At 47.7% G+C, this 144,179-nt stretch overlaps 1 protein-coding gene and 1 long non-coding RNA gene across 12 annotated transcripts; one reads left to right on the forward strand and one right to left on the reverse strand.

Annotated features, from left to right (window-relative positions):
* Positions 1-326: 326 nt before the first annotated feature.
* LOC125746603 (ephrin type-A receptor 5) lies at positions 327-115,206 on the reverse strand. Of its 10 annotated transcripts, none has more exons than XM_049020778.1 (24): positions 115,165-115,206; positions 110,861-110,982; positions 110,540-110,668; positions 80,908-81,022; positions 58,608-58,829; positions 58,050-58,170; positions 57,714-57,803; positions 54,010-54,124; positions 49,884-49,948; positions 40,939-41,602; positions 21,855-22,010; positions 21,275-21,610; positions 14,994-15,118; positions 14,470-14,629; positions 13,408-13,510; positions 12,295-12,362; positions 11,950-12,075; positions 10,868-11,053; positions 8,143-8,204; positions 7,122-7,331; positions 6,532-6,681; positions 4,720-4,913; positions 4,101-4,256; positions 327-4,014 (listed from the first exon to the last, which is right to left on the reverse strand). In XM_049020778.1, exons 7-24 carry the CDS (start codon positions 57,777-57,779, stop codon positions 3,909-3,911), a joined length of 3,048 nt encoding a protein of 1,015 aa, XP_048876735.1. In that variant the 5' UTR covers positions 57,780-57,803; positions 58,050-58,170; positions 58,608-58,829; positions 80,908-81,022; positions 110,540-110,668; positions 110,861-110,982; positions 115,165-115,206; the 3' UTR covers positions 327-3,908. The 10 variants fall into 10 exon arrangements, with proteins under 10 accessions (XP_048876735.1, XP_048876733.1, XP_048876734.1 ...); XM_049020776.1 differs by having other exon boundaries at positions 13,408-13,513; XM_049020777.1 differs by having other exon boundaries at positions 14,470-14,632.
* LOC125746604 (uncharacterized) lies at positions 114,916-116,141 on the forward strand. Of its 2 annotated transcripts, none has more exons than XR_007399014.1 (4): positions 114,916-115,017; positions 115,571-115,625; positions 115,726-115,834; positions 115,936-116,141. It is a non-coding gene; the product is annotated as an uncharacterized LOC125746604 (long non-coding RNA). The 2 variants fall into 2 exon arrangements; XR_007399015.1 differs by having other exon boundaries at positions 115,941-116,141.
* The last annotated feature ends 28,038 nt before the right edge of the window (positions 116,142-144,179 follow it).

The following is a 144,179-nucleotide window of genomic DNA, read 5'->3' on the forward strand; positions in this document are numbered from 1 at the left end:
AGTGCATCCCATACATTAATGTGCTTATTAACCCACAACAATCATAAAAGGGACACCCTTAACCATCTTGAGCACATTTGGCAGATGTTGATTCTTAATTGCTGGTCTTACTTACCGGCCTGGGGACTGTTTCCTCAGCAGAGCAGGCCTGGAAGTTCGGTGGCACCTAGCTGCAACCAGAATGTTAACGGCACCACTGAGGCGGTCTGGGTGATGTGGGCTCATTTACTGGTTCATTATGACATCACTGCTGCTGTCTGTATACTAAAAGGAACCAAGAAAAACTCACCATGGACACAGAAATGGTGTCATTTGCTTTTATTTTTTTATGAAAAAATATAAAATTTCATATCTTACACTACAAAAAACATGAACACAACCCAAGTACACACACAGTTCCAGGAGGCCGACGAACGAACACCATTGGTATGACTTCTCGAAGCTCTTCTATAACTGCATGAAGGACAGGAGGTCCAGACTCCACAGGAGGAGTGTTTGCAGGGGCCGAGCTTTGGACGTCTGGACAGGGGCTCTCTCACCCCGCTATCAACCGAAGAAGGACCAAAGATTCATCCTTCTGAACGGCGCCGGTCCCCGCTCCGAATGCCACCACTGCTCAGGAACCAGGAAAACACAAAGCCAACTGTACTCACGCCAACCTTTGTTAGCTTCTTTCAGTGACTAGCTCTTTCAGAATGACCGGTTTACAATTAGCTTCTCAAAAAGTGTTTCACAAGGATGTATGAGACAAAATCTAAGCAGAAGAGATCTCAGTTTCTGGTTTGGCATCAGCAAAATATATATATATTTTTTTATCAAATCTGAGTTAACTCGTGGCCCCAGAAGAGCAATATTCACTAAACCGAAGCCTCAGTTCCTGGTTGTTGCTGGGTTGATGTCCACCCACAAGCCACTTACCAGACAAAAATTAATAACAAAAGTGCAAGAAAAACATGAGATGGATCTAGTCTGTCTATCCAACCAATGGCATTCATGTGCTGCACATCAGGAACATTCTATCAATCCATGATCCCAACTACAAGAACTGTGAACATAAACAGGTCAGAATGAGACATGTAGCTATTAACAATGGAATATCCATGGAAATCTAGGGGAATTAGCAATTAGCAAAGCCTTACAGTAAAACCTGTTCTGGATGTGGTTACCTCAAAGAGCACATCGTAACAAATGACTTGCCTTAATTTATTGGCGTTCAGTTGCGCATGTTCAATATAGCATCCGTGAAAGCGTTACTTAGCGAATGACAGAAAAACTAGATTAAAAAAATGCATTAGCCAGGTTCAGCCAACCAATTTACAGCACAGTCTATACGGGAACAAAATGTGTCAGCTTATCATTTAGTGTCAATACGATGAAGGAGGACTTGTGTATAAAGTGCGACTTAAATATGTTACGTAATCAGTAAACTCGCAGTGCTTTCCACAGCCCAGGTTAGTCTGGGCATCGTGTTAGACGGCACTGGGGGATAAACGTAGAATCAAGTTGTCTCACATTCGAAGAGCAGATGATGAAGAGGAGCAGAGGCGCCTCAGCTTGTCTACTCTGGGTGGTCATGGAGACACATCCAACTCAGGCCAAAAAGAAGGAGGCACTTAAAATGTGGGCTAACAGTAAGGAGAAGGAGAAGGAGAAGGAGAGATGTAGACAAGAAGACATGGAATACAGGGACGAGACGGAGTAGGACGGGTTTATCAGCTGTGACCACCGATTTGACTCGCTGGAGTCACGGACATTAAAAGGGTTGTTTGGGAAATTTACAACCACCAAATTGTGCAAGACAGTAATCGCTCTGTCTCTATAATAATCAGTATCCTATCCTACCATCAAAACATCTCAATTTCTGTCTGAGGGACACTAAAGGCCTTTCTGTCAAATCAATTGTGGAAATTTGTCTGTTCCCAACCTTGACTAACATTTGTACAATCCTTTACTTTGACCACAAAAGATTTTTATATTCATGTAAATATCAAAGCAGCCCTATCACCTTACGCTTAAATACCACTCCTGGTAGACTGAAAAGACTGACCTGTCTTCATTAACTTTAAGCTATTTAAGAAATGGCTGCAGTCAACATAGGAAATGATCTGGGTATTATGGATGGAAACTACATCTCTGAGTGGTGATTCATCAGCCATTCTGTGTAACCACAACCCGCTGAGTTATGCTTACACCGAGTGGCTACTTAACCTTATCAACTGCTAATAGCATAGTTAAGCACCATTCAACCAACCCGAGATGCCGTATTACATTTTCTCATGCAGAACGGTGTTACCTAGTACTCTTAATCAAGTATATGTGCAAACACACTCATTAAAAGCAATAAATTAATTCCTGATATATAAAACAATCACTGTTCATATAGAGAGAGAGTCTCACAGACACACACGGCTCCAATAAACCCTTCAGAAAAGGGATGAACCACTGCATGTGCTGTGCAGGGGGAGGGGGGTATGGGGGTCCCTTTTCTCTCGCCGACCCCAGCCCGTTCCATTTTCATTACACATTTAAATCGTAGAGCCAGTCAGTTTTTGAACAGAAAGAGGACATGTCCTTTTACCTGCCTGTTTGCAAAAAGCAAATGAAAAAAAAACTTCAAGTATACAATATATAATCAACAATTACACTACTTTTATAAATAATCAGTAAAGCTTTAATAATAAATACTGAACCTATTTAGAAGCAGATATCCACTCCAATTTACACGCCGTTCACACAAAATGAAAAAAGCTTCATTGTAAGAGATGAAAGCAGGCAATCTTGGCCCTGGTGCTGGTGAGCTGGTGCACTGACTGTCCCTGGCATTTGTCCCGGCTGTGCTCTTTACTATCTGCCTTCCCTGATAGAACTGAGGGGCGAGCGGTCGGCCTGCAGCCTGCTGCTTTGGCTGTGCTTAGCTTCCAGGGGACAGGTCAGGGCATTACTGTAAAGCTAACTTGGTGTTAGCTACACCATCAAAGGAAAATCGTATTCAGCGCACTAATACACATCTAAACCCAACACATGTCTACGTTTCAAAGATTAATCTTTAGCTGGAATTAAAATCACTGCTGGCTATTAGCATTTTATGGGGCCACGTTCTGCAAAGGCTTCACCGTCATGATCCTAAACTCCTAGCGCTATTACAAACCAAACTTTTAAAAACGTTTAAACGATTTCAGCAGCCACTCTCTCCGTGGGTTCAGTTTAACAGTAAGCTGCTCGTTTGATCAGCAAAGGCAAATTTAAGAATGGACAAAGAACAGAAACACCCATTTAGACTCCAGGTCTGGCCTAAGACACCAAGGGCCACATTAGTACCTTCTTCTCTAAACCGTTCTGCATGCCTTCCTGCTCTCACACATCTATATCTCAGTGTACAAAGTAGAATCTCTTCAAAAATGAGGTCCTGAAGTTTGTACCAAATTTTACATTATTTACACCTCGAGGTACCTTAAAGACTAATAGCAAATCTACTTTTTTTTTATGGATTTTCCCTTAATACATGAATATGGCAACTATCTCCCTGTCTGTAATGAAAAAGAAACTGGCTTTACATTACATATTGCTTTCTGATACTCGGGTTTCATTGTAACGTGTGATTGCAGAACACCTTCCTGTGAAAGACCTCCCGTGCCCTACAGAGGACGGATCCGGGGTCCCTGGGTTTAGGAGGTCCGTGTGGGCCGGGCTGTCTGGGCCCGGAGGCTAGCCAGCTGCTCTCGGGAATTCGGGGATCTTGCCGGGCCATTCCGAGTGGCCGCTGTTCTGGAATTATCCCTGCTCATGCTGACGACTCTGACGAATGACCGAAAACTATTTTTTTGTGTATGTTTCAAAATTTTCGAACATTCCCAGGAAAATAGTGCAGATTGGGATGCAGGAGAGGCAGCGGGCTCCCCAGCCCTGGCTTAGAACGTCACGCTGCCGTTCATCATCTGCACGCGCATCTCCTGGATGCCGCTGACGATCTTCTTCTGGTGTCCAGCGAGACTGACGCCCACCCTCCTCAGATCACTGCCAAACAACAGACGGATAAAAAGGCATTTCAGCTCAGCCGACAGCGATTTGGTGTCTTTGACAGGGAGTGCCGGACGACTCACTCCAGAGTCATCTGAGCCACCAGCTCCATGGTGGTGTAGCCGCTCTCCACAAAGGTCTCCACGTATCGGCCCATCTTCATGCCCTCCAGCCAATCCTCCACCGACTGGAAGATGAGGCCGTCCAGGGACCTTGGTTCCACCAGCAAATTGGACTCCCTGCGGGGAGAGACCCGGTGAGTGGGCCGGTGGGGGCAGGCATGTCACTCAAGCTGCGGGGAGGCCGCCGTGCTGCGCTGGGGCGCAGGTGCACTAGCGCATGCACTCTGCATGCATGCTGGCCCAGTGCTGCATCAGCTTTTTGCCCAAGTTTTGGATGACAAACCCTTCAGACAGCTACTGTTAAACATTATACAATATCAAATAAACCTTCACTGTAGAAACATGGCTCTCGAGAAAGGCAAGTAAACAGTGATGTAAAAATGGAGTCGAGGAAGACTGGCAGAATTGGTGAGAATATGTAACAATACAGATCACTGTCTTTTCTTTAGATGCACGTGTTCAGTCTGTGCTCAGAAGCAACCTGGAGGGACGGCTTTGACAAGTTTAACATGCAATGTGATGTCACTGGGGGGGGGGGGTACCAGGCAATGGGGGGTACCCCACTGGACCCGGGGCCCACCTGTCTGAGGAGTTGATGAGGGTCTTTAGAGAGATGGGGTTCCGGATCAGTTTGTCCAGGAGGCTGACGATCTCGTCAAACTTGGGCCTGCTGTTGCGCTCCTTCTGCCAGCAGTCCATCATCAGCTGGTAGAGCACGGCCGGGCAGTCCATGGGGCCCGGTAGCCGGTAGTTCTCCTCCACCGCCTTGATCACCTGGGCCAGGGAGGGTGGGGGCAGACCGCCGCAAGATCGTTACCACGATGTGTGCCCACTCCCAGTTGTCATGACAACGGCTACTGTCCCGCAGCCTGGCCCACAGGGGACCTGCCCGTTACTGAGTTTACAGAGTTATGCCCCAGGTCCAGCCGCCTGCTTTATTTTGGGAGACTGATTTCTCTGCTCTTATCTCATCTTGTGACATTTCTCAGGGAGATGCTGTATTCCTTCTTCAGAAAAATATTCAAATCAAGGACGACCGGCCCCATTTGTGAGATCCGGCTAGACCTGGGGTAGCAGCACCCCGGGACAGGGCAGCTGATCCGGCTCACTCCCCATGGTCATGTGGACAGCCCCCCCCAAACAGAACGCGGATGTGAGGGCTCAGCGCCGCCAGTCGCTGCACCCCACCCCACCACCCCGCAGCCAGAGGAGATCAGAGGAACTGGCACAGCAGTCCTAAATAAAACATCACACGCCCCCTCCCTCCCCCCCCGGCGCGCCGTAGAGGATTAATGATGTAGCGGAATTAATGATCAGACGCTGGGATGAAGCCATCACACTCAGTCGAGGGGGGTGCGGGTACGGTCTGAAACAGACGTGACTGCAGATTGCACCTCCTTCAGGGAGACGCCCCCGCAAAGCCCGAGACCAGCCCCGCCCTTGCCCGCGACAGGAGATGAAGGCCCGCTCCACCGTTGAGCCCCCAGACCCAGTGTCACCCTCCTCCGGAGGTAAATAAAACAATCTGTGCAGAGGCGAGAGAAGAATCCCTATGAGGTGCTGGAGATGCCCGCATGAGCCGCCCCTGCAGGTCCCTGCGGATGCTGGGCGCCATATAAAGAGGCATGCGCCCACGCATGCCGGTCGCCATGGCTCCCGTGACTCAAGCACTTAACCTGAACCACCCCAGCTGTATAAACAGGTCAGAGTTGAAGTCCCCCTGGTTAAGAGGGTAAACTAAACGACCCCAGAAAATATGCCTTTTAACTCACTGGAGATGGGAGGAAAACAGGAGAGAATTGCCCACTGTGATTGTTTCTCATTAACGTGCTTGATAGAAAGTGCAAGGGTTGAGGGAGACTTCAGATACTCATTTAGGGGGTCTCTGCACCTCCGCTAAGCCCCTGTCTGTCTGTGTGCCTGGTCTTTGTCTTACTGAGTATTACCACACCCTGCTCGCCAGACGGCACTAAAGGCTAAGAAAGCTAATGATGTGCTATGTGAGGCTCTCAAACTGCATAGGGGAATGGTGTGAGGGTCTCGTACTGCACAGGCCGGCCGTGTGAGGGTCTCGTACTGCACAGGCCGGCCGTGTGAGGGTCTCGTACTGCACAGGCCGGCCGTGTGAGGGTCTCGTACTGCACAGGCCGGTCGTTGAGGGTCTCGTACTGCACAGGCCGGCCGTGTGAGGGTCTCGTACTGCACAGGCCGGTCGTTGAGGGTCTCGTACTGCACAGGCCGGCCGTTGAGGGTCTCGTACTGCACAGGCCAGCTGTGTGAGGCTCTCAAACTAAACTCCTAAGCTATGTGTGGATTTCATACAGCATTTATGTGCTGTACACATGAACCGCAGCACCAGGCATTCACCCAGGTGAATATGGGGTGTACGTACATCCTGGTTGCTCATCTCCCAGTAGGGCCTCTCGCCGTACGACATCACCTCCCACATGACGATGCCGTAGCTCCACACGTCGCTGGCCGACGTGAACTTGCGGAAGGTGATGGCCTCGGGGGCCGTCCAGCGGATGGGGATTTTCCCACCCTGAAACAAAACAGACACGTGTGAAAAGTTTGATCACTAGTGAGGTACGGTGAGATTCGCTCCTCAGACAGCCCCGCCCCTAGACAGTTACTCCCCCCTCCGCCACGGAAGACAGCGGAAACATGGGGAGTGGGGGAGGGGGCCCGATTCAGACCAGAGTGGCTAATTGGGCTTCCTGAAGGTTCTGCTTTTACATCCCTGACAGGAGTCCGCCAGGCCTCTCCCAGGCTGTCTTTAAGAAGGAGGTGGGAAGGGAGGGAATCACAGGAGTAGCTTCAAATCGGGGAGGGGGAGTTTGCTGCCAGAAAGTATACAGACAGCATGAGACAACGGAAGGATTTAATTATCCTGCCTTCAGCGACAGGCTGCTTCATATTGCTCAAACACATCAGTACGCAGAAACCCGGGATGGTCCATCAGGCCCGGCCTCTGCTGCCTACCCTGGTGGTGTAGGCGGCCTCCGGATCATCCTCCAGAACCCGGGACAGGCCGAAATCGGACACCTTGCACACCAGGTTGCTGTTGACCAGGATGTTGCGGGCGGCCAGGTCGCGGTGCACAAAGCCCGTGTCGGAGAGGTAGCGCATGCCTGATGCAATGCCCCTCAGCATGCCCACCAGCTGGATCACCGTAAACTGCCCGTCGTTCTTCTGTGGGTGGGACAAACGGAGCACGTCCAATTAGGCGCCAGTTTGTTGGGAGGCTCGTAATCCTCTGCACAGGTTGGCTGACAGTGCCCGTCGCCGGCACTCACGGTTTCCATTCTGGTGTGATTTTTGGGCCTCATCTGAGATGGACCAATGTCTGACAAACTGCATTAACAAATCAACCCCACTGCCAGGCAAGAAGTCTCAGGAAAGACGTTTTTGTTAACAAAAAGTAAATAGTTTTTTTAATTATGCATCCTAAAACTGCTGTCAATGCAAAAACCAACAGCACAGGAAAACATTACAGTGACTCGCCCAGTATAATTAAGATTTCAGTTTAATGTAAGTCTAAGCAGAAAACCTCGTCTTTAAGTTGTAATCTTGTTTTTGTTCAACATGATTTCATTTTTATGCAAATGTGATGCAAAGGCGAGCTCGTCTGCCTTTCCTCTCAGCTCTGCTGTACTGGCTAATTCGCGCTGACACTGTGAGAGTTAGTAATGGCAGCAAGCGGAGAGCTCTAATTTGTACAGTACAACCTCTGAACTGCTGTCATCACAAAGGCTGCCCTCTTGGGGCAGGAGGCGGTACAGTAAATAAAAAATGGAGGGAAAAGTATTGCCCTTGACTGTGCGCCTAACCTGGATCACACCACTGAAGCAAATCCTCAAATCTGTTCATAAACGGGCAGCACTGTGGAACAGTGGACAAATGCAGCAATAATGAGAGATGGAACCTCAGCGACGCCTCCGTGAAAAGACAGACGCCCCCAACATATAAAGCACGAGCCCTGGAGAGACAGAGAGAGGCGTACCTTCAGAAAGGTGTCCAGCGATCCGTTCTCCATATACTCCGTGATGATCATCACAGGTTTACCTGAGTGAGGGAAATGCGGGCAGGAATTAGCTCCTAGCGCATGGTCTGCTTTTCCTGGGTGCCTCTCAGCATGCGGCGATCTGTCACACGGCTCACATCGCGCACAGCCACGCAGCTGCGCTCTCACCTTTCTGCCTTAATTAGCGCCTGCGACCGCGAGTGGATTTCATGCCAGTTACACACCGACAGAAGGGTTTTCATACTTAATTTTCCACTGGCTTGCCGGTGTGCCACAAGATTAATTAACAGAGAAACCTCCAAAGATGTGTCCTTTTTATTTCGATGTTAATGCTCTAAAGAACTGCATAATTGTATTACAAATCAATATCGGTGTTTTGTACAGAGATAATGGAATGTGGCGGCAACGCTAACAGAGAGGTGGCATCATGCATTAAGGCTGTTAGTTTCACATCGGGGAGAGTAAATCAAATTATTGAACATCAGAGAATGAAAAAAAAAAATTATTTAAATAATCCTATGGAATATAACAGAGTGCAGAGTTTGGATACAGGTATGCGTTGATTAACAACCACATATGGTTCTAACTAGGCAGTTGTTAGAGGATTTGGTCATTAGGCAAACTCATAAATATTACTGTAACTACAAACAGTACAGTATCTACAGGATAGACTGTGTACACATACAGCAGACATGGTACTGTACATATCTCATATTGTAAAACTACAGCAATAACTAATTACAAATAATAAAATACGGCATGCACACAATAATACAGTAATAATAATAATAAAAAAATAATAATAAAATGATAATAATAATAATATTAATAATAATACTCTCACACAAATTTTATTATTACCAACAATGGAGTTTTCTAGGATGTGAAGGCAGTTGTAGTGTACAGTACTGTACTGTATACCGAATACTGCCCCGTACAAGTATATCAGGAATACACACGAATATCACGTAAATAAGAGCACTGGCTTGAGAATATTATTGTAACTGGGTTTGTTTACATACCACCGACCGTGTTGTAAGAAGGTCACAATGCCATTGTTTTACGTCTATTTGCGTCCAATTCGGGATGCCATCCGATTTGATATATCCTATTTTTGTGGGGGCTTGGTCGATAAGGCAGTTGGTCGGTAAACGGTAGGTTATTAAGTGATGCATCCCAGTATTAAACTATACAAGCAGCACTGTATAAATAACTCACTAAATTGTCGTCAAACATTTGCCTTGGGTGGAATAGTAACATAAGCACTGAGAGCAGCATCAGTGTGTGTTTGTAAAACCTCCCCCAACACGGGTATCCTGCTGCTGGGGACTGGGTGCAGCCCCTGCTGGGCTGTAATTATCTGTCCACGAAAAGGCCCTGAGGAAACACATTTGGCCATATCCCACTGCGGACGGACCGAGCCCACATCGCTGGAGGAAACCTGCGGGGCGCTGAGGAGCATGGAGCAGAGACACACTCTGCAGCCTCAGCGCTTGGCCCTCTGGGGCATCGTGCCTAAAGGGAGATTAAGCGGCTAGTCCAGATGGGTGGAAATGGGGAAAATTTCACAAAGACTGAAGTGAAATCCTTCATTACCGATAATCAGGAATGGACATAAGTGGTACGCAAGTACGTATTCACCTTTAAGAACGATACGTGCGACAATCGATTGTTTGTAAAAGCGCAGATGCGTACTCATTTTATGTGCATTCGCGCTGCTATGACAAGAAAATACCTGGCGGTTTAACCCGTATACTGCAAATGAAGTTGCGTTAGCGTATGAAGATTAAAATGCATTATATTTTGTTTTCATCTCGGCGCAAATGCACATAAAACATGTACGCATTTACAGTTACCACAATCGATTGTCGCACGTATCGTTTTTAACGGTGAACGCGTACTAGCATACCAGTTACGTTGGTCTCTGCCCATAATCCCCATCAATCACCACAGAGCCAGTCACCTGACTGACATGACCAATGAGGGGGTGGCATGAGCAGAATAGGGCCAAAGCACGGATGAAGGTCAGGCCCCTGCCCCCGTATTTCAGAAGGTGGCTCTGTCCCCCCAGCCCAAATGGGGCAGGGCGGGGTGCGGTGGGGCTGCCCCCCCTCCACGCAGATGTCGGCCTTCAAGCCCCCAGTTCCTGCTGACTGGTGTGATAATGGAGGACAGAGACAGTCCCAACAATCTATCATCCCACGCGTCCCAGGAGGGGGCCTCGCTTCCCCACCGCTGTTGTCACATGTATTTCCCAAAAGACTTCAGCCTGCCTGCTCCTCCAGGCTTCTCAAGGTCATGTGCACACTGCCATACAGACAGCATAACCCCCCCCCCCCCCCCAAAGGTCCGTGTTCCATACGTGCCTGAGGTGCCTAGTCCAGCCAATCCGGACGATACATGGGCACCCCCCCACCATGTCACCCCCCCTCCCCAGAATGGCCAACGGGGGAAAGCTGGCTCAGCAGAGCCATCAGATAAATCTCAGAAAGCAGGTACTGAGGGCCAGCGGCAGAGATGCCGACTCGGGGCCCTTTGCAGAGCAGGAAGACAAAAGAGTGGTTAGCAAGTAAGGGGAGCCTTGGGTCAGACGTGTCCATGTCGGTGAGATTCGTGGCCGGCGGCTACCGGCACCAAGATTAACCGCACGGCCTCTCCCGCCTCCACCTTCACTTACTGTGTGTCTACATAACCACACACTTACTCTTGGTGACCACACCCTCCAGGTGGATGATGTTGGGATGGTCAAACTGGCCCATGATGCTGGCCTCCGCCAGGAAGTCCCGCCTCTGCTTCTCAGTGTAGCCCGCCTTCAGCGTCTTGATGGCCACCGTGAACTCCCTCTTTCCAGGCAGTCGGAGTGGCCCACTGCATACCTCCCCAAACTCACCTACGGTAAGCCGGACGGACAAACTGAGCGGACAACACACTCACTGCATATGAAAAAATATTCATTATACATTACGTTTGTGGAAAACTCATTACTTATTGATTCCTGTTTGTATTAAAAAATCCTTGACTTTAAAACCCCAATATTAACCCTGATTAAATTTGTCCTTAACATTTATTGGTATTTAAAATTTTATGCAACTCATCTCTAAATAGAGATAATAAACAGAGATAAAATGTGACATTTAGGGTAAAAGTGCACAGGGGGAAAAAAACAAATTTGTTACCCCCTACAATTAAAAATAAAATTAGCAGTGTGCATGTTTGCTAAAGATACATACCTGAGGTCCTCTTTACTACTGTAAATATCAGAACAAGGGAACGATCCACCTGACAGAATATTATTATTATGTGAGTTACAGACGCAGCGGTTGACGGCAGGGCGGTTCTGAGAGGCCGCTTTAGTCTCTGCTTATATAATATAATAGGATCCTTCTGTGGGGCTAAGAGACTGAAAATGGCAGCTCCTGTAGAGGCGCTGTCCATGTCGGGATGATAAAGGATGGACAGGCTGGAAGCCAGGGGCGTTTTCATCCAATGGAGGGGGGGGGGGTCATTGAATACCATGCATTTAACATAACTGAGCTCATCATGCGTCCCCCCAGGATGACCCCCAGGATGACCCCCATTGGCAGATGTGAGTAATCCCATGATTGCCACCAAAAAATATAAAACAGGTCCTCAGAAACAGACTGTGCTATCTCTCCAGAAATGGCATCCGTGATACGTTTACGCAGCAGGTCCAGTTGGTGCCGCTTGGCCTAAAGACCTTAACCGACACGCCACCTGCTGTTAAACATACTAAAACCTGGCAGTAACAGGCCAGTCCATACCCACCAGCCCCGATGACTCTCTCGATGGTGATGCAGGAAGCGTCGATCTCCTTGGCGAACTCGTGCACGGCCTGGCTGGGGTCCTCGTAGGTGTGCGGGTCTATGTATGTACGCACACCGGGGAACTGGACTGTAATACAGGGGAAGGGACTTATTCCCTTTGTGCAAGTACCAGCAGACCTGAAAAGCATGCATGTGTATGTGAGGTTCCGCTGCAGTGGGATGGCAGAGGGGCGAAGGTGGCAAACACTTAAACAAGCCAGTAAGGGAGCAAACTGGTTCTCCCACTGGTTAAGGGAATGAGGGAGTCACAGGGGGCAGCAGCGAGAGCCCCCTACGGCTGACTCACGCAGGCCGCTGTGGAAGTGCATCTTCTCCTCATCTGGATCCTGCTTCGCGATGCTGTAGCCACAGCGCCTGCAACCCACAGTCCCATCAATTTCTGCCCTGTCGTCTCTCCTGAGCAGCCCCATCCCCCCCCCCCCCCCCCACCACCACTGACAACTGGATAACTGAAGGCACCTGAGACCCAGACAGGTAGACAGAGATTGGGTGTGCACTGGAAGAGATCTTCCCGCAAACACCATGTCCATGTGCGTGAAAGGAATGGTTACAGTCACTGCTGTGACGGATCGCTGTGGCCCCAGGATGGGGGCGTGGGGATAGTTAGTGATGGAGTCCAATTTCAGTCTGATATTCCTCATAAAATGATATCCGTAGAAGTCTTCCCAAAATCATAACTGACGTATGTCAGATCACAGCGGCTAGGGACGGAGCACACGCCTTGGATGGTGCCATAAAATCAGCGAGGAGATTCCAAGAGAGGAGATTCCAAGTGAGGATCCCTGCTGAGCTGGAGACACCATTACAGGACAGGGGATGGAATCAATCCCCTTGGAGAGTCGAGTCATGCAGCATTTTACGATGTCTCGCTGACTTAACCAGCCGTGCGGGCGCCTAATCGCCGCCGTTGCCCTCTCGCCAGCCTCGCTACAGCTCCGCCAGCTCAGAGAGGGAATGACGCACAAAAAAAAAAACCCACACCTCTAGCTAATTCAATTACAGTTTGGTTCACGGAAATAAGCTGAAAATGACAGACGCATGAAAAAGAACATATGGACACAGGCACTGGGCCAAACAGACGCAGACACAGCCACTTGGCCACACGCAGACAGGCCGTACGGCATCTATCAATGAGTAACTCACATCCAGTATCTATGTGAATTACAGCTTGTTCTTTTTTAACTGGTCGTTGGCCTCTGCCAGAACGAATAAAAATGTACTTTTTGCCCCTAAAAAGGTGCTTTCTTTCCAAGTCATTTACAGCCAATCACAACTGAGGTGCTGATGCTGAATTACCAAGCACCAATCAGCAATTCAGCACAGCATGCGCAGGTGGCCCCAAGGCGTCCGCCGACAGACGGGCCGGGGAGGAGGCAGGGAAGACGGCGAGACGCCATACCTTCCGCTCAGCAGGAAGCCAGTGACTAGCGCCAGCAGGACCACGCCCACGATGACGGCCACTGCCACGATGGGAAGCTGGCCCTGGTCCCTGGATGCAGCTACTGCTGAAGCGAGGAAAGGAAGCAGCTGTTAATGCTCATGCTAATGCCAATGCTAACAGCAATGCTAATGCCAATGCTAACGGCAGCACAAACAACAATAACGACGACGCTAATGCCAATGCTAACAGCAGTATTAACACCAATGCTAACAACAACGCTAATGGCAATGCTAATGGCACCTAACACCAATGCTAATGCCAACACAATACCAATTCTAATGCTAATGTTAACAGCAATGCCATGCCAGGCTTCATCTCTGACCCAATGCATGGCACTGACAGAAACACACAATTATAACATTTATAGAATAGTTTAAATATACATTTTACAATTTATAAAAACCCTGTAATATGCTTTGGCTCTGATGGAAGAATGAAGCAGAAATTAAGTTGGTAATTATGTGTGTGGCCCTCCCCACTATTCTGTTTGGGGATGGATGGTTATAGCCAGGTAGGGGTCACGTAACAAGCCAGAGTGTGCTTGTGCGTATGCATTTCTATGGCAACCCTGTACCCAGAGCACCCCCAGGTAACAAGCGCTACAACTCAACCACGGATGTCTCTCGGACTCCTAACGAACGGTTACCGCATGCATGAATGAGGCTTGAGGGTGGGGTCAAGCCGACTTTTTCACGATGACATTACAGGGAGGAGAAGTGGCCCGCGACATAACAACCCCCTTGTCTAGAAGAGGCATCTGCCTCTCTGTGGCAGTGTGACGTTTCGTGGGAAAGGGTACTTCACTCCAGTGGAGACGCAGGATAATGACTCTCCTCAGACTGCCTGAGAGCGACTCTCAGACGAGCTGGCCTGAAAGCCCTGAAGGCACGTGGGGATTTGTCGGGGCAAGTTACCGTGGAGAGAAGCGTGCCCTGAAACCTACACAGCACTCACCTGTAAATAACACACGCGTGTTTTAGATAATCCCCCATGCAAGCGTCTGGCCGGCACCATACTCACGGTAGGGGCTGGTTTCGAACTCGAAGCGCTGGCTGAAGCCACCATAGCCAGCCGAGGTGCGCGCCCTGATCTGGAACACGTAGACGGATGAGGGTCGCAGGCCGTCCGCGATCACCTCCGTCTCCTTGGATTTGATGATGGTGTAACTGGTCTCCTGATCCTGCTGGCCCCAGAAAGACCCAGTCAAGAAGTGGCCGGCCAGGCGATTCCAGAGGCCAAAGCACTGTCTGGTTTTTAAAAAGCCCATGACGTCATGCGGACACTAAGAGTCCGGCGCACTAGTGCAACACACTATGAGCTTTACTGCGCCGTATGGTGATACTACGCTTATATGTGGACCTGCCGCATATCTGGCATCTCATAATGGGTACACTGGGCCCTGAATATGAAGCCCCATTGTCAGGAAATAACAGGAAAATATACAGAAAGCGTGATATAGTCGAGCAACGTTGTTGCTGTCTTATTTATTATTGATCTACCATATAAGGGCAAAGGCGGCTGAGGAAGGGAGGAGTCTCACTCACCTTCTCGAAGTACTTGATCTCATACTCCAGGATGATGCCGTTGGGCCGCTCTGGCTCCTTCCACGACAGCGCGATGCTGTCTTTGGCTGCTTTCCCCTTCTTCACCACGCTCACAAGGGACGGGGCTGCCGGGGTTGGGGGGGGCGGTTGTTATTCTCCTTGTTACTCACGCCATTGACAGGTGCCTTACGGTTCAATCCCCCAGAGAACCACCTCAACGTGAATCCAACAATACGACAGGCGGTGGTTTGCCGTCTTAAAAAGTAATTAATAATTTTTATAAGGAAGCATGGCTTCTAGATTTCAGATGCTACCATGAGTGAGATACTGCTTGGTTACACCAGCATTGGTTTAACCGCATGAACGATTGTCTCCTTTTAGTCAGGTTATGAAAATGCACCGAGATCCGCAGAGTCTCATGTTCACATTCTACGTTGGTGCACAGAGGGTTTAAACTGGTCATGATTTTTGGGTGGGGATATGGTTCGCAGGGACATTAACCAGATTTATTTTTTCAGGAATTTTCTTTTCTCTTCAATGCCCTGCTGAGCCTGCAGCTGCCAGAATCTCGTCCGGTGAAATGAGGAACGCTGAAATTCGAGCCCATTCTGTGTATCTCAAAGGAAGTGTCAGACTGTAACCGTGAGATAAAGAGCATTTAAGTGCACTGAAGTGATCCCTAAGGTGGAGACCTGATATCGGCAGCAGCCTTTATGTTACAGTATCCCATTCAGATTGGCCCTTCCAAACAAAAGGGTAACCCTACCCCCCAACTCAGGAAGACAGGGAGGGAAAAACACGCACACACGCTCACACACACACACGCACACAACAATCGCTCCAATCTTAAAAGGCTGAAATGGAATATACACAGTAAGGGGATACGGGGATGAGGGAGGTCCACTTTGGGCGAAGGTGGGCTGAGCGGTGGCTCTCAGAGGACTTTCACAAGCGGCTCCAGGGATCCCGATCCTCAGACGCAGCCGAGATGGATGACAGGACAAACACACACACAAAAGCAGCTACGGCGTCGATTCATAAACACAGTGCCACAAGTCCTCTGGAGACTGTCAAAGCTGTTTATGAGGTTAAACCAATTATGTTTACCAAATGGAATGATAATTACCGTATATGGTTTTAGGTAATATTTTTACGCTCTTGTACACTTGTGTGTCTGTGAATGGAACCATACAGGCCAGTGTCCTTCAAATCTGGACCTTGATTGCAAATCTACTGCTTGTCTTCAGTTCTCCCAGGTACTTGGTCTAACGATTACTGGCCACAGAGGCTTCACAGGTAAAGGAAGGCTGGAGAACCAGCGGTGCTCAGATCTTGAGGACCGTGATTCGAAGAGCCCTGATCGGACACGTTTCTCACAAAAGAGCAAAGGGAAGCAGGCTGGTGTTTTAAGAGTGCGCCCCCCCCCCCCCCCCGCCCCCCATCTGGCTCACGCGCTCCTTAGCCGACTGAGCACTTGGACTACAGGAGGCACACATCCTGGGAAAAGTGACAAAGTGAAAATACACTAATTAAGGCCTCCGACGGAGACGGGCCACGTTTCTCAAACGCCAAAGCTGCTCGCTCCGTGCACCGATGCAAGCTGCAGGAATTCCTGGCAAGCGGAGGAACGTGGAGCCGAAATAAATGGAGAATTTCTGGCTCTGGCATTTGCCTTGTCCCCCAAACCCCCCGCGACAACGAGGAAGCAGCCACCTCACAAACAACTCAAGAGATTTCTCTCTACGAGCATCACGAAACGCACCCTATGCAGTGTGAACTCAGTCGCGTCCTTATGCCAAGTGTTCTTCAGAAGCCTACAGAGGAGCCAGCCAACACTTTGTGCTTAAACTTTTGAACCACTCAAAAAATAAAATATATGTAAATGAAAAACAGTTTCTAGTCATAAACAGTTTCCAGCATCTGGAACACTCTTTGAGACAGTGAAGTAAAATATCTTACACAACGTTAATGTTTTGCAGGTTGTGTAGATGCTGTATTAATCATTCTGGCATCTTATTGTCATTTTAGCAGCCTTACATTTTCCCACAAAGACAAAAATGTTGCGAGAGTGCTACTGAGAGTGTTCTTCTGACAGTGTTACTGAGAGTGTTCTTCTGACAGTGTTACTGAGAGTGTTCTTCTGACAGTGTTACTGATAGTGTTCTTCTGACAGTGTTACTGAGAGTGTTGTTTTGAGCCACTACTCCACAGCTCCCTTCTGTTTTGCTTTTATTATGTTGTCCAAGCATCAGTCTGAATTTTAAATGCTTCTGCTGCGGCGCGCCTCCAAACAGCTCATCCTTTGTCTGGCTAGTACTGCCCTCCCCCTGCATGGCCCCCAGCCACTCTTTGGTTTGCACACAAAGCAGGGTGCACGCTGTCCTCTGCCAGGTGGGTTGCATGCCAGGGCTTGACCCCCTAACAGCACCCCTCCCATCCACCACCAAAGCTGGCACTTCAGCGAGGGAGACTTTGAAAGAACAGAAATGCGACTGGCGCGAGGGGGGGCCGATTCGCAAGCCGGCAGGCAGGGGGGATGGGGGCAGGCAGTCCTCAATTAGACCACGATGTGGCAGATTAGCCCAACATAGCGCTGTGAGCCATTTAAAAACATGGCGGTATTAACATACCAAAAGCATTCTTTGGACAGCAATAATGATCACGTGTGTTGTTACTATCAAGTGCATCTCATTCTGAAATGCGAGCCAGGACCCGACGTCGAGTGAAAGCGAGGCTGTCTGAATCGCGCCGGACTTCGGGAACAAAGACCCGTCCGGTGGCTCGCCCGCCGGCGACAGGCGGCACGCGGGCAGGGAGGCGCTAGTTTGGGAGTGATTTATTGACATCACTGACGGGGGTGCCATCTGGAGACGCTCCCCGCAAATCCCCAGCAGCCCCCTGGTTTTTCCTCGGCAACCCAACAGATCGAGTTCGCGTCCACCTGGGCAGGCACATTACAGACCTGAGTAACTGCACACCGGAGAACGAGGCCAATTAACTGACAAGTAATTAAGGATATTGACTGAGGAAAGGAGACGTGGGCCCGGGCGGCCCGGATCGATGGCGTGTTCGTGCGGTGGGGAGGGGTGCATCCGTCACGCCCCGCATTTAAAAAGAGCGATTATTCACACCTGCACCTGGTTCCTCGTAAAAAAAGGGTCTCGCTCCTTCAGCAAAAATGGTATAAAAAGATGTTAATGAAGATGAGCGCAGCATGGGGGCCCTTTCAGAAGCAAACAGGCTCCACGTCACTCCATGGAAAAGGGCGTCTGCAAGTCAGGATGCTAATTTATGTGGCATTTACAGCACGGCCCCTAACGGGAGGCATCGCATGCAGGGCCACGGCTTGAGTGAGCGCCCGCGGGGCCCCTGCATTTCGGATCTCGGCAGCGGTTGCGAGGCGCCCTTTAACGTGGACGGGACAGGGCTGTGAGACGTACTCCCAGATGACGACTCCACCCGCAAAACTTGAGTAGAATCTCAATATCCATGCGTCATTCAACTAGGATACCACCACATACTAGTGACAGTTATTACCAGTGTTAGTGTGGTGCTTTCCCAAGCACTCCATTCATTGCACTTGTATGTTTGTTACTGTGTTCCAGGTCACGGTGGAGAGGAGGCCTTGATTATGGCAAATAGGGCTCCTTTATGGCGAGACAGGCCTCAGTTATGGTGGTGGTGGTGGGGGGGGGGGGGGGGGCTCAGTTACAGCAGAACAGGGCTAGGGCACAGTAGAGGAGGCCTTGATTAGGGAAAAACAGGCCTCAGCCATGGTGAAGGGGGCCTACGTTATAGCTGAGGAGGCCTCCGTTTTGGCAGAGGGGACCCTGGTTACGGTGGGGCTTGACTGCAGTGGAGGAAACCTTGGTTACGGCCAGTTTCAGTCATGGCTGAGGAGAACTTGATTAGGGCAGTATGGGCCTCGGTTACGGCTGAGGAGGCCTCAGTTTTGGCGGAGGGGGCCTTGGTTACGGTGGGACTCGATTGCAGCGGAGGGGGTCCCAGTTACAGCACCCCATTTCCCTGTCGCATGTTGGCTTTAACGCCCACCCTGCGCGTCAGTAATGGCGGCGTGATCCGGTAAGCAGTTTTCCTGTAGCTTTTCAGCGAGCGCTCGTTCCCCCAGGAAGCCCCGGTGATAATAAATCCTCTTTAAAGCCCTTTTAGTCTTCCTGCGCGTTTGAAATGCTAATCTGTCTGGAACAAAGTTCCCGTCGCTGTTTCATTGGCTTTCCCCACCCCTCCATGTCACTTTGAGAGTCCCGCGTCTCAGAAAGGCTACTGACCCGAGAAATTTAAATCCCCACTTCACAAAAACACAGAAACAAACGGCAACCATGAATGTATTTGAAAATCCTTTTTTTGTCAAGCCTTTAGTTACAGAGCACGGAAAACATTTGATAAAAAAAAAAAGGTTTGTGATTCTTAATACCAGACTGCTTTTTTGCCTCAAGTTTGACAAATACCAATGGCATTAAAAGACAAATAACATGAAAGGACCTGCATTATTGTCAATAGAAGCTAAAAAGATTAGTGGGAAATGGGGGTGTGTAATGGGCAGTAATGCAATAAAGGCTAATGTCACCAAAGACTGTAAATCCATCCCAGCCTTAAAAGAGGAGTGGGGAAAGGCCCCCTCATTTCACCGAAACCCTTCACGCACGAGGGAGCCGTACCGGTAATTACAGTAATCAGTCAGACAAAGCAGATTACTCATCAGCTCAGGGTGAGGGTATTTCTCTAACCAGGGTCGTCAGCCCTTGGTCTGTCAAGGTTCGGACAGCTCATGCACAGACGTGAGGAGGTGACAAGCCCTCGAACCTTTGTTCCTTTTCACCGGAGTACAGAGCAGGCGCTGTACTCACCATGCTATGGTTACCTTTGTTGCTTCGTTTGTCTGTGTTTCCTATTACAGTTGACTTTCCCCATTCTACTAATTCTTCATCTCCACAACTCTTTGTACCTTTGACCAAACCGAGTGCATTTTTGGGTAAACAACTGACCAATTCGACTGGATCTTCACCAGCATCTAATCACCACCTAACTACCAAGAAAACAATGACAGAAGAAGCACTGAGGATCTGGAATCCTCTGTGCTACCCACGGGGCTGTCCTGCTGCAGTGCGGCAGAACAGCCCGCCCTACAGGGGGCGCCGCTATTTCACAAACCTGTGCTGAGAGTCAAGACGCCGAGGGCTGTGAGGCTAAGCTAACTCGGCTTCAGCGCCAACAGCTTGGCCAGCCGGCGGGGAGCTAGAGGAATCAGATATTAACCCAGCAGAGGGACTGCTAAACGATAGGGCCAGGGGGTCTAGGCTGCCCTGTGTGTCACATGACCTGTTTCAGCTGGGAGGAAACTCAAGGACAGTCAGCGTGAGGATGGCTGAGAACAGTGCTGACAGCATGGGAAGAGACTTTAAGGTCTATTATTTAGACTGTTTTTGGCAGAGACTTTTCTGCTTAAATTTACAGTTACCTGGCATTGTTTATAGTTCCAACTCTGGAAAAAAATTAAGAGATGACTCCATATTTTTTAAGAATCTGCATTAATGAATCCTGGTTCTGTTAGCAGAAGGCTACACTGAGCGGCTGGTTGCTTCCAGGCTCTAAGTTTCTAAAACAGCAGTACACAAGAGCAACGTGAAGCAGGAGAAACTGGATACAACCAAAAACTAAACTGGTAAAGGGCAGAAGCGACTTTTTAATGCCAGAGATGACCGTCAAGTTATGCGACAGTTTCTCCTGAATCACAGGATGACATCAAATGACCTTCAAAAGGAGTGAAAACATTAAATGCAGGTGTGAAGTGCACTGGTAGGACAGTTCATATCAGGCTCCTAGAAGTAGGACTGAAGACGCATAGAGCAGGGAAGAGGCCCTTCATTAATGAGAAGCAGGGAAGAGTTCGCAAAAAATTTTTTAAAAATTTACACAGCCACATACTCAAAAACTGAGAAATGAGTGAGACTAACAATGTTGCTGAGGTCTCTCAACTTTTTCCAGAGCAGTATTTTTTCCAGAGATGGATTATTTTGCAGCTAATAAAATCACTGCATCCACGCACAATCGGCCTGATTTGGTTTCATTGTAGTTGCTAAATAAGAAGTGTCTTGTGCGATAATAGATTCCACCACTGTTAGCGGAACATGAGGACGTGCGAGTACCGTCAGCACTCCATTTCAGCGGCGCCTAGCTTTCCCAACTAGAGGAATATCTGACGAAGAGAGCTGCTTTGGTGGGCGCTGCATCGAGCGGCCCTTCCCAGTCCTACCACTCACCGGCCTGGTTGGTGGTGACGTTGAGGGTGACGAACCGCCGGACCGGGGCCACCAGGTAGGACACGCCGTTGACAGCCTCCACCTCGAAGGTGTAATTGGTGTGAGCGAGCAGGTCAGTCACCATGACGGAGCAGTTCCGCAGGCCTGACCGGCCCGGCAGGTAGCGCACATGACCGCCACATTCCTCGGAGCGCCACGGGTCCGAGGCCACCTTCCGGCACACCACGCTGTAGCTGACATCACGCCGGCCACCCGTCTCCGCCGGGGGGACCCACTCCAGGAGGACACTGGTCTCATTCACATTGGAGATGGCATTACGGGGGGCGGATGGGGGCTCTGTGGAAAGGGGGGGGGGTGCGAGAATGTGGCCGACTTCCGTAAGACACATCGGGCGCGCCGATTGGTCGCATGCAGCTCATGTGACTTTCCTCTTTACTGCAAGGTTCACATTAAAAGCAACACATTAAACATAATGGTCAGAGCAGATGTGCCATATTTTCCCAGGAGGAAACGAAATATCGCCATTAAATCTGGAACGTTCTGCCTGTGTGTTTCGTAGAGAAATGGAGGGCGCGCTCACTGGTGCAGGCCATGTTGTCCGGGTCCGATTCTCCACGGTAGTAGCCCGTCTCGCACTGGCAGGAGGTGGAGCCCTCCGCCCTGGTGAAGCTGTGGGGGGGGCACTTGTTGCAGCTGGGGCTCTGGGCAGAGGCTTTGAAAAAGCCAGGTCTGCAGGCTGTGAGTAGGAGAGGTACAGACAGATGACATGCGGTGAGGGGTGGGGGGTGCTGAGCTGGACGTGTCCCTCAGGTGGGGGGGCATGAGCACCCCTGCTCAGCAGAGCTGAAGCCTGTTAATACCTGTAGAGCTCAGTGGCCTGCACTCTTGTTGCACGTTACACGGTTTTATATATTCACTGTGGATTTTATCACCATGAGAATCTGTGCTCACTATTATCTTTGTGACGGGAGAACAAAAGGCCGAAGTAAACGAATAATAAAAAATAATGTTAGGTCAGCGAGAAGTGGGAATGTTAAATGGAGCGTGTTATGTGGAGAAAATGGAGAAAACACCCAAACCCACACAGACACGTTTGTTTCGATATCTTTGTGGGGATCATCCATTCTTTTCTATGAACAAAGCCCTAATCCCAGCTAAGAGGACCTTAAGCATAAAAAGGTCATACTCAGGGAGTAGGGGTTCATCAGTCAGGCAGGTATTCGTCCTCGGATTCACTTTGCTGACTGACACCAGGGAGCGATCGCGAGCGAGCCGGCTGTCGGGACATTTACCACCGCTGATTTGCATGATTATCAAACACCATCAGAGCTGCCGTCTTAAATGGCTTGTTCGAGTGCGGCTGGGTCCCGCTTCTTGGCAGCACAGCAATCGCAGGCCGGATAATTTTCTACATGGCAGGCGATTCTCCCTCCCCCCCCCCCCCCCCCGTGTCCTCTGGTGCCGGGAGGGTATTTAAATATAAAATAATCAGGTATTAAGCATCAATCACAGGCTGGCAGCACAAACGCGCATTTCGGGAGCTAATTTCATCGCCAGCGCCAGGTGCTCCGGCATTCCTGACAGGCCAAAATAAATCTGGATCATTTATCGCCATATATCGCCAAAGAAGATGGATGAGCAGCACGGTCCGTGCCAGGAGACGCCGAGGAGCACGGCACCAGGAGCGCTGGGCCGGGCCGGGCCACTGGGGGACTCCCTTGACACCACACATTGAAGGAGGCAGGACTGACACCAGGAGCAGAACACATCACATTTAAATACATATATTTACACGAGCAGTACTATAATGTGTTAAGCGTGAGCACTCACATCGGTAAATGTGGTCGTTCTGGGGCCACAGACAACGGAAACAGTGAGGGCCCATCACTGCGAGAGCGTTTGCAGCAATGTCTGTGCCCAGCGGGTCGTGAAGCTGCCTGTCCGTGTCCCACCACGCTAACGTGACAGCGCCCCCCTCAGCACCTTCTACCCGATGTTCTCACACTGAGCCGTCATGTCTGACAGGCTTCGGCCCCGCTTAGTTAAACCTGAAACGCCCGTCGGCAAACACCCAGCTGTATTTACAGTGGTTTTGGACACCCTTGTCTGGGGGGGGGGGGGGGGCTCATTGTTGAACTGAAGGCAGTCGATACACTCACTTCAAGGAAGAAGATGAGGAAACGACAGAGTGAACACCCCACCCCCCACAAAAGCAGAGGTCAGGGTCACCCAGTCATTTTCCCAGGGGCTCTATTCTGCCACCCCCCCCCCCAAATCCACTGAAAGAGCCTAATATTATAGACCAAAACGAGCCTAACCCCCTACATAATATAGTGACCATCACAGGATGCAAGCGAGGGGATGGACATTTAAATGGAACAGGGCAGGACAGATGAGGTTGAGGAGCATGCACTGGTACAGAATGTTCCCGCACCCACCACATGATGACACACCTTGGGATCATGGTTGGCAACCCCCCCCCAGGTTTACACGCGGTCTAGTCCCATCCTCCGGAAATTACCGTCTATCTGCCACAGCCAGGTGTTATGTGGTTCAGCTGCTCAGGTCCTCAAGCCGGGTCAACCTCAGGGAATCGCACCACAAAGCCGTAATACCACAACTGATGCTCTCTCACAATACAGGTAATGTGCCTCAATCCGAACTCCAAGTAACTGCTCATTCAACACAAAGTCAAACCAGCTGTACCCAAGTATCGTCCAAAGGGACACAGTGCAGAAGGAATCCAGTCTTCGTCTCAGGTCGCTGGATAGGACCAGGTCTCTAAAGACTTGGGCCTTCATCCTCTTGCTAAGATATGGGGAGCCACACACCCCTTTCCAGCGACCCCCATGCTCTCCCACTCTGAGTCACCAAAGACATGAATGTCTGTGCCGTGAAATGTGAACCTCTTGAGTCTTGACGCAGTCGACATTCTCTCTGCAGACAAACACACTGCTAATGTCTGTGCCTAAGAGGTCATTAAAGGCCTGGATCTTGGATTTTTCTATCCAGGACCCCGCAAAGATCACAGTGTCGTCGGCAAAGTCATCATCGGTGAATCTTTTGCAAGAACATAGACCTGGCGAATCCCAGAATCAACTGGGAAGAACGCAGAGGTTCTGCCTCCACTCTACACAGCACTCACAGTACCAATGGAAAGTCTAGCATCTTCAGGGGGATCCCGCAAAATCTCAGGATTTCCCACAGGGCAGCAAAAATTAACAAAGGCTGCAAAGGAACTCTGCCAATGTTCGCTTTTGAACTTGAAGAGAACCCTCAGTGCCAGGATGTGGTCAATAGCAGACTTCTTAGGTGCAAAACCAGACTGGTCTGGTCGCTGGTAGATGAGCTGGTCGCTGGTAGTGACTGCGGATCCTGTTGAGGATGACCCTAGCCAGGATCATGGGCAACAGGAACTGATAAAAAAATTTCATTTATGTGGACTCTACCCAGCAGCTCTAAAATGTGCGTTTGTACACCAGCCCTATGATGGTGCGCTTTTAAATGTAACATTTACATTATTGCTATGGGTGAAACTTTGTGGGCTGACCGATCAGCACAAAATAAAAGCAACTCCTGTAGCATCGTGCTGTAAAGTCGATACTTCATGGTGTTCTACTCTAATTGGCAGAGCTGCTGAAAGGCGTGTGTTTTACTGCAGGGAACATTCCAGACTTTAGTCCTATCTGACATGCCGGGCAGTCTCGAGGCAAGCTAGTGGCTCAGTGAAGGGTGTGCTCCTTTCCAGATGTGCTCGGGGGGGTACCCCGCTGGTGTTTTGTGACCTCTGACTCCCACATGTACAATGCTTTAAAAAACAGCCTCACTTTTCCCACCCCCAGTCAGCCACCCCCTACCCCCCTTGTGCTTGCGTCACACCCCAAGGCCTCGGCTGGCATTTTAACTCGATATAAAAATCGATAGGGTTCAAAACAATGACCCCCGATCCAGTCTCCCAAAACAGTTAGCAGGAGATGGGTAAGAAAAACCCACTTTCATCTTGTGCTGACTGGCTGATCCATAAAAGATCTTTCTTTGCAATTCATTTAGGAATGCAGTTTCATTTCAGACGCCCCCGATGGATTGCTACCACTGAATTTACTTATATTTTGTGATAAATAGCTTTAGCTGGCCTGTATGGATCAGTTTGTAAGAACTTCTGCTGTAATGCAAATGAAGATCCTCATTCTTAGACTCGCTCGGGCCCCTGTGCAGTTTGTCCCTTCCGTGCTTCCGTCAGTGCCATGGTTCCGCCAGAGCTGGCCGTCTGTTAATGGCCTGTCAGGAGCTCTGCTTCGTAGAAGGAATCCACTTCAAATCACCGGGCGCCCACAGCGACCTTGCAATTACCATTAGCCTCTCTCCTGCTGGGCCAGCTGACAAACGGCCCTTCAAACGGGCCCCACACAGCCCCTCGTTAATGGAAACACGCTTTACTTCTGATCAGCGGCCAAAGGTGGCCGCCATGGGGCCCGCAGTCGCAATGTGGGGATTTTCATCAGCAGCCTCTTGCAGGAGGACACGGCGCCATCTCGGCACGGGGATGCGGAAAGTGACTCTAACCTTTGCTCCGCTCCACACAGGTAGCATGGATTCACCATGGAAACTCGGAAGCTTCTGGAACCACACTAAATCTTTCTAGCTGCATCAATTTATTTAATTCCATATTTTTATCCATCCTGCAGTGGTACAGTGTGTGGTACTACATTCCCCACATTATTTAATATTATAGAGCCTGTTAAATTAGCATGCACTGTCATTTTATCTCTCCTCTGATTGGCCAAGTCCCCTCAATGACCCTCCACTGCCAGCTTTCAATGCTTCTCTGACTGGTTATTTGTCTCAAGCCCATTCCAAAGAGGGAGATCCACTGATGACAGACACATAGCCTGGCTTATCCAGCACCATCCACTCTACTTTACCTTTATAATGTCAGGTTTATTTCACATTACAGTTTATTTCATCATCTCTTCTCTCTGCAGTATTTCGCTTGGTGAAAGGGACTGTAGGACCAGGAGTATCTGAAATAAAAACGCTCCACCCCTGGGTCACGAACCACTCACCCTCGCAAACAGTCATGTTAATGCACTGCACCTCCAGCTTCCTGCCATCTGCCACCATAACCCAGCTGGGGTGGGGGGTGGTGGTGGTGGTGCGTGTTCCCACCCTTCAATCAACAGAATATCTGCCCCCACCCCCCCAAGGCAGCGTGGCGCTGAAATGGGCTGCCCCCCACGGACGACCTCAAATTAAATAACAGCCCATGTGAGGGTGCAGTAATGTGGTTTGCAGGTAACCAATTGGATTACATGGCGGTGGGATGGGACTCCACCCACTGCTGTTTGAAGCGCAATGAATCCCTGGTATTTAATCATCACCCCCTGTTCATAGCCACAGTTCATATTCCACTTGTCAGACGTATCCCCTGAGCCGCTTCCCGAAGCCTAAAACAGCCCCTCCCCTTACCACAAAGAACATTTAGTCATACATGGCACAAGGTGGATGCTGCACAGCCCCGACGATGCACCTTTAAGACGGGATGGGGGCCGGGGGTGCTCGGCCCAAGATCACTTACAAGTTCGTACTTACTGTACGAACCCCAACCCTGAGAACCCAGATGACTATGGATCCCAACCCCAAGATCCGTCTCTTTCTTTATTCCTGGATTCCTGCCCCCAATTTGTCCTAAATCGCTCAGAGAGCAGCAGCAATAAAAGAGCCAGCCAGCTCCAAACATCACATGATCCCTGCTTCCCAGACACCAGTGAGGAACCTTCTAGAAGGCAGTAAGCAATTCACCTTGACAGACCCTTGTCCCCCGTCATGGGGCATTAACCAGGAGAGGCATGTGCGCGGGATCCCAGCCCTGCAGGTGTCCACGTCTTGCTCCCCTGCGATCGGGGCATTAAGTACCGCTCACCACCAAGCCGGGTCGGGCCGATCCACGACGTACGTCTGTCCCCGCTGATTAACACAACTCTCACAAGACACCCACCTACAGACAGCTGTCCACATCTTACTAGAAACAATGAATCGCTTCTAGTTTGGCACGCCATCCAGCTGTGGATCGGGCCCGGGAACGGCCTCTCGACGAGCCAGAGGATGGATGCAGCCCTTCCCTGCCCCCCAAAGAGAACGCATCTGAGTCTAAAGGGTTTTGGGTACTACGAATCGCAGTACATTTTACACATATATAATGCTTGCTGTACACCTACATATAAATATAGCTGTGTGTGTGTATAGTTATGGTAATTTGTGCTGTACACCTAAGCTGGTCCTGGCTTAAATCAGGTGCAAGTCCTTAACATAACCTAAAAACATATATGTGAACTGCCTCTTCACCAAAAATCAGGCAATATAAGAGCCAACCTTTGACTAAATAGTTATGGGGAATACAAATTATTTTCTTTACATCTGATACTGATGAAATGAAATGTTTTCATCCCAATACCGATATTCTTTGCCCGTCCCTTTGTGGCCACTTGCCAGGGGCGGATTGAATTTACCGGGGGGGGGTTTGCTGTGCAGGGTTGGTAATATCTACCTCCAGTCTATCAAAGGGTGGCTGTTAATCTTGTGTCTTTAGTTTGCAACACCGACACTGTCCCTTTTATGCAAACCCTGATTAGATAAACCCTGATTTTAACTTACGAAGTTGACTGTCATGTTCCGTTTGACCCTGATTGTGGCAATCAGGGTTTGTTAACCCAGCGAGTTTACTCTGTGAAACTCATGCCGTAGGACACCCTGTTCGCAAAGGAAGGCGTGAATCCACGTTAGGGATGGAAAATAAACAGGAGGGTGGAGACAGTAAGGAAAGAGACCACGGGGCTGGTGGCCCTCAGGGCCGATAGGGTTACGCTGGTCACATGGTCTACCTGACACGTCGGGAAAGCAACGGTTACCGAAAGTCAGCTGGGTTCACTCTAGGTTAAATTAAGTCATTTGTCATTATAATTAAATGAGGGCATAACCTTCTCATCTTTATTAAATCCTCTCCCTTGGGGGGGGATGTCAATCACAGGGGCAATTCTAGGATTTTTTAAACCGAGTGGCAAGGGGGGAGCCAGCACTAGTCAGGGGGCTCAAGAAATCAGGAAATAACGGCTTAGAAAACACTGAGCACGATATTTTTTTTGACATCTGTGCCCATAGAATATTATTAAAGAGGTGACTTTGGTCGGGGTGAAGTAACAGGTGACAGAGGAGATAACGAACATAATGGATAGTTAGACAGGTTAGCAGAGAGGACAGAGAGATTAACAGACTGTGCAATGCAGATTAACAGGGGCAACAATGAGCAGGTAAGGGGGCTTGACTGGGATGGTGGGAAACTCTGGATGGGGTACTGGAAACGATGGAGGGGGGATTGGTGAGTTAACAGGTCATTCAGCTGGTCAGTCAGGTTGATGAAGGTGAGTATGAGCAAGGTAGGTGAGTTGACAAAAAGGGCGTTAAAGCAATCAGATGCATTAATGGACAGGACAGATGAGTTCACTGGACTCTGGTTAGACTGGTTAGCATACATGACATTCAGCAGGATGGGTGAGTCATTGGCGAATCACAGCATATCTCTCCATCAGCGACCCTGTTCACACCATGTCCCACAGCCATAAACTCGCCAAGCCCCAATCCCCCCAATGAAAGAAAAAAAAGGGTTTTTTTTGTATCTGGATCTAAGGTATCCTCCTCCCTTCACTCCATCTTGTGCTGAGAGTGGGGTGGAGGGTTTCAATCAGCCTCTATCAGACACACTGAGGAAATGAAAGATTATTGTCACACCCCACCCTCAAGAGGCCCCGTGTCTCCTCTGCTGGAGAGCATCTAGAACCCGGCAGAGATGCATTCATGCTGTTCTCCGGAAGACATGAAAGGTTGGGGTGGGGGGGCTTTTCTCACTCACTGCCTTCTCAGCACCTTGAAGGTTCCACCATAGCTTCTCATACGGGGAAAACTCAGGGAAAAAAAAAAGATGATATTTTTGGGATAATTAGTCCCCCATCACATGGCTGGCGGGGGCAGTGTTGTGCCCTGGCCAAACCGGGCCCAGGTACGGTTCTGAGGTCTCCCCAAAGCAGCTGCTCACCTAAGGGCAGCCCTGCCCGATCCAACGAGCAGCACCCGAGAGATGACAGCACCCGAAAGACCCCTCTTCATGTTCCCAGTGATTCAGCCTTTCCCTGGGGCGAAAGACGGCCTTTTTACCCCCATAGCAAGTGAGTAAATGCACCACAGAAAAGACGTCCAGGTAAATCAGAGATGAATGTGATGATCTTACATGGGGCAGCTTAATAAGCAGGCAGATCACAGTCTGATGAGGGGAGGGAGAAGCCTGAAGGGACAGGAGACCTTTCACACGACAGCTTGCGCGTCGTTACCGCCGATCCCACAGAACGCACTTTTTAAAGAGATGCCCTCGCTTCGCATTCAGAGCACTTTGTATTTCAGGGGCCTGTCAGCATCCGCAGAGCTTCGGCAAGGGATTCAGTCACATTCACACCCTGAAATGAATATGCACACATGGGCCTTTTCATCACGCCAGTGCTGTCTGGGCCTGGTTAGCATGCATCACGAAAACATTTGGGGTCACGGCCTAAGAGGCGCACAGGCTTCCCACAAAGATGTGTTCCACAAAGGAAAGTGATCTCGTTAACTCCTGAAGGGCGGCGAGTCTGACGATCCGTCAGGCTGAACGGCCGGGAAATGATCCTCTGTGTCGAGGTAAGGAAGGGGGCCCCTATGAGGGGAGAAATTTACTTTCCACATCTTAGTTCCTCCCCCCAAGTGTGAGGAGACCTTTCATTCTCTGTCTGGGGTCAATCCCCTCCCCCACTCTGCTACCCCAGACCAGAGATGAAAACATTGTCAGGAGCTTAATTGATTTACAGAACAGTGTCGCCTTGGAAACATACCCCCCAAGGTGGGTAATGTTACTTGGTACCTGTTACACCATACAGCTCTCCCCCTCCCAATACGGGGCTGGCCGCCACCCTGAGCACCACCAGTAGAAGTGCAAGTACCATGTCACCCAATCAGATCATACAGTTTCCTCTTCATTCTGAATCCAGTTTTGATAGGCTGAGGAGGAGGGGGCGGGGGCTCAGCCATGCCCCTCCCGACAGCGTCCCACTGATGACACGGCAGTAACTGACATCCTGAACGCAGCCCTCAAAGGTTAATGAGTAATTAATGTGCCCCGCAGACTGGAAGGCCATACAATCAGAGATCCAGCTGAGGACTAGCCTTCGCATTTAATCTGCTGATGAGCCGGCGTTTCAGGACCCCTTCATTTCCGCACGTATCTCTACAGTGACACAAGGTTCAACCATGGCATCTTTCCAAATGGGGATCGGTTCGGCAATAAAACCCAGGCAATATACTTGAACGTCATTTTTAAGCCTTGAAACACTGATGTAAAAGATTATGAAAGAGCCATTTCAAATATGGCAAGACGTCCTATATATACAGCAATAACACAAGTCTGACACAGTAGCGATTCGGGTCATTGTAGGCTCACCCTACCAAACTATTACTTCAGATTTCCCGGAATTTTTAATTTGCAAATAAACTGCCAGCAGACTGTGTATAATTGCAATGCCCCAGACGATTTGACAGACAGGTAAACTTATAAACATCCTGATCGTGATGTGTGCTTCCCGTCACTAAGCACCCATTAATGCGTGGTCACACTGTGGGTGAAGATGAAGGAAAGGCAGCTTCAGGCGGGCTGACCATCCTCCAATCAGTCATCTCCAGTTTCTACAGTCTCACAACAGCACCCCCTGCTGTTTATCCCTACCTGCACCCTTATTCAGTGTTACAATGTAACCCAATAGTTTATAATACTTATTTTTTTTTCGTGTTGATGTTCTCAACCAAAAAAAAAAATTATATTTTTAGGTTTAGTTTTATTTAAATCGGCATTTCATAAAGCACGATCATTTTCGTGACTTGATTCAGCAACTATTGGGTTATAAATTATTTTGTTTTTAAAGCAAATCAATTACCTAATTATCGAATTAGATTGCAGCGAAGGATAATGATGATCCTGCGAGGATGTGCGCTCGATCTGTGCTGGGTACACGGCCGCTCCTGGGTACGCGGCTTGGAATTAAGCGAACTCCACACGCCGGTGGAAAACGGGCGACCCGGCGAGAGCGATCAGAGTTGCTCAGCTGTCGCCGTCGTCTGCCAGGAGTCGTTGTGGAGAAACAAACCGTTGGCTGATCCCTCCGTGTTAAACAAACAGATTTAAACCCAGAGCTGTTAGCCGCTCCCAGCAGGAATAAATCAGAGCGGCTTTGCCTTGGGGGGCGCCGCATTCTGCGCGTGAAGAGCCAGCAGCGCCATAGTAACGAGCATCCCATTGCCGAGATCACAAGGGCGAGTCGGGATAAAACAGCCGCATTTTGTACACACGGACCCTCACCATCAGCGGAGATCAAGGAGCCCACAGAGCTAATTAATATTAATATCTCTGCCCTTTGAGTGGAGGCAGAGGTTCTCCTGTTCAAATATGTCTGAATTTTAATCTGAGCAAAATCTCCATCATTAACATTGTGGGTCTTCCCTTCACTTAAACTGGAAAAGTTACAGTCTTTCAATCTGTATGACATTTGGATTAACAGCAGACTATTTGCACTAGGGCTGCCAGCTCTCACACATCTGACGACACTCACACTTCCAGACTCTCACGCTCACGCAAGAAATCTTACGGCAAATCTATATTATTCCATAATAAACATAGAAGTAGCTACATCAAAAGTGTTGGGGTATATTGCAAACCCTACAGACTATTTACAAGGTGATACAACTGTTGCATACATATAAATGATTGTGCAGACTTGCTGATTTGCAGCCTTGGACCCATCTACACTCTCCATGAACACAGACCCAGCACAACATCTAATACAAGGACAGTCCAGTGGGCAAAACCGTGAAGGGCATATATCAGTATTACTATAGTGTTACTATATACTGTGTACAATAATAAAAATCTATAGCACCCATTTGTATCATATGAATAGGCATTTAATATTTTTTCATCTGTGTTTCATATATTAGAAAAGATCTGCATGTATTCAAACATAATTATGTTCTGATAATAAACTATAATGTCAAAAGTCAAGTTGTGTGTTCAGATATCATCCATCCAACTGTCAGCAGCTTTTCCCAGGCAGCGTAGGGCCACGAGGCAGGGGAGCAGCCCGACTGGGATGCCAGTTTGTCTCAGGGCATGCGCGCGCGCACACACACACACACACACACACACACACACACACACACACACACACACACACACACACACACACACGCCATTCTCATATTCCTATCATTGTGGGGACTCTCTATGGGCAAATAATTCTAACTATGATAACCCAAACCCCCACTCAGCCTTAACCTTAACCATGAGTAACCAAACAAAATATAAGACTGTTGGCATTTTTAGCTTTTTCATTACATTCACAGATTTTTATACATTGAGGTTTATATTGTGGGGACCTGAAAAATGTCCCCAGAAGCTGAAAAATAAGAGGTTTTACTGCACTGTGGAGGAATTTGGCCCCCACAATATGGTAAATGCAAACCTACTGAGAGACAGTCTCTCTCTCTCTCACTCACTCACACACACACGCTGACACACACACACACTGACACACACACGCTGACACACACACTCACACACACATGCACACTGACACACACACACACACGCACACTGACACACACACGTTGACACACTCACTCACACACACACGCTGACACACTCACTCACACACACAAACACACACACGCTGACACACACGCTGACACACACACACTGACACACACGCTGACACACACACGCTGACACACACGCACACTGACACACACACGCTGACACACACTCACAAACACACACACAACGCCGGACAGGCTTGACGCGCCCTGTTTTGACCGCGGTGATCGCCTCTCTGGTTTCGGAAGCAGCACCACCGCGGCTGCAGACCAAAGGAAGCCCTGGCGCTTAAATAAAAGCTAAATATTAAATATTTTATCAACAGGGGCTCAGGATAAAAAGGAAAGGCACTTTATCTGAGCTGCGGTTTAACTGTCGCAGGTCTGTAAGGCCTTCAGGAGGCACTTAAACCTTCATGACAGAAGGGGCAGTTTAGAAAGGCTGGGTATGCTCTGGCAGGATGGGGTGGGATGGGGCAGGATGGGGAGGAATGGGTTCAGAATGGGGTGGGATGGGGCAGGATTGGGTTCAGAATGGGGTGGGATGGGGCAGGATGGAATGGAGCAGGATGGGGCAATTTGGGGAGGAGTGGGGCAGGATGGGGTGGAATGGGGCAGAATGGGGTGGGATGGGGCAGGATGGAATGAGGCAGGATGAGGTGGGATGGGGTAGGATGGGGAGGGATGGGGCAATTTGGGGAGGAGTGGGGCAAGATGGGGAGGAATGGGGCAGAATGGGGTGGGATGGGGCAGAATGGGGTGGGACAGAGCAGGTTGGACAGGGATGGGGCAAAATGGGGCAGAACCCGACCAGGTAGAGCAAAACCATTCCCACTGCATGTCCATGTTTGCATTTTGCTTGGGTCTCCGCAGCTTCCAATGGACATGAAATAAATACGGACAGGCCCCCCCCACACACACACACACACACACACACACACACACACACACACACACACACACACACACCCATTACAGGGAATCAGCCAAATGCACGGCTCCAGGAACCTGCCACTGTAGAGTAAATAAATAAATACGAATGAGGGGAAAATAAATAATTAATGACTAAAAAAAGCGACAAGCCAACACTGACAGTACCCTGTGATGCGGGCCTCCCCACGGAGACCTGAACTTTTAATGGTTCATGAATCAGACTCCTGATCATTCTCCCCAACCCCCACCTTCAAATGCAGAGAACAGTATTTCTGGTGATAAATCAGTTTAGTTCGCAAGGTGCGCTGTGGCTTGAGGTCTTCTGGTTTCCCATCAGAGGTTTATTTTCTTGTTCTTATTTGTTTTTTTCCAAGGCAGATCTGAAACATTGCAGTAAAAATATCAGCCAAGTAAGAACCGAAATGTTTCCATTCAATATAACACGATGATTTTACCATCTGCTGTTTTTTTAAAACATTGTCGGTAGTTTTATTTTTTTTTCTCAGGTGATACTTATAAACATACATTTATCTATTCAGATGGTAAATTGGGATTTGACGCAATTTATTTGCAAAATGAACAATAAAAAGAATAAACATTGTGCAGGTGGTGTTTAAATACTACTGACGCTAGAATTTACAATACAATGCAATATTTATTATCTCTGCACTACTTATTCATTATCTCTGCGCTATTTATTTACTGCGTGTTTGTATCTTGCACGCCTTGTTACTGTAATGTTAAGTGTAATATATGTTGCCCCGGGGCAATGAAACATTATTTCATCACTCTTTGTACATGTATGAAGTTGCTGACGACAATAAATTAACCCTGAACCTTGAAAATGCATAACAAAATTACAGAGACTCCAGACATATCAGTTCAAATCAAGGCCTGAGAATCCTCAGGAAATTCTACAGTATTCCATTTTGAAAACATTTAATTGCTCCGAAATGCCAAAGAATGTCGTATATTCCACAATGTCTTGATATGGAATGTTTAGGCAGCAGAGGCTCAGGGCCCAGATATGACGAAATATCTGCAGCACGCTGCCCCAGGGACATCGTGGGATGCTCACATCTCCATGCGCCTGCCTGAGCCGCTGACCGGATCCAGCTCAACGTCTCCCTCAGCAGCAGATAACAAGAATAAAAGCAAAGGGTACAGCATAGGAGATCAAGAGCTTTCTAGATAAAGGTTTTCTGGATGCCTCTGGACTACAATTGGCCAATTCTAACGTGCGAGTTACTTGTTCCCCCTCTTAGCCTGTAGCCAAAATGTGAACAGCAGATTGCATTTCATATTATTAAAACCCAATCATTTCCAGTGAGCCGTATCTATGAACGCTGAGTATTTCTGAACTTGTTTCACGGGCAGCCTAGTAAGTGAGCATCTTGAAGGAGCATGCAGCTTAGTGTAATGACACAACGGTATAGCGACGTGCTCGTGATGAGGGAGCAGGAGAGCGGGCGCTTCTGCTTCTAATTAACACTTAATCCACACTGATTTCAATAAGCTGCCAGTGAGAATGGGGCGTACATTCTGCATGCTAATAGCGGTAAATTAGGCGCGACTTCTGATAAAGAGTCAAGTGACTGATGCAAAGTAAATGTATTTAGCGTCTGATGCAGATGAGATGTAAATATAGCTTTAGCTGTTGTACAAGTATTCACCTTATTCCGATGCTTTACTGCTAGCGTTTAAAATCAGTGTGGGTCATCAGGGTCTGGGAGGTCTGGGGTAAGCGGCTGCAGAAAAAAGGTCCATCAGCAGGACGGACACCACGTTCGGCTGAGTCCCACCCTGCCCAGTGTCCCTCCCCCACCCGAAGGCCAGAGGAGCTCTGATCTGTACTTCAATGGCACATTCCGGACACACTATGAAGTGCAAAATAAAAACAGTAAAATACATTTTGATTTTGATGCACCACAATAATAATACGCCTCTCCTGAGCATCACAAAGCATTTTTTCTAAAACCTAGCTGTTTGCAAACGACAAGCTCAGCCTTATGAATTGATAACGGATTGTTCCCTGTTCAAACAGCACAGACGATAAGCTGTTTCTGTGAATGCTGCCCTTTAATAAACATTTTACGCAGTCGTTTGTTTTAGCTTCGCTGTTGAAGGCCTACTTTTATTTATTGTTTTGTTCTGTAAAAAAAACCGTCCGACAAGGTTCAGAAGCAGGATTCACGTGCGGAGGGTTTCGCGGTGCGACGTCGAGGCGGCTCAGGACACTGAGTGAGCGTCACGGTTTGCCATTAAAGCAAAACGCCCGTTTTATACGCAGAGTAGGGCCTGGACACAAAAGTGGGTCACAAAACTTCGTAATTCATCACACTCTTTGCGAGAGAGGAATTATTCATGGAACACATTCCAGAAATAATCATTTAAAAAAGGTACATAATCAACTAAATCGTCTGCCTTTTAAGCCGTATGTGACTTTTTCATAACCCCTTTCATACAAGACACATTTATTAGGATTAATGTTTTTGTTTCAAGCGAATTACAGCTAAACAGAATGATGTCAATTATTTTATTATCAAAAACAATTCAGCCTGTTTTTGATAAGTCATGGAATGCTTAATTCACCAGAGTGGTTACTGGGATTTAGAAAGTAGATCACCTTTTGGGTTAATCTGTATGTTTTCTCTGCGGTGTGGGGAAAACTGGTTTATAGTAGCACAGCTTGGTCACGGTGGGTGTTTAAAGGATTAAATTATCAGGCTAAAAACCGCACATCTGTGCTCCAAACAAGCATGTCCGTCCTGGTGACACCGGCCTTCCCAATGAGGAGCGACACGGACACACAGCCAAGGAGGCGCATGGCCGGGGAGGGCATGCAGCTCCCCCGCGTCCACAAAGCCAGCTGGAGGTATTAAAGAGCCCCCTCAGACACCCAACATCGATCCTAAGCGTTAGCATTTTTTAATGAATCACACATAAACGAAAGGTCAAACTCGGGATTGATTGTCGAGATCCAGATTGTCACTCTGCACTGCTGAAAATGCGGCATGCAGCCCTTATTTATTCCCGCTATACCTGCGCTTGTCTCTCAGAATGGGGAGTGGGGGGCTTTCGTCGCCGATCAAAAAATAAAAAAAAACGCAGAGCATAGATACAAGCGCACAGCCAGAGAAGAGGACGGTGCTCCCACGGGGCAGGGAGAAACTTCAGGCACACATAACATAACGTACATATGCAGCTAACACCTAAGCAAAACATGACGACGTCCTGCAACTGAACGTAGCGAAATCTGCATAATCTGAACATAATATAATAGGAGAAGCTCATTAGTAGCCCAGCATACATTAAAGTGACATAGGTGGATGAGGAGGGCATTCCGAGGGCTGCTGTCTGGCTGCTGGGGCTGGTCTGGCCGCCTTCGCCGGCTGTACGGCTGACAGAAACTTGGTTTCATCACTCTAACCTCTCCTTTACCCTGTTATTATGGCATCCAGAATTTTCTCCAGATGATTTGCTTCGATAGCTCTTTGCTTCCAGGGTTTTCTGTTCCCTGGTGTCTGAATGACAGCCAGAACAATCTGCACTGGGATTTTCAGAGCCATTTAGACTATTTACATCATCTGTCGAGAAACATCCGTGGGACTGCGAGGACGGATGATGATGGGGGGGGGGACCCTGCAGTTCCGAGCGGCGGACCGGACACACCGATCGACCGTGAACACAGAAGTATGGGCAGTGCACACAGCATCTGCAGACGGCGCACGGAAACCAGAGCGGCGGCGGGACAAAGAGACACGTCCCCGTTCACACTGCGTTTGATGCAATTTCCTCCATACAGGAGTGCAGGATGTCGCATGCTGGTGGAAAACCAAACCAAACATCCCTGGGTGGAACGGACCCCGGCAGCGGTGCCAGACAGAAGCCCGGACACCGAAATCCGGCGACACGCCAAGACGCAGACTTACACGCGTGTTTACACAAACACAGCGGGCTCACTCTCCAAACTGCGGAGCCGGAGGGCCGCGCCGCACCGCACTGGACGGCAAACGAGCGAGCACCGACGGGGATTTCCTCAGCGGACCGTGACAGAGCCGCAGTAAATTGCTGGGGTCGGTTGTATCACAGAGCATTGGTTGCTCGATGATACGAATCTGTGCCGAGTGGGTCTAGACCTTACTGGGGCAGGGCTGGCAAGAAGGTCTGATTTTAACCATAAACAATACATGTGTGTGCATGTTTCTGTATGTATGAGTGCATGCATAAATAAACAGACAAATAAAGTAATTAATAAATATATATATGTTTGTTGAGAAATTTAATAGCAGGAGCCACAGGCTTTTATTTTGAGACTTTTGAGAAGAGTTATAACTGAGATAATACAACATATATAAAAAATACATGGCATGTACATATTTGCGGATATATAAATAAATGATATAAGGAGGATATGCAGGCAGGTTGTACAAGGTCAAATCTTAATATTTGATGTTGCGGTGTAAATGCACTTGCACTAAATTTTCATTTAAAGGAAAAAGATAATCAACCCTTTTTGCATCCCTGTGCACCCGCCTCGCTAACCGGAGAAAAATCCAGAATTTAATACGTCTGAATGTCAGAGATTGAAGCGAGGTCTTGGGTTACCATGGAAACTGGCATAAGGATCTGTTTACTGGAGGCTAGGGACACAAACGTGGGAAAACAGAAACTTTGGCTGGGTGTTCACATGCACGCTGGGAGCGGCCCGGCGTGCACACAGGTACGGCTCGCACGAGGGCCCCACTGGCTCGCTTCAGAGCTACCCAGTGACCAAAGGCTATGGTTAGAGCCACAGAGCTCTGCGGGCTGTAGGAGGAAGCTCGGCCTCTCGCCATCCGAACCGCATGTCGGGGACGCTGACGACCGGAGAGCTGCGTCCCGTCGATAAATCAACGTCGCCAAAAGGTCAGGCTGCGCCTGCGTATCGCACTCCATATGGGCCTGGATTTAAATATCCGGGCTCTCGGTCCGACCCACAAAAAAATCAATTAGCGTCTGTCTGCGGTTCAGCCGCAGCAGTCGGAGTGTCACCCAGAAGCTGGAGCCCAAAGGGTGCCGGAACCAAGCTGTTTCAATGACAGGCCCGTTCAGCCCGCCGTCTTTTTTGTTCCCTCGTCTAATTAATCAATGCGGTGACCCCCTCCCCCCCCCCACCGAAGGCCAGCTGTTGCTTTGTCAGTTTCTTCCCATCATGCACCTGTGCGTTATGACGGATGTGCTGGGACAGCATACTGATTCCTTGGCCCATTGTCTTCACAGCAGGCCCCCCCAGTCTTCGGTGCGAGAACGCCGGGTGGCGAATGTTTCTAGAGCATTCCGGGGCCCTCGCTGGTGAAGGCGAGTTTACCGAGCTTCCAAGGAGCAATTACCGTTTGAATTGCCACACTAGTTCTTTTTCCCTTTTATTTTAAGTAGCAAAGGTTAAAAGTATTTTTTGGTCATTAGCAGTGAAGTTGTTAGCGGGGCGAGTGACCACGGTCATTAGTAGGCCTTTCAGAGCACCGAGCAGGTCACCCTCCCATCTGCCAGCAGCTGGTACTCACTGGCAACCGGATCCCCGGCCTAGCCGGTAGCTCTCCAGCGTGGCCAGCAGCGCCCTCCGCCCGCACAGCCGCAGTACTGCAGGCTTAGATTCACTTCCCGCCATTTGGTTGGTTATCTGCTGACACCGTGGGCTTTCGCGTACTTTGACACAACCATCCAGTGCCGGCATTTTGGTGAAATACGGAGCATACACAGAACACTTCCGGTCCTCTGAAAATGCAGATTATTTGAATGGGAAAAAGAACGTACTAGAAACATGTCCTTCCAGCATCCAGAAGCACTTAGGGTCTATTCAAAAAGCACAGGCCTCAAGGCCTAGGACACCCTACATGGGGTGGCATGCTGGTAGTACATAGAACGTGATTTATTTCACTCTGAAATTGAATTTAACTTGAAACCAAAGAAGTGAAAGGTTCTTGCTGCTCCGGAGTTAGATACAGGCTTTTAATAAAAACTGGAACAAAACGTGAGAGTCGTAGAGGCCTGAGGCCAAGGGAAATGCAAGGCACAGTTTAACAATTCAGATTCCGTAAAGGGATGTTATTCTATACCCATTCTATACCATTACCTATGAGAAGGTGCTGACTCATCACATTTAATGCATAAATTGGGAGGCAATCTCAAAGCCTCAAAATCTCACGCACGGTTCTTCCCCTCAACGTTATCCAACCACATGCACAATGTTAGTAGGGAGGAGCCAGGAAGGGCTAGCCTTGTTAGCTATCAAGTCACAGATCCACAATGGGAACTTCACCTGGGTCACGCCTGCCGCCATCTCCAACTCTTTAGCGTGTAATCAGAAATTCACCAAGTTCACTGGACGAATTACAATATGGAAGCACTCGCTGCGTTTAGATTAACGAGGTAATCATGACTTATTTGCGGTGAGTGACATATCCGTAACCGGCTGTATAATTATGGTTCATTAATTATGGCACTTATACAGTTGCGAATCCATCCATCACTAAATAATTTTAAATTTAAATTGGAAAAAAGTAACTTTATTTATTTTAGCTACTCATCCGCCTTCAGGCTTTGGCCTTGTGAGACTCACTGTCCTGTTTCGGGTTATTAATGTGGATTTTAGGGTCCTGGTCCTCACAGTCTCATCATTTAGATCAGGGGTGGGGAATATGATCCACTGAGGGCTGGTGTGGGTGCAGGTTTTTAGGATGACCTCTCAATCAGCCAATAATAAAGCAATGGTTCTCAACTCCAGTCCTAGGAACCCACTGTGATTGGCTGATTGAGAGGTCCTCCCAAAAACCTGTACCAGCCCTCCATGGATCAGGATTCCCACCCTGATTTAGATGCAACATCACTTAGGTATTTATATATATGGCTCTATTGCTTACGCTGTCCAAACCAGCAGGCTTATAGTCACATTCGTCTGACAATCAGTCACGCCTATTCTGTGCTGTAACACACAGGCACACACACACACACGTACATGTGCACAGACCCACCTTGGCACGTTCCATTCTGCTCTTCATAACCTGGCTGGCACATGCACTTCCCGATGGGCACCAGCCACTCCCCCTCTGCGCTGCAGTGCATTCTGGGAAGGTCCTCGGACACCGACACGTTGACACAGATTCCCGAAACCTCCAGGAGCTGAGAGGAGTCTGCCCCGGTGATGGTATCCGGAAAGAGGGCCAAGTTCTTGACGACGGCTGGGCACTTCTTATAGAAGACGCGCACGGAGACCAGGGCGATGCAAGCCCCCACGTCCTGGAAGGCCAAGTAGAAGCCCTTCTTGGTCAGAGGCCCCAAGTCCCTGACCTCCGTGTTGAGTTTCATCACCCTGTCGCCAAGGTCCAGCTCCGTGAAGCTCTCGTCAGCTGCGATGGTGTCGATCTTGACGTAGTCGCTCTCACGGATGCCGGGCTCCTGCTTCTCATTCGACTCGAAGTAGAATATGTTAAAGGTCTCCTTGCAGGTTCCTAGGCCACCAGGAAGACTGTTGCAGTCCCTCAGGGTGAACTTGAGCTCCACAAAGACCCTCTGCGCCCCTTCAGTCAGAATCCAGTTGGTCTGAAGCCAGTTGTTCTGGTTGTGCTCCATCACCTTGCACACCTGGTACGTGTGAATCGGGGCGTAGTTCTCATCCACCTCTCCAATTTCTTCCCACTGGGGAGGAGAACAAACCAGGAAACATGATTTTATTTCGGGCCTGTGAGTAACCGCGTCCCACACGGACAGCAACCTTAGCGAGTGTAATTGGCATTCGTGATTTTAATTTGATTTGTTGTGTGGCTCTAATTGAATTGCTTAGTGATTCCTGTTCGGAAGCCTATAATTCATTCAATTACAACTTCAGCAATAGCAGCCCTACAATATCAGTTACACAGTGATCTGCTGTCTTTGTTTTATTGTTTGTGCAGTGTGGCAAGTAATTAGTATCTAGTTCCTGCTTAAGGAGGCCTAGCTGGTTAGATCCTGGTGTTAAATACTCATTGGGTTGCTTCACTGTAATTAGGGGAGCGGTGGCCATGTCTTTCTCAGGAATTAATCCAGAAGCACTGGTGTGTATCCCGTTCAGAAAGCACACATTAATGCCGACAGGGATGGGCAGTATTTCTGATACATGTATTTAAAATATGTATTTTAAATGCAAAATTGTATTTTACAATTTGTATCTGACTTATTCATACAAATGATCATGTAATTTTTATCAATATACTTCGATGTTCAGTACTGTTGTATTTTGAAAATACACAAAAGACTTTTTCCGGAATATATGTATGGTGGCGTCATGTAAATGTTTCGGGTTTTTTTTAAATACATTTTTATTAATTGTCATTAGAGCAAATAGCTGATCACTGTGTTGAAGCCAAATACTTACAAGCACCATTTAGGCTATTTGTGATTCAGTTTTTAAGATGTTGCTGAGTGACGCATTAAACTTGTGTTTGTCATTTTTATTTCACATTTTATTGTTAGTTATTTGCATCTGTGGTGCAAAAGGGAGTTTTGTTAAAATTACAAAAAAAATAATTGTTTAATTACAAAAAATTATTTTTTATTTATTATTTTTCATGTTCATTCCATTGACTTACTGTTACCTGAGTGCTCATGTGAGCATTTTAGACACTTAAAAATATTCGTTCTTTTATTTGACTTGCATTTGCCTTGTTTCGTTTAGTAGTGAAAAAACATTACTGTTATGCTTGGCCATTTCGGCAAGTTTGCTTACTAAGGAACAAGCTCCTATAGAAATGTGTGAAATGGACTTACAGATTTTTAAGATACAAAATACTGTCGCTTATTTTAATACTTTGCTTGGTGGCTGTATTTTGTAGTTTATTTTTATAAACTAACATGGCATTTTGTATCAAAATACATTGTGACGTATTTCTGCCCATCTCTGAATACAGACAGAACCCCCAACACCACCACCAAAAAAAGTGCCTTGTAGGTTTCAAATGTCGCGCACGGTACAATAGCCCTCACAGGCTTGTCTAAACGTTTCATTAATCTTAGCCTGACGCTTTGTGCTTATGATAGTGCAGACAAAGACGCTGTTGACGGTAAATGTATATTTGAGAAAGAATGAACACTAGATATGCCGGCATATTGACGGGGGGCAAGCGTTCCCCAGGGCAAAATCTTCTCCCGTCTTGTGATTCTTTGCACAGATCGGGCACTAACGGCTACGATGGGCTCGATCGCCCCCCTGGGATCGGGACACCTCGCAAAGGCTGGCCGCCGAGTCCTAGGTGTCGGCTTACGGCGGATAAGAAACCCGGGGCGGCGTTTGCTGAGCCCGGGCGCCCTGCCACCGCCTCCCCCGTCTGTTTCGGATCCTCGTCTGCGCTTTGAAATCCTGGCCGTGGCTCATTTTATTTCCGCCCACTGAATTTTCACATTATACAGCCCGGCGCGCAGATAAGATCCGATTTAAAGACCTCTTAAAATAATAGTGCAAATTATTTTAAAACCTCCTGCTGCTTTTTTTCCATCTCGCCAAACCTGCTAGGAAAGACCTGATTAATTAAACAGATCAGTCATTTACACTACTTTCTAGATGGAGAACGCTACATTTTCTCAAGCCAACTAAAAGTCCGTCAAATTAACTATGCGAAAATGCATATTAGTAATTACACTTTTAAGTCTTCGCCGACTCTCCAAAGCCATTTTCACACCTTTCGAGCTGTGTGAATTCAAGGTGTATGAATTTATACATGTTATTAATCTGCTGCTTGAGCTTGATAAGTTGATAATAAAAGCTATAAAAAATACATTAAAATAACTGCAGGGCACACTGATGGGTACCGAAATAATAACTGCGACCTTGCGTGAGTTGCGCTTTTTAAAAATTCCTCGGTCGGCGCCGCTTTTCGCGTTTCTGCAGCCTGTTTTCATGATTGACTTGAAAAAGAAAAAAAACGACCAGAGATATAAAAATATAATTTTCTAAATCCTGCAGTATTGTAAACAATATTAAACAATTCCCTTTTAAGTCTTTCGGGACATTATTTTATTTTCTGGTTTTACTTATTTTTGCTGACACTTCGGCCCATTTAAAATTGGCTTTTTAAGGCAATATTTTAAAATGTCACTGGCAAGCAAATTTGCATTTCATTTCAGCCAAATTGTCACGTTAGGTTAAAAATTATTTTCGGGCATAAATAATTAATGCATAATTAAATAATTAATTTCCAGCCAAATACAACTTTCTGCGGACTGTTTACAGAGCATGCCGTTAAAAAGACAGACGTGCACCCATCAAAAAAAAAAAAAAGAAAAACATGCGTCCACCCCCTTTCAGGCTTAATGCCCAGGAGCCGCCTGCGATCAGCTTAAATGCCCGGCGTTTGCGCTCCCTAACGTGCCACAGTGTTATCCGCAGTCTACAGCCGACCTGTGCGTCTTTGATTAACTCAAGATTACGTCGCACATTATTTTGATTGATAAACTGAATCAGTGGCGTAATGGTGTTTTGGTAGGTGGGTATATTGTTATAATCACGTTTACGTATTTCTTTGACTGATACGCATTTCTGGCCATTTTTAGGTGGATCCGGTAAATCCGTTTTTAGCGATGGCTATGTGTCGTACACCTGCGTATACCCACAGCTACACTTCTGAATTAAAGAATAGCACGTTTTCACGCTCTCACCTTAGGCTATGAACTTGGCGAGCTTCGAATTACTCCGGAAGACCTTGTCTGATTCATTTAGGGTTATTTTGTGATCACTTCCTTTGTTGCTTTAATAACCAGCCCCATTTTCTCCTGTTCCGAGCAAACGAGGCCTTAAAAATTCACCTTTAAATGACCACAGATTATTTTTTTACATCCATATTGTTGCCCTGGATTTCCCACTCTTGGGGTCCAAGGGGGGCGATGACATATTCGAGATTATTATTTATAGACAATATTTATAGATGTTATTTTCCGCGAGTTATTTTCCGATTGTTCCCGTACAATGTGGTCGGGGAACAAATTCCCCAATATGGGCAAACTGGATATGTTTTGGATCTTTCTATCTCTTCTGGAAAATGCGGCTTTGACGAGTCGCACGTGGAAATGCACAAGAGAAATAAAAATTTAATTGACTGACTGATTGATTATTTCCTGACTGTCTCTGTCCTCAAACGCATATGGCATTACCATATAAAACACCCCTCAAGCAAGCGAGCCTGTTAACAAGTTACAAGAGTGATTTCAGATTAAAATAATTCACTTTAAATATATATATTTTTAAAAGGCTTCGCAAGTGATTAATTCAGAGCAGTTTCACCCTTAAGCCACACAACTTGAGAACAGATGGGGTAAGGCCATCTCTCAGTGAAGCCCTAGCGTCTTAAATCTTCAAGACAAAACACTCTCGCCGAGTAATTAGTACACTGTCAGGCTTTCACAGAGCAGCATATCCATTTAAATATCTGTATGAATTATCTCTCCGTCTATTTATTCTGCATTTGTGAGAAAAAGTCCCACAGAAATTAAAAAGGAAGGACACACACAAATGATGTGTTACATATGAACCTGCGCGTGCAGCAGAGTAGAATCCCAGGTTACCAAAATTGGCACAATTGACGGAGAAAAGGGATTATTCACCAGGACAAATCTGACTAGTCGCTGCCCCTGAGTGCTAATCGTTGCCTGGCCCTCGGAGGCTGAATTCACCGCTGCCACGGCCCCAGACACGGCCAGCTTTTCCCTCGCCGCCTGCCACACACACATACGTGTAGTTCCTGCATCAGAGATCCTCCCAGGCGATCTGCATCATGACACTCCGTGGCTTGAATTAATTATGGCAAGGAAGAAGTCATCGGTGCAAGATGCTAGCACCACTACGGTTATAACGAGGGCTGGCAGTGAGTCTCGCCAGTCGACGAGCAGAAAATATCGAAATCTTACATCACGACACCTTAGCGTGCACAGCGCTGCACATTTCAGGCCTGGCCGGATTTGCGCAGCGTCGATCGGCTCACAGCCTTCAGGGTAAAATCCTATTAGCGTGCACAAATCATTAAGAAAGAAACAGATTGGCTTTAAGACAGCGTATGTTCGCCAAATGGTCCAACAGAAGTGCATCTGTCCAAAGCGCTATGGGAAAGGCTTCTCCCTCGCTCTTCCTTAAAGGCGCTAGAGAAAAAATTCATAGTGCCTGCCATACGCTTATTTAAGATCGAGTCCTTACTCTTACCGCTGACAGACTTCTGACATGGGGTGAGTGCTACATTAGGAGAGGCCTTTGAGGAATACATCATCTTTCTCCACAGACAATTAACTGCAACCCATGTCAGATATTACCGCGAGTGACATCTACTGGAGATAATATGATTGGTTAAGAAACCGAAGACAAACTTATTAGCCTGAAACAAGGCCAGATGCTAAAAATATGCTTCAGAAAGCAATGGAGGCAAAGCCTCACTCCTGTCTTTCTTCTGCCTGGCGTCCTGTCCAACTGAGCTGCAATGAAAAGCTCTCTATCTGCCATCCTATGCTTTTAAATTCAACGATGCACCATAGATAGACCTCAATGTGAGCAAAAATGTTTTTTTCATTTCCTATTGTTTGCTCAAAATGTCAATGAAATGTAGCATAAAGAGGGTTTGGAGATAACGTTTGCATGCCGTCAACGGGGATAATCTCCCCATTTTTAATCTATTATACTACGAAAGGAACCATCTTCATATCTTCATCTCGTTTTTTCAATGGGGATAATCTTCCCCATTTTTGTGTACGACTCCTAACTTAGTGACGAGTTCCATTCCTACGACCAGGTCGTTAAGCCAAATGGTTGGTAAGTGAAAATCACGGTAGCCTAGGCGTTTGTATGTTCTACTTCAGCTGTCCGTACTCAATTTCATGAACGACAGTTTGTATATTCTACTTCAAAGATCTGTCTCCCTGCAGCATATGTTGTTGTCAGGCATTCGAAATTTGGTCGTAAAGGAGAACATTAGTCAGAAAATGAATTTTTTATTACCGTCATATTTGCGAATGGCCACAGACCACGGTAGCCGTTAAACAAGGAGTGGTTGTATTTCACTTCCTCAGGACGTGTGTACTGACCAGCCCCCCAGCGGTCTGTAAGCCCACCCTCCGTGTTGTAACGTGCCTACCTCCCCTTGCAGAGAGGCCCCCCACCCCACCCCACCCCACAGTGGTGAAATCAGCCTCCCAGTACCAAAGAAAACAAATCCCAGCCTCCCGACTGCGGCACGTTCAAAGCTGGCAGCTTCCCCCCCAACTCAAAGCATAGGAGCCATGGGCCGAGGGGGGGGGGAGCAGGAGAGCGGGGGTCCAGCTGAGGACCGGATGCTGGATGATCCGTTCTTTCCGGGGGGGAAACAGGGAAGAGATTCCCTGATGCCAGAAGCTAGCCTAAAAGCCGGGATTGGATTTAGCCCCCCTCCCCCCCCCCATCCTGCCGTAAGTCAGTGGGGCTGTTTGTGAAAGCTGGGCCTGGTCCAGGGGTTTCTGCACTGCCGCAGGCCTGCAGTCTTCCTGGGGATGAGAGGTGCCCAGTTACCCTGCAAAGGCAGCCTCTCTGTGTTTGGTCATTCTCTGGCTGTTTATCCCGTCTCCGTGAAGAGAGTCTTGCTCCCGAAAGCTAAATAAGCACTTGACGGTGAACGTGGGAGCAATAGGCGTTCACAGCTGTACACATCTGGTCATTTGTGCAAACATCTGTCAACAGCAGCTTCACAGGAGCACTTCCTGCTCCAGCCACTTCAAACTGCTGCTGCGTCCGCTTGCTTAATTACCTTAAACGGGAAAATTTGGTCGATGAACCTTTATGGATTTTTTTGTTCTTTTTTTTAGATGAACCCGTCTGCCTTAAATTATCGCAGAAATCTGTGCTTGTTCATTAGAGTCGTGGACTTTTGGGTTTAAGGTGGCAGAAACATCTGTTAGTGACATTATTAATGTGCTCCGTTCCCGTAAAAGCAGGAACAGGGTATAAAATGGATTTTACAGTGTAAAAAAAAAGCCTGCGTGCTTGTTTAACTGTTCATAAATTTAATCTGGTACAAATTCGTTAATCAGAGGCGGGCCGAGCAGGTAAGAGCATTACACGCACATGAAGGTACTGCATGGTAACTGTCCACCGCACCTTCTTACCAAGAGGCGGAGACAGAGAGGCAGGCTGTGCACATGAAACACTCTACACCTGCACAGGGCAGAGGGCAGAAGTGTCAGTAAAATATTCATAAAAGCCCCCACAGGATGGGGGTGGGGCAGGGAGGAAGGCCCAGGCAGGTGGCTGTACGCGGGAAACCCCGGGACCCGACTGCTTACAGAATATATGGGTTGTTGTTGATGGTCATGGTGACACATGGCCCCCTCCCTTACCAAAGCCGGGGTGGGGGGGGGGGGCTCTAGAAGCATTTGAGAATCCACCTTATTCATACACAGATGTCTGCACCCCATAAATACTTAGGCGTGGATTCTCGGGTGTACCTGTGTTATAAAATGCGTGTGGTACTGTGCACATAACATAAATCCAACCCAAAGAAGACGGATGCTGAGAGGCAGGGTCGGCAGCGCTGGCAGACCTTTCTGTTTGTTTATTTGTCACTGCCGAGCTGTAAAACACCCTCTCTTGGCTCCCCCAGGCCTGTGCTCAAGTGTTGTGTCACCAAAGCCAATCTGTGATTAAATCTGATGAGTGACTCACAAAGACCAGCAAAGGGGGGGGGGGGGGGGGGGGGGAGAATGGGGGACCAGCCTCGCGAAACGTGGCGGAGGGGGGGCGCGAGCACAAGCCAGGGCAGGTGTGAACTGCAGGAAGGGCGGCGCTTAAGGACAGTGATAATGGAGAGATGCGGTGATTAGGTAAATAAGGTAATAAATAAACACGTAGGTGTCTGGCTCTGTAGCCACCACACCACCTGGAGGTCTGGCCATGTACTGCAGGCTTTAGAGACAGGATCGGGGGTCTCGTCTGAACCCCGGAAATGCAGCACGGCTGGAACAATCAGCCGTGGATGTTTCAGCTGTGCATCAGGAAGCGGCTGCATGATGGCGGATTGTGGGTGTCGTCTGTCGCCAGCTCCGCTCACACAGGACAGCCCACAAGAGACTAGGTAGGGTATCGAGGGCGGGGGGACTTTTACATAAGAATAAACTGGTATTTAAATACTGATATTTAGATCCCAAGATAAGGACAAATAAAAGAAAAAAAAAACACAATGGCTCTTTTTAGGTTCCAGCACAAAACTGCGGATGATTTAGCCTCATTGATATTTAACTGTTTTTAAGGTCAGAAGGATTAGCCAAACTGCTGCTGGATTACAGTCACTAGTTTAAGCTCCTTCTCTGGTGATTGCATAAAACAAGTCTCAGCGATTTTGCCGATCCCGGAATTCTTCTTCGCAAACTGACGTGTTTCATGATCCGGAAATCCAGCAACCTGAGGGGGGGGATTTGAGCTAAATAATCAGAAGATCACCTTTACCAGCTGGGCCAGAGGAGATTCTCGCAAACCCTCACCCGCGTGTGTCAATGTCTACCGCAAGAGATAGGGGGCGTCGCGGTTCAATCGCGGCTTGGTATCCAGGCAGGCTTCATACGAAGGTCAAGACCCCACCTGCTACCCACTCATCCTCAACACTGGCGTTCCCGTGTGAACAGAAAAGGCTTCCGGGATGACGGGGGTTCCTCGCCTGGTTTTTGCCGGCGCAGGATAACCCAGAGGACTTCTCCTTCTCCCGAGCACTATGATATGACCCCAGAATCATGAGGATGATGGAATCCTGCATGAAATTTCAACACAAGCTTCTCTCCCTACTGACACGCCATAAGAGCAACACTGAGCTCCTGTAACCATTATCTATACATTTCTTTTCCCGTTAAAATCTCTCTTTTACTTGCCCCAGGGAGCCGTAGACCTTGAGATGTATCTTGACGGAGCCTATGCAGATCGCGGCTGGATTCGAGTGACGAGACTTACCCCGTTCTTGGGATAGGCGATCCACCCCAGGTCATCCACTACAGATCGGGAGTCCAGTAAATTCACTGCAAAAAAAAAATTAAAAATAGCGAATAAATAAAGGCAGTCAGCCAACAGAGGAAGCATTAGCGGCATAGCTGTGGGGAAGCTGGTTTTTAACCCAGAGCATATACTGTGGATTTAAAAATCAGAAACTAGGCATGCTTGAGTTTAGAGACGAGGGGGCATAAAATCCGCAAAATCGTTATTTCAAAGTGAGCGAATAACATGCGAGTGTCACATCCTACAGGGACACAGCACCGGCCCTTTTAGCTGTAGTGTAATTCTCTGCGCCCGCGGTGAATCCGGCCGCACGGCAGAGTGTCCGATTTGTATCGCTCGTTTGCTCCTGCCCTGGGTCTGAGGCATGACAGTATCGGATCACAACGGCCCGATCTCGCAAAGCTTGGTGTCACGCCGTGCAGGACGCACGGAAAACCCACATCGCAGATCACAGCTCTCCCGATCTAGTGTCATACCGCGACGGGGACCTCAATGCATTGTACCAAATTTCCAAAAACAAACGGCACGACACAGACGCGGTCAGTCTGAAGAATTCGCAACCATCTCTGCTAACGACCCTGTTACAGTCCCAACAGCTGACAAGCTAGTTCTTAGTCCATTAAAAAACACACCTTAAAAGGAATAAACATTTCATTCCAAATCAAGTAATGTAAATGGTTCAACACAGCTGTACATATGAAGAATAAGGTTTTATATTCAAATAAAAGAGGCACAGGCTCCTCTGAGGTCAGTGATGTATGCAGGACGTGTCCCAACTTAACGGCCCCCCCGGCACGCCATGTTCATTCAACATCATGCATCTTTGAGGAATCCATTGCGGAAAAAACGCCAGGGTTTACTGCAAGCTCTGGGCTTCTGAAAGTAGAAACGAAAGGGGGTTGTATTTACAGGGAAAACACTCTCCGAGAGAGTTTATAAAAGAGGCAAACAGATTCGGGAAGCGTCTGAAAAGAAGCAGAGTAACAAACAAGGCTGTGCTATTCTACCCTGACGGGCAGGCAAGACCAGACTGGAAGAGGAGCGCATTACACGCCGGAAAGCATCCCCTTTAGGTGGTAAACTGTAACACATCCAGGGGGGGAGGCTTTGGTTAGGTACTGTTATGAGTTCATTTTACCGTTTAGGGTTCTGAGGGTTCAGATAGGGCATGTAGCCAACCCGGGCCTGAATGGCCTCCCAGGGGCACGACTGCACATCTCACAATGTCATTATCACATAACTCATCCGTCATCCATCACACCACGGAAAGCCACCATCCATTATCCTGCCATTTACTCTGATGGTGGCCCCTGCCCTTTGAGGGGGGACTCCAACTTCATGTGCGATGCGACCCCCCCCCCACCTTCCATTATTCAGGATGCAACTCCTACCTAAATTACCACAATATGGCTGAACTTCATTAAAACACACAAGACATAGGGAGCTATGGAAGCCATGTTGATCTCAAGTCCTCTAAGCAATCCCAACTCCGGCCTTCTCGACTATCAAACAACCGTAGTCACACTAGGCCTTTATTATTAGTTTTGCACTATTATTTTACATGAATTTTGTGTAGAATATGTGTCATCACTAATATATGCTCCCTAACAAAAAGCGTCTATTTACAAAACCGGGCATTTGTTACACAAGGTTTTGTTTTTGCAAACAAAATTGGTCTCATTAATTGGTTTCTGAATTATTATATGCGGCACGCTGCAATCAATCGCTGACTTCTCTACGAGATAAACCAAGCTATCGTTGCTGCCGTATATAAAATATCATATTCTTTTTAATAAATTAGCATGTTTGGAAAAGATCAATATGAACAAATGTCACATTATTATTCTCCAGTATCATAGTAATCATTCTTCTTTTAATGTAGCGATAACACACAAAATTAGCGCATGAATATACCGATAGTTTCCCCTTCAAATGAACAGACTTTTTCATCCTAATAACATTACTAACATCTCTCGGCTTTTTAAACGAATTTGACCAAAGTGATACATGTAGAAAACGGTTACTTCTAAAACACGTAATGCTACACAATCTTTCACAATTTACAAACTGCCTAAAGACACGTCTTACCTTACAGTCTGAGCTAACTGGACATATTAATATTTGTTTAATGAAATACTCCTGTTTATCTAAATTAATTGTTTAAATTTTGGTGGTCAGCTGGGATTGAAAGGGGCAGTGATCAATGACAGCAAAAATCCAGACAGGATACAAAAGGCCGGCTCGGAGCCTTAACTGCTCTCTTTTCAGATAATAGAGGAAAAGACGCTGGAGCGACAATGTCTAGCGTCAGAGACAATTTCATCCCGCGTTAATAAATCTCTTTCATCTAGCGGGGGCCGAGGGCGCAACATCTACCGGCCTTTACGGTGCGCGGGGAGACCTGAAACGGAAGTGAAATCGGTGTGGGCAGCACAAAATACGATGAAATCCAATTGATATTATTCTGAAAATCACGCCGCTCAAGACCGACACTACAGCCTAGACATTTCATTTAAGATCTGAGTTTAACTAGCCTACAAAAACTCGACGGCCTGGCCATTAATACAAAACGCTTTATATTTGGGGTGCACCGTCCTTTTTACAGGCCGTAGACTACAATTTTTACTTTGCTCTTAATCTTAATCTGATATGTAGTCCTTAGTTATACTACATATCTCCACGTTTGGTATTTCCCAATGTCTAATTTAAATAACCTAATGATCAATTGTGCTACATGGGTTTGTACCCTTCTCCGACGTCGACTATATGCAGGTAAAATTTGCCGAACTGCGTGATGTAAATGTATTAAAACCAAATTTTTGACAGTAATGAAATATACAGCAATAAGTCGTTTATTAGTGTGCATGGCCTAATAAAACCGGACGTTACCGAGAAAACGGAGAGGCTTCTCAGACACGTAAAGTGAAAGTGAACCGATCATACATGCACACCTTTCGGGATGCAGACGCATGTCAGGACTGTCCAGGTGGGGACACTCGGTGCGGTTCACCTGCACCGGACCGGACCCCGGCGTACACCTGCACACTACGGACTGGCGCCGATCTGCAATGCGAAACTTTGTCGGACCCGGGACACATAAAGCAGGAGTCCGTGGGCTAATGTTCCTTGGCTCCGTACCCGGAACGTCTCCTACGGGTCCTGCGGGATCCGATCATACGGTCCATTAATATACCCGAACCTAAGAAATCTCCCCCGCCATTCGGGTCCATTTCAGCTTCGGACCTGCTGCGCATGGATCCTCTTATTCTGTTGCATTATCGAGGCGGTGGGAACGACGACGACGACAAATGATATTAAATTATAGATTTTAATTCAAGCGCAAAATCTGATCTGGCGCTTCTGTGCTACGCAGTCCAGATTAATAATCAACATTATTATTGTTATTATAAATATTATTGTATTGGTGTTAAGGCTTCGTCAAAAAGGTTCTTTTTAAAGGACACAGGTTCAGTTCCAGACACACCGCGGCAAAACTATTTGACAGTCACTCAGTGACAGCAATGGTCACACGGGGACGTGTCGCTTCGCCTACAATAAGTCATTTCATTTGTGCGGTTAGTGTTTATATTTTTTTGCTGCAAAGATCTGCTGGAGCAACGTCTGCAGGCTGGACGACACATTTTATCTTATTTAACCTCATCTACCAAATCACATGAATCCATACGTTTGTTTTTAGATACCAACCTCTCATGCAACTAATCAAATTCCAAGCTGCCGACGTATTTATAACAGAGCGAGATATGAGCATCTGTGATAAAAATTCACGCCTGCAGAAGTTCCGCGATGGTCTTGCATTACAAGAGGCACAATACTTCAGTGCATCTGCTGATAGCTCGGTAATGCCAACTGAGCCAAATACACGATTCGACTATTAAAATAAATTGCGTGCATTTTACTAGCCTTTAACTGAAACGCGTGTTGCGTATCACATTTTAATGTTTTTTTTTTTTTTTGCTGTTACAGGCAGGCAGGGATTTTTAGGGAGATGGGCAGGTAGCGGTATCTAAATACAACTGGTTAATTGCAAACGATGGGGATTTCGTTAAAGTAACGTGCCTCTTACCTTCATTACTCGGGATCGCGGATGTCCGAAGTGCTGCGAGGGTCAGGAGGCTGACCCACACTTTAGTGCAGGAGACTGGGCGTCGGGTACAACTCCACAGCGCAAACATAGTGATCTGGAAAAACGTGCTTTAAAAAACAGCAATAACAACAAGGACCGTAACACGGCGACAGCAGCGGCTCTCGCTACTGCTGGCTCAGCTCGGTACTGACGCGATCCCCTGCGTGGGATACGGAGGCATGGGTGCCGCTGTTTGGTGCCGGGGGAAAAGAGGCGCACATCTAAGCGCTGCGTCCTCCGCGCCGCGCCGCTCCACTGGCGAGGAGGGGAGGAGTGACTCTCAGACACACAACACTCCACCGGCGAGACAGGGAGGGGTGACTCCCACTCAGAGCCACACAGACTGCTCCACCGGCGAGGATGGGAGGAGGGAGGAGAGACTCTCAGGTACACACCTCTCCACCGGAGTGGAGGAGTGACTCTCGGGGCTCCACGGGTGTGGAGATCTCAAACAGCCAATATATTAAACCTGTGGAAAGGAGGCTTCACATGACACTCGCAGATAATAATGGGGTCGGTAAAACAATAAATCAACTCCCTTTATGATCGTAATTATCATTCCCGTGCGCTAGTGCTGAAGCAGATGTCTTCACTCTGTGTGTGGTTTGCATGTTTTCCCTTCAGCTACTCTCATACCACAAAGACATGCAGTTAGACTTACTGGCTTTTGTAAATTGCTCATATAGTATGAACGTGTGCCTGTGTGTACCCTGCGATGGGCTGGCATCCCTTCTAGGGCGTACCCCAGCCCTGAGCCCAGTGCTGCCAGGCTGGTGACCCCGTATGGGATATGCGCTTGTAAAATGGACAGATGCTGTCGAAGTTTAATCCACCGTATGTCGAGGAACAGCCGAGTTCTGATCACGGACGAATGGTTCACAGAGAATCCAATCTGTTTAAGGGCAGACCTTTCCTGTGACAGAACACGGCATCAAAGATGATACAGATGTCTGAAACTAGAGGTGCCCAGTTTAAAGTGTCTGTGGTGCTCTAGTTAAATATTACGTGGAGCAGATGAGCGCACAGCTGCAAATCATTATCCTGTCTGGTTAATATAGCCAGCTCTAGTTATGACCAGTTAGCATCATACTTTCGCTAATAACCAGGGATGGATTATGGGTTGTTTGGGCCCCTGGGCAAAACGTTCGCCAGCCCCCCCCCCCCCCCCCCCTCCACCACCAGCACAACCACCACAATTCAAGGGGCCCTTGTAGGCAGAGGATCAAAGAATGTAGGCCCTCTAAAATAGACAAACGAAAATACATTGTTGATAAGCGTTGCAAATTGTTTTGGTCTAGGGGCCCCACGGGCCCCCTGCACCCCAAGGCCCCCAGGGCAGCGGCCCCGCTGGCCCGGTCAGTAATCCATCCCTGCTAATAACGCATTAGATGCAGGCCCACCATCTGAGGTGGCTGGTTCCATGCTTGTGAGAGGTGAGAGCCTTTTTCTAAACACGGGATCCATATAAAAAGCAGGCCATCTAATTGGCGCGCAGTAACAGTCCTGTTAGATCAGGGTCGGGGAGCACTGCTTGGAAGGGAAAGCATTAATTATGACAACTGATTTTATTTAAGGGTGAGTTTAGCTGGAAATGAGAAGCGTGACCTGCGACCAATCCTGAGTCGAGAAGCCGCTGGGGCTCGCTGCTGCTGCTGAACCCAGAATGGGAGGAAACGGAGGGATTCAGTGAGACCACCATGAAATAGTAAAACAAATGAACCACTTGGTGAAATTTGCTTGCTAGCATGTTCGGGCTGCCCTGTAGGACCTGGCTCAGGATTTCCAGCAGGAACTCGACATAACAGAGGCAGTAGACGTTCTGGACGGTGTGAACCATGGGCTCCAGTATAATGTCATCATGGGACCCAAACCCAGAGGCCTCACTGAAGTCCCACTTTCCCGGTCAGTCGCGGAGAAGACTGCAGTCTCTGCTTACAAGTGAACCAACCACTGTCTGTCTTTGAGGTTCCAGGATTTCAAGAGATTAGCCTCTGAGCTACATGTAAATACCCAGAACAGACCCCCCCCCCCCCCCTCCAACATGCTTCACAGCTTCAGAGGCCGGCTGGTGAAAATAGGAGCCACAGGCAAGCTGGAAAGAGCCGCTACACCATCTCCACATCAGTCAGGTTGAGTCTCAGCAGCCTGCCAGGGATCCTAAGCCCTTTAAGAGCCGGGCTGTCCGAGGGAGCGCCTGACCGCCCCCTGCTGTCCCCAGCGCCAGAGATGACAGACCAGCTGCCACTGAGCACCATTTGCTGCGGGTGGCGCAATGCTGGCTAAGCAGAGTCCCAGTCAGAACAACATGAGAAGAAGCCCCAGCAGAAGGGCCTCCCTACCCTTATTTAAAAAGTCCAAAAAAGCTCTAAAAATGGACAGAAGCCCATGCCTCAGGCTGGCGAAATGCATGCTGGGATCCTGAACAAACAAGCAGCCACGTGATATTTGCAGGGTCACGCCAGGACCACAAACGGCATTTGACTGGCCTGCCACATCTCAGGGAAGATGGCAGGAAAGAGAGTAATGGCACGTAATCGCAGAAGCAGCCACGGTGGGATGTACGCATCGCCACGCTGTCACCGTAACAGGGCCGCTCACTGCCCGAGGTAACTGAAGGTGTCCCACGTTCCTCACCCCCCCCCCACATTGTGATTGAGAAATTCCCAAATGCAATCCTACGGAGAAAGGTCCAGTGCCACGAGGCCTTGTTGAATGACTGCCGGTCCACACTGGCATTCTGATTTTATCCACCTTAATCAGTTGTAGGTTCTGTGCTTGTGAGGGCATTTTTCGCCTAAATCGTTATTAATAATAAATGAATTAGTCTATCCAGGACAAACAGGACGGAGCCTTTAGCGAGCTAGATGGTGGTGTTTCCAACTGGTGGCAGCCCCCAAACACAGCTTCATAAATTATTAAGACACATGACCAAACAATGACACAGGCGAAATAAATGGCCAGTTCTGATTGGACAGCATGTGCGCCTCCATAAGGTCAAGGTGGCCGCCTTCTAACTGAACGGCCGTGCCGCAGATCCGTAATCAGCTCGCTACCACGTTGATCCCACACTGAAATGGCAGGTCTGGTGCGCTGAATTATAAGGCTCTGATCAGAGAGGCTACGCTAATTAGGCTAATCGTGGTAGGAGTGACCTTTTCCAGCGTCTTCCTCATAGCCCAGACTTCATCCCGGTGCCATACTCCTTTCTACACATCCCTTTATCCTCTTTATTTCGGAGCTTCCCACGCCCGCCTGTCATGCACAGAGCTGCACTCCTTCCCCAGGCAATGTCGACAAACCCCAGCGGTCACGTAAAACCTTGGAATGACTATTTATACTGCTCGTGTTTGGTTGGAACGATTCAGGCCAAGCGACAGGCCCCCTGGGTTTTGGTCGGTTGGGTCGGACCCTGTGGTGCCATAGAGGGGGCGGCATTTGGCTGGGGCGTTACTCCGGGAGGCAGAGAATGACCTCTGGCCCGCTATGGGTATGAGATCTACCAGAGGGCTGCCAGCAGACTTATGTAGCACCGCCTGGCCCTGCTAGAGCCCAACAGACAGGCCCTGATCTGACCCCAGGCAAGGGAGGATTGAGAGGAAGCAGGTTAAGGGAGTACTGGAGGTGAAGCAGGGATAGCATCTTACCAGATCGATGGGCGGGGTTATAGCGCTGGATCCTTCACATGAAGTGCCATTCAAAGGGCCACGCATTCAGTTCCTTAAATAGAGCGCTGTCTGTTGGCGGAGTGGTCATCAATTACCAAGCAATAGTTCTAGTTATTGACAAAAAAATTTCCCCCCAACTGTGGCGTGAGACTGGTTTACATATATTGCAAGACATTAATATTGCCCTTTTACCCATGGGGTGTAGCCTAATGAAAGAAGTTACCTCTTAAGGTAACAGGTAACTGTGCTCCCTTCACCAGCTCAAGCAATGGGTAATTCAACGTTAATGTACCATCATTCAGAAACAATAATTACCCACGAGCCATGTGGCACAGTCCCTCTTGCCGCCGAGCTCCCGGCACGACGTGTGCCGTAAATATTACCGAGACACCTCCGGAAATTTAGAAGTAAGTGGGAATTGGCCAAGCTCTTTGTCCTGGTAAAACAAATGCAGCAGGTCGTAGGTCAGTGAAAGGGCCGTTAATTAGCACGTAGCATAGCCGCGCGCTGCCCTTTCCAGCCATAAATATTTATGACGTATTGTTTTTGGACTTGTCAACAGGAGTCCCGGGTATAAGGCTTGGAAAATGTAACGCGGCCTGAATCAGAATGAGGGGTGAGCCGCTACCATGGAGATAAGGTCAAATATTGTTCTAATTTTGCAAGCCATGAAGGCTGGGCTCCCGAGGAGGAAATTAAACAGTGTGAAACAATGCCCAAGAAAAGTGTCCTGCCTGTCGGGTAAATATTTATGGGATTTAAATATTTTAGCTCATAACCAAACCCAGTTTCAAGCCCAGTACAAGAGGTCGGAACAACACATCTAAAGAGAAGGCGTGTGCAAAATGAGCTCTGGTTCCCATGGTACCGTACGTGAGTGATTTCATCTACTCCATGCTCTGGAGGCTGGAATTCGTTTGAATCCGGTGTGATTCCGAGCCCAGCGTGGGCTGGCTGTGTAAGCCGCCAGCATCTGCCAACAGCAATGGCTACACCACAGCCAGAATCCAGGCCCCTGGACGTCACGTCAGGGCAGGGAAGGGATCTTCTGCAGGAATGTCTCACTGTTCATCCGCAGGGAAATTCTTTGTGGCACTGGCAGACAAGCGGGAGAGAAGGGTGGGTTGGAAGGGGACACAGAAAGCATGCTGATCTTGCAGACGGTGAAGCTGACCTCTGCAGCCGACCTCCACGCCTGTTTCACCTCTAAAACACACCAGGTACATGGAAAAGGGCTACGGATGCTACTCCATGTTCAGGTGTGAACTGTGATCTTTAAGAAAACTACTGACTGACTGTACAAATACAACAACATCAGCGCAGAAGCGTAGGTCAAAGTTCAACCCAAAAGAGCTTTAAGGACGCCAAACCTCAGTACAGTAAAATCCCGTTATAGTGGACTCGCTTATAACGGAATATCGTCTATAACGGACAAGGTCCGCTGGTCCCGGCCGTGCGCCTTTAAGGACATACAGAAAAAAAGCATTGGATATAGCGGACTCGCATATAACGGAATTTCGCTCATAACGGACAAACAATTTGGTCCCCACGGCCGTAGCTGTAGTTTTGTTCGGCTATAATAGTAATATCCAGTGCAGATTCGTAGTCGGCAATTATTAATAGTCACGCATCTACACTACATGTACAATATAATAATCTATACCACAAGTGTGTCTGCTGGGGTGTGGCATGAGTAAATGGTGTCCTGTAGTTGTGTTCTGGGCATGCAGTTATGCTGGATATACAGTAACGGACTTTGGATATAACTGATTGTTTTGCCAGGTCCCTTGAAGTCTGTTATAAGTGGATTTTACTGTAACATGTTTGTGACATACGACCTTCAGGAAGCCTAGAGCTCAGAGTTACTCAAATGCCTGTACAACCAAACCTCTGTGACCATAAGCATGCCAGACTGCACACTGGGTGCGGTTATCCTCTACAAACTTCAGTATTCCTCACTTGGTGGTCTGCTCCACAAGGCTTGAGGTCTTCTGTTGCTCTAGCTGAACCTCAAAGACCACCACAAAGGCGACAGCCCACAACTCACCTGCCATCCTTCCTCAGTGTGCATGTGCTGTTCATGGACAGCTAATATAACACCAATTATGTTCGTGCGGTGGAGCGAAAGCGGGACTTGAACAGGTTCCAAGCCTGGGCCAGATTACACCCCCCCCCCCCCAGCAGAGCTGCACAGGGACCGGCCGCGATTGAGCCGTCCCTTTAACCGCATATTTAAAAAGACAGGTTCACTCATCCTTTATGGAGCCCATCTGTCCATGGCGCAAATCCCTTTAACACAGCAGGAGTGACGACCGCGTTAAAATGGTGGGTCCGTCTGTTACCGGGGGCTGTGCAGCGTCGGAGCCTCAGCACTTCTCCGACGGCCACAGATCATTCCGGAAGGCCGTCTGGGCGCTGCACTTTAGATGTGATTTCGCTAGACGTGGCTGCTACACATGTGGGAGAGCTTTCCGTACAGGTGAGGGGGCACTGAGTCATGGGGCTGCGGCTCGGGGCCAAAACGCTGACCGCCTTCTCAAGTCAGGGAATAGTTTCACTCAGTCACACCAAGAAGCGGGCCACAGGGAAGAGGCAGGCAGGGCTTTGCATAACAGAGGGGGATGGGACATGTCCTCATTTCGGGTTAATCTACACACAGACATCACAGCATCACCTGTCTATGCAGCTGGGGTTCTCCAGTACAGCAGAAAATCACACCAGACATCCTTTGAAAGACGAAGCTTTCTACGCGCATGCACTTGGTTTTGCTTGGCTGCTGATGTGCACAGATGCGAATCCCGATCAGTGACGCTGATTAACATCACCCAGCAGCGCCACTTACTTCCTGTCACCCTGATTTCAGCTCATGCCTCTGAGCTGCCACCATCGCCATGTGGGTCTCAGGTGAACACAGTGGATCGCCTTCGCTTAAGAAGTGGAAATTCATCTGAAACAAGGCTGGATAAAGGCACCAAACAAAGCCGGCTCGGGTGAGGGAAGAGGCCACTTGGGGCCGTTTACAAAAGGGCGTTTCATGCAGCGGGAACGTGCAACACGCTCACCTGGGGGCGCTCTCACCTGCCGCTTGGACAAGACGCGAGCAGCTGGGCGATTATGGGAGAAAAATAATAACACATTTCCCCATCATCGTAAAACACATGGGGGCTTGTAGGAGATTTTACCATGCAAAGGTGCAGGGATGCATTAAACATTTATAGTCATTCTCACAGGAGGAATTTCAAAGCCCTGCAGTCAAATCCCCAGGTTGGGCTCCATTTTTTTCAGTTTTACATTTAATGCTGAGTTTTTATTTCTGTTTGGTGAAAAAAAAAATATGGTAATGATCAGAATAAAGACATATTGTTACATAACATGGACTTTTTTAGGGGCATATCCTGGGATATTTTGCAGGGAAGGGGAATGCAAAACAACTTAAAATCTTAAAACCTGTCCAACGTCTGTGATGGCGAACGGGGGTTTAAGAGGCAAAAGAGATTTCTGATGTATTCTCTAATTCTGTCGTTTTTTTGTGTGTTTCTCCTGCATCCTGGGGTATTCATACCTAACAGTGTGGGCGGCCATCATTGCATGTGTCAATCCAAACCAGGGGTTTAAATTATCCTGACAGCCACAGCTTTCCACGCCGATTTCGCGGGCTTTCAGAGGGGCCCCTCAGGGGCCGGCAGCCCATCCAGGCAGGCCCCCTAAAATTGCCGTATGCAGTATTAGTATACTCATGTTAATCAGAGAGCTCTGCAAGCCGGTTCTTCCTCATCGGATCGGTATCCTGGGGGAAGGGGCCACTGGAACCCAATTGAGCTGGATCGATGGCAGATCTCTCAGGCTCGGCAGGGAAAGTGGCCCGCTGATGCCCCCTGCATGCTAAACACCCCCCTGTGCTCTCATCACCCTCCCCCCCGCAGGCAGCTCCTGCCACAGCTATTAGCCAACACGGCGAGCGGGCCATCATCCCGTCGCAGGTCGCATTCATCCTGGGTTTAACTTCTCCCACCAGAAATTCTGGATTTTCATTAAAAGAACTGTGGATGGGACTTCCAGACTGCGGTACGGATGTGGGTTTGCCACATTGTCACGCTTCGACAGGTTTCCACATGCCCGTTAGTGTAATTATTAAGATGGAAGGAGGTCACTATAAATTCTGCATGTTATTTTGCTTTTTCCTGCACTGAGCAACATCCAGTCACTCCCACCCCTGATTTTAAGCTATGCCCTCTTGTTTGCTGCATTTAGATTACTAGTTAATCCTGCCATCGCGGAAGGTAAAATTTGACCATCTGCTGATTAATCTGCAGCAGCCAGTTTCACCTACGGTTTGATTTCTACACAAGCTCATTATGACAAACGACGTGTGCATATGCCTTTACTGGAAATACATATATTTACACAGGCAGCACAGCAGAGCTGACAGTGTATGGTCCTTCTGAAGCATAACACACCATGCCACACTGCCTCCTAACTTAAGCTTGATTTTGGCTTCAGTTGCCTCCTGAGGGGCACCAGAGTGTCGAATATGGTGATGACCCAATAAGCAGGAAAGGTCTCCATAATAAAAAGGTCAAAGTGTTCACACATCTCTGCTTGATACATTTCCATTACTGTATTTGTTTAGGAGAGACTTTTCTCCAAAGAGGCTCCACACTGTTTACACGATTCCATAGTAACCCAGCTGTATAGGTGAGTTATTTACTGAAGGAAAAAAAAAGTTCCCTTTCAACAGGAAAGACGGCATTTTTTCTGTGCATCTGAAACATGCTAGATGTTTACTGAGGAAATTGCATATGGAAACTCACAGGCTGACAATTCTGGCTGAGCAGGGTGATGCTGCCCCGATGTCGGGCCAGGGAGGGGACCCTCCCCTGATGTTGCACCGGAATGCGAACCCCGCCCCGATGTCAAGAACCACACTGGAGAAGGGACTCTGCCCCGATGTCGGGTACCAAGTCAGAGAGGGGACCCTGCCCCGATGTTTGGTACCTCACCGGAGAGGGGACCCTGCCCCGATGTCGGGTACCCACGCCGGAGAGGGGACCCCACCCCGAAATCTGGTACCACGCCGGAGAGGGGACCCTGCACCAATATCAAGTTCATGCCCGAAAGGAGACCCCACCCCAATGTTCCATCCTCAAGTCGGAGAGGGGACCCTGCCCCGATGTCAGGTACCAAACCAGAAAGGGGACCCTGCCCTGATGTCGGCTACCAAACCAGAAAGGGGACCCTGCCCTGATGTCGGGTACCAAACCAGAAAGGGGACCCTGCCCCAATATATGTCCTTCTTATCGTCTCTCTGATCATCTTAGAGTTTGGAAAATGAAAGTAGACTTCGTATTTTCTATAAGACACTAATGCCATCAGCATAATTTCCTTGCAGCGACAGAGTATCGAGTATGTAATCAGGCAATCAGAGTAGCCTAACCCCAGCAGAACACATCCCAGGGCAGACATGAACACAGCCCCCCCTCAAATTCAGCAGTGCATACACTGTAAAGTGGGGGCAGTTCGTTTCACCTTTGCCGAACTGGAAATATCCTTCATTATCAGAGGAAAAAACATGCTTGAAAGGCACAATGGAAAGGAGAATTTCCTTGTGAGTTCATACACACCCACACTTGTGATCTCTCGTCATTTACAAAAAACACATTTGCACATATTTGCTAGTTAATCGCAGGATTAGACTTATGCCACTTTGAAGATTTTACTATTATCATTTTATTTTCTGCTGAATGGTGCCATCGCAGTCCAGGAGATGTGACAGAATGATAAGGCACATCTACATAGCAGCACATGCCAGAACGGTGTAAAATTTGGGATTGAAAGACAGTTTGGTTTCACAAAGAGAAGTTTGGTATCAGAAATATGGTTTCTGAGAGCAGGGGCACAGGGGGCGGGGTGATACAAAATTCAAAGGACTTGAGAAAATAGAACTTAAAAGCTGTCATCTCCGGTTAACGGAGCGGCTAAGCAGCTTTGTTACATGTTTATCCCACAGGGACGGATCATGGTGGCGAGCAATTAAGAGGCGAGACTCTTCAATGTGTGAAGAATGGGCTGCCGTCATGTGGTGTGGATCCGCATCTGCAAAACGCACAGCATCCGGCTGGCAGGAGGAGGGGGGCGTCGGACTCAAACACGCAGGAAAACCCGGAGGCCTTAACAGCCAGGTTCACATGATCCGTCTTCCCATAAGTATAGAAACCACATCAATCAGTCACATGCCGTTGGATTCGGAGACTCAAATGCGTGTGCTGTTCTGTGGCCCTCAGATTCAGCCTCACCGCCACCATATTCCCCACATTCTCCAAGCTTGTCCGAGAGACACCTTGCTCAAAACAGACAAAGAAATGAGGTGCATAAACAGAGAAGAAAAAGCCTCAGTATGTTGACTGATGTTTTGATATACATTATAACAATCACATTTATGTCCTGCAGTCCATCTGTGACTAACAGCTTGACTTGTTTTTGTTGACTTGACCTATGATGCACTGGCATCTGTCCATACTCTACCCCAGGTCAGTGCTTGAAGTGCAAAAGTGCTGGTATTTCCCTTGTTATTCAGTACCAGGAACTAGTACCTCCCTTGTTTTTCAGCATCAGGTGCCAGTACTCCCCTTGTCATTCAGTACAAGGTGCCGGTACTCCCCTTGTCATTCAGTACCAGGCGCCGGTACTCGCCTTGTCATTCAGTACCAGGCGCCGGTACTCGCCTTGTCATTCAGTACCAGGTGCCGGTACTCCCCTTGTCAATCAGTACCAGGTGCCGGTACTCCCCTTGTCATTCAGTACAAGGCGCCGGTACTCCCCTTGTCATTCAGTACCAGGCGCCGGTACTCGCCTTGTCATTCAGTACCAGGCGCCGGCACTCCCCTTGTCATTCAGTACCAGGCGCCGGCACTCCCCTTGTCATTCAGTACAAGGCGCCGGTACTCCCCTTGTCATTCAGTACCAGGTGCCGGTACTCCCCTTCTCATTCAGTACAAGGCGCCGGTACTCCCCTTGTCATTCAGTACCAGGCGCCGGTACTCGCCTTGTCATTCAGTACCAGGTGCCGGTACTCCCCTTGTCATTCAGTACAAGCTGCCGGTACTCCCCTTGTCATTCAGTACCAGGTGCCGGTACTCCCCTTGTCATTCAGTACCAGGTGCCGGTACTCCCCTTGTCATTCAGAACCAGTTGCCGATACTCCCCTTATTATTCAGTACCAGTTGCCGATACTCCCCTTGTCATTCAGTACCAGTTGCCGGTACTCCCCATGTCATTCATTACCAGTTGCCGGTACTCCCCTAGTCATTCAGTACCCGGTGCCAGTACTCCCCTTGTCATTCAGTACCAGGCGCCGGTACTCCCCTTGTCATTCAGTACAAGCTGCCGGTACTCCCCTTGTCATTCAGTACCAGGTGCCGGCACTCCCCTTGTCATTCAGTACCAGGTGCCGGTACTCCCCTTGTCATTCAGTACAAGCTGCCGGTACTCCCCTTGTCATTCAGTACCAGGTGCCGGTACTCCCCTTGTCATTCAGTACCAGGTGCCGGTACTCCCCTTGTCATTCAGTACAAGGTGCCGGTACTCCCCTTGTCATTCAGAACCAGTTGCCGATACTCCCCTTGTCATTCAGTACCACTTCCCGATACTCCCCTTGTCATTCAGTACCAGGTGCCGGTACTCCCCTTGTCATTCAGTACAAGCTGCCGGTACTCCCCTTGTCATTCAGTAGCAGGTGCCGGTACTCCCCTTGCCATTCAGAACCAGTTGCCGATACTCCCCTTGTCATTCAGTACAAGCTGCCGGTACTCCCCTTGTCATTCAGTAGCAGGTGCCGGTACTCCCCTTGTCATTTAAAACCAGTTGCCGATACTCCCCTTGTCATTCAGTACCAGTTGCCGATACTCCCCTTGTCATTCAGTACTAGGTGCCGGTACTCCCCTTTTCATTCGGTACAAGCTGCCGGTACTCCCCTTGTCATTCATTACCAGGTGCCGGTACTCCCCTTGCCATTCAATAGAAGGTGCCCGTACTCCCCTTGTCATTCAGTACCAGCTGCCGGCACTCCCCTTGCCATTCAGTACCAGGTGCCGGTACTCCCCTTGTCATTCAGTACCAGCTGCCGGCACTCCCCTTGCCATTCAGTACCAGGTGCCGGTACTCCCCTTGTCATTCAGTACAAGGTGCCGGTACTCCCCTTGTCATTCAGTACCATTTGCCGGTACTCCCCTTGTCATTCAGTACCAGTTGCCGGTACTCCCCTTGTCATTCAGTACAAGGTGCCGGTATTCCCCTTGTCATTCAGTACCAGGTGCCGGCATTCCCCTTGTCATTCAGTACCAGGTGCTGGTACTCCCCTTGTCATTCAGTATCATTTGCCGGTACTCCCCTTGTCATTCAGTACCAGGTGCCGGCACTCCCCTTGTCATTCAGTACCAGCTGCCGGCACTCCCCTTGTCATTCAGTACCAGGTGCTGGTACTCCCCTTGTCATTCAGTATAAGCTGCCGGTACTCTTCTTGTCATTCAGTACAAGGTCCCGGTTCTCCCCTTGTCATTGAGTACCAGTTGCCGATACTCCCCTTGTCATTCAGTACCAGGTGCCGGTACTCCCCTTGTCATTCAGTACCAGGTGCCGGTACTCCCCTTGTCATTCAATACAAGTTGCCGGTACTCCCCTTGTCATTCAGTACCAGGTGCCGGTACTCCCCTTGTCATTCAGTACCCGTTGCTGGTACTCCCCTTGTCATTCAGTACCAGGTGCCGGTACTCCCCTTGTCATTCAATACAAGTTGCCGGTACTCCCCTTGTCATTCAGTACCAGGTGCCGGTACTCCCCTTGTCATTCAGTACCCGTTGCTGGTACTCCCCTTGTCATTCAGTACCAGCTGCCAGCACTCCCCTTGTCATTCAGTACAAGCTGCCGGTACTCCCCTTATCATTCAGTACAAGGTGCTGGTACTCCCCTTGTCATTCAGTACAAGGTGCCGGTACTCCCCTTCTCATTCAGAAGTAGGTGCCGTTACTCCCCTTGTCATTCAGTACCAGGTGTCGGTACTCCCCTTGTCATTCAGTACCAGGTGTCGGTAATCCCCTTGTCATTCAGTACAAGCTGCCGGTACTCCCCTTGTCATTCAGTACAAGGTGTCGGTATTCCCCTTGTCATTCAGTACTAGGTGCTGGTACTCCCCTTGTTATCTGGTACCAGGTGCCGGTACTCCACTTGTTATTCTGCACCTTGTGTTGATATTCCCCTTGTTTTTCGGTCCCAGGTGCCAGCAGATATTGAGAGGTTCTGGTACTCTGAAGAGAAAAATACATCTTGTCCATGATATGCCTGGATGAATGAATGGATGGACAGATGGAATACCTGTTTTATGGCACCTGTTTTAAGTTTGTTCTGCAAAACTCACCAATGGTCTAAGTTACATTAGCATTCCAAACCATGCAGAATGAGGATGTGCCCCCCCAGGCTTCGTTAAGCCATACAAATGGCAGGAGCTGCAGCAGCGGTGGCATGGCGGCCGGGGTGCAGCTTAAGCATTCACGCTGCTGGAGCCGCAGCAAGGTCAGGAGCACAGAGCGGCCGGCCACATGCCTGCGGCCTGCACCGCCCATCACCGCTCGCTCTCCCGACTCGACACGCTCTGGCGCCTTACATATTTACCCAGCATTCCCACTAATGAGTTTGGGTGGGCACTTATCTTACATCACCGTGAGCTGAATGTTTTAACAGTCAGTGATCCCAGGAAAGAACTTGTCTCCATTTATCTCAAAGACTCACAAAGTTTTAGGTAGAGTCAGGCGGAGATATCACCTTCACAGCAGGGCTGATAAGTAAATGTGTGTCTGCTTTAATGGGACGGCACATGGAATGCCGTCATCCCACTATGGCAAATCACAAACCTGTCAACTCACAGACACAGGAGAGAACAGACCCATCGGGGTTCTATTCATAAGATCTGCAAGTCGGCTTTTAAACATCCTTAGACCAGGAACCAGGCCTGACAGCAGATAGCTGAAAATCCCAACTTTGAACTTTTTTATTTATTTACATATATAGTCACATTATTTCTCAAGAGTCATGTTAATAAGACATGCAGTTGTATAAAGTGGAATGGCTAGAAGCTAATTTCCACTGTGAATAGGTACCATATGCACAGGGGCCAGTTAGCTTGATGCTAATTGCTCCCACCTAGTTTTCACTGTACCGAAAATAAACCCTCTGCTGGTGATTTTATGGAAAATGACGACTCCACATGGTGATCCCACAAACAGCCATGTTTCCTGTAGTGTTCTGTTCCGACACAAGCCGCTTCACACGCCTTGTGTATCTGACTTCATGTATATGCAACCTTAAGCCCATCCGAGAGGGTAAAGTCATAGCATGGGTTGGGCAATTACAGCTCACAGGTGCTAGCACCCCCTGCTGGTGGCCATGCTGTTTACTCACTTGCGAGGCCTTCTAATTCCACAAAAGGTCACAGAAGAGAAACACAATGACAGTGATGAAGTGAGCCTTATGAGAACACAAGAATGTGACATAGCAGCTGGCATGTAAAATTGGCTCCCGATTAAATAAGCTGGAGAAGGCTCACGCAGCAGCGAGCGCGGTCCGTCCAGAGCGCGGTACATCCAGAGCGCGGTCCGTCCAGAGCGCGGTCCGTCCAGAGCGCGATCCGTCCAGAGCGCGATCCATCCAGAGCGCGGTCCGTCCAGAGCGCGGTCCGTCCAGAGCGTGGTCCGTCCAGAGAGCGGTTCGTCCAGAGCGCGATCCGTCCAGAGCGCGGTACATCCAGAGCGCGGTCCGTCCAGAGCGCGGTCCGTCCAGAGCGCGGTCCGTCCAGAGCATGTTAAAAAGCTTGGTATTTTACACATGCAGATTGCTGAAGCTCTGCAGCCACTGTTCCATCCTCTCTAAGGAGCTTCACTCGAAATTCCACAGCCAAGCACATCTGAGGAAGTGAACCCATAGCATTTTAGGGCAGAATAACCGGGGGCTGGTAGGGGGTCAATGGGGCTGATACTCAAAATCCAGTTTGTAGATTCTCAGTCCTCCAAAGGAGGGATATAAGAATGGAGTGTTTTGCTGTCGTACTCAGGGGTGGTAGCAATTAGGTTTGCAATTACAATTCTGCCACCTTGAGCAGAGAACAAGCAAAGCGAAGAGAAAACTTCACATCCCAGGAGATTTGGGCCAAATGCGGACCTGGATGGTGCAGCCAGCCCTAAGAATAGCAGGCGTGGACCTCCGGGGGCAGCATTCAACGGAAACGTGGGATTCTTTATTTATCCCCAACATGCAAACAGATTTATCTTCTGTGTTTCTCCACCTGTGAAACATGCTTCCTCCTCCCGGTCGGCCAGGTTGTTCCTTCTGGCGGTTCCACCAGGCCACCGCCCCTGGGGAGGCGGGAGCGCTTCTGCAGCGGAGTTACCTCTCTGCGGGAAACCGGGGGGGGGGGGGGGGGGGGGGGTTGGCTCAGGGAGGGGGGGGGATTAGAGGGAGGCTGAGGGAGGACAGGCTCTACTCTCATCCCCTTGTCTGCTCTGTTGGGATATTTTAGGTCACGCAGTTCTCTGGGAAAAAGACTTGGCACACGCTTTCTCTGCACCGATGGGGGCGGGGGGGCTGTGTAATTCTCTGGTCATTGGTTCACTCATCTCTCTGTTCTTTTCCCACAAGCTCCCCGGTGTCCCATTCACCCTAGCTGTGTTCATAATTACAGAGGATGTGTGGGCTGTCTTCAGACACCCTCCCCGGCAATGTCCGCTGGGACACCAGCCTGTCTCAGAGATACTGCTCAAGATGTTCATCGTCTCAAGTTTAGCATGGTTGTCAGGCTAAACCACGGATGGGAATCACAACCAGAAGGCAGACAGACTACAGTAAGAGACGACTAACGCGTCAAGCTTTCAGATGATCAGATCAGTGTATGTACAGAACCCCCCCAATCAACCCAGAACCTAAAACGTAGAACTTACACAGTTGGAGGCGTTTACAGCATATTACAGAATCCAAGACTGCAAATTTCCTACATATTTTTATGTGTAACGAGCACCTGCGAGATTCCTGTTTAGCTCATCATAATTCCTGCCATTAAGTCCCTTTTCCGAGGCCCGCCAGGCCGTGGAGGTACCAGCTGGATGTAGGCTATGAGCAGCGTCCTCGCTTGAGGAGCCAGGAGACAGCCTGGAAGACAGTGCATTAATATGAGTCTCAAAACCTGCGAGGGCTGCATGTCATTTTCAAAACGTGCAAATCATGCGATAGAGGGCAGTGATTTTAAGCTCATTCAGTACTAATATAAAAAAACAATGTGTGATTCAAGGATGAGTCTAGCCTTGGAAAACTCATTCCTGTATTTCCCGAGCAGCGTGGACAGAAGTCATTAAATTTAAATATATGATAAACATCATTTTAATCTGACATGAATTTGAAAGTTAAGGTCAAATGTCTATGTTTTTGTAAACAAGGTCACCCACTTGTAGATTTGGGGTTTTATGAAGCAGTAATGAATTTCTTGGTGCTGTAGTATCCCAGGCTAAATCCATCTCACCTGGTAGATTACAACAACCACCACCACAGAAATGTCTTTTCTTTGAAGGAAAATATACAAATTTATTTTTCCTTCACAATCCCTGTCCCCCATAATTTTTTTGTATACTAGATAGTGACACTGTTTATCGAAATAGTGGAGAATAAACTGGGAAAAACAAGAACGACACACACATTGACACATCATGGGCTCTGAACAAAAGGAGTGGCTGTTTAATCGGACGCGGTGTCGATTCGGGGAAGCCGGAAAACAAAAGGTGGCCCCCGCTGTGCATGATTACCCCCGAACTTGTGTGAACGAGCTCCGCTGAAAGCGCCGTCCATCACTTGGGAGGGAGACGACCCTCATTATACGAGGGCAGCTGAGTGACAGCTGAGGTGAGAGGGGGAGGGCCGCCACTGCTGTCTGTGGGGGGCTCATTAATAAAATTAAAGGACTCAGCGGGAGCGGCTATCAGGCGCGGCACGCCCGCTTTCTGTACAGCCAACCGTCTCACCTTGGATGTGGGTGGGGCTTTGGGGGATGAGGACGAATGAAAAGGTGCAGGAGGCTTTCTGAAGGATAGCTCTGATGGTCTGAGCGCCTCCTGCTGGTACCCTCTGTGTCGATGCAGTCAGAGCGCTACTGGGAGAGTTACTGAGTAACATGTCACACTGTGCCCATTTAAATACTAAAACGAAAGCGCTTGTCTGCAAATCAGATAGATAAATGTTGGAATTTAAAACCCCACATCACACCTACCAATTTACAAATATAATTAAGAAATAACCCTGTGCCAAATCATAGATGAGTTTCATTATAATTAAAAAAAATATATAATAAAACACACCATGTATTTAAAAAAATATATATTTTAAACTATATTGCGTGAAAGTGAAGTGAAGAAATATACTCACATTAAATGGAATAAGGGTAATACTGTAACACAGTGGAAGGACCGTGATTAATTCAAAGGATTTATGCAGTACGTTACGGACCCATTTCTGCCCAGATAGTGCTTAAAAACCCAATCGGTATCGTGCTTTGAATTCTGAAGACTCCCCAGGGCAGGGTCTACGAAACCAGGGAGGCCATCGTCACGGCAACACGCCGGCATAATGCAGCAGCATGGCATTCGGAAGGATGGCCCCCGGCCATTATCAAATGACAGCAGCAGGATTAAAACACCGACAAGGAGCATATAAAGCATCCCCCCCCACACACACACCACTGGCACGTAACGAAAAACCGGGGGTGCATGCCAGGCCAACCGCAAGACGGAGGTATTCTCACATGGGGTAATTTTGAAGACACCAACCCACGTTATACACACAAACACACAGAGATGCGCTCCCCCCCCGCCAGTCCCCCAGCCCAAGGCACCTCCGCCGTGAGCCGTTACCTTAAAGGAAATATTTTGCCCTTGAGCTGAAAACGTGGCGACCAAAGCAGCGAGGCGAGGGCTGAGCTGCTGCCTCTCGCAGTACGTCTCAATTACAGAGCGCATTTCTCAGTTCCTCCGTGCCGCAGACAGGAAACTGGGCCAGCACTGTGCACTTACACCACGTCAAGCAGCATTGTTTAAACATTAAGGGAAAAAACCCGCCGTACAAATTAATTTAGCTGTCTGTCACACATCTCCCCCACACTTCAGCAGCCCCCGCCCCCTTTTCATGGCCCCCCCAGTCCTCTGCCACAGCCTCACACACGGTATATATACACATGTCCTACTTTTCACAAGGCATCATGAATAATGTGCAGAGCGCCTCATGAATGAATCATAACGGACGATGAATTATTGATCCGACAGAGCGATGTAAGTGTAGGTTACAAAGTGTGTTTACCCACAGAAAGTTAATCGCTCTGGTTTATTAATTCTTGTGCTTTAAACAGGGGACCAGAAAGACTATGATGTATAATTACTGCCTGCCGTTTAAAAGGGACTTTATCGACAGGATATAAATAAAAACGTGAACTTCGCATGAACTCCAGCACGACACTTCACGGTGTCTTTAGATTACCGTGCTTTTCTCTGCTTCCCACCTTACGGAGCTCTATTGTTGTTGTTGTGCCACAGGAGCGATTCTGCACGGCGAAAAGAATCGCAGCTGCAGATTGTGCCGAAGGCATAGCTACGATGCGGTAATTACACATCCGATGCACATGGGGTCCATAGGATCGGCCCTTCGAGGATGAGGGTTGATAAAAGCTGCCACGATAGAAAACCTAAACGTCTTCTGCAGAGTTTTGGTGGTCGCAGCCCAGTGCAGGACCACATAATGCTATGCTACGCTAAATTATTTTAGCTTTACGCCTGAACCTGGATCTCAAAGATGCTGACTCTCTCAAGAGCGCTAAGAGGAAAACAGAGTGTCTAGCTGATTGTTCTACAGCATAACAAAAGGATGCGAGTGAGAACTGAGAATTTCTGCTACCGTATTTGGGCTGAAAAAGCAGTTCTAAAACCTGAACATGTTCCTGATGAGGCGTGTCGATTTTTCCACACATAGCGGTTTCAACTTCGGGTTCAGAAACGCACGTGGCAAGATTGTGTGGTTGTGTTGGGAAGCACTTTATTCAGCAGCTAGGTTGTCCCATTTGTAGGGCCCTGTGATGTCCTGGGATATTTAGGTTATGGTATGACAGAAGTACCCAGCGGGGAGATGCCGATCTTTAGCTTGGGAGTTGAACTGGCTGGTTTGAATGCAGCTGTGCCGTACTGAGTGGTGTCTTCCAAAATGGCGGTGTGCTTTTCGGGCTTCCTTGCTCACCCCCCAAGCTGCTACCCAGCCTTAAGCGACTATTTTTACGGTGTGTCGATGCTCTCCTTGCCAGATACTAGCAGTAACCCATTCCCAGGCCTCCAAAGAAACATCGTGAGAACTGAAGGCCTGAGAGGCAGAGTGACACTCCCTGCACTATCCGTAACTCTCGCCTGATTCTCCAACCATCTCGCTCTCTTCTGGACAAATATAACTAGCAGCAGCCTCCTCCATCACACTTTTTTCTTAAAATAAGTGTGAGACGTGAACAGTTTCCAGTTTCAGAGAGGGTGTTAAGAGATTTGTTCGCAGATTGAATCCTGACAGAATCTCACGCTGAAGCTGCCAGAATCTCGACAGGACTCTTTCCTCGCACCCCGTGCGCTCAGTCGCCGTGCCCATCTGGGCTCCCTGCTCTGCGAGTGTGAAAATAAGAGTGCGAGACCATTCTGCGCCTCTGAACGGCCCTGCTTTTTTGCGGCTGCAAATTGGTCCCGTGGGGGGCAGCTGTTTGAGCTCTGTGTTTACTGAACAGGTAACAGGGCCCCTATTTACCGAGAAAGGCCAGCAGCCGATTGCAACACACCTGCATCTCTTGTGATGTTTTTAGACACATGTATCATAACACACCCTATCAAACATGGCTCTCTGCTGAAACACTTTGCATCACTTTTAAGACTTGAACTGCACATTTCCCTTGAACAGCAGTCTGCATTGCTGCACCTACACGCTGGTGCAGCAGTGGTGCATGCTGTCTGCAGCATAGTACCTGTATGCTGTTTGCAGTGTAGTACCTGCATGCTGTCTGTAGTGTAGCACCTGTATGTTGTCTGTAGTGTAGCACCTGCATGCTGACTGCAGTGGGGTACCTGCATGCTGACTGCAGTGGAGTACCTGCATGCTGACTGCAGTAGAGTACCTGCATGCCTGCTGCCACATAGTACCTGCATGCTGTCTGTAGTGGAGTACTGACATGGAGAACTTCTATCACTCAATCTTCCATACTGTTCTGGCCAGGAGCCTGTCCCACACACACAGGTTTGTAATTATATCTTTGTGAAGACACTCCATTCATTTTTATGGGAAAACACTAATCCCAACATGACAACCTTAACCCCTACCCAGCTCTAACCTTAACCATAAGTAACCAAACAAAATACAAGGCATTGTTAGTTGCTGGATTGCATTCACAGATCTTTATGGTTACTTGAAAAAAAATGGTCCCTGCAACGTCAAAATAACAGGTTTTTATCAAATTGTGGGGGATATTTGGTCCCCAAATTGTAATATAAACATAATCCACACACACACACACACACACACACGCACACACACACTTGTGGGGACCATCCATTCATTTATAGGTCAAAAGCCTAATCCCAGCTATGATAACCTTAACCCCTACCCAGCACTATATATATCTGTGTTTGAGTGTCAGGAACATGCACACTCCACCATCACAATCAGGGTGGGAACTGAACCCTCACCCCAGGAGATGCATAAATTACTGCTGCATTATTACTGATTCATAGTTTGTCAGGTGTTAGCAATAGTTTAAAAGGTACCTTATTAACAGTTTTGGGGAGTAACTAGATACATGTGACATTAAATTACAATTAAATTACAAAATAAATGTAAATCCACTACAGCTACTGAGAAAAAAACATATGTAATTAAATTACAGTTACTAATCAAAATGGTGAATTCAAAAGAGTTACATCTCAATATATTCTTTTTGGTAAAAAGCTTGTATGTAGAACGTAACATACATTTTCTTGCTTTGCATCTTTTCACGATTCAGAAATGCCTTCTTGGCACATCTCCAGACGGCACAGGTCAGCAAAGCTGTTGGGACTTTGCAGCTTTATTGGCCAATTTGAAACATTAATTAGAAAAGTTATGAAAAAGTAATCAAATGCAATAAGTCATATTACTTTGATAACATAATCAAAATTGTTACATTACTCATTACATTTTAACATGGTACCTATTACATTTCAAAAGTAACCTTCCCAGTACTGTTTATTAATAAAACAAACTGTTTCCATCCCTCTAGAACCTTCAGACAGAGTCATTCCCAGCAATGACAGCCCCCCACTCCAAACAGCACACTCAAACGCTCTTTCTGTGGCTCCAAATTCAAATGCCACCCCCTCCCCCCAAAAGAAAAAAACTGCCCATCTGCTTCTCCTACCTATCTCTTCCCCTCTGGACTAACACCCTTTAGTCCACATGCTGAGTTTATTTGCATATAAATGTCTTTGTTTGTATTCATGCATATTCTGGAGGATCCCAGGAACTGTCCATAGATATGAAAATATATTACCTGCAGCGTTCCTCCGGTAGACAGGAAGCATTTAGCCCCGTGACCTCACCATGCTAATTGGTGAGGCATTCTGGGATTTGTGGATCATCCCACTTTTCTGGATTATAAAGCAACAGAGAAGCATCTTGCATTCTATTGGCCTTTTAGTAGTTTATAAAGAAAACATTAAAAAAAACAAAAGCCTCATTCGATTTTAAAATGTGAAAGAGTCATTAGTCCTGCTTCAGTGTATAAGCAGGAACCAGGACTGCTGGTTTTCATCACTCTAAAATACTTGATATCACATATTTCGGTTTATTAATGGGGAAAAGGCTTATCAGTGATCACAGTCTTCAGAAAGCATCAAATGTATGATGTCATGCGGCTTAATTTCCAGCCAGACGGAAGGCTCCGATTGCTACGCATAAGAGCCACAATTAAAGCTCAGTGTGTATGGACCCAGTAACCAGATGCCAAAGCTGCCTCTAATGGCTCCGTCCATGTCGGGTTAAGGTGACCGGCAACTTTTTCCCATTGTGGGTTTTAAGATGGTCCCACTAAAGCAATGATGGTGTGCTCTCAGAAGAGAAGCATCTGACCACAATGCTAATAGCAGTGATGGTGATACTGGCTGGGGGATGGGAGGTGGTATTTAAGGTGCATCTCGGAGTGAGAGAGGTAGTCTGGACCCCGTCTCTGTACCTTAACGCAGGTCCACCTCTGCTTTTAACAGACATTTTCTAACGATCGATTTCACCGAAAGTTTCCTGACGTTGGCTGATGTTTCCTTCCTCAACCAGTAACGCAGAGATCGTTTTTGTGATAAAGGCCCATCTATGTTCATGTTTCCTTCCCCGCCACACAGACCAGCCACTAAGGTGACACCTTCTCATCACACGTCCAATCCGTGCCATGGATTAAACGTCGTCTGTGACAGGATGCTCCTCCGCACAAAAGCCAAGCTCAGCTGGCGGGAGACGTGACGGCCACACACGGCCATTCTGACAGTCTGGACAGTGATGTTTTCTAGAGCTCGCTGATTTGACTCATCACAAACACGCAGCGCAAATTGAGGATGATGAGCCTGTCCATCCATGTCACACACAACACAATTATGCTGGCGCATTTTCAGCCCTGTATCTATTAAGATCATCAGATTTAAGAGAATAAGATGGCTGCATAACCATTTAAAAGCCAGGCAATCTACTACTGAAGGAATTCTAGAATTGGCCCTAGGTGAGTAGACAGCATGCACCCAAGTGGCAAGGGAATGGTACGGCAGCTCTCTCTCAGCTGAAGGATAAAACACGGCGTTAAATAGGTGATCACAGCTTTCCTTCACACGTTGAGCTCCCAGAAACCTGTTTTCTGTAAGAATCAGCTGGGAAAGGATTACATCCGCCCCAGAAGCATGTGACAGATGCTCGACACTCGAGCGCTACGAAAGTGTGAAGACGAGGAGCTGTCATGCAGAGCGGCTGGGAGCATGTGTCGTGTGGCCTGACCCCTAGCTGAGGCATGACACAGCCTTCAGGAGTGAAGCCCACTTTCGCCATTCCCAGTGACACATTTTAAAACCATTCACGCAACCATTCACTGCATCACACTGGATAAGAGGATGAATGGATGGATGGATGTGCTGCATTCAGGTTAAGTTCCCACTTAAAAGACTACTGTATATAGCAGAGCCCAAATCTGGACAAGACCTAGTAACTTGCACATTATGGATCATACACTTAATAATATTTAATGTTCACTTATTATAAGTTACACTAGTAGTAGTAGCTTCTAGACAAGATCCATCCATCCATTTTCCAAACCGCTTATCCTATTGGGTCGCGGGGGGTCCGGAGCCTATCCCGGAATCAATGGGCACGAGGCAGGGAACAACCCAGGATGGGGGGCCAGCCCATCGCAGGGCACACTCACACACCATTCACTCACACATGCACACCTACGGGCAATTCAGCAACTCCAATTAGCCTCAGCATGTTTTCGGACTGTGGGGGGAAACCGGAGTACCCGGAGGAAACCCCACGACGACACGGGGAGAACATGCAAACTCCGCACACATGTGACCCAGGCGGAGACTCGAACCCGGGTCCCAGAGGTGTGAGGCGACAGTGCTAACCACTGCACCACCATGCCGCCCCCCTCTAGACAAGATGACAATAATAAATTCTAGTTGTGTGACTTGTTCCACAAACTCCACAACCCTACCTACGTGTCATCTGCACTATGACCTTCAAACTGAGCCCCTTCCCGAACAAAGGTTGCTTATTGTTGGCTTTTGTTAATTTATCAGAATAAACATTTTAAATGCATTCCGCCACTTTTCTTCTGAAAGACCATAAACAGCGGTAAAAGCTGCAGGCTCCGCTTGAAGACCTATCGAGGAATGAGCTCACTGAGCCCCCTTCACTGAGGCTCGTATTGAGTTACGGTGATAACTGAGGGTGGCTTGCGGGAACAGACGTGCTTAGATCCATCGGCCGTTTTCCGAAAGGGCAGTAGGACGCTATCAAACACCGTGGCTGTTTCCCGTCGTTTTCGCATCGGCTGGAGTCGTAGCGGCCGGTAAACAGCTGGGTCTGCACGCAGGTTATCTTAGTCTATATATATAGTCCTTTGCAAATGGTCACATTCTTGTAATGCATCACAGGGATCGTTTCTGAAAACTACTTTAAAGTGTCTGGTATATTTGGAAAGGTGGACGCGTGTATTTGCTCTTATTCAGCACTGCTGTACACTACCCGTGTAGGAAATCGTTTAAGTTAATGAACACATGGAGTGGGGCACCGTACCCTATCCACCCTAAGGGGCTGGCGAGCTACTGCTGACCGTGCAGCGTGTTCCAGGGCTCTTTAATGTGAAACGAATTATTACATTTCGTTCATATATGTCACCGTACCATGCTTGAAGTAAAAAAAAAACTGAAAGTCATCAAGTTGCATTACCCAAAGGTTAAGCGTCTGTCAAACGCAAGTCATTTGTTCCCTAACAACTGCACAAAAATAATAAATCGGATTTTAAAAATTGTCTTCCCACCTCTGGCCTGAGACTCGGTTGACCAGCATAGCATCGTAACTGAGCGATCATTTCTTAAAGACATTGCCTAGATTACATCATAGGTCTATATTTAATTTTAAAAAGACACTTTAACATAACAGGAAAAAATACTCACATTTACAATTTTGCTAAATTGTCGAAAACATTCTTCTGCACAGCTGTATGAGCGTGTGTATTTTAAGGATAATACATTTTTAATTGCTAATTAATGCATAATAAGATCATTTCTTTTTGCGGATGGGTAGTTAACAATAGCGTTGTCTCAAATCTCCAGACCGTTTTAAAGGTTTCTGTTTGTACTTCAGCTTGACTTCAAAGCGCTGTAAAGTTGCACAGTGAGAAACGGGATCAGGAACCGAAGCCGCAGTCCCGTCTCTCTGCGGACGCTTCATTTCACTCTAATTCGGTCTCGCGTTGCTTCTGTCGGTTTTGTCCTAAATAACTTCCGATGTTTTCGTGCTAATCGGGTTTAAGTTCTTCAGTGAATACCCATGCAGCCAACGCTGCTGGAACCAGCAACTCTCGGATTTAACTACCATCTTAGAAATAAAGACGACCCCTTAATAATTTCATATCACAACAAAACACATTTATCTATAGGTACTCGTAATATCACTACTATTACAGAAATTGTTCAGTCAGTAAATACTAGAAATATAAAGAAAAAAATCTTCGTAAATGCACTGCCAGTTTTTTTTTTTTAATTTGTACACTTTGTTCATCAAACCATAATTCTGTGCCCTAACTGCGACTTATTTTTGTTAAACACGCGTGTGAAAAAACTTTCAGTGTATGATATGCCATCGAGGCTTTAGCCACTTCAAGCCGGCAGGAGAGTGTCAGGTGTTTACAGAAGACAGGACCAGGCTCCGGGTTACATTGTGCCTGGTTATTATTCATGAATAGCGTGAGGTGCGGCTGATGTAACACAATGACATGACATTTCTGTGTCTTAACATTAAGTCTTTTTAATGTGAATATTTTTCTCCCTATTATTAGTCTAGTTGAAAACAAACTACTGGTACATATATTTCGAAGCAGAATTAAAATTTCGATCATTTTATACATTTTTACTGCTATAGACACCATTTGGGGTGGGAAGACATATTTCTGTGATTGCCCTCCTGGTGTTTGGGCATCATCATGTACTCGCCCGAGTCGTAAAACTCAGAGTAAACATTGCGATATTAATCTGGACTGGACTCACAAAGACCCAGGGAAAACTCAGCATCAGAAAAGATATTATATTTTTAAAAATCACAATATACCGAACAGAAGCATTTCCCAGTGAGTTTTGTAAATCAAAATGCCTGTTATCCATTTGTGGTGAATTCTTCTTAACGGTGTGATAACTAACATAAATATGCTAAAAATATAAAAAAATATCTGGAGTTGTTCGAGCCCCAACACCACACCTGAGAGGAGCCTAATATAAATGGTGAGTCACATGACTAATCAGTGGTGGGTTGAGTCTGTAACACCATGTCAGAGTCAGAGGGATTGTATAGGTCTCTTATTAGAGTGACAGGTGGGTCTGGGCGGAGTTCCCCCTAATTAAACGTTTAGATGTACGCGTTCAGTAACAGCACTGCCGTTCTCTGTCACTGGGGGGAGCCAGCAGGTGGCGTGTGGGAGGTAGTCCTCAAAACGGCCCTCTTATTTACACCTGCCAGCGGTTTGTAGTCTTTCCCCCCCAGTCGCAGCTGCCCCCACTGGCTGACAGGTGTGTAGGAAGCCAATGCAGGTGTCTGCTGCAGGCTGTCCTGCTTCACCATCTTTGTAAACGGTTAGCGCGCTCGACCGCACGGCCCCAGCAGCCAGGGGCCCTCACATCCTGCCAGGGAAACGGCCAGCGTTTCAGCTGGAATTCATTAATCAACCCCCCTCCCTCTGGCCCTGCCTACCTCCCCACCCCCAGCCCCACCTCCCCTCCACAACACGGTTTCCCAGGCTTCCGTCGGGCACGGAAATTAAAACGTTCATTTGCAATAAGGCTCATTAATGAACACCTGTCATCGGTGTCTGACGCCATTAAGGCTCCCCTCCAGCACCGCATCCGCCAGCCCCAGTGGCAGATTAATAAACAAATTAGCAGCCCGTCCTTCGCACAAGGGTGTCTGCCTGACCGGGACCCACAGCCGCACCTTTCACTCCGCAGCATCTAAAAGCTTAATGACAATATCAGTAACATACCCACCTATTCTAACGCTCATCAGAGATACTGTATGTTTTTGATGGCCTACTGTGGTTTCTCAAATAGCTATGAGGTGTCTTTTTTCCACAGAGTGATGGGGAATTGATAGAATGACACGCTTCCTTTGTGCACTGTCGGGTCCTTTAATGTGTCGAACATCAGGCAGCATATTCAGACGGTCCTGACATCCCATCCAGGGTGTACCCCTGGCGCTGCCAGTTCCCGCCACACCACCCCCAACACTAACCTAGATAAGCAGCTGGAAGATGGATGGATATTCAAACAGTAGTTAGTATTAATGTACCCACCGGGCAGCAGGTCTGGGGCCTCTCTGACGCTCCGGTCTCCACATGGACGATGTGCTGATCCCCTCACATTCCCTCTCTCACCGTGGGAGCCCTGGATGAACTGGGGTGGCCATGCCTCCAGGAAAGAGAATACAGCTGTGTTGGTTTTTCATGTACTGATAGACACACGGACACAAAAAGCAGTACATGGGCTTTTAAGCAAAGGTCTGTGTATCCTATTATTGAACTTTTTGTGGAATAATGATCTCCACTTTGATTAGAGGAGGCTTATCTAAAATACGTCATACCTAACAGGAAACGACAATGTCATTTGTGGTACTGGACAAATGGTGATGAACATAAACACAATGCATTGGCTAACAAGTTGACAAGTTAACACTGACAATTAAAAGAAAAATGAGAAACACGACAGGGATCCAACACTGCGGCTGCTCGGACCCCAAATAAACTATGAGGTTGCCTCCCTGAAAATTGGAGAACATTTTGAGACAGGAAAAGGCTCCTTAAAACAACCTGACAGTTGCGTCCTTCAGCTCAGCCTTGAAGCACCTCCGTCCTCCATGCGTTCAGCAGATTTTATCCATGGCGGTGTGACGAAGTCGGTCGCTAACGACGGGTGCAGGAGTGTGACACAAAAGGCACGCCGGGGAAGGCTAAACAATGATTAAGATCAATACGGTGGCCATCAAAGGAATGGAATCAGATTAATTAAAATAAATTAGATCGAAAACCCCTTATTTCATGAGATAAGTGCATATTCCGCTTCTGCAGGAAAAACTGAGTTTCATTATTGGTTACGTCTGTCATTTTATTTGTTATTGTAGCTGGATAAAATCTACGCCACGTTAACGGGGGTCTTTTGCTGAATTCGAGGTTCTGCTCTGTAATTCACTTTCTCCCTTCTCCTTACATTTTAATGCTGATTTTTTTTGTGGGAAGTTTAATATTTGCTAAGTGTGCAAAGTAGCCCGTTGGCTGTATTTGCTAAAGCTTTGCTGGGTGGACGCGAGAGCGCAATGCGCTGATTTCTGAAAGGAGGCCATCAATGCGAAGCCAGACACTGCTTCCTGGGTGAAGAGATTCCCATGACGATGACCTGGGGGGTGGGAGTATGTAAAGCAATTGGGGCGAAAACATCGACGTCCACCTGGAGGCGATTTGGGTGCTTTCATAAGCTTTCTTTCTCATGTTCCGTCACCCCGCTCACAAGAGTCCTCAATGAAACCACCACCCTTTTCGGAGGGTGTGGGGGGGGGGTCATCGTGTGAATGTCTTATAATTCACATCCCCCCACCCACCACTGGAAGTCCGTCGTACTCCACCCATGGACGCCACCCAGTTCTGTCAGTTCTGTCCCTTTTAAGCTGCTGCTCGCGTCCACTTTCTTGCGTAGCTGCTAATTAGCCATTTTCCCTACCTAAAAATACAGGGTAAAATATAACCTTTCAGGGCTAATATTTGCCGGTGGAGCCACACGGTATAATTAAGTAGCCGCCAGTTCTATAGACTGCAAATGGCTCATAGCTGGTTTTCACCTGGGCGTAAGGTTGCTAAGTACCTTAAAATGCATCGATACTTATTAAAAAATGACATGCCTATGAGCCAGTTAAGCAATGCTCAAGTATTATTTTAAATACTTCTGTGCATAGTCCGTATCAGAGACACATAGCACTGTTTTAAATTTGCATTTATGGTATTTTTTCCATTATTTTGCTCTAGAGTGGGAAAGACCACAAACAAATAAATATATTGACTTATAATGTAAGGTGCAGGTGGTCCAGACTGATGGTGCCAGTTACTCTGGTTCACCAGGGAGGGGTCTGGCTGTTTGATCATTATGTTTGGTAGGGGAGGCTTGGCTCTGAGTTTCTCTTCCCAGCTCCAGCTGCTGGGAGTTCAGGGGTTAAGGGGGATCGCGGGTTTGCGTGCATGCAGGGTCCGGCGCATGCCGCCGTTTGGGGCCCGGTCAATCGCCGTGGCGTGTGTGTGGTCCAGCACTCAGCGCTCGCTTACTCCGCCTGCCACCCCCCTGAGTGGAAGTGACAGCCTCACCTGCTGGGCGGGGGGGCAGATGTGAAGGACAATCTCCTCCTAATTAAAAATGCATTCCCGGCTCATCCAATCAGAGCATGTGCATCCCCCCCCCCCACCCGGCCCGCAATGCGTAATGTCAAATTTGGTCAATGACGGAGGCTCCCCAGCTCAAGGCGACACAGTGAGGGGGGGTGTTTGCGTGCGAGCCCTCGGTTAGCGCTGGGCGGCTCGGCCCAGCCGATGTTCACACAAGTGTAAACGCGCAGCGCGCATGAGTGCCCCTCCCACCCCAGCCAGGCAGCTCCGGCCCCATCCCAATGTTTTATTGAAGCCGCTTCCTCCGAGGGGATCTAAAAATTCACTCAACGCCCCCGAGTCTGTCTGTTTTGGCTGCTGAGAATGGCTCCCAATCACAGGGAGATAAAAACATCAAAATAAGCTTGTGCAGAACTGACATGAGCTTTCCGCCCCGCTGAGCGCGGCCGGGCTGCCTGCTCGCACGCTCGCATACATGCTCACACGCACAGAGGCAAACCCAGTCCCAGCCTCCTTGGCAGCGGGGCCGCCATCCCTTTTACCGTGTCTTTAACCTGGTTTTCCCTCTTTAAGGGCTTCCTTCTTGTGACTCAGAGGCCTGGCGTGTTACTACTCTGCACGTACAATTGCACGGGAAATTTTACTTACATAAAAATTCTGAGGGCAGAAGGAAAAATAAGGAAAAATAATTGGTATTGTAGAGGACAATTGTACATATTGTAGAGGAGGTGGATCCAAGCGTCTAGAGGAGGTGGGACAAGAGATCTGATTGGCTGGTCCCCCCCTCAGTTTCTTAAGTCAAAGAAAATGTTTAAAGTTAGTTATCTGGGTAGTAAGCATATATTAAAAACTTACTAAACACAATTTAACTTTAGAACATATTCAGATTAAGAGTAACTCAATAAAAATCAACAAGAATTTCTTCTGTTCTCCAAAAAGTTACTGATATCTTGCTGAATGGTCAGATGAGCACCGCTTCAGTTCCCAAACCTCTCCTCAGGGGCACCCCAGACATTCTGTATGTAAATTTCACAACCAGATCAATTAATTCATCAATCAATTTAAAAAATCAGTTAACTAGCTAAGTAAGGTATTGATTAGCCATTTTATATATGCTAGTGGTCAAGTAAAAAAGTTCACTGCAATATTGGATGGTTGCTGGGGAGACTTTAAGAGAGGTTTGTTAATGGCTAAGCTGACACACTTTTGCAGAAAAGATAATATAGTTTTGCACCAACATGAACTGTACATGTATATTTTTCTGTAGGCAACTGTAGGCAATTGCAGCACCATTCTGTAAAATATCACAGAGAGATACATTATATTTGCAGGAATCAGGACAATCTTCACACACTTTGTGACTTTTTTAAACAATACCGAAGCAAGTGTCTGTCTGAATCCTGCCCCCAAGGTCTGGAAAGCTCTCGTCAAACAGCAAGCACCACATACACAATCTTAACCCCTGATTTTTGAAGAAACAAACAGATTTTCTCAGAATATCTAAATGTCTCAAGGCACAATCATAGCGTAAAACCAACATATGGAAGCGATACTGGAGGAGCAAAGGAGAAATCAAGGTGGTCTGGTTTCTTTGAGCCCACCATGGTCTGTGTGACTGAAACCAACCTAGATCCTAAAATAATCCAACCCACCAGTCTGGGAGAGCAGGGCACTTGCGTCTCACCAGGCTATCCGGGACACTCTCCCATTAATAAAGGTCATTTTTGTTTTTAAAACACCAATCAGATTTCTCTGTGGGGATTCATTTTTTTCCTCTCCTTTAACATCCTGTAGTTTCTCTAGTTCCCAATTTTTTATAACAATGCACATTTCTTTTCTGTACATACTTTTTTTTTGTGAACACAGCTGTAGGCTGGAAGGAAATGGGTGGACGAGGTGCCCAGACCAGATCGTTCACATTTAATTGGTGGACACCTCTGGTCTGCAGGCTCCAGGTGCTGTGCTTCTCACTGATTTGGGCCCTGAAGGTCTGCTCTCCCCTGGTCTGCTGTAATAACTCACACTGTTTTACTCTCTGAACCGAGGGGAGGAGCCAAAAGACATCTCCATGGGATGTAATGTATAACAAATGCTCAGAATACACTTAAGGCACACTCAGAACACACTTACTGTAATTATTAACACATTTAAAGTTAATTGTCGAATCTGTAAAGAAGGCATTCAAGTAAGAATTTCCTTATATCTGCTGGTGTGGTACCTTCTGATCGGAAGCGTGCTAATCTAATACCCATATTCAAAAAAGGGGATAGAAGTAACCCAGCAAACTACAGGTCAATCAGTTTAATTAGAATTACTAGAAAAATAATGGAAGCTATAATCCAAGTGTAAATGGCAGATTACCTGGATTCTAATAACATTCTGAGGGATAGCCAACATGGATTTAGGAGAGGTAGATACTGTTTAACTAATTTACTTGAGTTCTTTGAGGAAGCTACAAGAGAAATTGTTCACAAAAGGTCTACAATTTGATCTACTTAGATTTCCAGAAGGTTTTTGACAAACAGCTCCTGCTTAAGGTCAAGGCTGCAGGGATTTTAGGAACTGTACAGTAGCAACTTGGATTGAAAACTGGTTAACAGACAATAAGCTGCAGATAATTATTAGAGGCACAAAGTCACAGTGGGCCTGCGTTCATAGTGGTGTACCGCAGGGTTCAATTTTAGGACCACTATTGTTCCTAATTTACATTGATCATCTGGAGTCGACAGCATCATCGGCGATGCCACATATCTTTCTCGTGTAATTCTCGTGTAACTCGCTGAAATCATATTATAGAAACATGAAAGAACTAAATCTGTAATCTGTCTTCTTTTCAAAATGGCAATTGTCGGAAATATCAAAGTTTTTAAAATCAGGTTAAATTGGCAAAAAAAGTAAAGCATGTCACCTTTCTTTGTTTTACCTGCATCGGGGGCGTGTAGCATCGCCCTCACCTGAACATCACTATTCGCATTATAAATATCCGCATTTCCGCGTATTCAAATCGCATTCGCATGGTAATTAGATGAACAACGCCGTGGTGAAACACGACCCAGATACATCCCCATCAGCGCCATAAAAGGGGGCGGCGGGGGGGGGGGATGTGGCCAGCTGTCAATGGCTCATTCATACGCATGAAATTTGCTATATATTCAATGAAAGGAGCCCAGAAATAGTGACATGAGTTAGGTTTATCTTATTTATTTATCCAACTGAATGTTGCAACTACACTATTTAGTCATCTTCATGTAGCTAAGACTTTGGTGATCAGATATCTGGGATCAAAACAAACTTCCACCTTTGCTTATTATGGTCTTTTATAATGTTTCTGCAAGTGCTCCAAACTGCATTTTGCAATGTCTATACTTTGATGTCAAATTATGAACTTCACATAAATCTGACATATTTATAAAGTACACTAAGATTAAAATGAGTTTAATGCCAAATCAAATATATAAGAAATTATTTATTTGCCATGAATTAAATTTATGATATTGAATGAGATGTGTGGCCATGCCCCAGTCAGTGAAAATGTGTTCCCTACCCCTATACCTCAGAGGGTTAATGATATTGACACCAATACGTACAGTATACTGGTTAAATTTGCAGAGGACACCAAGGTGGGTGGTGTAGCAGATACTGATCAAGCAGCAGAGAGGCTACAACGGGATCTGGATTTAATTAGGGACTGGGCTGCAACCTGGCAGATGAAATTTAACATAGATAAATGTAAGGTAATCCATGCAGGGAGCAGAAATATGAAGTACAGATATTTTATGGGTTCCACGGAAATAAAGGTAGCTGATTACGAGAAAGATCTCGGTGTGTATGTTGATGCTTCCATGTCTCACTCTCGCCAGTGTGGGGAAGCAATAAAAAAGGCCAATAGGATGTTGGGTTACATCTCTAAGTGTGAGGTTTAAGTCAAGGCAGGTGATGCTACGATTATATAATTCCTTGGTAAGACCCCACCTAGAATATTGTGTGCAGGTTTGGTCACCATACCTTAAGAAGGACATTACTGCCATTTACTCATGATTTCTCGTCTTGTTTTATCATCACACGCTCAGACACACTTAAAACACACTCAGATCAGCACACATCAGTCACCTTCATCTCATGCCTGAATGGTGAGTTATGTGAAGAAGTGCTTGTCCCTCTAGATTGGCTCTACCACTATTTTTCTCCTTAAATTCCCCCATTTTTCCTTCTCTGGCGTCCATCCACACCACAGGACATCATACTGTGACATCGTGCCCCAGACCCTCACCAAATCCGATTCTGTTCAGCTGCCATTACATCGATGAATGGTCCTTCACCACAATACTCCATGCTGAGGGAGGGGGAGGTGCGAGACTCCCAGTCACATGACCAACATCATTAGAACCCTCCATCTCAATCTGGATGAGCTCGCCACATTTCAGTATTATTCTAGATCTGCTACCATGGTAGCCACTCAATCAGAATGCATGTATATCAACTGACTTTTTGTCATTTCACACAGAAGAATCGAAGCTGCTATTCTGCAGAGCAGCAGACAGCCTGAACAAAGAAAAGTTGAACAACAAACACTGGACAATAAATAATAAATAAAACATAAAATAAACAGGAAAACACAAAAACCACGACAAAGTGCAAATAGAACAAATACAAACAGTACACAGAGCAGCTGTGCAGCAAGATTCCCAAAGTGTTCACTCTGAAACGGTGTTGTCACAAGGTGTGTGGGGCACAGACCAGGGAAGTAAAGGCAGGACTCCAGGGAAGACGGAGAATATGGGGTTTGGTCAAAGGGAAGACAAGTAGGGAAACAGAATAGGCAACAAACTCAAAATGATGTTAATGGCCGGACTGGAGAAACATACTCAAACGCAGACTTAAATACATCAGACTAAGTAATAATGACAAGAAATAGCTAATAACATGGGGATTCCACATGAGGTAGCGAGTGGGGCGTGGCACATGGGAGGATCAGACGAGCAGGGCATGAGAGATGCCCACATCCAAGGTGTGGCTTGGCAGTGAATTCAGTCCAAAACCCCTTTCTCTTGTACACAGAATGTATTAGGAATCAAAGGCATTTCCAGAAACATTACCCAAACATTTCTCTGGCTTTACTTGTTCTGGGTGGTGTGTCCTCAGGCCAGCTGGCCCTTCACTCGTCCTCCAAGGTGCCAGGACACCTTTGCTGCTAGCAAAATACCATGACCCCGACACCAGTGAGTCACTGCTATTCCCCCCTACAAGCCAAGCCCCCTCCCCCCCCAGTATCATTGTCAGTTTTCCTGTACGTCCTGCACGCATCCCAATGGCAACGTTAAATCGGTATTTGCCCCCCTCCCCCACTGCCCTCCCCCCGTCTGTTCTTCACTAACCACAGGCTCCCATTGTCGTAACCCTACACCTCTACCCTAGTGATCTTCCAGTATGGGGGACCCCAGCTTGGTCTCTCTCAGCCAATCAGCTGCAGCTCACTGGTTGCCCCCCATTGACCTCCCACGTGCATCACAGCCGTGGAGATCGAACGCAGACCCTGAGCAGGCAAGAGCACAGCTCTGAGGGCTGTCTAATTAATTTTTCATTTACAACTGTTCTGTTAAAGCCCAATCAATTTGGGATTACGTTTACAGAAGCAGGAGGTGCTCGGTCGTCACGTCGCCCCCCCCCCCCCCCCCCCGCGCGCTCCAGACTGCCCCCCGGAGAGACATAGGAGAGCAGAGGTTTGTAAGTAACCCTGCTTTTAATTACAGGCCTGACACTGAGCATCGCGTCACCCACAACGAGAGCTTGGCGGCAATACCGAGAGGCCGAATCGCCCACAGAGGTGAAAATGTTACCAGGAACTCGATTAACACGCCGTTTACAACTCACAGTTTTAAATTTAACGTGACAATTAGCATTTTCAAAATGAAACTGTCACACGGCACCTTGTGTGAAAAGGTAAGCAGGTTTTAAAACAGGTGTAACGGATGGTGCGAGGACACACTGTTTACATCTAACACATGTTTAATGAGTCCTTTCTGGCTTCGTTCAGGAGAAAATAATTACTGTAAATGTTCTTCATAGGATTCCTCTAATGCATATGTGATACTTTATTGATTTCAGTTTCAAGATGCATTAAACTATCACCCAAATCAGTGATGTAGAATTAGATATACAAGACATTTTAATGGCCTTATGTATTTAACACAAGCAAGGGAACAGCACTGCAAGAATCACAGACACACAACAAAACAATGTACAAGACAGCAAGAATCACAGACACACAACAAAACAATGTACAAGACAGCAAGAATCACAGACACAGAGCAACACAAAGTAGGAATCACAGACACACAGCAAAACAATGTACAAGACAGCAAGAATCACAGACACAGAGCAACACAAAGTAGGAATCACAGACACACAGCAAAACACTGTACAAGACAGCAAGAATCACAGACACAGAACAAAACATTGTAATGCACATAAGGAATCACAGACATAAAGCAAAACACTTAGACAGAGCAGGAACCAGAGGCACAGTAAGAATCACAGACAGAGTAAAATATTGTGAAACACAGCAGGAGTCACAGACACACAGTAACACAAAAACAGGAATCACAGACGCACTGCATTCATGAAGCACAGTTAGCTAAGTTCCCAGCTATCCATGAGTGTCACTGATGGCCTCATAAATAAAACGACAATAACGATAATTCATGTCGAATGGGGGCAGCGGAAAACGGCCTCATGGGAGGCGCTGCTTCAAGCAGGTGCCCCCCAGTAGTGACCCACACCATTTATCAGGATACTGGCAAGGTCGCAGGGCATCGAGGTCTGTGCTTAGGTTCAGGACAGTACTCCTAAAGGCTCCGGAATGGGTCTCATTTAAAGACAGGAGGCTGTGCTACACACTTATACACATCGTGTATAAAGGGCAGGCTGTACATGTGACTACAGCATAGATTCATGTTATTTAGAGGGGATTCTCTGTATTGAATGGAGACCCGCAATGGCCTTCACTTAACTTACTATTGAGTCACTATTCTGAATAATAAATGCAACAAACCAGTACAAACCAGCTGCTAGGAGCATGTAGCCTATTGGGGAGGGGGGCGCTATATTTCACAGGTGACTTCACCGCCTGCATTCCAGCATGACTCTGGATTCACAGGCTGGCTAAAATTACGTTTATATAAATAACAGAGCTCGGTAGACCTCACACCCTTCCAGGGGCTATCAATTTGAGAGAAAAGCCGGACATACGACACGCATCAGAATGCACTTTTGGTCAAGGTGATCCGAGCTTATTATGGGTTGTAAGACAGATGGCTTTCAGACGAACATCCACTTAAGTGGTCATGTGGTATGGGCTATTCAAAATGACGCATTTGTCTATGGGAAGATCATCCCCCCGCCCCCCAAAGGAAATTTGGGTGCACTGACAGAATGCTTACAGTGCTGGGACGGTCGGTAGGGTGAGCGTTTTGCCATCATGCCAATCCTAGTCACTTTTCAGTGCTGTGAAACCCCATCTATACAAACTGGCCCACTGTGATCTGCGCACACTGAGACTCAGACCAGTGGGAAGGCTGACGTTGCTTTAAGAATACCTGCCCAGTATGGGAGACCCACGTAATGCCCAGTGATGCCGTTAATCTCCACTTCCTTTATCTTTATGTATCTGTCCTTTCATATAATCACTCAGGCAAACCCACATGAACAGTCTACACACCCAGTGACGGGCCAGGAATCAGACCCAAGGTCCCAAAGGTCTGTGGTCACAGTGACACCCCTTCCTCAGAGTATCTTCAGAAAAACACAGCACTTGCATTTCTAAAGTAAGATCCTCTATGCATGTTTGCAAAGATACACTTTCTTTGTAATTAACAGAGGTGGAAAGTTCAGGTCCAGAAAGTACAAATCCAGACCAAGGTTTTGTTTCCACCAACCAGCTGAGTACTCTGTGACTGTGACTTTTTACACTCAAGTGGTTGGTTGAAACAAAACCTTGGTCTGGATTTGTACTTTCTGGACCTGAACTTTCCACCTCTGGTAATTAATGAGTAATGACCCTCGCCGCCGGTGTGAATTATTGCAGACCTCAGTCTTGTTCCCCGTGTCTCTCTTAAAAGAGTTTTTAAATAAGCTGTGATGCCCCACCTGTAAATCACTGAGATATGAAACAGCACAGTGAGCCAAGGCTGCAGTGAGCATGTCACAGAGGCCAGCTCTCACGCAGCGACAGCTCTCAGTCTCTACTCTCTGCGAGTGTGAGGGTCTTTTTAGATACAGACTGAAGAGAGTGGCGGTTTTAGGAAGACAGTTAAAGCAGGACTTTAATGTATTATTACAACAACCAATTTTATGTGAAACCAAAAAAGTGTGACTTTTCAAAAAATGTCTGACAAAGTGTTGTGCAAAACAGCACCACCCTTAGGTTGAAAAATAGAACTTCATTGAAGCAAAACATTTTCTGCCTGGCTAAATTAACAGAATTCATAGCATTGCTTGTGATCTCCTACTTTGAAATTGATTGGATAGTTATGGAATATGACACATTTTTAAACCTGTTACCCACCTAGACTTTCCAATTGTTCACGCTCTTGTGTGTTCTCGACGCACAGATTAACCATTCAGAACGTGAGTTCAGTCATCAGGCAAAATAAATTCACTTGTTCACCAGTATTCCTTACTGGTTTGTGGACAAGGAAATGGTACACTCTAAATGGAAGAGCCAAAAGTTTAAAATACTTCTTCATGTCCTGTGTATATATTGTGAATAAGAAGCTTAATTTTTTTTGCTGTTTTTTTTCTTTTTTTGAGCAAAAGAAACATGTCAGTGAAGTTGTGCAATTAAGTCTTTTGGGATATGTGAGGATTAGAGTTTGCACCTGTCCCATATATTGCACGATCGCCCCGGAGATGTCAAGCCTCTCAGGTGGTCACCATGCGTAGGCAAATTACAGTGTCACACAGCTGGGATCCAACCCGCCTCTCCCCCGAACATGCTGACTAGGCAGGGGGGTTCCAAGCCTGGGGGGGAGGTCACACATAAGGGAGGATGCCCCCTACAGGCACACGGACAAAATGAAGGACACTCGGCGCACAACAGTCTTTCAGCTGCACGCAACGGCATTTTTCAAACCCCCCACGCGCCACAAGACACCCCCGCCTCTGCTTCCCATTGCCCTCCATTCTGAGTTGGAGCGCGTCACAAAGCGGCCCGGCTGTCTGCCTGCTCGGCCATCTGGGAAGCTGCTTTGAGCCGTGCTCTCTGCATTCCGTCGGGCCGCCTTCCGCGCCGAGCGAGAGGGAGGAAGAAAAAAAGAGAGAATGAAAAGAAAGGGAGAAGAGGCGGTGGTGGCCATCTACATATGGTTGGTATTCAGCGCGCCGCCACTGCCGCGCCAGCCCGCTGACTTTGATCATGACTTTGGGATGGAGGGGGACGCGGAGCGGGAGAATACCAGATGAGCCGGGGAAGCGGCCACGCCACTGACCCTCCCCCTCTCCCCGCTGGCGTGGACAAAGGTGACGAGCGCAAGACCCCAAAGGTCAGCCGGATAGCAGAACACAGGGCCTGCGCCTAATCAATCAGGCCGTGCAGAGCATATGGGGAGCCTGTAACCTGCGGTCGGGGGACAGGCAGCGGCAGGCCAGCATATGGACCGGGGAGACAAAGGCACACGGAAACACATCAGACATGAAGCATATTAATCAGGGTACCGAAGCTGGCGTCATCGCCTTCTGTTTGGGGTTTTTCCTGGAATAGTATAATTAGCCAGTTAGTTTGCTGACACATCTAATGAGGCACTTTTATCGTTTATAGAGACAATATCGTTTATAGATGAGGAGGTACCTTAAGCTTATCCACACATTATGTTTTCTTCTTTTCCGGAGTAAATGGATTATGGGGGGGGGGCGGGCTGTTACTGAACCCAGACCCTTCAGGAAACCTCTGCAGGGGGGCCGACATCACCTGCCCCCCCCCCCCCCCCCCCCCCATCCCCCAGCCACCCCCTGCTTCCCTGTGTGATTTGAAAAGCTATGGCCTACCTCCCCCCCATCCCACACACTGTGCCCCCTCCTCCCTCCCACCACCACCTTGCCATTGGCACACAGTGGCATCCTGGGAAACATCACCATGGGGAGGCGGCATACAGGGCACCCCCAGAGGCCTCAAAAGACGAAAGACCAAAAAATAAAAATAACATTTTTTGAAAAAGCACAAAGAGGTGCCCCCCTGCCTTCCCATCATGCCCTGCAGCACTCTTGCACGTTACACAGTCTATCCTCTGTGCGGTTTCTGGTGGAAAAACATCCACATTTATTCGGCTTTCTTAGCTGGCGAAGCACCTCTATAGCGCCAAGAAAAAACTCAAATTAACGTTTATGGACATCGGATACCGTTCGGGTGAAAAATAAGGGCCTCCTTATCCCAGTGATTTTGAGCGCTCAAGGCTCTCTGCAGACCATTTCCAGAAAGGGCCCCAATGTCACAGGGGTGGTTTATGCAATTTTCAGGTCTTATAAAAATTAGTCACATGGAAAATAAATGAGGTATTTGGACGTCGCCGCGTTAATTGAGTGGAAGGGAGATTTAGCGGAAAGGCCAAGAGATCGTCCCGCCGTCGCGTCCTGTGGATCGACAGCGCTATTTATCTGGTCCCCGGCTCTGCCCCAGGGGGCACGCGGTCGACACCTAGCCGCCACAATCACCCAGCTGCCGTTTCCACGGCGGCGGCCAGATGTGATGGGGTCAGCGGTTTGTTTCGGCGGGGGCCGGTGGGTTAATGATGATTGATGGCCGGCGGGCATGGCTGGCGTGTGTGTGTGGGGGGGGCATTTCTGGGCGATGTTGCGCTTCATCTTGCATGGAGAAGCTCCGCCTCCTTGGAGACCACGCTAAGGGACTGCAGCCCATTTCGACACCCAAAGACGTCGCCAGACCCGAAGACCAGCGTTGGTTGAAAGGCAGCCTTCCATCTTAGTCCATGTGTTATAATTATGGAATGCATCCGCCTGCCTAATCTTCCCTGATAACGAGTATTCTGTTCTCACTCCTAAGCAAAATGCTTCCATGCTTTAATTTCTCTAAAAGAATTTTTCAAACCCTAAATACAATCAGTTTCTCCTCTAACCAGCAGCTGCCTCACACATGAATTCAGTGAAAACTGTGTTTTTGATATCACCGCAGGTTTAAAGGGAAAAAAAACAACAAAAATCAATACCCCAGAAGACGCGACATGAAGCGTTCAATACCCCAGCACGAGCCTGAAGCTTTTGTTGGTCTGGTCCATGCGTTTTGCCATCAGTTCATTTCGCCTTCTCCCTTTTTTTGCCGTTCAGGTATTCACACGGTCCCAGGCTACCAAACTGATGCCCACGGGAGCTGGGGTGAAATTACCAGATTGCTGGCTGCTACGGTCAATGATTTCTGTGCACACATGAAACTGCAGCAGCTCTGGGCACACAACATGTCAAAATTTGATTCCAGTTGATTATCAGGCTGCTGGTTAAGACCAAAAATAAGGTTGCTATGGCTAGCAGCAGCAGACTAGCATTGACTTGATAGCTAGCTAACTAGCTACTGTATAATATCTATATTGGTGGAAATATTTAAACTGAGACCAACAGTACAGAACCAAACTAGATATGAAGATGAGAGTCCATGTACTCAAGAGGAAGACACTGTCCTTTAATTCAAACAGGCATTCTACCAACACCGGTTCTGATCAACTCGACCCAAATCCCATAGCAGTATTCCCAGGATAGTGTCTGGAACCAGGGCATCATATTTCCCCATAATTTTAAGATTATTAACCTGAAGTGTAACAAAACAGCATCACTCGGCCCGAAACATGCAGTTCAGTTGATTGTTTTTCCGCATATGGTACCGGTCGTAGCCTTGGAGGAGACCAACCGGGTTTGTTTATGGCCTGGATGGGATGCCCCCCCACCCCGGTAGGGGATTCGTTATAACAGACATGTGCGGCACTGTGTGCCGTTGTTCGTCCCATGGTTCATTTATCAAAGGCCGGGGTGGAAAGCGGCCCCACAGCCGCCATCCTGCGCTACATCATTAGCCCCTGATGATTCCCCGGGTGACTCCACCCTGCCTCCCCCCTAGCTGGCTCCTCACTGATTGATAGGTGTCCTTGGAAGCCTCCCTGCAGGACAAGGCGCTGTGGCAGGTCCTTGTCACTGTCAATCACTGCCGGACCCACCCCCTTCCCCCGGTCTCATTTAGCACGAGCTGCGTGTGACTCCAAATATAGATTGGGGAATTTAAAAAACAATTAATTTGAAGGGGAAGACAAAGGCAGGTCTTCTATCTCTCATTCCCTCCACCCCTGGACTCAATTTATCCTGTTTACAGCAGAAATGGGAGGTTGGTTAATAGCTGCCTCTGACTTGCATTGGGACGGAGGTGTTTAATCCAAGAAACGAGACTTCGTCGGTGCGAGCGGGGATTTTCAGAGACGGGAGAGTCCATCATTAGAGGGGCGTGTTGGGAGGCCTGCTAAAAAAAGGCGCCATTACCGAGGCGGATGGAGGCCTGTCCAGTGATATGTTATCACAGGCCCACCTGACAGCCCACTTTCCTCAACGGCATCCCCCCCTCGCGCCGCCCTATCCACCTAATGGATGCCAGCTTGCCGACTTCCTGCCGCGAACCCGGGATAATCTTTCCTCTTCCCACTGAAGGTTGACGTGTTCCCTGCTGGTGGTGCAGGGGCCGACCAAGCCACGGTCCACGTCCCGGCAGAGATTCCTGACCACAAACAGCTTCTTGCAAATGCAGATGGGCTCCATGACAAAACGGGCCCGTCACGGCGAGCTAATCATTAACGACCTTCGAACAAAGCGCCGCTCATTAGACCCCGGCCGCCTGATGACCTACATGGGCCTTTAGGTTCCAGCTGGTTGGAGTGTCAGACTTTGGGTTTGCCGGGACGTGTGGGGTCGTACGGAATTGTAATTTTTAACCGACCCACAGATTGAGTGAGATTGGCAGTTTGAGATTGGGAGTTCACAGGAAGTTGCCCCAAAACATTATCGCGAGATCTTTCACATCGAAGAAATGACTGTTATTTTACCACTTCTGACTGGCTGTGTTAAGCTACAGCTCATCCCTCACTTGATGCAGCCAGCAGAGTAGACGGAGTCCAGGCCTAACTCTGAACCACCACCCGCACCCCCCGCACCCAGTGCTGTCAGGCAACTGGCCCACGATAACGTATTAAACCCTATTTTTCTGTGACCATGCGGTTGTTTGTCCTTCCTGGTAATACAATAGCAGCATTTTAGTGGCAATAAAAACGGGGCAAAATAGAATCAACAGTTTCTTAACGAGGCATTAGCGGGCCCTTCTGGGACTGCTCGCCGTAAGTCCATTACTTAGCTACTGGCTCGCGTGTCTCTCTCTCCAGATGGCGTTCGCCTTTTAAGCGTAATGCGACACTGCAGGCGGCCGGGCACCCCCCCCCCAGCACGGCTTTCTAACCTCTATGGGGCCGCCCGTGCCGTGGCGATCAGGGCCAGGCGGGAGAGAGGGAGTGGTGGCAGCGTGCGGGTTTACTGCAAGAAAGGCAAGCCGCGCTGACATTCCAGACGGGGGCCGGTAATGCGGGAGACAGGGCTGTCAGATCCCGCTACAGGAGGAGAGATACTCAGCTTATCTGGGAGGAAATTCAATTACGCTACAGTGTGGCACTAGCTGTCCCGAAAGCCGACACCCGCGGGCATTTCACGGGGCGCCGACATTAGGGAGTGGTGCACGCTGGCCATCATCGTCACCTCCTAAACTCCACTGTACGGCTCCACGCGGCTCTTCTGTTTAACCAGCAGCTAAATGGATACGACTCAGAAACAACTGAACTGGTAGCCAAGTGTACGGTGTAATGAATACACACAATTGGGGATCGTCTGCAATTGAAGATCTTCAATACTAAGCTAAATTAACCTAGTTACGTTTAACAGTTTGTCTTTGGCTAGATTTACGTGGCAGTAACACCGCGGTGACTTTAACCACTAACCTTGAATCAAGGATATTAAGATTTTTATTAAGCTCCCTTTCCTGCTCAGAGTACATTTTTTCACCTGCAATTTTATTTGCTATTATCAACACACCACATATTAACTGACACTGCACTGAGCTAAAGGACTCCCATAATGCTATTGGGCAAACATACTTCACTGTAATAGCGGTGAATGGAAGTTTAATTTCTGAATGGGCCAAATGGTTAATTACTTAATTTCCCTCTCCTGTGTTTCCTTTGTCCCGCTGTCAGCAAGTCTGGACCTGGAAGCAGACACTTAAGGAGCATTGGGGGGGGAGAATCCGATACCGGAACGGCACCTCGTATGATCTGCTGACATTCCTGAACCCTAGCAGGTCACAGCAAAAACGGTGTCCTGCTGAAAAGTCACCTGCAGGTCCACAGAAGCAGGTTGATTTGTTACAAGCACAGGAAGCAAGAGGTGCTTAAGCGGCTTGACTTTTAACCAGTTAACAGTTCAAATTCCAGAGGGAACCTTGCTATTGTATCGTCAAAGCGCTGCCTGGCTCAAGCTGCTCGAGTAAATGAAGAGCTAACAGTCTCTGAAGATAATTTAATAATCCATGGACAATTTTTCAAATGATAATTTTCATTTTCTAATTCACAGCAGCACAGGATACACTAAATGTTAATAAAACTAAGTGATTTTAACATTAAAGAATCCAGTGGCATTTAGTATTACAGATTAGCCTGGATTTAATTATCCAAGTTCATTTTAAATGTCTGGGGTCCTTGACAGATCAAGTGGCCTTGCAATGACACGTAGCGCCGCCTCCCTGCTGTCATGTGGTCACACCTGTGCCACACCCATATCCTCACACTGGAATGCACAGTTAAAAATGAAGAACGAGGGGCTCAATCATAACCATAACCATCCTTCCTTTAACACGACATAAACCAGCCTCTGTTGCGGAAATCACAGCAAATCCACCACCAGTTCAACATGCCCCTGATTCAAACTGGGATTGTCACCAGAGAACTAGTATCAGTCTTTTTGCTCAGACCTTTCATCCAGCCTCACATTTCACACACCACAATTAGGTTGAAAATTGCCCCCCTCCCCCCCCAGGAATCTCAGTGTGCTAGCTGGAACTATTAAAAATAGTCACGTTATATATATATATTAAAAAAAAAACAACAATGGCCCTACTTAAATACAGAAGCTGTTTAATTATGTCCCTTAATTAACAAGGTCCTCTGTGAGTTGAGTCCCATGAAAGAGAGCATGACCATTCAGAACATTCCATTTCCTGTGGAACTGGACGTGATCATGTGTGTGTTCGAATCCGGGAAGCGGGGGAAAGAAACATTTTCTTCTCCAAAGTTCCTGCAAGTCACCTGCAGCTGTTCAGTAACTTCTGTAACTATCCTGTGTCATGCAAAAATTGTAAACCTTCTCAGATACAGAGCTGCAGAGTTTAATAATTATGTACATTCAACAGAAAGGCTATCAGGAAACAAGCTTGCTTGGAGATAAGATGTCAGGGAATGTGTCCGAAACGGCCTTTTTGGCCAAAATAAACCAAGAGAATGTTTAAGACTAAAAATTGCAGTTATAAGGCGGATTCAGCACAGAGTGTTTAACTGGAAACGTTCCAACTGCATTGAAAGACATAACGAGACTGAATGCATCACAAACAATAGCTTATAAATACGGGGGGGGGGGGGGGGGGGGGGGGGTTCCGTACAACTCACAAATAAAAAGTCTTTGTCCAGTTGTTGAAAATAATATCAGACACTTTGTGATCAATAAAGACTGAATTCTAACAGAAATGCGACGTTCAGCCGTAGAGGAGTGCAGTTAATGAGCTCGACTGAAATCTCCTGTTAATTCTTGTCCTGCTGTGTTTGTTCTGATCTTAAACAGAACTGACCCACACTTTCCGCCAATGTTCAGGCCCGGCCTCCAGCCGCACAGGGTTCAGGCCCGACCTCCAGAGCCAACTGGGTTCAGGTTAATAATAAGCATTTCCATTTCTGTTCATCGGGGTCACTATCAAGCACCAAGGCAGCTTTTGCGGGTGTAGAGAAGACACAGTCATCGCTATGAACCTAGCAGGCGTATGCAGATCCACACACTGCTGTTCGTTTGCAGATTGTAACGAGCGGGAATTGATTCATGAAATCGATGGGTTAATTGAGAACAATTTGGCCAATCTGTTGCTTGATGTCAAGTTGGGGAACTGCCATGTTTAGGAAGAACAAAAGAGGAGCTGAAGCATGTCAGGTCGCGGGTTCAGTTCCACAGAAGGCAGCTGGCTGTTGTACCTTTAAGCAGAAGTCAGTGAGCTGTTATAGCCTTGAGCAGGTACTTAACCTGAAATCTCTTCAGCAAAGCACAGAGCTGGTGAAATGGCTAATCCAGGCTGGTGGTGATCCTGGAGCTTAAAGTGGAGAGAAGAGCCGCACACTAACTGTCGCAACTCTACTCATAATGCCAAGGCCTGACAGAAGAGCGGGAGTCACGGGGTCAATGGAAAGAACAACAGCAAACACGAGAACCTGAGTCACAGCTCAGCCGAGATCTCAAGGCTCTAGCAACAGGCAGATGTCCAGGGGGCAGAGATGAGATGAGTGTCAAATAAGAGCAAACACGTGCAGACATTGGTGGAAGCGATATTATAACGATACCGTAGACATCAATTAAGAAGCAATAGCTGTTATAAACTAACAGACAGAACAGCAGCAAAGAGGCCACACTCAGAGAGCCCTGGACAGTGAGAGTAATGTTGTTTCATGGTTCAACGGGCATCCCCATAATTCCTGCAGCGCCAGAGGTCAGCCTCATGGGGGGGGGGGTGGCAGCAGGGACCACCACCACAGGTAAGGGAACGTGCATATGGATGCTGCTCCAGCGATAAACAGGAGTACAGTACTGCAAACCACCCACTGTCCAATGCCAGGTTTTAAAAAGGACTCTCAAACATACATACAGATGAGACCTTCAAGTTTTTCATCTGCAGGGTACAGGAAGTGTGTCCTTCAGACTGTAGCCATTAACACAATGACATCAAACATCACGTTGTATTGTTCATAGATGAACCCAGGTGGTGGAGTTTGGGGGGAGCTGGCTGCCGGCTCAAAGCCCACTGTCATCGTACATGCATGCTTATACTGCCCCCTCCTGGTCGGTAAAGGCAGTGCAACAGAATGTTTGATGAAGAAGGAGACCTGCAGTATATTTCCTGTAAATTTATCTCCAGCACCGTAGGGCATAATACAGGGTTTGGGATGAACGGACCCAAACCCCAGATCACATGTCGGTGGCTCTCTGCCTCAGGGATCTCGGGTGAATGAAACCCATGTTATGCATGTGCAGGGTTCAATATACACCCCCCCCCCCCCCACATAGTTCACAAAGAAACTAAATTGACATTTGAGTCCTCTGACAATCAAGCGACCCATAGAGAATGTCTTCCTCCATTCAGCCTCTGCTTCCTGGGACAGACCCCAGATCTCAACGAGCGTAGCTGCTGAAATGTAAGGGAGCTGATGCCACACACCAGTGTCATTACGCATGGGGAGAGCAGATCAGTGTGCTCGCATCACCAAGCACAAGAGCGGCGAAATTTACCTGACGTGTGACATCTGTGTGTCGGGAGTGTGTGACTTACTGTAATGAGCTTTTATTTCTGCATATGTTCATATACACCTGCTTTGGTAGCTGGCCAGAAATTCGACACACACGGCTGGTCAAGGTCAGTTTACATACACCACTCAAAGGCTACTACTAAGGCTTCTGGCCTTAGATCTGTTTGACTGTTTTATTCCCTCATACCTAATTTTTATGATTTCTGCACCCCTATCATATTTGTAAAAGCTGATTGACCCACCCATTCCATTCCCTCCTTCCTTTAATTGGTCAAGTTGAGCCGTCCAATCAGTATGTCCCTTATCTACACATGCTTGGTGCGTTGTCCAATCACCAAAGCAGCATGGCCATGCACATTCGACCAGCCTTTCACCTGTGTAATTAGGAGTGCTCATCTTCCACATGGCTCTCTGTCTGACAGGAGTAATTCTGCTGGGATTTGCTGCTCGCCTGGAGATCATCGCATCATGACTTGGAGACCCTTAATTATGTGTTTTAGATAAATCACGCGTAGGCAGCAATCCAATGACACCAGATCAATACACACCCCAAGGATAGTGACCTGAGAGTCAGCAGCCGCTTGTGAGCAGAGGTGACAGTGACCTTCAACGGCATGTTCGCTTTGTCACCAAGATTACAGCATACACAATCATCAGTACCTCAGCCTGCTACTCCAGTCTTACACTTTGTTGCTTGAACAGTCCCTAAAGCGACTCAGGAAAAGAAACCCTTCAAAGGTACAACAGCAGACCCCTCCATCAGACTGGATCCATCTCGTTTCCCTAACCATCACATATGCTTGTATGGGCGAGCAGAGCAATTGACTGTGACTGAACAGTGAAGTTTGTGATAAGTTGGCCAGACTCTGATAGATAGGTCAGGGCTGATTTTATAGTGAGTTGCTGATATTGCTGTAACGTACGATGAGGGCTGGTGTGAACGGCTGCCGGAGGGATCACACCCCGCCATCAGGAATGGAGCCATTCCTCAAAAAGAAGGAGCAATGGTACAGGAGGGCAGCTGTGAATAGCCCATGTGTGGAAGGAGTCCTACTATTTATGCTCCGGGAATAAACTCATCTGGCGCGGCTTGTGCAGCCGCCCGCAGGGGGTCTGAACCACGCCACCCCAATGTGGACAGTGGAGCGATTACGTTCCACAATTCATCTATCATCTTTTTTCTAGTCCACGCATCCAGGTGAAGGTCATTGCTTAAGTGTGGAGAGATTTACATACTCTTGGGTCGGAGGTCAGATTTAGCCAACGGAAAATAGCAGCAGAGGAATTTACATTTAGAGATCTGACCTTTATATAGATTTCAGGATTATGGTATTCAGGACGCATTAACTATTTTCTTTTGTGCAATCTGCCGTGCTTCTGAGTCTCTCTCTGGTCAGGACATCGGAATCAATACGTATAACTAAGGTCACCTGACTCTCCTGTCAGTGACAACCCCATAATCTCATTAACCTTCAAAAGTCCTGACCCATCAACACCCCATGTGCTCTCTGGACTGGAGGATGATAATGGTCACATATTCTCCGCGTCTTGTCCACATAAAACAAGTTTTGGACTCCACACATGGTCCTTTGCATGAAGCACTTGGGATCAGCATCCAGTAGAGGTCAGCAGTGAGTAACAAGACACCCCCAACCCCTCCCGTATCGGTTTGATAAATCCACCGTTCAGGGTTTGGTGGGCTCAGACACGGACCAGTCCAAAATACCTCTGGAGCCTTAACAAAGGCAGTACACAGAGAGGCTAGTTTACTTTGATTAAACTGTTAATTAGTTTATTCTAGAGCTTTTGTGTGGGGTGAAACTCTCACTTCTTTCATCCCTTTCTTTCAACCACATGGTGGCTGGTCAGACAGTCATTACATCTGAATAATGTGACCACAGCCCTACAGGGTGGATTCTGTGAGGTACCATCACATTCCACTAACTGTCTGGACTGCATCCATTTCATTGAAGTAACTGCTGCAAGAGTCCAGGGATGCATAAATCTACACTTATATGCATGTGCGTTTGACAGAGCAATTTAAAACGGGATTTAAACAGGGGTGCTGGTAGCTCTCCCCCACGCCTCCCACACAGGATTCAGTGAGCAGAGACTTGTGGGAGCTAAAGTGGAGATGATGGAGGCCCAGAATGCCTCAGGCCAGAGGGTGGCACTAAAAGGTAATCACATGACGAGGGGCAGAGCTAGGGATAACTGCAGGTACACCACTGGGGGCGACGCAAGCCTGATGCTAAATACTGCACATAAAGGAGCAGATCTCAGAAATTAATATGATTAACAGACACATTTGATGCCAGTATAGAACGTGTATTTTGTCCCCCCGAAAACAGTTCAAGAAAAAGAACATCATTTTACGTCTAGCCACTAGATGGCAATAGCATGACTATATCACCAGTCACTGTCCAGCTATCAACAAGGAATAAGCATAGCGTGTTTAACGTTGGGTGGATTAGTGGACAGACCCTTGTTCAAAGGAAGTGACCCAGCAGCATTGCCTGCACAACATTTCCACACGCATCCCTCTAGCTGGCATGTGCTAGTCGATCAGCTAAGTGCACTTACATACACTCAGATGGAGCTTTTATCAAACAGCACCTACTGGTCGACACATACAAGCATTAGGCACATATAGCACAAAGTAAAGACACACTGCAGTAAAAGCAAATTAACAGGTCAGCTTTAGAGGCTGGCTGCTCTCATACAGCTCTACATTAAAAAGGTTTAAGGGTGTCCTTTAAGTAATAACATACACCGGTAGAGCAGCAGAAATTGAACCAAATATCCCATTAAACTGCAGTTTTGAGATATTATGGGTTATTTCTTGGAGAAGAGGCGATTCCACAGCCTGAGGAGTTAGAGAGAGAGAGTGTAATTTCTGTTTCTTGAGAAAGGGGGAGTAAGAGGTCACAGTGGTGGATTGCAGTGACCTCGTGGGGTATAAAGTTTGTTAAAAACCACACAGGTTGTATGTGGCTTTTTCCTAGGCTTTCAAACCTGATTTAGCCTTCAGGTGGCAGCTGACAGAGAGAGAGGAGATTCTGGGTGAGTCTGACCGACTCCCCAACACATCCTAGAAACCGCGCCAGGGGATGGGGGTGCAGGACTAATGGTCTGGATCAGGTGGGCAGGCAATGTCAGGAGGGGGGGGGAGGCAATGAGCCTGGGGGGGGGGGATGCAGTGAGGATGCAGGCAGACATATTAGCTCTCCTCACAAGAGCCCTCGGGGAACTGAAGGTCTGCGGTGAGGAGGGGAAGACGTGCAAGGTCACCTAGTTGCACCTCAGAGGACGAAAGGATGCAAGTTAATCCTAGCCCCGTGACGCCAGGCTTATCCACGGATGTCTGAAGGATCGTGAGGTCAATGATGTCACATCCTGTGGACCAGGCGAGGAGAATAATCACCGGGGGGTGGCTAGGTCACAGAGCAGGAGGGTTGTTCCTTTGGAAGGCCCAGCTTTGAATGGACCCTGACTTCACGCTAGGATTCGGAAAGAGGATGAAGGGTAGAGGTGCAGAGTTTTGGCAAGATGTAGGGTGAGCTGGCTTAATTCCTCTATATTTGCAGCAAAGTGAGACCTGGGACAGAATTAAGTGCTGGTAAACTGGGGAGTTTTGAGGACAGAGTAGAAAAGAGGGAAAGATGCGGAGGAGGGTGGTGGAGAGGCAGCAGGCTGATTGAGGTCAGGCAGGCAGGACTGCAGCGTGTGGGTTTACAAGAGGTGAAACCTCACAAAATGCAGCACAGAGCCTATACTTTTGGACCCTTGAACGAAGTATTTATCCTGAATGACTCCAACTGAATATGAAGCTGTATGAATGTGCAACTCAGACAGATGTGAAGCCCACAGTGAATGAAACGATAATATAAGTCCAAAATAGGCAGTTAGTTAAATGTAAATCTGATATGGGAAGGTGTCCAACAGTGATTTAGTCAAATATGAATGTGCTGAATTGTACAGATAAAGAATATTCTGATTCCATCTAGATGTGATAAATCGTGCTGTTGATCTCTAATATATCTGCCCTTTAACTTTTTCTCCAGCAAGAACAAACAGCATCAGAACCTTTAAGAAACCCATTTGCAGACTGAATATTTACCACCACAAGGCTATGTAATTTGTAAGAAGAGAGATTTGGGCTCTAACGAGATCGTTTATCCGCGTCAGTCTCGAGTGTCCCATTTTGAAGGCGTTTGACTTCTCCCAAGTGCCTGCAGAGCTGAAGCACAGATAAGTAACGTTTAAAAGACACTGAGGGCATTTTAAGGACACGTGCTGAGATAACACTAAACACGCCCACTACAGAAATAAACACTGACACTAAGCTGTTTGGTATTTTGAATATCTCTCGGAAAAACCACGAAGTTTGTTTACTTAAGTAGTATGGAACTAAATGTCATTACACATATCCGTTGATAGCCAGTTTCTACTATGTTTGCTTGATAAAGTAAGAAACGTGTTTATATAACCACTCCCCCCCCTCCGTTCTCCATACTGATACAATTATCAAAATGACGCAGATGGGGAGATTCACCAGGAAGTACCATTAACCAGCGGCCAAAGGGGCCAAGACGATCTGGATGCAAAACAGTGGATGACCTCCACTAGGAGGAACTCCACTGTGGGGCTGGACATCACCTGACCTCCACAGTAGTGCTGAATATGATGTTAGTGCAACATCGGGAACTGATGTATATTGAATGTGTATATATGTGCAGCTAAAGGAAGCCAGCTAATGATGGGTGGGCCTTCCAGAAGGATGGTGACTCCATGGGACACCCTGGCCACGCACGCAAGGGTGATAGTGGGAAAGATCTGCATTGCATCCTGGGATTCTTTAAACCCAGCCAATCATCCAGAATAAACACCCACTCTCAGCGTCAGCAATGCGGATGCAAAGTAGGCTGAAATTGTGATTTGTATTGGCCACCGCTTGTTGTTCAAACACTCATTATTAATAAACCATTGTCCAAGTGAGAGAGTAAGGTCACCCAGTTCCTGGAGCAACTGGAGGTCCAATGGTAACATGACTGCCAGCCACAAGATTTCAGCCAGGGACTTTCCCATTGTGGGCACAGAGTTCCAACCTGCAGAGCCATCCCCCGCCCCAGTCCGAGGACGATTACAGTACAGAAGCTCATGCATGGATGGGATAAATGGGAGAAGGCTGTGCGTGATGTTCAAGTCAAGGGTGGAGTGGTGAGCAGAACCAGCAGACCCCCCACTATGCCCCCCTGGGAGCCAGCCAACAAACCAAAATGGCCATGGGAGTCCGTTTGGGGGGGGGGCACTATGTAAAATCACAAAATCTACATTGCATTTAAAATCCAATTAGTGCTAGAGAAAGCACCAGCTCCTTGGACACAATTCACCCAAACCAGCCGGGGGCAGGGATAGCCGTCCTGAGAAACTAGCCCCCACAGCAAAAACCCCTCCCTCGGCACGCTGCCAGCCCCCCGTCTTCAGGCTGCAGCACTGCGATAAATAACCAGCTTCACAAACTAATAAATCAATAGCACAACCGCTGCAATTTGCAGCACAATAAAAATTGCAATTTTCGCAGGGGCGGGATAGGGGTGAATTCTGTGGGAATCCCAGCGGTCCCCAGCGGTGTTTTTCCTAAGCGCTAAAGCACACAGCCTGTGCTGACTTTCCCCCAAATTCCAGACCTGATGTGGGACTGTGGAATGAGCCCTGTGGACAAGTGCTGGTCCCAGCAGCTGACTGGTTATGAGCCTATTTCATTGAATAATGCAGCCAACTGCAGTTGGACTGAACGTGTAACTTAAGGAAGTGCTGGTGAGATCAGTATTCAAAAGCTGTAGTGGACAGACCTATAATACACTGCCATTCAGCATCCAGAGACACTAGTCTGGTTCACAGCATGTGTGTCCTGCCCACCGTGGTTTTCAAAGCATTACACTAACTAATCTAATGCATCTGCTCCATACTATGATGTAATCTACAGGGAAAAAAAAATTTGTCCACACAGGTGTTCATCAACTTAAAAATGAGTTTCAGGACTAAAAAACACAGTAAGGAGACCTCAAATGTGTACATTTAAATGTACAGATAAAATCACTACAAAGTCTGCATACAATGTCATTATGTCAAACTGCAGACACCTGTTCAACCTGTAGGAGGTGCTAACACCTCAGGAACCCTCATATGCTCAAATGCCACCTCCCTTCAGTGGATAGACGGCAATTACTTAGTGCTGCGTGGAATCGCTTTCTGACCTGAGGGACTCATCGGCAGGAGCCCCCCTCCCCCCCCCCCCAAGCAGATTTATTCATTGTCTGCAGGATTAATCCTCAAGGGAATTAACTTTCACTCTGAACACAGCGAGGTAAAGGAGAACCTGATTCCTGATCCAATTGCTCTGGAATGAAGCCGTCCAACTTAATTAACACGCTCCTTAAGCAGCACTTTAAGATCAACGTTCTTTTTTAAAAACAGACAAGACCGTTTAAATTGATCCGTCAACCAGAGGCCAGATAAAGATGCCCCCCATTCTAGACAAACACCCCCCCCCCCACCACCATGCATGCTATTCCTCTGGACAGGTTATGCAAAACTCATTGTGGTACTTCCTGTTCAAGGTATCACAGTAGAAGTGCAATATGGTGCATTTTACCCAAGTCCAGGTGACTGCCTGTGTCGTGATGGAGCGGCCTGTCACCATATGAAAGGCCACCATGTGGTGTCACCATATGAAAGGCTACCATGTGGTGTCACCATGGAACAGGAAGCATAAGACCACTGGGGAAACTGGGGAAAGAACCACGGAGCGCGCAGGTAGAAAAGCAATTAAAGCACTGGAGGCACTATTCCATATGGGGCTCTGCTGCTGTACCTTTAATCAGTTAACATTTCACCGTAAATATCGGATGCAGGACATGCACTGCAGCATAAGTCATAAAAACAATGTGCATCCTGGGAAGGTCTTTCATCTGCAGGAGAATCGGAATTCAACATGCTGAAACTCTTGAGGAAAGCAAGCATTTTGGCACCCACGAGCTGTCATCACTGATTTATGGTGAGCATGGATGGATCCTTGTTACAGGCCAAATGATACCGTGACTCAGTAATAACAGTGATCACATTTAAGGGACTTTTCATGGTTCGCTGTGTTTTGATGGAAACGACCTGAGGAGAATTTAGCTTTATGCCCCCCCCCCCCCCCCGGAATGACTCTGTCTAACTGCTGATTGTAAGTAGGAGGTAAAAAGAGATTGACAGTAATATGAAAGGACTGAGTCATTTCAAGCAATTAAGAGATACATAAGACAGTGCAAGTATCCCACTTTTAATGAGATTTCAGCCCCTTCAGATCTCTAACACCCCCTTGAGAGAGCCCGCCCCCCCAAGGCCATCAGCACCAAGTTCACCCTCTCTGGCATAAGTCCCCCCCCACCCCCCCCTCACATTACACTGAGGGCTTTGCATTTGAAACTGAGCCCCGGGATCGATAAGCTCCGAGAGCAGCCCGGCCCGCAGTTTAATCACCCTTAATGCTGCGACTTGCTTAAAACCCAATTATGCTGCTTCTGCACGTTGATGTAAAAGGCTTGTGGGAGCGGCCAGCCTCGCAGATTTATGCGGGAACCTGGCAATATCAAGAGGCATGTATTGGTAAATCAGCCCACTAATAGAGGCCAGTTCCTCGCCTAAGTGCTATTCGTCCTATTAATAAAGACTCAAAAACTCTCAGCCAGCCATAACTTCCTTCTGTGCATCACTGTTCTCCCAAACACGCCATCATATACACTGTTGTTCACATGCTTTGGCTAACACACCATATTCCGAAAAGACCTTCGCCTGTGCCTCTGTGCTAGTTTAAAATAATTTTAAGAAAACATTAAGCACAGCGTGATTGCAGTTTCAACACAGGACAAAGAAGTTGATAGGTGACTTTCTCATAGAATCACATGTGATACAAACTGTCATGTAAACAAAAGAGAAAATGGGGACAGGGCCCCTTTAAGAACAACAAGACGCCTTATGCCAGTGGTTCTTAGCCTTTTACGAGTCACGGGCCCCTGTTTGAATATGGTGAAAGCTACTCCCTCCCAAAAATATGCACGTAAGCACATAAACTCAATTTTGCATGCAATAGATATTTTTTATATGTTTCATATACATAGTTACAAAAAAAAGACAAGTTTATATACATAATTGTTCATTTTTAATCTGACCATCACGGACCCCCAAAAACCCACTGATGGACCCCTTGGGGGGTCCATGGGCCCCAGGTTGAAAGCCTCTGTCTTATTGACACTATTCAATTTTAGCACCTATTTTACGGTCACTGACAGTTTTTGGTGATCACTAATAAGAGCTCCAGATCGGAAGTAAATCGGTCTTTGATCGGCTCTGGTAAATTTGTGCTTGATCACTGTGCGTGAACTACTCAAAGACAGGACCCGGTGGGGACCTCCTGCAGGTTTTCCACTTTTCCCCTCCATCACACCCTCCATCCCCTCCCAGCTGACCATCAGAGTATCCCCAGCAGATGCTAGGACTAGTCGGCTTTATTCTATAGCGCCACCTGCAGGCTGATGAGGGCTCGCACTAGCATCACACATGCTCACCCAACTCCCGGCTCATCACTGTGTCTCCAATTGACTCCAGGTGTTTATCAGTACATGTACTTATTTGTTTTTGTGTTCATCTTCCAATACTCAAGAACAGAAGTAGGTATGATGGACGATCTCCACATGTCTTTCTTGCCCAACCCAAAATATCGAGGATGCAGGGGTCGCATCCTCGCCAACGAGAACAATCCGACGATTCATTACGTCCAAATTAATTCTTGGGAAGCAAGTTAGCAAGTACGCTCCTGCCAAGAATACAAGTACATTTTTGGTATTGATAAACACCTTCAGAGTGATTGTATACGCACATCTGTAGTAAAACCTGACTCTAGGCACCCAGGCTGCAGAATCACAGAGGCCTAATAAACCGCGGTGCCAACTGGATTGTAGGTCATGCGCTGGCACATCCTTACCAGAGCCATTTGGACTGCAGGTCACACCCTGACGTTTCCTTACCAGAGCCAATCAGATTGCAGGTCACACCCAGACGTTTCCTTACCAGAGCCAATCAGATTGCAGGTCACACCCTGACGTTTCCTTACCAGTGCCAATCAGATTGCAGGTCACGCCCTGTCATTTCCTTACCAAGGTCGTGTCACCCTTAGAGGTGAAACACTATTTAGCCTTCGCCTGCCCACCCAGTACCTTTGATTTTACGTTATCTCTTGTTACACATCAGCAGCTCAAGCAACATTCCATCCTGCTGACCACATTTCGGTCTGTGGGAAGTTCTGACTTATTCCCCTACCTTAGACTCTCTGCCGACATCCTGTTTACTGGGGCTGCTTCTCCCAGAATCCATCTGATCTTTCATTGGGTTTCACCTCCCGCCCAGTCTATCACACCCCATCCACCTGACCATCCACCCTCGCACACAGGCGCCCGGCAGGTCCCTCGCTCCGTCCCAACAGGGTCCTCTTTCGTCACACTAGCTGACTTTTCAAAAACGCAAAGAAGCAGTTGCTCTGAGGGTCAGGCCTCTGTACCTGTGACCGGAAGTTCGTGTGGTTCAAATTCTGCACTCGCATCACCGCTGAAGCCTTAACCTCGGAAGATGATCCGGATAAATGTCTGAAGCTGTGCTCTGACCCCAAGCCTCACTCCCACCCGTATATGTCTCACAGGAGAACAGGATGGGATATGTTAAAACTAAAGTATTCTTAGGCACCTGTACTAGCACAAATGGCAAATCAAGTGCCATTTCACTGTCATCTCAGCTGACAACCCGTGAGAGAAAGATTAAAGCGCTCTGGCCACATATGCATGTCGACAGTACATCTAGGGGGTGTCTATTCGGACACTCACATACACAGGTCCTGTCATCCGACACTCCTCACGGCGTCATAAACACGCCGCAAACCTGCCAGCAAGTTCCAGGCTGGATATGAAGCCAGAGGCATTGGGACAGCTCGCTCCTGTCAGCAGGGGCGTGGACTGCATACACAGCCGGGAAAAAAAGTTCCATAAGGGTGACAAGGTCATTTTCCTCAAGCCTCCCCCCCCCCCCCCCCCAAATGAGACGTTCACTAAACAATATTTCTGTCCTACTCACTGCCAATGTGTCCCAAAACACAGCAAGTAAAATATTTTAAAATGAAAACGGCACACGGTTTGACGTTGAGTTACCATGATCAGCACGAGGTGTGGAGGGATATGGTGAAGCCTCCGTTAAACTCTGGGTTCAGGCACTGGGAGCTTGGGATTGTAAATGAAGAAGGGGTGTAGTATCCGGTTTACCAGGTGTACCGCTGCAGGGAAAGGTGGGGGGGGGCAGAGAAGAGGATATCATTTATCTGTGGTTTGCGTTGGGCTTTAGCAGGTATTTCTGTTTCACGGCTTGGTAAAAAAAGATGCCACTAATCAGAGCAACAGAAGTACATTTCATTTCGTCATAAATCACGGCGCCGTTTCTCAGGAGGGGGTCGGACCTCTGCGCTTAACCCCTCCCATAGATTTCACTTAATTTCCGAGGTTTTATGAGAAAAAGTTCAAAAGGATAGAAAGTGGGACCAGAGGAGATGAAAATGGCTGATAAAAGCCAGGCATTAAGTGCGACACAGAGTAATATCTCTCTGTAATAAAATTGGGCATACGCCCATGTGTTGTCTTGAGCTGATTATTCCCGACAGCAGACAGTAGATGTAAAATCAGTACCTTAAATGAAATAGTAAGAGTTTTGCCTAAGATTAGATTTCAGATTGATATCCTGCTTTTAGTCCAGGTTTGGCGCCAAAGAGATTAAGGGTAGAGAATGTTAGACCAGCTGGCTCCTCCCTTCTGATTCTCCATCCTCCAGTCGGGTGTTGCCTTAGTGCACAGATACCATCAAACTGCATAATGCAGCTCGCATCACCTAACATGTCCCCAAATCACAGACGGGTGAGGAGTCTGGCAGAGAAAACTTGCAAACAGACTGACAAAACAAGAGATCCAAATGACTTTCAGAATGACTATTCTGCCAAGTTAAAGGAGTGCAGTGCAAAGCTTCAAGAGTCAGGCCACTGCTTAAAGCTACCGATTCTAACAGAAAGCCGTTAGTGACTCAATAAAGTCACGCACAGGTGATTAGAGGAGCTCGTTCCCAATGTCCCCCTCCCCTGAAACATCTACAGGGGGAGGGGGACACCCGATGCGTTTCATGTTCCGCATCTCCGATGTGCTATAAATTTCACATTAGAAGACGTACACAGTTTTTGCAATGCGGTCAATTTGTTTGTCCTTGAAACTCCTTGAGAAAACCACAATCCATTAATCTGGGACATTACAGTGTAAGCACTGCATTAATCTATATGGCTTTCAGAACCAGCACACCCAAAGAAAGGTTCTGTGGAGTCTGCAGGAAGCACAGGCCATAAGGCAGCAGACATGCTGGAGCTGGTGACAGTCCATTGCAGGGCACAACCTCACTCAGAATTAGATGGTATGTACAGTTTTTTGACAATTATGAAGTTTCATTGCTTGTTTCTAGACCGTGGATGGAAAGCTACAAGGAGAACATGCACAATGGACACAAAGAGAGCTGGGGCAAGACTCGAACCCACAACCCTGGAGGCATGAAGCTATACCGCTACCACTCTGCCCTTCCATATTAAATCATTTAAACTTGTGTTTCCCAATCCGGTCCTTGGGGACCCATAACCAGTCCATGTTTTTGCTCCCTCTGAGCTCCCTGCCAGACAGTACACATTTTTGCTCTGGAAGCTGGGAGGGAGCAAAAACAGGCACTGTCTGTGGGTCCCCAAGGACTGGATTGGGGAACATCAAATGATATAATGAAAGAAATTTGAAATCCCTTATTAGAGTGAAGAAAACATGCACAATTTCTTTAACAGTATTTCGCACAACGAGCTGAAATAAGTGCAGCAGGGTTTATTATTTTAAGGTGCAAAAAAGGGACCCTGATGCTTGGGGAGAGACTAAGGATGTCTGTGTGTTCTCATTGGGAGGCAGACAAGGCAAACTAGAGACTAACTGCTCTCATATGTAACAGTCTCTGAAAAGGTCACGAGTCTCTTGCTAAGAAAAACTGCAGATGTTCACTGTACTCGAGATTCTTTACCGGTGTTTCCGAATGGTTTCTGTTATAAAGAACTATTTTAATGCACTAAAATTGGCATCACTCTCATCCTGTCCTCCAATTCATACCACACAGGACATATTAAGCATCCTCTGATCTCAAATTAAGCATCAAATCTCACCATAACACTCAAGTCCCACAGTCTTCTACAAAAAACAATCGCAAAATGCAAATATTGCACTAAATATAGGCCAAATATGACCTTCGACATACGCAGTGTCATTTTCGAAAAATGTATATCCTATATCTGACCAAGAGGAGAAACTAATTTTAAATCCTGTTCTTTAGAAGAGCGTTTCCCAGTCCGATACTCAGGGACCCAGAGACTGAAGCTCAAATGGAGCAAAAATGTGGATGGTCTGGTAGGAGGCTCAGGAGGAGCAAAAACATGCACTGAGTGAGAGTCCCCGAGGACCGGATTGGGAAACACTACTTTAAATAAAATAGTACCCAAAGTCTAACAGTCAAAGCCACGCCAGACATCTTTCACTTTTCTTTGTTTCTGATTAAAAATGGCAAGCAGCCTCCCTCTGATCATCTTGCACACAAGTTTCTACAGGTGCGTCGAAATAAATAAACTATCTTGCTGCCAGATGATATCTGGCGGAAAGATCTTTTTGAAAAATCCGGATCTAATTAAGTTCAATTTCACCACATGTGATAAAAACAGGATGGAAACAATCATGTTTGCAGAAGAGAAAAAAAGTCTCCCTTAGTCGCTATCAACACGTCGCCAACAGTTGAGCGTGTCGCTCTCAGACTGCAGCCTTGCATCCACCCCCCCGCCCCAACCCAGCACTGGGACGGCACCGGTGACAGGGGCTAATTACTCGCCCGCTGTGGAAGTGACTATGATTCCTACTTCCATGCGGCTCAGTAGGGAAATGCGATGCGTTGTCCGTTGAGGCTGAAAGTCACCAGTACCCCCCTTGACCGGTCCCCCAAACAGCCATCTGCGCCACATCCTCCCACTTTTGACATTTTGGAAGCTCCAGAACAATTTAGTTCAGGCACGCAGATCCTTAATGAACTCTCGATGGAGCTGCAATCTAAAATTTCTATTATTGTGAGGAGATCAACAGCCCAGTCTCAAAATTACTTGCTGATCAACCCAGTTAATGGCTTTGAGTGCAGAGAGAGGCAGAGCTCCCATATAGGCATGTCACAAACAACCTCCCCCAACTTCTATGGACAACCTAGAGCCCTTAATGCTCTCCCATGTACTTGTTAGGACACCCCAAACCACACTATATCTCTGCAGCAAAGGGGGAGCTGACTCAGGCTCTCTGACATTATATCTGGCTTGTCCCCCCACCAAATGGCAGCTACATTACCACTTAGTGAGTTGCTACCCTCAGGCATGTTCTCCAGGGCCTTTCCTCAAATATGCAGGGCTCTAATTAGGATTTCTCTTCTTTGAGGTTTCTATGGCCTCCAGTGAACAGAAATGATTCATTGTCAACAGCAGCCTTGTGGACCAAATAACATCAAACCTGTTTTCCCCAGTCACTGGGGGATGTGAACACTTCTCAGAGTCGTGTTTCTTTTTTTTTATCTCACTTCTCAACTCATGTCCGTCGTTTGCACCTCTTTTACGCAACGCAGTGTTCTGGCTGTATTATTATGTTCCATCCACCAGGTGGCACCATTACAATAATTTTGCTAAATAGGTAACACGGTAGAATCTCATGCTGTAAAATTATTTATTTATACTATTCATCTTCAAAGTAACTAGACATTGTATGGATTTGAGGCATTTTTTTGTCTAGGGCATTTTGCTACCAGCCTCCCGCCCTAAATACACACGGTACTCACGTAATATTGGTAGGGACATGTCCTTGAGGCAAGGAATATGTGATTTTTTTATTATTATTTATTTTTTGTAGAACTTACATCAGTAATGTCCTTTACAAAAAATAATCACCCCCATAATTACCACCAGGGCCGACTCTAGGATTTGAAAATTATGGGGGCGCAACCCCCTGAATTAATACAAGCTATACATAACAGACATATTTTGTAGTGGGTTAATTTAGATAAATAGTGATGGAAAATTTATGTTTTTTTTCTAATTTACAGTGACAAAGGAAGGCAGTTCAGCCAGACTCAATCTTACCAGCAACGAAAAGACTACAGTGCGTGAGACCAGCTTTTAAATTCACTAAAAAAGGCGGGATGTAGTCTGAGGTAAAATTCAACGGTAAAGGTAAGACGAGAAGCTCCTGTTTTGCCAAATGTGTTCTTTATAACATTACTGTATTAACTACTTAAAAACGTAGCATTCTTTTTCACATTACCAAGTTTTGTACAGCGGCACATATTTGCCGTTTTAGCTGAAAGTTGTCTAATATACCTTAGTTCTCCTTTCAAGTCTCTCTTCCGAAGCACCGCCCACTGCAGCCTTAGACTTTTTGGTAACCAATTGAAATACTGGTACAGTGCAGCCCCCGGGTCCTAAAGATAGATTATAGCGTGAATTTTTAGAAGCGAAGTGACATTTGGATAGATTACCGTATGTATTGTTAACCATTTTATTATATTTAATATAAAAAACTATTCACAACTTAAGCCAATAAATATTTATTTGGAGGGGATAATTTTTTTTTTTGGGAGGGTGGGGGGCGCTAAAGATCCCCCCTAAAATAGACCTAACGACGCCCTGATCATCACAATGCGCATAAAACCTTGAGTCCATTCATTCGACAGGTTTTTCATTGATCACTGTCAATCTATTTCCTGTACCTGCTTGTCCTGTGCAGGGTTGTGGGAGTCCGAAACCTATCCGAGAAGCTACCGGCACAAAGGACGGATGGGGTTTGCATCTCTTTTAGTTTAATAAGTCATTTGTACTAGAATATAGTTCATTTTACCATATAAAATGTCATGCAGCAGTGGATTATCTTTGTGGTTTCAGGAGTAACGAGCACTGTGTCCGCTACAAGAACAAGTCATTTTTTTCTGTGGCAACAAACCCATAAATAAGTTTCATATAAAGACAAGAAAGTAAAAAATAAATTATAAAGGTACGGTGCCTATATTCTGCTGCAGAGACAGGTATATTGCTTTTAATGGCACTGAATCATCGCCTAAAGGCGCCTAATAGATTTTCTTTGCTTTCATCCAGAGTAGGTGAAGCGTGTACACTTCAACAGGACAACCTTCAAGAAACTTAATAAGAAACAGCAATCCATGAGTTTCTCATAAGCACATATGCAGTGAAGGGTCACCGCTACGCACACCTGATTGAGAGATACTGAATCACTGGGAGGAAACCGGCACAACACGAGGGAAGATGCAGCTAGACACGCACGGATTAAAGGCACAACTTAGTGTGAGGGGAATAATAATAAAATACCATCAAGATCACAGTCCCTTCTCCCTCGTTCTCTCCCTTATGCGGCTCTAACGAGCCACACATGTTACTTGTTTAATCTTACCCCTCGTTACAGCCCTCTTGTGGATCACCCCAGGTGCCTCTCGTCTGCTCCCTCATGTTCCCTATATAAAGTGTCCTTCAGTCTTGCGCTCCTCAGTCCGGTCATTGATGTCACTACCTGCATGTGCTCCTGAGTGTGCACTGTGCTCCTGAGTGTGCACTGTGCTCCTGAGTGTGCACTGTGCTCCTGAGTGTGCACTGTGCTCCTGCCTGTTTCTCCTCTTCCCATTGTAGCCCCTCGTGGTCTGTTTCATTTGCTCTGTCCATATTGTAGTCTCCCTTTTGAGTCCTCCCTGGTGCCCGCCTTCGCCTCCATCCTTGCCAGTGATATGACACCATAATGATGTTTTGTTGCCTAAACCTAGTGACAGGGACTTTATGAAATCCCCCCCCCCACCCCCCATGAGTGATGAACCATGCATGGCAGTGAACACACTTAACATATGGTTTAATGAGAAGCAGGAACATCGTGTGACAAATCATCTGAAAACCGTCTGGGTGCAAATCTTAGGGACACTTCCAACTTGTGCAGGCAGTGGCAAAACAACTGGGCCCTGGGGCAAACTATTATATTTCAAAATTGTTTTAAGTGTTGCAGCAAATATTTCTCGTGTTGACTCCCACCATGATGAGGTTGTATGCATAAAAATGAGAGATATAAAAGTAGCATGTCACGAGTTTGTATAATATGACTGACGTCAGCGCCTTAATCCTCATGAACGTTTTGGATGTATTGAGATTTGCAGTCAGAGGGGGGCCCAGGCCATGGAGTAGCTGCCCCGCCTACCAGTCCACCCCTCTGTGCAGCGCTAACACTCTCATCCCCCCCAAGCCATCATCTACGCAATATATCATGTTTAATACATTAAACCCAGAAGTGGGACAGACGTGACTCCACCATCTGACAGACAGCTGGGAGAGTTTAGTGTGTTTGCGGCATTAAATCCATTATCTAGACGGGTTTTGGAGCAGAGACTCAATAATCCCATGGGGGTTAATGCACGTCCCACCGGAGAGGGCTTGATGTCCTGTGCGGAGTACTGGATGCCCTGTTCCCACAGTTTCACTCTATATTGTGAGGACAAACGGTCAAACCAAAGCAACTACTCACAGAAAGCAAGAAAGGGATGAAGGGAGGGCAAACGGATTGGAGCCCAGGCGGGCAATTATAACCTTACGCTTGAAACACCACAGAAGGCGTTTAATCATGGCCAGATGCCATACGCAGTCAGGATAACTGTCTGACATCTATTTACCATCCCGGAAACTTTGTTTTTTTACTGTTTATTGGGGGTGGTTCGTGGCCCTGCAGATTAGGACTACGAATTCCCATGACCGGAAGGTTGTTAGTTCCAATCCCACAACCAGCAGTGATGCCACAATTGAGCCCTTGAATGAGACCCTTACCCCCAGTTGCACCAGGAGTGCTAGACACTTGCTGACCCCAACCTTTATTCTCACCTATACATTGTAGGTGTGTTCCATGGAGAGTGAGATGGGGTAGGTGGAGAAGGGAATGAATGTTAGTTTAAATCCCGCAACCAGCAGTGATGCCACAATTGAGCCCTTCTGTAGCCAGTTTTATGGGTGGAGCACTACAGCTCTACAGTATAGCAGGGTTTTTACTCCAAAGGTACAGTATAATGCCTCAGTTTTGTTATACTCTCTGAAGTGGACCGATCTGCTATTCTGTTAAAGGCACTAGGTGGGGAAGGAGTTAGACTCGTCATTGAAAAATTCAGGGCCCAGCTGGCAAACCCATTGTTAACCCCTGAAGCCATGGCCAATAGTCCATCAGACTCATGGCAGGGGGGCTCTCACTGCTGACGCGATCCTCTGACCGTATATCGTTTCCACAGAGGCAGAGGGTCAGACATCCCTGCAGGGAGCCGTCTGTGGAAGGGCGGGGGTCCCCGACGGTACCGGTCTCCCTCACGCGACACTGCGGCCACCAGGCAACCAGCACCGCTGGGGCCGTTTAATGTTCTGCCAGCCTGGGAATTAGAGGGCTCTCCCGGGGCTGCTATCAGGGACAGACAGGCAGCAGTTGAGGACTGACAGCTTGCAGTGATGCGCATGATGCGGTGGGACTGCCAGAGGCTTGTCGAGGCTGCCACCAGTCCGTCTTCAGCGTTGAGCCCGTATTAGTTTGGTTGCCTGGATACGATAACTGATATAATGGTAGTCCTTCACAGAGATTACTGGGGACTCTCAAGCAGTTAAATATATTCCAAATAAAGCCAACCAGCCTTCTTCAAATGGGTTACCACCTTACCCCGTACGCACTCAAGAAGGACTGTGCAGGAAGCTGGTCCATGGCCGGGCACACACACTCTCTAAATAAATAAATACAAACCTTATTTACAAAACTTTTCTGCTGTTTAATGCACTGAAAAACTATATAGTTCAGCATAGGCTTGGACAGCATTATGGAATTTTGGGAATACCACGGTATTTCAAAATCTTGGCATTTTGAAATTTGCCTTCACGTTGCCTTACCGTGGTGTAATTTCTGGAAGGTATGACGTTATGAAAAGCTACCCAAGACTAATTCAGTATTTCTTTAAGACCTTTTACAAATCACCGCCCCAGAACATTTAATCACATGCAAACTTTCAAGCATAATAAACGCTTAGCATCTGATGTTCAAAGACTCGAGATCTGCCCACCTGTTTGATCCAGTTCGAATTAAGCTAATGAAAGAAGCCCCGCCCCAAAAGCCTTTTAGCCATCTGTAAAACCTTCCAAATTACCCACAGAAAAGTCTTCTCCAGAGAAGGCAGTCTGATGGCGAGCAGCAAATCGCAGACCCCGAAGGTTCAACTGACCAACTCTTTTGTCTTAACCAAAAAGACCGAACCAGTGCTAACACTAACAGACTGCTCTCCTTCTGTAAACCGTGTCCGCCGAGATGCTCGCTGACCGGCACGCTCCCCAGCGCTGTGCCTCCCGTTCTGATCCGTCCTCTGTCAACTTGGATTGATCTGAAGCTGAAATTAGCTGTTATCAGTGTCAGTGCTGTAGCCCGAGCTCATTGTGGAGAGAGGAGAGAGCTGAATCCTCGCAGGGCGCAATCTAAAAAGCAATGCATATTTAAAGGGACGGCGACGCCGTGATGGGGCGGCAGTATGCATGTGATGCGGTATACACAGCATGCCTCTCTACAGTTACACGACGTGGAGCTCCTAATGGCCACCGCAAAAAGAGATCTGTCTGGCAAATCTGCCTAAATTTAGCAGTTCATTTTAATATTGGCCTTGTTCATCTGACAAAATTGACTGCTCTCGTACGCAGACCCCTTGATGACTCAGAAGTGAACAGCTAACCTTCACGGACACGTTGGTGTAGAACAGTCATTTTTCTAGGGCTATGAATGGCAAACACGACCGCGGCTGCTGGACGGCTTTTTTAAAGATTGTTTTAAAAATTGAAACAGCAGCAAGCAGAATCATGGCGGACACTAACTAGACAAGAAATTGTTAGGGTTGCAAGCCACCAAAAACCCCAACCCCCCAGCAACCAATCAAACACCTCCTTACAAGCAGTTATGTGGAACTATCAGTAAGAAAACTGGTCACCTGACTCTTCAGTCTGGCAATGGCCACGCCCCTTTCCCAGATCTGCTAAAGACATTAACCGTGTGACAGGTTTCTGGGCACATCTAGCTGCATAAGGGGATTTAGTTTCTGTTTCTGTTTTGTTGGCAACAAAATGATACTGTGCCTACCGATGTACTTACTGGGAACCAGACCTGAGAAGATGTGGAGCATAAGATGGATAAGCAGGAAGATACAGGGAGTATACAGCTGCAGGGAAGGAGTTTATGCCAACACTGGGTGGCGCTGCAGCCTCTCTGGGATCTCAGGGCTTGATTTCCTGCAGCTCTGCGTGGAGTTTGCAAAGCCTGCCCATGTTCATATGGGTACAGCTGGTTGGTGGTTTGGAGTGTTTAAATGGCCCGTGGTGTTTGTATGTGTGTGCTTGCGATGGACCTGCATCGAGGGAGACCTCTGGCCCATGCTTGGGATTTCCCAGGATATGTCTGAGTGTCACCGCAGCCCTGCTTCCGATTGGGGGTTTTGGAAAATTCGGGAATTTTTGTCTGACCTGACATCTAGAAAACAAGACATTTTTGTGCATCAGAGATAGTAGAAAGCAGTATATCAGGTCAGACTAGCCACATTGCCCTAATCTTACCACATGCGTGACAGGAAAGTAGGGAGATTAAACACAAGCAGACAGCATCAACCCCACACTTTACCAACCTGGGGGAAAAAAAAAACCGTGATGCAGAGAGCAGCACTAACTTCCAGAGTGAACCTTTCACATGTCATTTATACTCCTTTATTAAGAATTACAGAAAACAAATGTGCCTCATGATTAGTATAGTGATGCCTCCGTGTAATATCTTAGCAGTGATAGAATTTGCATTGATAATTACTGATGATTTAAGGAGTGTGAATATCGCAGCTGTGGTGCTGAGCATAGCTGCCCATGTGGCCCTGTCACAAGGTGACAGAGTCCCGTGTCTCCGGCAGCTGCGGACCTGCGAAGATCCAGACGTTTTACATTTCATGGTCTGCTGGGTCTGAAACGATTCGTGGCCGTCACACGTTTACCAGTCTTAGGGCTGCAACACATCTAATTCAGGGTCCTTAACAAATTCTGTACATATTACCAGGCAAATTATGTATATATAACTTCAATGAAACAATGACGATTTAGGCCTATCTAAGGTCCCCCTGGTTCTGAGCACTTTGATCGGGAGCGTTTGGTGAAAACGGCCCTTCAGCAGCTTAGTCAGAATTTAAGGGGCTCCCCACCAGTAAATACGTGGCCATACCAGCTACCACCACTAGGCGAAAAATAATTTGTGAACCAGAGCCGCCCAAACCTTCAATATGTCGATTGTGGGGACCTTCCCTCCCCCCCCCCCCCCCCCACCAACTGGCCAAATAAACCAAGGGGGACCCCTCTCTGTTTGCTAAAATATACCAAGGGACCCAGCCACCCCCCCCCTCCCAGTTGGCAAAATATTACCCCATTGCCACCCCAGCAAAAATCATTGGGTCTAGCCTGACCAGCCATGCAAACCAGTCTGGCAATATGCGCAGCAGCGGCCTGATTTCGACCGAGACGACGGAAAGAGGCCTGCAGCATAAATCTGTGCTGCCGAACATGAAGCGTGAGAATCTTGGCGGCCTTGACAGTGAGGCATCTCGGAGCTCCTCAGACTCAGGTGCGGAGATGTGCTCTGATGCACATCACCGGCATCATCACCACCACCATCCTCACCGTGTTCACTATAGGATCTGGAGAGCTGACCGTACCTGCCGGGCCTTGTTAACGCTCCATTGCAGTTTATTTCTTTTCTTTATTTTCTTTTCCTGGAGAAAACCAGCCTCCCAGGATCATGGCCCTCTGCCCTGATTAACGCGTGACTTTATCAGGCTTCAGCAGGACCTGTAGCTCAAGGCTCCGTTCTTCAGAAAACTCTGCTCTGTGTGGGTCCAGAGCACCGATAAACAGCAGCTGCCTTTAAACACTCGTCAGCAAGGAAAATAAACCGGCACTGAGAATTAATTAGGACGCGCAACGTCGCTCCTCAACGCTCGTCTCTGGAATTTCACAGCAACACTGCTCTGGTCACACAACGTCTTCTTATAGGAGGTGCTTGCGTGCTGCTGGACATCTTAATTCAGAATCTGAGTTTTGGATCAGAGCTCAAATGTGCTCAGACAATTCTGTTCTGACAATAGGGAATCGGACTTCACGCAAAAAGACTCTAGAGGTTAGAGAAAAAAGAGAGATATTAACCAGTAAGTTCCTTAGATGAAAAGCGAGTTTGGTAACAGTGTCAGTAAAATACATTTGTGACAAACATATTCTCGGCATCGTCTTGTTATTCAGCACAAATGAAGTAACAATACAGACACATAACAAATCATTTCTGTATATGTATAGCAGTAACATTAATTAGCATATGCTTAACTCTGCATGTCTAACATCCTGTACACTTTTGTCACAAGGTCACCTTGGCGACAGGAGGTAGAAGCTTCTGCCCTATTACACAACAGATCACGCCGCCACAGAACAACAGACCTGACGTGTCCCTTTGAAGACTCCTTAATCCCAGGGTATATCCACCACACCTCAGCCCCTCAGTGCACAGCTGTCCAGATGAGGAAGCCCAATCCTCATCTTCCACTTTTATCAACTCGAAACACTCGCCACGGATCTTGTCCGAGGAAATGTAGCAAACTTATCCTAGGAAACACTGGCTGACCCTCGCAGTCTCGGCTGGGGCTGAGACAGGGCTGTTCTGAAGGTGCTTAAACCCACAAATAGGATGGATCAAACCACATCAGTTACTTACACGTGCAGTTTAGCCAATGATAAACTGCTGTCGTCATACCCCAAGGCACGTGCCGTTTGTGTGATAATATTCAATCTAGTGGACTGGCGTGCTGTGCCCCTACCTTCGGCCCTCCACACCTCTCCGTGACCCTAACCAGGATAAGAGGATAGAAGATGGATCGATATTCTATCTACTGCACTGCACTTCAGCTCAGTATCAACACAGCTGTTCATTGCACAGAGCAGCACAACTCACTGTAAGCACAAAACTAAAGACAAATAAAAGATAGAACAGCACCACTGATAATTAGGGGTACAAGTAACATGCCAGTCAGGGCCAGATTTCATTTTTACATTTGTACACCTTAGACGAGAGCCCATTTTGAGTGAAACGCCACATCACAATTAATCATATTTGAGTTGCTTTCGTACAAACTATTGTGTAAAATATTGAAATAATAATGACACTACAGCAGCAGTCAGTCTACTGGAACCAGCCTCTTCTATAAGGACCATAAGCTAAACAAGGTGATACAAACTCTGCATGATTGTGAATCGCAAGCAAAAACGCAATAACAAAAGGCTGTAATATGAATGTCGATGGATGGGAGGACCCCCTTCCAATTTAGCAGGGAAATAGAATAGGTAATAAGGAACCAGTCAGTTATAAAACAGGCTTTTCATGCGAGCGGATAAGAAGATTGAAAATACAAAGGCCAGAGAAAGGACCGGTGTGGTCAACGTCTGTGTACCAAAAGGAGAATTAAGCAGCAAATGTAGAACGGTGGATAATCCCCTTCATACGATCCTCGACAGATCAACAGGTGTTCAGTCTCCGGATAGCTGGTTAATGAGGCCCACTTGTACATGCACTGCCTACATCTGTACAGTAGCCTGCCTCTGTTTACGCAGGTCTCAGCATTGTGTACAGTAGCTAGCCTCTGTTTACGCAGGTCTCAGCACTGTGTACAGTAGCTAGCCTCTTTTTACACAGGTCTCTGCATCTCGAACAGTAGCCTGCCTCTGTTTACGCAGGTCTCAGCACTGTGTACAGTAGCTAGCCTCTTTTTACACAGGTCTCAGCGTCTCGTACTGTAGTCTGCCCCTACGCAGGTCTCAGCATTGTGTACAGTAGCCTGCCTCTGTCTATGCCGGTTTCAGCATCACAAATAGCTTGCCTTTTGGAGGTTCAGGGGGCTCATTGCTGTAACATGCTGACAGACTTTAGTTTTGACTAACAACTTTTGGACATCCTGCTGACAGCTGTGGGGGATTTGATCCCTCCTCAAACGTCTCCGGAGCTCAGAGCGTGTCAAATGCTGAAAGACCAGCCCCTAGCGTCCCCACCCACATTCCCAGTTGCCTTCTGAATTGTTTCTATGGAAACTTTCACACTCCCGGAGATTAGTCAGGGGCTGGTCAGATTTCCCCGCGATCCCCCCCCAGGGGCAGCCTGACCTGGGAGTGAATCTTACACTCTTGACCATATCACTTTTATTAGTTCTCTAGTTGAGTTCAGATGTTAATTAATCCCTTATTTGACTGACATATTATAAAGTGTAAGTGTGTGATTTTTAAAGTGTGCTTTCAGGATTACTATTAACACTTACAAAACACTGGAGATAAATAGGTGAGAGGCTGCGAGGCCGGAAGGGTTAACACTGCTGCGTGTCTCAAATTAATATGCATGTGCTCCTTCCCCATCCAGCCCTCCATCAGCATGACCCACAGCCTGGGAGAGGCACAGCAGGTGGGTCAGGCCCAGGGTCACCAATCACATGCAGTGGGTAGTTGCTATGGCACCCACCTGTCAATCCCTGCACACCTGAGTACCCAAGAACCCCCCTACCAATGCGTGGAATGTGCCAAACGGCAACTGAGGGGTCCAGAACATTCTCTGTGGTGGGAGGGGTGACATGCTCCCCCCCATTAGTTGGGGGGGGTGGGGTTTTATGAATGACCAAGGAAGCAGAATCAGGAAAATACCTCTGGTTCCAGATTATTCTGTTCATCACAGAGTGAATAATCTCAGCATAACTAACAAAGCTTCCCTTGTCTGCCCATTTAGACTTGGTACTGACCAGCACGTCAGAAAAATACTGCACAAATTCTTCCCCTAGTGGGTGGAGCGTCTGACTTAACATTTAGAGAAACTGGAGGGCTGGGGGTAACTTTAGAAAAAAATCCAGGCTGTGGTACCTGAAAAAACACTCAAAATATGAATTCCACTATTATTTTATACATATCAATTACACAGCGGTGCTCACTAATGTATTTTTTGTGCTATGCTGTGACTGAGTGACTCACAAAGCCAGCATTCTCAGCCTCTCCAATAGAAGAGAAAGGCTTTCGAGTTTGGTACAGACTGATTAAAGGGCAAATCCACAGTATGTCGGTCCAGCGCCGGTACAGTGTGTACAGCAATGGTACAGTATGTCGGTCCAGGCTGCACTGTTACCGTAGGCCTCGGTAGGCCTGTGGTCACATAGCAGACAGAGAAGCTCTGCACAGAGAGCACCAGTGCCCCTTTGGGGACACTCAGATCAGAGAGCACTCAGGTCAGATTATCACCAACAATTTGGGCAAACCAGTTTTTAATCTGACCTGGCAAAGAGTCATGCCAGGGCACCGAAAGAGCTGACAGTGATGGCAGGTGTGTTACGGGTTAATCATACTATAATACAGGTTATAGGTTAATCTGAACATAAACATACCTGCCTTGAGCTACAGAACAGTGCAAAGACACAAATAACTACAACAATTACAGCAAGGGCTACTAATACTTGTTAGACAAAAAGACAAGACGTTGATTATATGGCCTGTGTTTTTAATGAGGGCTCTGGCATTCCAAGACTCATACATACCGACTCGACAGTCTGACTTTGGAAAGGGACGTGCTGTAGAACAGCCTCTAGAGGAGATGTCTGTCTCACTTTGTAATAAAAAGGCCCAGTTGATTTGCTGGTCAGGTCCGATTAAAATCATATCATCATGTATCTGCAAAAATGAAGCCTCACAAACAGCATCTTGCAGGACCATCCAGCGTCCCGGAGGGGAAAAACTCAATCTCAGATTTCAGTTAAAGTCAGTGGGCAGCAGGGGGGTCATTGCAACATATAATCTAATCCAACAGCTGTCCGTATTCACCTGCCCCTGAGCACCCCAGAAACCCCCTACCCCCCCTGAAAGGAGAGACACCGATATCCGTGCAAGTGTGGATCCAGGTCAGGGTTGCGGGAGAGACATTGATAATTTGATTTTCTAAAAATTTGTAATGCTTGGATTAACTGCAATTCATATTGCAAAAACATTAGATTAAATGTTTTATAGTGTTTACTTTTGTTTTTACCCATGGGATGCTTGGGGGGAGTTTTTCCAAAAGAACTGGCTTTGCAAGATTCTGACACTAATTGAAATTAATCGGAGGCAAACCGCTTCTGCTGAATGCAGCCCGAAATTGTGCCTAAAAGTAGTTTCTAAAAAGCGCGCACCTTTTTCCATCTCGCGCCCCTCCGGCACGTATCGATTTGTCATCACATCCCTGAGCCTGTCATGTCGAGCTTAGCTTTTCCTGCTAACGCTTCCTGTAATCTCATCCATCAGCGTCAGACTCGTTAGGCTGGCTGGGGAGTGCTCGTTAAGCAATGCTCTGTGTGACCTCGCCCAGACTCTGTTTACGGTAATTAATGGCACGTCAGAGCCGCACGCACCATAGGAGATCTACAGACCTCCGCCGCCCTCACTGCGGGCCGGGGTCATTCATTGCCAATCCTCACTTCCAGTTACCAGGCTGATGACCGATAGGTTGCGTGTCAGACACTGTCACTGTGGAGACGGAGGAGGAATCGGACGAGATGTGCAGCTGATCAGCAAAGCAGAGCAGATCAACACTTTCTCTAAATATGTTTACACTCTGCTGACACCCATTTCCACAGCGATCAGACACTGCACCCCTGCATTCCCCCAATACAGAGACAGGTGAGAAGGACCCACATGCTGGTGTGTAACCAGTGGCACTTGCAGTTAATGTCGATTGAGTTGATGTTTATTGAGGTTGATGTTGATTGAGGTATTGTCTAGTGGGGCTATGCTCACCACGAACTATTCCTCAGATCTGCCCCCGTGTGAAACTGATGACATGAGTCTGACATTGTGCCAAAGACCGGTCCCTCAGAATTTTACAGTACATGTCAGGCGGCTTGCTACACACGGAACCATCACGCCACTCTGCAGAGGGTATGAGGTGAGGACACGCTGACTCCAGCAGAGTCTGAGTGTTTCTGCGAAGAAATGCCACTTATCAAACATAACAGCCGAGTCCCGAAAGAGAGACTGCCAGTGAGTCATCAACAGCACAGAAGTTAAATAAGGTGAAATAAGACGAACTTCAGATTAATTAACAGCTGTTGCTGGCTTTGGGTTTTGGTAAAAAGGAGGTTCATTCATCATTAAACAAAGAGAAATACAAGATGCGCTTGAATGACCATTTTAACTGCACACATGAATAAAGCTTCATACAAGTGAAGCAGTTAAGAAACAGGGTCCCTTACAAATGCCGATACCTTACAAATACCTCAGCTTACAAATGCTGATACCTCATAGCATTGCCATTTTATCAAGCGAATTGATCTGACTAATGGGTAACTAAATCACACGTCATAGTCATATTCAATGATGATTAAATCTGTCTTATATACATTTAAAAAGCTGACAGACAGAGGCGTTTGTTACAGCAGAAAGGTGTGTACAGCACAGCGGGGGGGGGGGGGGGCAATCAGGAGAATCCACTAAACAGGAAATTCAGACATAATGAAGCCGATAATCATTTTGCCGTCATGTCTCTCGCAGGTGACGCCACCAGATTTTATTTAACTCTGTAACAAACCGGAATGGCGAGAGCAAAGTGAGTCACAGGAAAAGTGTTTAAAAAACTGGCTTTTGGGAACCTGGGGAGATGCTGACCCTGCAATTCTCTGTAAGAATAAAGTCCTTCTGAAAAAAACAGCTTTAAACCCTCCCCCACGGTGGGGCTGCAAGCCGTTACTGTCCCAAGCTCAGTGCGGGGACACTGAGGACTGGTTTAGTTTATAAAACTGCACAGTGTGGCTGCGTGTGACAGCACCCCTGCCCCCCAAAACACACGCATATCTAGGTCAGTATTCTGTGAGATTAGGATCAATCATCACAGGGACCTGAGCCACGAATGGGATGAGCGGAGGGGGTGTACCTAAATAATGTGGCGTCAAAACCCCCCCCAGCCACTGGTCAAAAGTGACTGGACTGTCCAAGCTTGCATTAAGATGACAGATGTCTCCTTGAGGGTGCTACCTCCCTAAAGCCGGGTGGCATGTTGGGGGGGCGCATGACGGCCCGATCACTCAGAGACCCGGATCCTTACGGAGAGCTTTAATTAGCTGACAGCTCCGCCGGGTGAAGTCGGACGTGACGAGCGGCGTGCAGCAGATGGAGGCCCCGCCGTAATTGGACGCGCAAGTCTTAAGCGGTTTCCCAGGAAAGACAGGGCTTTAAACATTCGTCTCTGTGAGACCCGGTTGGGGTGTTGTTTCAGCAAGGGAGGTCGTCACTAATGGACTGAGACGGTTTCTCTAAGGTTTTCTTACCAGGAAAACCTGCGTGAGTCCTGAAGATACTATTTAGTACACCTGACCTGTCATTATTTTGGGGGAGGGCTGACATTCTCATCGTATTCCCCATTGTTTTATTTTACTAGTATTAGTGAAGGGCCTTCTTGATTGCTAAGTCTTATATTCTAAATGTCTGTATGTTTTAATCCATTTTTATTCTAGATCCTAGCCGATTTTTCATTTTGAAGACTGAATTAATCCCTTTCTACCTTTCTACCTCACCCCCCTTGCCACATGGCGACCGAGGCAGCTGTTCTGAGAGATGGATTCGGTGACACAGCACACTCAGGGGGCAGCATAGCGGAGCAGAAAGGCAGACGCAGCCACCACCTACACCCCGCAGGAGAATGACAGCCAGCTGACATTCTCTAATGCCCCGTGCCCACCGAAGGCCTGGGACAAGGTCTTAAAATTGGAACAAGGTCCCTTCTGGAAATTCAAACACGATAAAGCACTTTAAAGACCCTTAACAGAAACCCAGCATGCAGAGAGGAGCTCTTCACCCACACCTCACTGCTCCCAGTCCATCCAGCTGACCCACTGTAAGGTCCAAACAAGCCAATTAGTCCGATTAGGGCCAGCTGGGTTTCATTAGCTCAAGCATCTGTGGGCAGAAGGCTAGTGATTAGTTGCCATGGGAACACCAATGATCACCCTGAACCAGCCTCATGCCGTTACTCCCCGTCCGCCCTGCCCACGAAGAGAGCCCATATCTTGCAATACGCGTTTCTAAATGCCCTTATTTTTATGCACATTGTTAGGGATAATATAAAAAGTCACTATTAACAAGGGGCATTCAATAGATGCTGATTGTTAAAAGATGGGGGTGGGGGGGGACATAGATGTCTGCCGTAATATTATTTTCCATTTTCTGTGGTACACTTCTGCATTGCCAGAGTAAATGCTTTCAACAATAGGTGGAACTTCTCGGCCATACCTGAGGTTAAGTTATAGGTGAACCAGTGTCCAGATGATGGGTTCAGTGCTCGCGATAATAAAATGTTCATATAAACATAAGCCCCTTGTTTTCTTCTTCAGTGTTAATCTTTACCATTCCGACTGCCTGTGGCAGCCAGGTGATCTGCATCTTATCTCCGGCGATTGAGTCACTCCGATGCAGAGGAAAATGGCCTTCGGTCACACTCTGCAGCAGGCCGCGCTCTCAGCCATCTGTCACGGTCACTGCTGGTAAAGGCGTTTACCCAGAGAATGAAAGAGGAGCCTCACCTCCGGACACATGGGCTGTGTCACATCTGTGACCTCTGGAGATTATTCTCCTCCATTATATATTTTATATGAAGTATTTTGAGAAGGTGAGTGTAGAGAGTGTAATCGGCTTTCAGCGGCTAGGCAAAGCCAAGGTTCAAGTCAGTCAGATTACCTCAACTGGCTACAGTTACAGCACCTCCTACAGGGCTGTCAGGTACCTGCAGGTTGATGACACACCACCCAGCTATGCCACAGTGTATAAAGAAATTTCCTAACAAGGAAGGGAACTAGTCAGGTAACTAAAGTAGAGAAAAAAAAATACTGTATATTGTTGAAGATTTTTTACCAAAGAACAATTCAGCAAAGTGCACTGCCTCAAGGGGGATAATGTAGAGGGTGGAAACATTCACTCACATTTTCAGGGCTGAACCAGCACTCTCTCTCTCCGTAACCCAAGTGTGAATTTTCATTCCGCTGTCCACCACCTTCCTCCGTTTCATGCCCTGTTGTGTCACCGGGTGACACTGTCCCCCTGTCAGGAAGGACGCGGTTTCCCATGTGAGACCTGCCGCCTCACAGAGTCAGCTTCTGGTCCTTCTCATTTCCAGAAGACAGAAGCAGTCTTCTGTCATTAGAGGTGGGTAGAAGTCCAGACCAAGATTTTGTTTCAACCAACCAGAGTACTCTGTGACATTTTTATACTCAACTGGTTCATAGAAATAAAATCTTGATCTGGATTTCTGGACTGAACTATACACCTCTGGTCGTCATCATTGTCAACAATGACTGTTGAAAACCTCTCTGTTGAAAATGCTGTTTTTAAATGTGTAATGAAACATTGAAACTGCGGATGATTTGTTGCTTCCCGGTTAAAAAGTTACGGGGAAGACAGACCTGTCAAAGTCACTCAGTGCAGACCACAGCAGTCTCCTGGCTGTCCATCACAAACATGCGGGAGAGCCTTCAGGAATTTCCAGAAGGGTGTTTGTTGGCACAGTCCGGTTGAGCTTTGAGCTCCGGGGGATTTATACCTTATAGTCCGTGTAGAGTGACCTCATGGGGGGGTATCACAGCAGTGGGCGTAAGATGCCAAGCTGTATGGGAAACGTGCAGACATGTCGCCATGGATGGCAGGTGGGCAGCCAATCACCACACCTCACATCGCGAACTGCCCAAAAGAAGACGTCCTGCTCCTGTCCAGGGGCCGGATGACATCGTGCCCAGAGCCACGGATGCCGTTAGACACAGCTTAACGCATAACAAGATTCAACTGCAGAATTCAATTTCACACAGACACCTCTGATGTTGAATAAAAGCAGATTAAGGAGGAGGATGTATTTAATATTAATCCATAGATTTTTCTTGCTGTTAATCTTTCATTTTCCTGTCTGTTGGTGGCAGAAACGATCTTATCTCCTGAGCTGGAGTCACAGTGCTCATGGGGAATAAAAATCGGGATAAAACGGGAAAGGAGCCCATGTACGTCTCAGCGGAAATCCCGGGCCAGTTCCCCCGGCGATCGGATGTGAATTATGTGCCACCGGATAAACGCGGGGAATCGGCTGCCAAATGGAAACGTCAAGAGCGGAAATCATGCTACATGGAAGCATCACCTGGCCTGAGGTGACAGACAGCTGCCGCTTCTCCTGGCTTCCTCTTATCCCAGTGGAATTAGAGATGGGCCGCATTTCCACGGAGGAGCAGAGCCTGCGATTCCCTGGAGAACCACAGATTGTAGGCTGTCAGGGATTTTCTGAAGGACCTTTTCCCTTTCTAACACGCAAGGATGACATCAGGACGACAGTCCAGCCCCCCCTACCAGCTTAAAGACACCTGATGCTCTTTTCAGTAGGTGCCAGTCAAGGCAGCATCCCTACGCCCTGCTGGCTTGCTGGCCAAGGTAGCAGATGACCTGCAGGACGCCAATTAAAAATTAACACAGAACCGGGGGGGAGCAGTGGAAAAGACAAACTGGATTTTGATTCCACTCAAGGGAGCCACTACAAACCATGGGCCTACAACCCAGACCAGTCCAACCCTTTACCTCAGTGGCCTGGTATCTCTGGTGTATACTTAACACATTATGTCCTATATAACAGACAGTTAGCTATGAAAATGTGTTTGTATCATACAGTGCGTCCTATTAATTATTTGCACGACTGGCCTGTCAGAAGTGACCTAGACAAAAGTTCAAATTAAAGTTAAATTTCAAATAAAGCAACAAATTGTAAACCTTTTTAACGAGGAGATAATGATGTTGGCAAATGCATTGTATTATATATTCATGTATTTGACAAGCAAGCTAATTTTACTAACGCTCACAATAGCTATAGAAAAATAAGCTACCAATTCATTAGCATCACATGGAGACGGAATATGTACAAAAACACTAATGTACATAAATGGACCTGCACTCTGGGTACGCAACAGTCTCCCCGTTGTAACCACATGCGTGCAGTGAAGGTGGACTTATCAGAGAGCAACGCATTTCACATTGTCCACAGCCCAGGATTTGTGTTGCCGGCACCACTGAAACTGACATTTGGCATTGGCATGAGTGACCCAGGGTTTGGCTATAGCAGCCCGACGATGAATACTGTCCCTGCCCAGCTCCTGACAGACACTTTGGTGGAAACAGCAGAGAATATTTTGCAGTGAGTTGGGCAGCTGTGGACAGAGGCATCCGAGGGACATGGATAACCTGACAGATTCAGGGGGCCCAGCACCTCACAGGGGCTTGAATATTGACTATATAAGCCCTTGAATATCTAATATTATACATTAAATTTGGTGGGGGGGGCAAGGTGACATTTTACATTTCCAGGTACCTTGGTTTTTTGGATGCAGTCCTGTTTGCTACCCGGACCTCCCTTGTAGCTTCCTCTTGAGTCCGGTTACTCCTGTCGGATGTGATCTGTCCTTTGTGGTGGTATGCTGACATTACCTTGAATACGATGCACCACAAAGACTTGCTGTCCTGGTCACAGATGCACCAGCCAGACGTGCACCAACAATTTGTCCTATTTTGAGCTCCGGCATATTTCCCATTATATTCTTTGGATTGCAATATTTTATGCGCAGCTGTGATGAATTCAACCTTCACACTCTGCTCTTACCGGTGTGCAATCAGTGAAGATGGTCACCGGGCCACGCAGATGGTGGGTAAGGTGAGGAGTGAGAAATCTTAAAAGCAATCAAAATAAAAGGAACAATTAAGCAGGCAGTCGGAGATCATCTATGGGTCCTGAGAGTGGCCACATTCCTCAGTGACAAGATCAGGCATCTTCCCGCTCTCTGAAGAGGCGTTTATGAATGAAGACTATGAAACATGAAGCATACAGTTTTCTATGCCATACCATGCTTCAAACCTGACTTATGAAGGCAAAAAGTCAAACAAACGCCTGCGTCCATGTATTCAGCTCCAAAGGATTCAGCTGTGCTTGGATGTCTTCACATATATTGCGAATTAAATGATGCAAACAGTCCTTGACATCTGAAGAGTTGCAGAGGTAACCGGCTAACAAGAAGGCCTCTCGGGGTACAATGGCACCCCACTCCCATCCCCAGCGTTCCCTTGTTCAGGGAAATATTCAGCAACCGGCTGTAACTGTTCTGTCTGATTAGTCTCAGCAGACAGGTAAGGAAGAGCTGGAAGCGGATGGTGCCCACAGCCGTCTCCCTCGTCAGAATGATCATCTCACATCTGGTTCTTCTGCAGCGTTCAGTCAAGGAGAAAATAACATTTCCATACTTGTATCGAGTCCACCATTTAAAACCTGGAAGCGTTCCTACACATTAAACGGACTACAGATGCATGTTTTATGTGGATCGCCATTTCCGGCTGCATCCCAAACACTAATGATTTTTTTGCGGTTTTCTTTTGTTTAAACATGGGTCTGCAGTTTTTACAATAGAAGGGTTCAGGTCACAATTCTGCAGATGTAGTAGGACCAGGGCATGTGCAAACCTGTGTGTGTCTGTGTGTGTGTGTGAGTGAGAGAAGGTGTGTGCCCTCTCCCTCCCTCACTGTCACTTTCATCCTGTGTGTGTGGTCCAGGTATACATTATGTTAGGGAGACCAAATGTCCCCACAGTGCGGTAAAAAACCCGTTATTTTTACACTGCAGAGACCATTTTTCAGTCCCCACAAGGGGAAACGCAATTTTGTAAAAATCTGCGACTGCAATAAAAAAAAATTGCCAGAAGACATGTATTTTGTTTGGTTACTTATAGTTAAGGTTAGGGCTGGGTAGGGGTTAAGGTCTTCTCCATAGGTATGAATGGAGAGTCCCCACAAAGAATTGCAAACCTGTGTGTGTGTGTGTGTGTGTGTGTGTGTGTGTGTGTGTGTGTGTGCGCGCCCCCTTTCCCTCCCTCACTCTAACCCTGTTTGTTCGCAATGCAGATCATGTTGCTGTCAGCTTCACACAGGCTGCCATCCATCATAGCCCAGACCAGCCTTCGTGTGCGAATCACAGTAAGAGTCCGACTCCGTCTGACGCTCAATACGGCAAAAAGCCAGTGTGCCCTCAATTACCAAAGGCGCCTGTTAGTACCAGTCAAACCCAACGTGGCACCCCAGGCAAGCTTCACCGCCGGCACCCCCATCTGAGACACAGTGAAATTAGCTGGTTAAGTCAGTGTCTCCACAGAAGATGGCACCTTGGCAGTTGTCTATATCACCTCATGGATTGACTGGCACTCAGCACTAGCGCCCTTACCATTCCAAAATTGGAATTTTCCAGGACTAGACATGAGGTATCAGGAAGTTGCACCGAGGGCACTCGGGGACCTGCTTAGGAGGGACGAGGCGGCTGCACCGAGGGCACTCGGGGACCTGCTTAGGAGGGACGAGGCGGCTGCACCGAGGGCACTCGGGGACCTGCTTTGTGAGGGACGAGGCGGCTGCACCGAGGGCACTCGGGGACCTGCTTTGTGAGGGACGAGGCGGCTGCACCGAGGGCACTCGGGGACCTGCTTTGTGAGGGACGAGGCGGCTGCACCGAGGGCACTCGGGGACCTGCTTAGGAGGGACGAGGCGGCTGCACCGAGGGCACTCGGGGACCTGCTTAGGAGGGACGAGGCGGCTGCACCGAGGGCACTCGGGGACCTGCTTAGGAGGGACGAGGCGGCTGCACCGAGGGCACTCGGGGACCTGCTTAGGAGGGACGAGGCGGCTGCACCGAGGGCACTCGGGGACCTGCTTAGGAGGGACGAGGCGGCTGCACCGAGGGCACTCGGGGACCTGCTTAGGAGGGACGAGGCGGCTGCACCGAGGGCACTCGGGGACCTGCTTAGGAGGGACGAGGCGGCTGCACCGAGGGCACTCGGGGACCTGCTTAGGAGGGACGAGGCGGCTGCACCGAGGGCACTCGGGGACCTGCTTAGGAGGGACGAGGCGGCTGCACCGAGGGCACTCGGGGACCTGCTTAGGAGGGACGAGGCGGCTGAACCGAGGGCACTCGGGGACCTGCTTAGGAGGGACGAGGCGGCTGAACCGAGGGCACTCGGGGACCTGCTTAGGAGGGACGAGGCGGCTGCACCGAGGGCACTCGGGGACCTGCTTAGGAGGGACGAGGCGGCTGCACCGAGGGCACTCGGGGACCTGCTTAGGAGGGACGAGGCGGCTGCACCGAGGGCACTCGGGGACCTGCTTAGGAGGGACGAGGCGGCTGCACCGAGGGCACTCGGGGACCTGCTTAGGAGGGACGAGGCGGCTGCACCGAGGGCACTCGGGGACCTGCTTAGGAGGGACGAGGCGGCTGCACCGAGGGCACTCGGGGACCTGCTTAGGAGGGACGAGGCGGCTGCACCGAGGGCACTCGGGGACCTGCTTAGGAGGGACGAGGCGGCTGCACCGAGGGCACTCGGGGACCTGCTTAGGAGGGACGAGGCGGCTGCACCGAGGGCACTCGGGGACCTGCTTAGTGAGGGACGAGGCGGCTGCACCGAGGGCACTCGGGGACCTGCTTAGGAGGGACGAGGCGGCTGCACCGAGGGCACTCGGGGACCTGCTTAGGAGGGACGAGGCGGCTGCACCGAGGGCACTCGGGGACCTGCTTAGGAGGGACGAGGCGGCTGCACCGAGGGCACTCGGGGACCTGCTTAGGAGGGACGAGGCGGCTGCACCGAGGGCACTCGGGGACCTGCTTAGGAGGGACGAGGCGGCTGCACCGAGGGCACTCGGGGACCTGCTTAGGAGGGACGAGGCGGCTGCACCGAGGGCACTCGGGGACCTGCTTTGTGAGGGACGAGGCGGCTGCACCGAGGGCACTCGGGGACCTGCTTTGTGAGGGACGAGGCGGCTGCACCGAGGGCACTCGGGGACCTGCTTTGTGAGGGACGAGGCGGCTGCACCGAGGGCACTCGGGGACCTGCTTTGTGAGGGACGAGGCGGCTGCACCGAGGGCACTCGGGGACCTGCTTTGTGAGGGACGAGGCGGCTGCACCGAGGGCACTCGGGGACCTGCTTTGTGAGGGACGAGGCGGCTGCACCGAGGGCACTCGGGGACCTGCTTTGTGAGGGACGAGGCGGCTGCACCGAGGGCACTCGTGGACCTGCTTTGTGAGGGACGAGGCGGCTGCACCGAGGGCACTCGTGGACCTGCTTTGTGAGGGACGAGGCGGCTGCACCGAGGGCACTCGGGGACCTGCTTTGTGAGGGACGAGGCGGCTGCACCGAGGGCACTCGGGGACCTGCTTTGTGAGGGACGAGGCGGCTGCACCGAGGGCACTCGGGGACCTGCTTTGTGAGGGACGAGGCGGCTGCACCGAGGGCACTCGTGGACCTGCTTTTTGAGGGACGAGGCGGCTGCACCGAGGGCACTCGGGGACCTGCTTTGTGAGGGACGAGGCGGCTGCACCGAGGGCACTCGGGGACCTGCGTTGTGAGGGACGAGGCGGCTGCACCGAGGGCACTCGGGGACCTGCTTTGTGAGGGACGAGGCGGCTGCACCGAGGGCACTCGGGGACCTGCTTAGGAGGGACGAGGCGGCTGCACCGAGGGCACTCGGGGACCTGCTTTGTGAGGGACGAGGCGGCTGCACCGAGGGCACTCGGGGACCTGCTTTGTGAGGGACGAGGCGGCTGCACCGAGGGCACTCGGGGACCAGCTTTGTGAGGGACGAGGCGGCTGCACCGAGGGCACTCGGGGACCAGCTTTGTGAGGGACGAGGCGGCTGCACCGAGGGCACTCGGGGACCTGCGTTGTGAGGGACGAGGCGACTGCACCGAGGGCACTCGGGGACCTGCTTTGTGAGGGACGAGGCGGCTGCACCGAGGGCACTGGGGGACCTGCGTTGTGAGGGACGAGGCGGCTGCACCGAGGGCAATCTGCACTTACAGCAAACCCAAAGCAGCAGTTCCCAACCGGGTCATGGAACATGAGATGGAGTAGTTCTGCTGAAGTATCAGCTATGCTTTCTGGCACCTGTATCTGACAGCTGCTGCTCCATTTTAGCTAAACAAGTCATCTAATGGGGGGAGATATATTTAGTCAGTGTCTCTGTCTACTCATATAGCCGCATTAGGCAGCTTATTTACCGCATACCAATATTATGATTTATTATGAATATTTACAGTGAAGACATTTACAACATTCACATTCCCATTAAACTGCACAGATGGCTATCATAAGGGCTCACCAGCCAAATCAGGCCCCCAGCTTCCTGTGGAGGCCATCTTGAGGACAAAGCATTTCTGGGAAACTGGACAAGAACCATAGAACCCCCCCCCCCATCTCTGAACAGCCCAGTCAGTAGCAGTACAGTATCTGAGCTACCATAACTTTCACTTGAAGCACAATCCAGCATTTAATGACTTGGCAGACGGGTGTAACTATGCAATAATTTTTTGGCTCGATAAATCTTGCTTCCCAACACTTGAACAGAATAACATTAATGACAGGATAAATGTCAGGGTCTGTCACTGACAAGTTTGCTAAACATGCACATGGATGATACTTAAGGCATGTGATGCCACGTCAAGGGTACAAATTTATTCATTCAAAATCAGAGAAATGCTTCTTAATTCGGAGTCTCTCTCAGTCCACTGGGTGATTAAAACAAAAAAAAAGCAATCAATTATGGAAAAAAACACTTTCAGCTAATATACGACACCCAGAATCACACCCAGTCAAGGTCCCTCCCCAGCCACACGCATGACACTAATGGTTTCCTCAATGAGTCTTACTCTCCTGCCCAGCAGGGAGCACTGTTCTGGGCAACCACCTCCTCCATCAACCCCACCACAAATCTGACAAACAATTCCCCACCAGTCAGGCTTGCTCTGGTATCACGGCCAGGAAGCTCTTACTGTAATGCGTTTCTGTCTTAGGCCTGTTAATTACTTTCCAGTGCAATGCATTCCTCTTGGGTTCTGTGATGCATTGTCATGTGTAGCCACATGTAGAAACGTAATCTAACTTGATCACAGGTTTGTAATAAACCCAGGATTAGCGGAAACGCTTCAGATTGAGTCCGAGTCGATGAATCGTTATGCAGTCGGCAGCCTCCCGTATGGGGAACATGCTTATCAGGAGGAATGCCGTCTTGTTTTAGCTCACGCCCCTTTCCAAATGGTATCGTTTACACTGCGTTTTTAAAAACGCATAATTACCACGTGAAAAATTGCATTTTGCTGTTCGGAACCAGTTTGAGTAGATGTTATATCTATGGCTGGCAAATCTCCACCTACGGTCCCCGGTCGATGCAGTTCAATTAATTTAGCAGTGGAGCTAATTCAGAGTCCTGGCAGAGGTTGCAAACAGCACAAAGCGGGTTATTCTGCACACGTTGCTGAAAATGCACATCAAATATGTCATTTGTGGGACCGGGTGGCCCGTGAGCTGCAGCTCATTTTAGCTGCACGTCACGAGGAAAACGACTCCATCTCATTTCCCATTTTCGGTAACACATGCGTACTTCATCAGAACAAATGTTTCTTCATTTCATTCTGGGGATGCGGGGTGTTTTTTTTAGCGAATATGAGGATTGTTTACAAAATAGTTCAATAAAGTTAACAGATGAGAGGCGTGGTGTTGGGGCCTAGCGCCTGCCTCGCGACTAAGGTGTTTATTTTTATTACGCCTCGGTAATTGGAGTCAGCTCCACCTGTTATGCAGACCGAGGCAGGACAGCAGAACTGATTGAAAGATAGCTTTAATTAGCGGAAGTGGAAAGGAGGCGCGAGGGGCCCGCTGAAGATTGGGGGCAGTGCTAATAAGCCATACGTGGTGAAGGCATTAGGGAAACATAAAACAAGAGGCATACGCGAGAAGGGGGGGCCACATGACTCTCTCATTACAAAGGTACTTGCAATCATGTGATGAGAGATGGTCGTGCGCATTTAGAACAGAAAAATATATATCAGCACCGAAAGTCACAATCACAACTCTGCCATCTCCATCCTTACAGATTCATTTCCTCCCCCAAAGCCTCTAGCTTTGCCCCCCCCCCCCCCCCCCCCAAACTCCTATCTGGCTAGACCTCAGGGCCTGTTGAATCGCCACCTTCCAGGCTGACGCTGCATAGCTACACACTGATTATAATGAGGCTCTGTTCAACTAAGTTTGTACGGCTGATGTGCATTTGTGAAATGCATTCCGGACCCCAGAGGAATGCGGTCCGCATTGTGAGCCCGAAAATGGCAGCTTTGATCCACGGCCCAGAAGCTGCAGGGAGATAAGTTGTACTGGACCTCAGCTGTTGCCTCCTGACTGGGCAGAATGGATGGATTGGGGTTGTGAGGATCGGTGTTGGGGTTGTAGTGTTAAGCATTGTAACCAAGGCAACAGCTACAATGTCTACAAAGATTCATAAGGAGACAGGGTCTGTCCTAACTGGATATATTAATAACCCTCAAACAAATCATGTGAATAGTTAATGCAGTGACAAAGTGCTGGTCCAGTTTTATTTCCATGACTGAAAGGTGATTGGTAGAGAAATGGCTTGCAGGAGAAGTAGGGCTCCGAGTTTGGGGGCCTGCCATACATAATTTACAGGCCTCGGACAAAATGTCTCCAAGACCACCATGACACTCCCCCACCTGAGTCTGCTCCTGGGCCAGCTTCCCCATTTCACTCCCCCCGGCAGGCCTGATAAAGGCTATTCCCTGGATGGTTTCAGGAGTCAAATGGAAAGCCAATTACAGAACTGCAGGCAGTTGAGGCATTTTGCATGGCTGTGTTTACAGCTGCAGAGTTTCAGTGATAAATAGCCAGAAGAGACATTGTTTTCAATTAGCAAATACCAAAATGCCCCAGCCTTACAGGTGATAAATGCAAAGCAATACGGCAGAATATTAAACGTATTAAAAACCACCAGCTTAATGTAGAAAACTAGCAGTTACACCTTTAAATCTCACACAACCATCGCAACAGTCACTTGGTAAATAAATTCAACACTTTATGAAAAGGCAGTTTATACTCGTGTGTTAAGGACTAAACTCACTTCACAGGAGAACTGTCTGTGAATGAACACTGGAGCGAATATTGCGATAGGGCCAACTGGGCGTAACCTGGACCATGGTTCACCTGGTGTACCTCTGGAGGTCTCCCCAAGAATGGAATTTCACAAAACAGAAGTCTGGTCTCTGTATTTAAGGTGCCTATAACAAGGTTTCCAATGGACAGAATGAATTCAGCTCCTTTTATGGATAAAATCCCTTTTAAAAGATAAGCTGAATATGAGCAGATTTAAACTTTTCTGAATTATAATGAAAAACCAACATGAACCATTCTTTGGTGGCATTTTCAGATTAAACAACAACCTTAAGGTTAAGAGGGTAGCATAAATTACATCGCATCAGTCAGAAGCTAATGAGAATAACATACCAGTCAAAATGAGTATAAGCCACAATCATTAATCAATGTGATGATATCGCTCAGAGCCACTGGCGAGTTTCATTAATATTCAGCACAACGCAAATGCTACAGTCTGAGCCGAGATCCTATGGTCACAGTGACCTTGGGTGTAAACTCGGGCACCCAGTCCAAGCGAACCAGTCAGGTCTGAAGCCAGTGAACAGTCATGTGGTGATGCTGGGTTCATTTACCCTTCTTCCTTTGTAAAGATCAGAGAAGGAACTGTGGATTCGACTTTCCCATAGAAACACATTGCACCCCATTACTTTCAATTTCACACACCACAATTTTGTAGGATCTGTACCAGACACGAGCTTTTGGTTCTGGGGAACCGGCAATTAGGCTCTCACAATCATGGAGTGGACACCTTTCAGATGAGCTTGCTTTATTAAAAGCTGGGAAAAAAAAAGAAATGTCAGATTGGAGGCAGTCGTGGTGCCAATTAAGGAAACAGAGAGATGGGAAAAGGATCCGTTTTTGAAGAGTAGTAACCAAAAACCAGGACCGTTCCCTCAGACACTCTGAAGGCACGTACACAACCTCGACAGGGCCAAGCCGGTCATTTGCTTTGGCACTCAGAAAAGTCCCCGTCAGAGAAAATGGCCCGAGAGTACAGACAGAAGCTGCAGGGTTGTGACAATGCTGGACCGTTCCAGGTCATTTGGTTTAGATTTCCTCAATGTAGCCAAAGGGGTCACTGATGCGTTTGGCAGGTGTGACGGACCTGCAGACCGCAACATCTTACTGGACTTTCTCTTAGAGTATTTGGCATTTTAAGAGTTTCAAAATATTAGGTTTTGATTAGATTAGAAGTATTTATTTATTCATTCATTTTCCGTACTTGCTTGGTGCGAGGGTCCGGAAATGAAAGTCACGGAGTTGACAAAAACTAGTGAAAAGGAGGCAAAGGAACGGCAACTCTTACAGAAACCCAGCTGACCCTTATTAGCTATTGTGACCAAATGAAACTTCATGAACCATTTTCTGTATGCTTTGACCCCACTAGATGGAGCTATTGGTGTGTTTTGGGGCATGCTTTGAGCCTTTTTTGGAATAGAGATCGCCATCTAGTGGGGTAAAAAAAAAACAGCAAATGGTTCATGAAGCTTCAATTGGCCATCACTACTTATTAGCCTGAAGACAGTTAAAAGGGCCAGCTGGACAGATAAGGAGATAGAATTACTAAAGGAGATCTGGAGGGAGCAAAAGTGCCCCTTACGATGGACGTTCATACTTGCATAAAAACAAGCCTGCAGGTTAACAGTTTATGTCTCAAAATCTACCAACCCTGCGCCTAGAACTGTCACGATCATGAAATTTTAGTTGATTGCCATACAAATAACTGCGATTAATAATTAGTTTTTTTTTCCTGTTCGTTTTTTAACACTATCAGCATAAAGTCAGCCAAATTATAGTTGAATATCACATGTACACCTTATAAAGAACTAAATATTGAATATTTGGAACATTCATTCATTTTCTGAAACTGCTTAATCCCAACTGGGGTCACGGGGGGGGGGGGCGGAGCCTATCCTGGGAACAATGGGCGCAGGAGGGAAGCAACCGCAGGCAGTCGCCAAAACACCACAAGGCGCACACACTCGCATAACTACAGGGCCAATTTACACTCAGTCAACCTATCCTGCACGCCTTTGGACCGTGGGAGGAAACCGGAGCCCCCAGCGAAAATGGGGAGAGCGTGCGAACTCCACACAGGAAGGAAAAATAACACGCATTTCTCTAGTTCTGGCATAATATATTGACTCTGCTGCAGCACAATAGTGGCGGCTGCAAGTAACATATACAGTCATGCCACCGTGACGAGACGCATAAATACAAGTGTAGGCGCTATGTAGAACTTTTATTAAACAAAGAACCCAAAACCTGAATATCTAGCTGATATTCTGGGCTGGTGGACATAGGGCTAGGCTGGTGGACATAGGGCTAGGCTGGTGGAGATCACTCACAATCAGCCCGTAAAATGAACCTGAAGTAGTGAAAAGAAAATACTAATGGGACCAGGCTGCGTCATGAAAATGTTGTGGAAACGGACACCGTCTTAAAATTTGCCATGAAGTGTACTGCTGCGTATGTGCAGACGTGCGAGGTACAAATACGGCAGGTGGTATGTATCAGTTCAGAGACCCAATGAGATGATGTCATTAAACGAGCGCCAACCAAACATTACACGGTGGAATACTATTTGTATATAGACATAGAAATATGACATTCCTGTTTCATCCGACGATTTTTATATACATGAATGGAGATGATGCTAATGATTATGCAAAAAATAGTTGCCTGATCGCGATTATTTGAACTGAACACTATGTAAGAGTTCTGACTGAAATACCTGCACCTGTCATCATCTCAGCTATACAGCAGTTACCAAAAGCTATGTCAGTTGGCTAAATGGCAAATACAGGTCTGCATCAGTATGTTGAATAATCAGTTGTTCCTTTTAAGTACAAAGATTGTCCTCTTTAAAAATAGATCCAAGATAAAATTTACCATCACTGCAGTTTACATTTAATTTTCTCATTAATCCTTAAAAAAAGAAATTCTGTTCTTCGCTTTGGTGAGGAATACAATAATACGAGGTGAATATACCAAGTTGCCCAAGTCGATTCCTCTTAATGCAAACACAGTAACTGGGAACTGAAAGAGCACCAGCTATGAATCAACTGACCACTGAGGAATCGCAGAAAAAGCCCCCGTGGCAACAGAGATTTATTATCAAGGCCCCATTCATTAGAACGCATCCAACATTCGGTTTGAGAGCTACTCAGGTTAAAAGCCACCACACTCCCATTTTTCACCTTGACCTCAGCTTGCCCGTTTCCTCCAAACAGAAAATCTCTTCCTGGTACAGACTTTGAGATATGGAATTAAAAAAAAAAAAGTTTAATCTTCAGACTGTACAGGGAGCCCCAGGGCACGAGTGGCACATGCAAAGGACATGGAGCTGGTGCAATTGGACACAAGTGGTTGGACAAGGGATAGGGACAGACAAACAGAGTACATACAGAGTGCAGGGTACATACAGAGTGCAGGGTACATGGTACATACAGAATGCAGGGTACATACAGGGTACATACAGAGTGCAGACACACTATATGGGATCTCCAGTAAAAGAACAGACTACACAGTTATTGAGATGCTGCTGGGTTTGCATATAATCATTGAAAAATCATTTGGGTGGAAAATAATACATCAGTCTCCAGTGACTGGATGAGTCCTGTTACACATGGATGACCAGCCGTCACCAAGGGCTTGGTCACCCAGGTATGCTCCCACTGATCGATTCCCACCCCCCATACCCCCCTGCCCCCGGAATGGAAATCTGTGGGTTTACAATACAGGCACTTATCACACTTAAGACCTTTTCATTGGAGATTAAAAACAGACACTAGTCTTGCAGGTTTAGGAAGGCACACAAAACTTCATTTTGTTCATAGACAAGTCTTCAGTAAGGAGAAGAGTTAAGGAAAAGTGTGCTTAATTCATTTCACTTTAAAGATTCGAATCTGTGTGTACACATATAGGCAGCATTGTTTAGAGCACACACACACACACACACACGTATGCTCAGGCGTGGAGCAGGGAAGCAGCAGCCAGAGCTGAGGAATCGAGTAAGTGAGGGATTTATTATAGAAAAACATTAGGAACATCCGAGGCAAGGCACAAGATGTCAGACTTCAATGACAGGACCGGGAAAAATAGCATACCTAACGCAGACTTAAATACATAGGACTAATCAACAACAAGGGGAAACAGCTGGTAAACACGGAGAATTCACCCGAGGTTAACGAGAGGGTGTGGCACACAGAAGGAGCGGACGATCGAGGCAGGACACACAC

This window comes from Brienomyrus brachyistius, chromosome 7, assembly GCF_023856365.1.
Source record: "Brienomyrus brachyistius isolate T26 chromosome 7, BBRACH_0.4, whole genome shotgun sequence".
NCBI classification, from domain to species: domain Eukaryota; kingdom Metazoa; phylum Chordata; class Actinopteri; order Osteoglossiformes; family Mormyridae; genus Brienomyrus; species Brienomyrus brachyistius.

What these genes read in the sequence shown, in the direction of transcription:
- LOC125746603 (XM_049020774.1), bottom strand. Translation starts at nt 57,779, where the DNA reads ATGCGTGGCCCTTTGAATGGCACTTCATGTGAAGGATCCAGCGCTATA. An exon ending in CGCTGGACACCTTTCTGAAG is followed by an intron (nt 7,332 to 8,142) that starts GTACGCCTCTCT and finishes TCCCACCCACAG; the next exon opens with AAGAACGACGGGCAGTTTAC. An exon ending in CTCATCAACTCCTCAGACAG is followed by an intron (nt 4,257 to 4,719) that starts GTGGGCCCCGGG and finishes CTCTCCCCGCAG; the next exon opens with GGAGTCCAATTTGCTGGTGG.